The sequence below is a fragment of the Notothenia rossii genome, assembly GCF_949606895.1.
Source record: "Notothenia rossii genome assembly, chromosome: 8".
Lineage (NCBI taxonomy): Eukaryota > Metazoa > Chordata > Actinopteri > Perciformes > Nototheniidae > Notothenia > Notothenia rossii.
In genome coordinates this window covers 21,075,333-21,218,966 of record NC_136906.1, presented here as the reverse complement: position 1 = coordinate 21,218,966, position 143,634 = coordinate 21,075,333, and the positions used below count along the sequence as shown (strand labels likewise).

The 143,634-nt window shown below is 40.7% G+C and overlaps 9 protein-coding genes across 25 annotated transcripts in view; 3 read left to right on the top strand and 6 right to left on the bottom strand.

The window, feature by feature from the left end:
• asic2 (acid-sensing (proton-gated) ion channel 2) overlaps positions 1–40,460 on the bottom strand; it is a 364,105-nt gene extending 323,645 nt beyond the window's left edge. Inside the window, exons 1-2 of one of the 3 annotated variants that reach the window (XM_079644096.1) lie at positions 40,309–40,460; positions 35,756–36,376 (exon numbers count right to left, since the gene is read on the bottom strand). In XM_079644096.1, the coding sequence (XP_079500222.1) occupies positions 35,756–36,331 (576 nt within the window). In that variant the 5' untranslated portion in view covers positions 36,332–36,376; positions 40,309–40,460. The other 2 variants (XM_079644097.1, XM_079644098.1) reach the window with 2 other exon arrangements.
• Positions 40,461–43,416: 2,956 nt separating this feature from the next.
• On the bottom strand, positions 43,417–53,673 carry hrob (homologous recombination factor with OB-fold). The gene is made up of 10 exons (XM_079644886.1): positions 53,434–53,673; positions 53,199–53,249; positions 51,482–52,435; positions 50,980–51,063; positions 50,118–50,252; positions 48,701–48,809; positions 46,420–46,505; positions 45,741–45,863; positions 45,423–45,636; positions 43,417–44,139 (listed from the first exon to the last, which is right to left on the bottom strand). The coding sequence occupies exons 1-10, from the start codon at positions 53,434–53,436 to the stop codon at positions 44,084–44,086; spliced, it is 1,815 nt and encodes a 604-aa protein (XP_079501012.1). The 5' UTR covers positions 53,437–53,673; the 3' UTR covers positions 43,417–44,083.
• Positions 53,674–54,101: 428 nt separating this feature from the next.
• asb16 (ankyrin repeat and SOCS box containing 16) lies at positions 54,102–58,314 on the top strand. Of its 3 annotated transcripts, XM_079644581.1 has the most exons (8): positions 54,102–54,212; positions 54,307–54,330; positions 54,778–55,131; positions 55,672–55,942; positions 56,588–56,996; positions 57,110–57,193; positions 57,710–57,820; positions 57,908–58,314. In XM_079644581.1, exons 3-8 carry the CDS (start codon positions 54,795–54,797, stop codon positions 58,091–58,093), a joined length of 1,398 nt encoding a protein of 465 aa, XP_079500707.1. In that variant the 5' UTR covers positions 54,102–54,212; positions 54,307–54,330; positions 54,778–54,794; the 3' UTR covers positions 58,094–58,314. The 3 variants fall into 3 exon arrangements, with proteins under 3 accessions (XP_079500707.1, XP_079500708.1, XP_079500706.1); XM_079644582.1 differs by having other exon boundaries at positions 54,132–54,330; positions 54,790–55,131; XM_079644580.1 differs by having other exon boundaries at positions 54,133–54,330.
• A 665-nt stretch (positions 58,315–58,979) lies between these two features.
• tmub2 (transmembrane and ubiquitin-like domain containing 2) lies at positions 58,980–62,407 on the top strand. Of its 2 annotated transcripts, none has more exons than XM_079644585.1 (3): positions 58,980–59,138; positions 60,159–60,779; positions 61,248–62,407. In XM_079644585.1, exons 2-3 carry the CDS (start codon positions 60,166–60,168, stop codon positions 61,639–61,641), a joined length of 1,008 nt encoding a protein of 335 aa, XP_079500711.1. In that variant the 5' UTR covers positions 58,980–59,138; positions 60,159–60,165; the 3' UTR covers positions 61,642–62,407. The 2 variants fall into 2 exon arrangements, with proteins under 2 accessions (XP_079500711.1, XP_079500712.1); XM_079644586.1 differs by having other exon boundaries at positions 58,982–59,138; positions 60,164–60,779.
• A 41-nt stretch (positions 62,408–62,448) lies between these two features.
• Positions 62,449–71,534, bottom strand: atxn7l3a (ataxin 7 like 3a). 4 transcript variants are annotated; one of them, XM_079644583.1, is made up of 14 exons: positions 71,297–71,531; positions 69,427–69,469; positions 69,232–69,332; positions 68,996–69,128; positions 68,730–68,901; positions 68,545–68,642; positions 68,432–68,454; positions 68,301–68,346; positions 67,709–67,746; positions 67,533–67,601; positions 67,374–67,417; positions 66,723–66,794; positions 65,586–65,722; positions 62,449–65,045 (listed from the first exon to the last, which is right to left on the bottom strand). In XM_079644583.1, exons 3-14 carry the CDS (start codon positions 69,280–69,282, stop codon positions 64,756–64,758), a joined length of 1,173 nt encoding a protein of 390 aa, XP_079500709.1. In that variant the 5' UTR covers positions 69,283–69,332; positions 69,427–69,469; positions 71,297–71,531; the 3' UTR covers positions 62,449–64,755. The 4 variants fall into 4 exon arrangements, 2 of the variants coding, with proteins under 2 accessions (XP_079500709.1, XP_079500710.1); XR_013801630.1 differs by having other exon boundaries at positions 64,918–65,045; positions 67,374–67,436; positions 71,297–71,533; XM_079644584.1 differs by lacking the exon at positions 66,723–66,794 and having other exon boundaries at positions 71,297–71,534.
• A 727-nt stretch (positions 71,535–72,261) lies between these two features.
• On the bottom strand, positions 72,262–84,730 carry ubtf (upstream binding transcription factor). Of its 7 annotated transcripts, none has more exons than XM_079643917.1 (21): positions 84,157–84,730; positions 81,743–81,801; positions 80,295–80,467; positions 80,089–80,172; positions 79,103–79,258; positions 78,936–79,000; positions 78,700–78,826; positions 78,286–78,396; positions 78,022–78,155; positions 77,778–77,919; positions 77,644–77,685; positions 77,408–77,515; positions 77,046–77,201; positions 76,777–76,923; positions 76,569–76,679; positions 76,102–76,190; positions 75,819–76,008; positions 75,682–75,729; positions 75,500–75,553; positions 75,077–75,166; positions 72,262–74,978 (listed from the first exon to the last, which is right to left on the bottom strand). In XM_079643917.1, exons 2-21 carry the CDS (start codon positions 81,777–81,779, stop codon positions 74,859–74,861), a joined length of 2,184 nt encoding a protein of 727 aa, XP_079500043.1. In that variant the 5' UTR covers positions 81,780–81,801; positions 84,157–84,730; the 3' UTR covers positions 72,262–74,858. The 7 variants fall into 7 exon arrangements, with proteins under 7 accessions (XP_079500043.1, XP_079500038.1, XP_079500041.1 ...); XM_079643912.1 differs by lacking the exon at positions 84,157–84,730 and adding an exon at positions 83,914–84,143 and having other exon boundaries at positions 81,728–81,801; XM_079643915.1 differs by lacking the exon at positions 84,157–84,730 and adding an exon at positions 83,914–84,143.
• Positions 84,731–85,925: 1,195 nt separating this feature from the next.
• Positions 85,926–96,047, bottom strand: slc4a1a (solute carrier family 4 member 1a (Diego blood group)). 3 transcript variants are annotated; one of them, XM_079643585.1, is made up of 21 exons: positions 95,883–96,047; positions 94,739–94,807; positions 94,492–94,547; positions 93,352–93,446; positions 92,936–92,982; positions 92,668–92,833; positions 92,429–92,564; positions 92,261–92,330; positions 91,848–91,890; positions 91,578–91,762; positions 91,258–91,465; positions 90,556–90,759; positions 90,300–90,448; positions 89,807–90,001; positions 89,461–89,706; positions 89,272–89,361; positions 88,365–88,531; positions 88,041–88,282; positions 87,660–87,829; positions 86,875–87,048; positions 85,926–86,775 (listed from the first exon to the last, which is right to left on the bottom strand). In XM_079643585.1, exons 2-21 carry the CDS (start codon positions 94,760–94,762, stop codon positions 86,698–86,700), a joined length of 2,745 nt encoding a protein of 914 aa, XP_079499711.1. In that variant the 5' UTR covers positions 94,763–94,807; positions 95,883–96,047; the 3' UTR covers positions 85,926–86,697. The 3 variants fall into 3 exon arrangements, with proteins under 3 accessions (XP_079499711.1, XP_079499713.1, XP_079499712.1); XM_079643587.1 differs by having other exon boundaries at positions 95,909–95,977; XM_079643586.1 differs by lacking the exon at positions 95,883–96,047 and adding an exon at positions 95,025–95,164.
• A 5,398-nt stretch (positions 96,048–101,445) lies between these two features.
• Positions 101,446–104,732, bottom strand: LOC307016146 (migration and invasion enhancer 1-like; the record flags this gene model as incomplete). Its single annotated transcript, XM_079645179.1, has 4 exons — positions 101,446–102,377; positions 103,571–103,643; positions 103,793–103,883; positions 104,726–104,732. 4 exons carry the CDS (start codon positions 104,730–104,732, stop codon positions 102,294–102,296), a joined length of 255 nt encoding a protein of 84 aa, XP_079501305.1. The 3' UTR covers positions 101,446–102,293.
• Positions 104,733–112,913: 8,181 nt separating this feature from the next.
• LOC307014822 (GTPase IMAP family member 8) lies at positions 112,914–131,663 on the top strand. Its single transcript, XM_079643014.1, has 5 exons — positions 112,914–113,035; positions 117,463–118,140; positions 128,049–128,759; positions 128,909–129,544; positions 130,829–131,663. Exons 1-5 carry the CDS (start codon positions 112,978–112,980, stop codon positions 131,536–131,538), a joined length of 2,793 nt encoding a protein of 930 aa, XP_079499140.1. The 5' UTR covers positions 112,914–112,977; the 3' UTR covers positions 131,539–131,663.
• Positions 131,664–143,634: the final 11,971 nt, after the last annotated feature.

Genomic DNA, 143,634 nt, shown 5'->3' with positions numbered 1-143,634 from the left:
GGAATCAGATCCACTGATATATTTGCCAAGATACGATCCTAACACATTTTAAAGGCGGGGATGATACCGGAGGGTGGGGTCGGGAGGTACTTCTCACCGAAGAGATGGAAAACAGAGTCACTGCAATAGGGACAGAACACGGCACCAAAGCAAACTGAAATAAACGACATGAAATCGACCGTTGGCTCACTCATGATGATCTCTTTGCTCCGCAGTAGTAACTCATTAACAGCAGAACCTGGATCCATATTCCAGCTCTGAGTTCAGGCATGTCTTTGGGGGAGAGAGCTTGAGGATGCTCAGAGTGTGTGAATAATACATGCAGTTTAGCGAGTTAGAGACTTGACACACACAGAGTGGATGTGTCAGGAAGCGAAAGGGGGGGAAATGAAAAGGTGGTTTGATCAATTACCCAGGGGGGAAGAAAACATTCTCCATTTTGGGGACGGTTTCATACTTTTCCTGAAACTACTTTTATGTTTCAAGTTGAGAACAAAAAGTATGTCATATGTATTTATATCAAAAACACTCATGAGGGAATGTCATTTGAAATAACAAAGGGATGAAATGATTGTAAAACAATGGATCAAACCCATACACAGAGTCTTTAAAATCTCTCCCAGGAAACAGAGATGTGAGTCTTTCTTTCTTTTTGTTTAAGAACGGTTATTTGTCTTCGTTGAGCAATTATTCAAATCCCAAATGACTCCCCCCAGTGTAATTGATTGTAAGAGATGGAGAGATATGCTTCCTTCTGCTGGCTTAATGAAAACATCAGAAGGTCATTAACATTGTACGAAATTCAGAACATGGCACTGAGGCATTGGTATTTAATTGTTTTAATGCTAAATCTGATGAATCAGAAGACAATGGTTTGAATCCATTTTACCAGATAAATCATTTCAGTTGACCGCAGCATATCTATATACAGTATATTTGTTAAAGCCAACTCCATATAATGTTTATCTTAAGTTCATTTTGCAGCCGTGCTAATTCATTATAGTCAATCACACAGACTAAATATTTGCGGCAAAAATCTGCCAAAGGAGCAAAACAACGTTGGTTCCCATGAAAACTAAGGCTTTTTTTAAATCAAAACTGGGAGCTACTGGCATGCAAAGAGGGAAGCTATTAAAAAAAAAAAAATCCTTCTGACAGATAGCTGACCCTTGTTAGCCCACAAGATAAGTGCCTTGCATGCTGGGGGGCTGTTGAAGAGCCAAACAAGTCGCCTAGATAAAACAATGTGCAAACAGGTGATATCCGTCATAAATCTCTCCACAATGGAATAACACACTTTATTGCATTTTTCGGTGTAATTTCTTGAGGTACACTGCCCAAATAAACTGTAAGTAAGGCAGTTCTTCAAAAGAAAATCACCTAGACCAGGGGTCTCCAACCTTTCTTCATCTGAGAGCTACTTTGAAAAAATGAAAGTGGCCAAGAGCTACTTCCATCACATCGCTTACATTTATTCACATAGCCCTCATCAGTTGAATTAAGCTACACTTTTGTACATGTGTGAGATTGCAATACCTAAAGCTTATCACAAATCTTAACTTCACATCAAGGTCCAAGAAAACGAAAATGTCTCACATATTATTATGACCCACACACATCACTGAGAATTCACCATAGAGGTGTATGCTGAAGTGTACCCACTTAGGTTCACTCTAATAGTCATTTAAATGTTCATCAGTCAGTCTTGTTCTGCATTTAGATTTCATGTCAGAAAAAGCTGCTTCACAAAGTTATGTAGAACAGAACCAAATAAAGCAGACATTTTCAGTGCTGCTTGGTGAATGTTCTTATAGTTTGCTGGGTCTTCAAGGCTCCAGAAATGTCGTGAGTTTTGCTGAGACTTAAGCTGAACATGATTTTGGAGATGTATAACCTCCATCTCCACAGGATTGACACTGAACAGTTCAGCCATGTTTTTCTCCTTCTTCTACGTCTTGACATTAAATTATAAACCATAATAAATCAATTGTATAGGTCTAACCTCCCTATATCTGTGTGTGAAATTGCTCCATCCTCAAAAACAAAAAACTAATACCTCTGCAGTCTAGCTGCAGCTTCTAGCAATGGTCTTCTGTTCAAAAAGGAGTATTTACACCATTATAAAAACAAAAATAGTGTATGTGGGTGCACACTTACAGTACATTCTCTGTCTTACTGTTACATAAATACAATGAATGTATGAGATTAAGTTGACTTCCTCACATCTCAATCAGTGATTAAGTGAATAATAAAGTTTCTATCGGGTCACTATCAGCCTGTCACTCATTATTTTCAGGGAGGGGGCGGGGTTTGGAGGAACGGACAGGAGACAGTGATCGCCGAAGCTTTCCTCCTGCCTTCACAAACTTTACACAAGTATTTATCAACTGAAAATAGCAAGAGGACATACTCTGCAATCCAAGACTTGATTAAATCCACCAAAAACCTGACATGATGATAATGAGTGTTTTTCAAAAAACACAAATCACTCCCTGTGTGTCTCTGAGCCGCAGCGACAGGGCATGATTCAGAGCGGGTCATTCTCCTGTTAGATCTGGACTGGTCTTGCTGGAGAAAGCAGACTGCTCAGTGTGTGGTGTTGCTGTGCGGCTGTTCCTTGATCACTGCGTCACGGACCAATTTGATATTCATGTATATACAATTATAAAATCAAAAAACGTTATTGTCCAGCCGCGGCCGAAAAATCAAGAAGCAACCTTACTACGCTATAATCGATAATCGAGCGGCGAGCTACTGAAAAGCTGCCCGCGAGCTACCAGCTTTTCAGTAGCTCTCCGTGTTGGAGAGCCCTGACCTAGACCCATAAGTAATTGACATGGCTGCCTGTGTTTAGACCATCAATATTTATGACCAATTGCTCCTTTTATTCAACAAAGGGGTTTTAATATATAAATACATATTTAACAAAAGATTCGACAAAGTATTGTTAAGGTATTTGTTATCAGAAAACAGGTAATGCAAATAACATTAAAATCAACTGTTAGCCAGACTTTGTAACTGATTTATTGTCAGACGGGAAGATTAGGCATTTGGAGTCCTAACAAAACAGAAACTAGTCCCATAAACCTTCTAAGCAAGATGAACATGTCAGCACTCTTTAAGGTGATGTACCCTTTTTAACGGCTGGATTCGTACATCTGTCTCAACTGATTGCCGGCGCCGCCCTTGTTTACTTTATTTACGCTTTCTAAGAATGAGCAACTTGCTGACAACCAGATGTCGTCTTCTATCTAAATACATCCATAAAACTTTACATGTTGAGTTTACTTCTTGTAGATGCAGAAAACTCACTTTAGTGTTGCAGAGGTGCACTTTCTAGCATCTGAGTGCAGGCATTTGAAGCAACCAAGCTAATTTTAATGTACTCAAACAAACCAAATGGATAGAGAAAGAGAGGGTGGGCGCAGTGTGGGAAATCACATTAGAGGGTGACAAGGTAATACCCCAGACAAGGGTTGAAGGATTCCCTCCTGCTCGCTGCCGTCAGCCTGCAGGTCTGGATCGATTCTCAGAGTGAAGCAAAGAGAAGAGGAGAGTGAGAGATGGCCTCTATATCCACCTGTCCATCAAGACCATTTGTCACCTGTCCCGGCCTTGGCACCACTAATCTTGGGTCCTGTCCTGGACCTGTTATTCATTCTGACGTTTCCATACTGGCAGACAAACCTTGCTGCAGCATCCGCTTCTCAAGCTTTAGACAAATCACCTGAGGGAGACTGACTGATGGATGTAATTCTGAAAGCAGTGAGGAACGGGATCTCTCCAAACTCAGGCTCAGCCTCGATTAATCAGAATCATCATTAATATTGAGAGGCAGTGTATTTTAGCAAAATCACATAGGGTCCTGTCCGTCCTGGAGACTAACTGCATTAAAAACCCATCAATATCAGTACCCCATGACCTGTGTCTGATTAAAAGTGAGTATATGAAGAAAAAGCTTTTTAGCTCGTAAGAAATGCTAAGCTCCAGGTGACCGTGGCTGCTTTATAATAACATTCTCATCTTATTTAAGCATAGTTCATGTGCAGGCATAGCAGTCCTATTCATGTAGTTATGAGAGTGGCACTGGCAGTCAGACTGAATGACAGCGTTTTAAAGAATGCATTTCCTACATTTGATTTGACATATCAAAGCAAGGGAGCCAGAAATGATTACATGTATGAAGAGAGGCAAGTGTCATTGAAGCTATGATGAGAAATGTGGAGAGTGAGGAAGCAGGTAAGAAAGGATGTTGTGTTATAAAGCAATAAAAGAGATGACAAAATGATAAGAGATCTAAGAGTACAAATTCGAAATCAGAGTTGGACTGTTTTTTAAAGACGGGTGGTGGTTCCACACTTTTTTTTTTTACCTAAGTTGAAACCTACACTTACGATAGCTCTCAGTGTTACCAGGTAAATGATGCGGCCTCCAAAACTCAGGTCTTCAAACCAAACATCCTGATCCAGGGTTTACTCAAGTTTACACATTTTAAATGTAAAACATGGGGCCATTCAAAAAACATATTAACATTTTAAGACTACCTTCTAACTGTCTGAGTCAGACAGCTCCTTCAAGTGCCGCATCACTTTAGCATTAAATCAAAGAACAATAAGGAAATTGTAATACTAACATTTGAAGGCAGGTGAATTATTAAGGAACCAGCCGTAAGCTGTAACTTGTGTTCTATGAAGACTTGACTTTCCTGCTGGAGCCCCCTGCTTTTGACTTATTTGTAACCCTAACTCCCCAACAATTCTAAGCATAAAGTAATAAACAACTGCCTGCTTGACAATTCAAGAGCCACGTACTTTGAACAATAATCCACATTGGCATTTCTGCTGAATTCTTCTTATCTTACTCACACACACACACACATCCTGTATCACACGTTGGCTTGTTGAACGAGTCCCAAACGAACATTCACCGGTAAAGAGGGAAAAGATTAGATAGCTAATTCGCTGCTCGGCTCCAGCACAATAAACCGTATGTAAATGTTCCTGCAAATGTCACTGGGACAATGTTACACAGGTTATGACTAGCACTCTGACGGCCAAACAAATCTGATGTTTAAACACCAAAACGAAGAGTAGACAGCCAGCTGTTTGGTGATTTACTGCTAATGCACTCTGGAGCTTACTTTTTAGAAATGTATCTTGTGGTAGCTTGTATTTTTATGTGCGATCTTTTATTTGTGTTATTCAAATGACTCGTTTATAGTAGTTTGCTTAATGGCCCAACATATTTCCCTTGCAAATCTTCCCCTCTATTTGTATAACATTGAATTACAGAAAAACAGGTTACTTTTCAATTCCGGGTTAATCTTTTTTCATTTCATTTCACTCACTTTCGATTAGTTTCTCTACGTTGTAATTCATGAATTCAGCATAGGGCAAATCACTGTTTTATGTATATCAATCAATAATGCATAGTAGGGAATTTGCTCATATTATTTCATTCCTTTAATGATTAAATAAACAATGAAGTGCAGCACAACATTTGGAAGCGTACTGGACCTCAACCAGTGAGCATCAGCGAGGTCACACTGGCTGTCCATCAGCTGTCATATCAAATAAATCTGCTGTGAAAGTACTGGTTCACGTTTAAATTATAAACACTCTACATGTTATCTCTCGAGCCACTATTAGCCATCCACACATATAACGTGACAGTGTTTATGTTATCGAATTTGCACCGTACTGAGGAGATTGATTTTTAAAGAATCTAATTGAGGCCACACTGCTTGTATGTTTAAAAATAAGTTAGTGTAGTAAGAAAAACAAAAAGCAACTTTCTGCAATGTCAACCTTGAATCTACACAGGGGACATGACCAATCTTATTTATTTTAGAATCAGAATACCTTTATTAGTCCCACAGAGGGGACATTTTAAAGAGATTACGTAATAAATCGAACACCAGTTACTCTGATAAATCATAGTATTTCTATTGACTAATCTCATGTTTTTTAATCAACCACAATGGTTAAAGAGAAACAGGCAGGATGCAGAAATATGCAGAAATGTTGTGTGTTTTCAGAGCGTCTTAGGACTGCTGCATGTCCTCCTCTCCATTGCCAAGAACAATCTTCTAAACTATTACTGACAGAGCAACAAAAACAGTCTTTAAAAGTTAAAATACAGATTAAGAGGTTAATGACATAATGGATGGTTAATGTGATAACTGCTCTTACTCCCAAGAAACGCAGAGCAGGTGACGTTAAAGAGCTGGACTAATCAGGTAATTCATAAATAAAATCTTAAACAGTTATCTGTGAGAGATTAACCTGCAAACATAGTGGGCCTGACCACACTGATGAGCAATACCTCCAGCCAAACACATTATTATAGATGCACAGCCCACACTCTCCATCCCTCTCTCCGTTTCCTGTTGTTTTCTCTCGCAGTCTCTTGCTGTTTCAGGCCTCCGGCCCACCAGAGCTGAGAGTGATTGGATCAGACATCAGCATGCCTGATTCGCACAGCACAGACGCAGGGAAACACAAAGAGGCACAATGCACGGATAAGCACGCACGCAGCAGTGTGCATACACAAGCTGGAGGAATATGCATGTACAGCTGCATTATGAAAAAGCAGAAATATCCATTAGATTTAGAGGCTTTTTCGCCGCTTGGCAAGTAGTATCGCCCAATTGATGAATTCTCCATTTTATTCTTGTGTTCCAAAGATAGCCCAGTCAGTGATGGTCAGCATCAAAGCCAGAAGAGAAACCGTCAAACCCCGGAGGTGCTTATTTAACACCGAGCTAGAGACGGACTTGGTGGTGTTATGTTCGAGTGTTGAGTCAAAGTGTAGATTCAGTGACCACAGAAGGATCACTCATTCTGTAAAACGTGTATTTCCTTATTCTATGACATGGTGACTGGAATACCCTTTTCTCATCTAGTATTTTCCACATACATTACAAAAACACATTGGGTTCCTCCATAGTAAATTAGTATAATGAGTAAACCTGATGAAAGCTTCATTACTGACAAGAACCTTTCACCCACACACTGACCTCCTTCTCCCCTCTCTCTCCAAGTGAGGTTCTTACCCTCATTACCTCTGCCCGTCCTACCGCCTGTCCTCTGGACCCTATCCCCTCAAATCTCCTTCAGACTATCGCTCCTGATGTTCTACCATTTCTCACCCATTTCATCAACACTTCTCTAACTTCTGGTCACTTTCCAAACACTCTCAAGGAGGCAAGAGTAAACCCTCTCCTAAAGAAACCCACTCTCAACCCGTCCAATGTTATAAACTACAGGGCTGTCTCTCTCCTTCTATTCCTGTCTAAAACACTTGAACGCGCTGTCTTTAAACAACTCTCCTGTTATCTCCATCAGAACAACCTGCTGGATCCGCACCAGTCTGGTTTCAAGGCAGGTCACTCAACAGAAACTGCTCTCCTTGCTGTCTCTGAGGAACTGCACACGGCTAAAGCAGCCTCCCTCTCCTCTGTCATCATCCTTCTGGACCTGTCTGCTGCATTCGACACGGTGAATTATCAGATCCTCCTTCGCACTCTCCAATAATTTGGTGTTTCAGGCTCTGCACTTTCCCTCCTCACCTCATACCTCAAATGACCGTACCTACAGGGTAACTTGGAGAGGGTCCGAGTCCGACCCTTGTCAATTAACTACAGGGGTCCCTCAGGGCTCTGTTCTTGGTCCCCTCCTCTTCTCCTTGTACACAAACTCGCTCAGATATGTCATTAGCCCGCATGGTTTTTCATACCACTGCTACGCTGACGACACCCATTAATTCTGTCCTTTCCCCGCTCAGAGACCCAGGTCGTCGCACGCATCTCTGCTTGTCTAGCTGACATCTCTCAGTGGATGTCTGCTCACCACCTCAAGCTCAACCTTGACAAGACTGAACTGCTTTTTTTTCCTGGAAAAGATTGTCCCACTCTTGACCTAACAATCAACATCGGCACCTCTACTGTTTCCCTGACTCAGACTGCAAGGAATCTGTGTGTGACTCTAGATAGCAAACGTTCCTTCACTGCAAACATCGCTGCTACAACCCGCTGCTGCAGATACACTCTTTACAACATCAGAAGGATACCTCCCCTCCTGACCCAGAAAACGACGCAGGCTCTGGCCCAGGCTCTCGTCATCTCACGCCGAGACTACTGCAACTCCCTCCTGGCTGGTCTACCTGCATGTGCCATCCAACCTCTGTATCTCATCCAGAATGCAGCGGCTCGTCTGATCTTCAACCTTCCAAAATGTTCCCACACCACGCCGCTCCTCCGCCCCCTTCACTGGCTTCCAGTAACTCCTAGAATCCACTTCAAGACACTGGTACTTGCATACCATGCTGTGAATGGATCTGGCCCTTCCTACATCCAGGACATGGTTAAACCATACACCCCAGCACGTGCACTCCGCTCTGCATCGGCCAAACGGCTCGCTGCACCAGCACTGCGAGGGGGACCCAAGTTCCCATCAGCAAAAACACGTGGGTTTGCTATCCTGGCTCCAAAATGGTGGAATGAGCTCCCCATTCACATCAGGACAGGCGAAAGCTTACACATCTTCCGGCGCAGACTAAAAACATATCTCTTTCGACTCCACTTCGAGCGATAGAATTATTAACAAAGAATTTCTAAACAAAGCACTTATATACTAATAAAGGACAAGCTTATCTAAAGCCAGTTGAGTAACACTTGAAATATGTTGGCTCTATGAAACCTGATGTACTGATATGATTCTGTTCCCTTCAAGTTTGTATCTTCCTGGTCGAATGCACTTACTGTAAGTCGCTTTGGATAAAAGCGTCAGCTAAATGCAATGTAATGTAATGTAATAAGAACATTTGGCATAATACTTTGCATTACCTGTCTTTTCTCTTTTCCATTATAAATTGAAGCTGTTGGAAATTATGGACTGTTGGTCGGACAAAATGAGAAATTTGAAGACAAGACATCATCTTCATCTCTAAGAAATTGTAATGGGAAGGTTGTCGCTTTTCAAACTTTCAAAAGACCAGACATGTAATGCATAAAATTGAAAATATAAACGTTAGATAAATCAACGATGAAGAAAATTATAATCTGCAGCCCGAATCCAAACTGCCCAAATCTGTCCAACCATCGAATCATCAATATCATGATCATTTAGCTCAAAAAAGTGCAGAATTTGTGTCTAAGGAAGTATTGATGTATAGGACCTTAAATGCTAGAGTCTTGTTGTGGTTTTTATGTTGCTAGTGAAGTCTGACTGTTCTCTGAAAGTCTGCAGAAAGTGTTCTTGAGGCCGCTTCAGACTTGATGAACCAGACGGCCCTCAATTCTCAAAACGTCTGCAGTGCAAGGAGGTCTAGATATTAGAAATCAGCCAGTGAGTGATATATGACACAGCAGCAGTGTAATTTACATTACAGATAAATAGATTACAGAATAAGACATTCTAAATCCATTCTCCAGATTCTTCTTTGTTCTACTTTCTTTTAAGAATGTGACATTTACCAGTCATCCTCTCATCACAGGTTTTATCTACTGATATCCAATCTAAAATAGCAAGAGAGATTAGTCTTGAGTTTTGAAGGTCAGAACTAGAATATTATGGATACAGTTGCTAGAGAAATTCCAGTTTAAAGCTGCAGTGAAAAAGGACTTATCAGCCTGCACACTTTTTTTTTATTAACAGATATAGTGGCTGAGAGAATAACAGACAATTCAGTCATTTTAATTTCAGATGGGGGCTTGGATGTGTTCATTATTAACAGTATTTAAGTATGGAAATGTGCGTCTTATAAAACGTTTGCAGCCAGTACACAAGCTTTCAGACGATGTTCCATCAGTCTTGTGTTTTGCTTTGCTTTTACTGAGGTGTAAATAAAGAAATCCTTTCAGGAAATTAAGTCTTTACTACCTGCTAAAATGTGAAAGTGAATTATATATTTAACCTTGGTTTATGTATCATGCAGTAGTATTAGAAACACACTCACTCCCGCACATCTCTGCTCTTGCTCCAAAAAAAAGTATAAACTACAACTCTATTCCTTCCATAATTAGTAGTTATGTTGTTCATGAAGTTTATTCTTCTTTATTTTCATTTTTCCAACTCCTCGGATGCAGACAATTTGTCATCGCACATAAACAGTTCATAAAAAGAGGCTCGACTTTCAGACACTTTGTCCTGGAAATGCAGTTTTAATTTGATCTACGCATCAATCATTTATGCTTTGAGGTGTTTTTTCCCATTTCAGCCTTGCTGTCATTTTTAAAAAGGATTCTTTCATTGTGCTGCATCTCACACTAAAACAGTCTGCCTTATGCATGCTGCAGAAGCATACTTACTAGAATGGCTCACTGATTAAAAGCTAAGGGTGGATGCTTGCACACACCTCATAGTCACCATTTGGTAAGTGATTCATTGACTTAAGATTGTTATGACCAGAAGACAAGAAGAGTACACGGGGAGGAAAAGTCGGAGGTAGTTAGATGAATAGAATATGAGAAATAATAAGAGCAGAATCAAACATGATGTGCATAAAGCTTGTTGCTCAGTGCATCCTCTAGCTTTGGCCTGAGAGAGATTTCGGCGGTGCATTTCTTCAGTCCGCTCATTATTATCTTGCGGCCGCCTCTCTGTTTGTATTATTCATCCGGCTGACCCGACCCTCTGCTGTCTCAGCCCTGGGTGGGTACTGTGCTGCCGATGCTAATTAGCCAATCGGCAGGTCGTAAACCTATACCTCCGATCTCACTTTTCCATTAGTGAGTCAGTGCTGCTGCCCACTGGCACAGCTGATGAGACCGTTCAGGCAAGTCACGTGAAAAGCTTCAATCCCTGCTTGCATTGCTGTGGTCTCAACAGGTCAGTTTTGTTCGGACTTCAGCAGATTTGATCAGAGAAGGGGATGGTGTTGGGTTGGAGCGGCTAAACAGAGCTGAGCATCTCAAAGACAGCCGGGGGACACTTCAAGGATAACGCAGGCCTTTTTCTGTGGGCATGGAGTCAATAGTCAAAGCAGGAATGATGCAGTTAATTGGTACACATTAGACAACAAGCAAAACGTGACACGTATAGTTTATCCTTAAAAAAGGCTTGAGGGCAAAGCAGGTGGCTGATGTTCCCACACCAGTGGTTTTTTTTATAAGCTCACACATTCAGTGTACTTAAAAAGTCAGCCCATTAACATATTGCTAGCACTGAATCACATCAGTATGCTGAAAGGCAGCAATTTGATCATGTGTGCTACCTGCAACAACATTATTGTTGCAGGTGTCTATTGATGTGTCAGAAACCCAGACGCAGCTAGAGTGAGTTGCAGTGTACATGTTTGGGCCAGTGTCAAAATGTTCAAACTGGTTTAATATCAAGTCAAACACTCCGTCTTTAACAAAGCAATATTTCTACCCATTTCAGCCACGCATTTGATGTTTTGTACAGCCCTTTCCTGACGTTAACATTACCCAAACAACAAAACTACATTCTTACATTACAGTACGTTTTGTAAACATCAACATATTTTTTCCTGGAATACAGTCGCAGTTGTAAACGTGATGCATATTGTGAGGTATTATAGTATTAAGAAAAAGATTATTGTTTGGGTTGAAATAAGAAGCATATTTGTTGTTTGTTTAAGTTAAAGACATAACTCAGTGTTTCACCTACCGTACCTGGGAGATCTTCCAACATACCGGACACACAATTGTATTGTATGGCGACCGATTTTAGCATTTATTTGTGTAATCTTTCATAGGGAAGGGACGCCATCTGCATCAAATAAGTCATGGCCTTCATCTGCTGCCAGGATGCAGCATCAGACTTCATGGTTTGACTCGCGTGGTACTACAGCGGCATGCAAAGGCGTGTAGTATGCATCAGCTGCTTCCTGTTATTCCCTATGGGAGGCGGACTCCATCACGGCATGAAGGTGTTAGCAAGTAGTGCGAGTACTGCATCATGACACATGATCAGGTCTAGCATGCAGAGAATGTCTTTTTGGCTAGAAATGTGTTTAGAGTTGTTCTGAAGGCAGTTGCACTACCACAAATATCAAAAGGTTTCAAACTACTTTTTTCAAATTCACTGCAACACTGGATTGTGGAATATGTTCTCTTATTCTTTTTATTACCCACAGCAACAGTAAACTCTACACTTAAATTGCCGTTTACTGGGACTGCAGAGAGAACAACAACTACATAATATGAATCTGGGACTGGGATAAATGTGTTGAATAGAACATGGGCCCAAAACTCTTTCCATCTCATATAAGACAAAGTGGTGAAGAAGCAACAAGTCTTCTTTTTGTCTCTGGATGTAAAGTAGGCCTACACACTACTGTCAAACTACTCATCATTTGCCCTTTTACTAAGAAAAAAACAAAACACTTGGTGCTAGTTCAGACAGCCTTTATTTCATCAGTACAAATTCCATGGTTAAACTGACCTCAGACTGTGGTTTACTGACATCTTGTTGAAGAGCAGCTGAGTGGAGGCGGCACAGCTCCTTTTAATTACGTTCTGTGATCAGTGTGGATTCGAGAGAACATCAGAAGGAGGGTGATGAAGTGAGCTTTAGAAGAAAAAATTAATTGCTATCAACTTTCTTTTTTGGCACATTTGATTTAGATTTCCAAAAATATGCATGTGGTTTGCACTCAGGACATCAAGAGAGTTATTCATCTTTAAAAAGGCAAGAGGAGAGGGACAGAAGTTTTCCTTGTAACAGGCCATCATCACTTGTCATGTCGTTTTCCCTGGACCAATGTTTAGAGGAAGTTATTTTTGACATTGCATCAGTGACCTAGATAAACACCTCGGGATCCGTCACTGAGTTGAAGCATGTACCTCTCTAAATTAACTTGCTTTACAAAGATGTTGACATGTCAGGGACAGGTTTCCAATCACCGGACGGACTATTGAAAGATAGTTAGACCCCTCCAAGCAGCGATTGTCAAATCATAGCTAGCAAACAATAACCATGCATGGCAGGCTGCCAAGCTTGGGATGGAAGGCTTTAATAAAATACATTTAACATTTTAAGAGTTTGGAGGGTCATGCCTTTATGTGTTTTTCAGAAGAACAAAAGGGTAAGAAGTTTGTTTTTAACTGTGCAAGAATAAGCTGCCATCTTTAGCATGTCTAGCTAACTAGCAATACCGACACAGGTAAACTAGTTGACATGAATACGGAACACGTCATTAGCTAAACACAGGCTTTTTATCATCATCAATCAAATGCAAATCTAGGTTTTATTCATTTGTTACTCCTCAGACATCTCCATAAAAAGGTGGAATATACTTCCATACTAATGCAACATATCTGTGAAGGACAAGCTTCGTCAAGGGAACACAAGAATAATTCATCACATATTCTCTTTGCCGTCACTGAAGACTATCCACAGATCTTTTTTCTGTTCATTGGTTTAAGTGAACATCCGCCAACATACAGGTTGTATATCAAGAAGGTCATTATTTGATGAGACTATCACAGCGGTTTTCAATCAAATGCCGGTAATCTTTCAAAAGCTTTCCTTTAGGATGAAATTAGATCACAACTAATCTAGTATGTGAACAAACACACTCAGGACAGGAGTCACATTTGATGACACGAGTTGTTGTGACATCCTCAGTCCCTGGAATCGCTGCTATCACATTATTTAGTATAAACACTGAGTCTGTGGTCCTGCTATTTTACTGTATTCTCTGGTGTTTGCTTGTTTATGATGAAATGATCATCAATCTGTTAAATATGTTATGTCAGTGGTGTCCAACCCTTTTCAAACTTGATATGATTTGACTATCCTGTAGTGTGCACCATAGGCATAACACACCTAAGTGTGCCGAAGTGCCCTTGAGCAAGGCACCTAACCCCCAACTGCTCACTGCCGCTCTGACCTCTCAACTGCATGTGCATGTGTGCATACTGTAACTGTGTGTGTATTTGTATATGTATGTGCATGTTGTAAAAAGTGTGTACTGTGTGTACTGTATTACCTGTATAAAAACTCATGTGTGTGTACGACAGAGTGGAAACTGAATTTCTCCCTCGGGGGATTAATAAAGGTCCATCTTCTTCTTCTTCTTCTTCTAAGATAACTTTCACTGTACACACACAGTCTGTGCAGTGCTTAGCTGCTGTGACCGACCAGATGCAGAGGCAGTGTGCACACCATCCTCTGGGTGTTAATAATGGAGCAGGTAAGAGGAAGGTCTTGTCTCTCCTCAGTACATGTCAGAATCCAAGGCTGAGGTTTCTAAAAGTTCGTTGTAAATAAGAAAACGCATCACAGTTGCCACTGGTACACAACACTTTCCCTGGGGCTCAGCAAATATAATCTTGCATAAAAAAAGTCAACACTTATTAGGGTTGCAGGGACAATATGTGTACTATATTTGTCCTGGGAAAAGGATGAAAAAGATTTGTGTGGCATCACAGTCATTGGTTCATCTCAAATGCCATTGTCCTTATCTTCACAAAGAAACGTACAAAGGCACAAACCTCTGAGAGCTCTTACTGCACTTCCAAATCCAATACGCCTTTAAAAGGGTAGGGTTTTTATTATCGTAAAAGCACAGCGTCTTCCTTAAAATAAAGAGCTCCTTCACCACTGCTGAAAAAATAATTGCACTAAATGTAAAGTTGTAACATTCCAGGAAAAAAAGCAGAGCAAAGGCCACTTTTAAAAAGGTTGCAGGGAGGAACAGTTCTGTTGTCATTGCATGTATTCATACATGTCTGGTCTACACACAAGTCAACATAGAAAGTATTTTTTTTATGCATTTCCATAGCAGTTGAGTGATACTAGAAGATTCTTTCAGGTACTTAATACCAAAAAAACACATAAAAGCACACTACGATCTTGCAGCTAAATGGATGCCTGGGGATGAAAGGAACAACAAGATATTCACAAGATAAGACATAAGTACTTACACAGTAGTCACAAAAATTACAAAGCTCTTTCACCACAGACTTTTGAGTCTCATCCTGCGAGCCACTTAATTTGATTTAATACAATTCCTATGTTTGCTTCCAGAGGGACCAGCAGTTAAAAGCATTCCTGTGTCCTTGAGACCAACCAATGCCATCATCGCTCTCAACTCCAGCTGATCTCTCTACAGTGTTGCAGTTTGTTACCTGCAGCACTGGCCTCAGCCTACACTACAGTCATCTTTCAGACAACCCACTACTAACCCCACTACCACTGCCTTTACCCCATGCCCTTACAAATGTTGTCCTAGCCTGATGGCACAACAGTGGACACACTTTACTGTAGCATTGTGCATGTATGGGGAAACCGGTCAGGAGATGAGCTCATCTAGTAACTAAACCGACAAAGAGATTAAATACATCAGGTTTTATTCGATTACTCTCAGCAGCTGATTGATCAAATCAAATGTTAGCAGTAATAAATAAGCGTTGCGTATTATGATGTTGGCACAAACGGCTCACTAAATGATAATCATACCTTTCATACGTTTCCCCAGTATGGGTTAAGCTCCAAAAACCCTGGATGCTGCATTTCCCATTCCAACTCAGTCTTCTATTAAATCTTCCCCACCTGGTAAATGCACTGCTTTCAATCTCCACATGCTGGCTTTCTGTTATGAATTTCAAGTCTCTAGGGCCAAGCCGGAAAAATTCTGGTAATGTCACCAAGATTATTAACTCAGTCCTGATAGAGACTCCACAGGCTGAGGAGTTCTCACTATAATCAGTACGCTGATTTTTGAATGTGATCATAATAAAAAACATCAAATGATGGTTTTCAATGCACCAAAAGCTCATAGGGTAAACAAACTCACCAACCAATGCAGGAAAATATAACCATTTTGCTTTATTAGTTATTGCTTAGCATAACCTTTTTGCATTATGTCCAAAGATGGATTCTCACATATAAACATCTTTAACCAAGGCGGTCCCTCGCGTCATATTAAATAAATGCCTCCATCACATCCTGCTCTTGCATCCTCTCCCTCCCTGAGCTCATAACTACCTGCTTTGCTCTCAGCCACACCTTGTGCTAATCCAGCCTGCCTGCTCCATTTTTAGATTAAGATTAACGAAGGTGCCGGTGGGATACAGCAGCATATGCAGAAAGCAAAATAAAGCTCATAAACATATACAAAGAATTAACATGGTGTAACTGCATCACATTGCAATGTTCTTGTCCGATTTCGATTCCTGATTTGTTTTGTAAAAGGCTGATGCCGAGTAATATGTTTGTCAATTAACCAGGGCTCAACGCTATCTTTTAAAAGTGGTTGCCAGGCTGGCAACCAGGCATCAGCTTTTGGTTGCCAAAACTGAAAATACGGTTGCCATTTATAGTCACCTTATATTTTAAATAATTAACATACTATACAGTTATACATCAACTTAATAATGAAAATGTGACAAAAGAATGTTCAAATGCTTGACAATAAGTAATTAACACAATTATTTGAAACTAAAGTGGTAGTAAACTTGTCCGCCCTCAATTGCTGGTATACAAAACACCAGTAGTGCAGCTGTTGTCATGTTCTTCACATATCCCTCACAAATGAATTGAGCAAGTCACTAGTTTATTGGTCATCTGTAGTCTGCCTTTGAAATGTGGGTTTTCTTGACCTTTGTGCTGACCCCCACCATAGATCCATTGGCCCTTCAGCATTGAAGTCTTGGATTGGCCAGACTAATACTAATACATTTCTAATGTTAAATATATGAAAACCATTCACAGTTAAGAATTAGATATTAATTATTAATGCTGTAAATTACGTTTAATATGTCTAACTATATTTAAAATGTGTTACCTTTTTATAGAAGTGATTATATTTGTATGCCAATATTTTCCTATGGTAAAGCTTCGTTCAGCACTTTTATTTTGGTAGTAATAAGATCGTGAGTCTTATTTTTGAAGGAACTTTTACCGGAAGTGAATGGACAACGGAGCAGAATGTACATATTTCGCCTCCCAAGAATTTACACATTTCGGCCCATTCCCAAACCGAGAGATGCTGATTTGAAACCGTTGTTACATGCAGTTACGGCATTTCCTGTTTCCGCCGGAGAGAGGGGAGGCCGTCCCAAAGCTTGCTGCTGTATTTACTCTCTCCATCTGACAGGAGGGAGCCTCGTTGAGCTGCGAGTGTGGCTACAGACGGAGTTCACTCCGTCACGGAGGGGTAGGGTCGAGGGAGTTGTTTGGGATTGGGCCTTCCTCTTTGCTTTTCGTTCGGGTTCACCTTGCGCTTTATCAGTTGAATCACTTTGAACTTTTTACCCCAAAGCCAAACAACTTAATTTGCTTCGCCATTTTTTGTAAAACAAACACACCTCCTCCGAGAGCACCATTGTGTTCTTTTTAACCAAATCTCTCTCAGAGGGGCGTGGGGAGGGGCTCCTTATTTTCATCTAAACTAACAGACAAAGAATCAGCACTTTAGAAACAGGGCTGAAACAGAGGGGATTATGGGATGCTGCAATGATCTGTTTGGTATTTGGAGCCAAACACTTCAGAGACATGTTTTGTATATATCTGAGACCTATAATATATATTGATGAAAAACATTATAATAGGAGACCTTTAAATAACTTTTAATGGCATTTATGAGGCATGTCCATGGCTGATCAGCTTTCAGCCTGCGGGTTTGGACTAGGGCTGCACGATATTGGAAAAAACTGACATTGCCATATTTTCTTCCCCTGCGATATGAAAAAATACAGGAATTGAAGAAAAGACCGCTTTTTTTTGTCCGCAAGCCATCCTTTCTTGAACTTTAATGCTATACAATCGGTATATTTTTAACAATATTTAACCGGATGAAGGATTTTAGTCACGGACTTCTGGATCTAAAAAATAACAAAAAATTAAATTACACGTCCTGCGATGTGAATATCGCACATGCGCATAACGCGATTATCGTCACGACACGATATATCGTGCAGCCCTTGTTTGGACCGGTGGCCGATCGATAGGAGCGTCTCTGAAAGACACCCGAAGGAGTTCTCTCAGAAATGTTTCCCGCCCACCCCCCAAAGCCCCAGCTCACTCTCATTGCATTTGATCACTTGTATAATGTAACGGCCTCTCTCTGGGGCTTTGCCTTCCTTCTGCCCTCCACGTCTCTTACTATGGTCTCTTCTGTCTATCTGCGGCTACTGTTCCCTCCATGTGCCCTATTCACTGAGACCCCTTCTGTTATGATATCTATTGTGCTTTTCATCTCTCCTTCACACGCCCTCACAGTGCCAGACTCACATTGTCATCCTTAATGACAGTCTCTGACCTCATTTTACTGCAAATGTTGACATCCTAGAGACATAAAAAAGAGCAGGGCTGGACCTAAGTGACACTGTGAAAACGCATATTTCTCATTTCCGGGCTCACTGGTTGTCTGAATGTACGCCTCTTTCTTTTTATCTCTCTGTTGCCTAAAGCTGGTTGATTCTTTGACTGACTATAATCTATTTGGGGTGAGTGAGGAAGGCACTTAGGGAATAATTATTATCGCTATTTGCATGAGAATGCCGCAGCCTTCAGCATTCCTTTCACATGGTGCAGCCTTAGATGAGATTAATTTGGGGTTTCTGTTCTATTGATTGTCTCTGATAATGACAAACTCTCCAAAGAGAGAGCATCAATCAGACATACTCGGTGCTGTCTGCTGGCTCTGTCGGATTCACAATAAACAACAAGAAAAACTGAAAAGGTCTCCGTCAACTATATCCTTCAATAAAGAGGTTTTCCAAACAGAAATCTTTGTGTGTGCCAAAATGAATCCATACATCAGGTCTCTATATAAACAGAACAATATAGGGTCTGGGGGCGTGGGAAACAAAACGGTTACGATGCAAAGCAATAAACACTTCTGCTGCTAATGTCAGAAGTCATTAAAACAGTTATATATATATATAAATATATATATATAAACCAAAAAGCAGACTCTAAAGCCCACATGGTTCCTGGCACTCTTTGAAATGACTTCTTATTAAAGTGATCACTATTCCTATGGCTAGATGTGCACATTCACAAACAGTCACTGCACTAACAAAGCTCTCAAATTAGTATTTTTCTCCTCAGCTATCCTGCAGCTCTGTATCTGTAGTCATATCAATTATTCATTTATATTATGGACACAGTGCAGAGTTTGAGGCTCTCGGTTAGCACACAGATTTGATAATACTAACAGTATAACTGGCTCAGAATGATTGTAGTGTAGCCGAGGAGCAGTTGGGACTAACGCGTTACAAAGTAACGCGTTATTGTAACGCAACTACTTTTTGCGGTAACTAATAGCGTTACTAGTTACCTATTCCCATTAAGTAACGCTGTTATAGTTAGTGTGATTTAAATGGGTGCGTTACTGCGTTATATTATGTGATGGAACTGAACCGAATCTCCCTGCAGATGTAATTTACAGGCGAATACAGCGATGTCCTCTCACAGCACCATGGAAAACTGAAAGTGACCAGAGAGGAGTGATGATTGGTTAACGCGGGGTAACATTTCACACACACACACACACACACACACACACACACACACACACACACACACACACACACACACACACACACACACACACACACACACACACACACACACACACACACACACACACACACACACACACACACACACACACACACACACACACACACACACACACACACACACACACACACACACACACACACACACACACACACACACACACACACACACAGCAACGCTCACCACCAGCACACACACACACAATGGCAGATGCAAGTATCAGCAAGAGCAGCAGCGTATTTTCAACTTGGAAATATAACCACTATTTTCAATTTGTGGGGATAAAGGACGCAAAAGATATTACGGTAAAATGTAAACTGTGTGCAGGACAGAAAGCATTGTCCACTTGATTGAGGCTACAATAAAGATGCCTGTCAAAATGTATATTTTGTGTTTTATTGTTCCACTACATTTCATAATGATAATGCTACAATGATGGGGAGTTGTCTTTTCTCTTACTGTGCCAGAACAACACAAAAACTTGTATTTTTATTGTTATTATTTGTAATATAATAATTAAACTTGTTACTTTTATAATTTAGTAACTAATAAAGTAACGAGTTACTTTTTTGAGAGCAGTAACTATAACTATTACTAGTTACTTTTTAAAAGTAACTTGCCCAACACTGCCGAGGAGTAAAGAACAGTAAATATCTGGCTGAGGGAGGTTTTAAGTACAATGGTGTAATGCTAAGCAATGGGCAGCCAATACCATTCTATTTGTTATAACTGCTCTCAACCCAGAGGCTGTAAGATATAGATACATGTCTCTGAATCCAGTGACCCCTGACCTCAAACATCTGTTTAAGCCGCTACTTCAGCTATAGGGCTCCAAGGGGGATGTTCAATGAGAAGTGCACAAGATATGAGGGAAAAGGGATGTACTGTGTTGAAAGAAAAGGGGTTGAAGAACTAAGCTGAAAGGGTAAAGAGAGGAAATAAAGGAAGATGTAAATGGATGAGATGTAGAAGCAAAGAAGGAGCCACCTGAGAGGCGAGTGCAGCAAGTGGTGACGGGGGGGAGATTACCATGTTCTGCTGTAAACAATCCATGTTGGGTATATTTTTCCTGGAAAAAATGCTCTAGTGCAGTGTGCACACATCAACTGATATGTGCTGTGTTATCATTACACAGTGTTATTACTACACATGTCGATATGCCATGTTTTTTGTGCATACTTGAAAAAATCATGTAAAAGCAAATATTTTAATTGTCATCCTGCAGTTTAAATGATAGAACAACACATAGAAGAGATGGTTATAATATTCTTTTACATGTACATTTTTCCATTTCAAGTTTTCACACTATTTTCAACAACAACAAAAAAGATATACCTGGAAAACATTGTCACTATTTTAAATATATATGGTGTGATAAATGTTGTCGCCAAAGAGAATAGTGACTCAAAACATTTCTAATTTTGCTATATTTCACAGCGTTACAACCCAGAGTTGAATGATATGTGTTAAGATGTGCATCATTAAGACAAGGAAAACAAGTGCTTTTACACTTTTTGCATACAATGTTATTTTTCTATTTCCATAGAAGGGTTATCTTTACCATCAAAATGTATCCTAGCAAGACATTTGTAATGACAGAGAATGATGCTTGTAAGCAAGTCAGTAGATCAAATCCCAGATGAGGTACACACATGCTGAACAAAACAGTAAATACTGCAGATAAGAAATGTAAGAATCATGTTTAATGATTTACCGCTGTCAGTTCATCTCTAAGAATAGTGGGCGGCAAGTTAGGAGGGGAATTCTTGCAAATCATACATTGTTTATCGACTAAAAACTAGATGCATGTTTATTTATAGCATGTTGATATTCAGAAATATACGGTGTTGGTTACAGATCCCTAAAGTCCCATACAAATAGGAAAAAGACCACACAGCAAGTGAGAGGATTGGGAAACGTCACAGTAAACCAGTCCATGAGAAGAAGAGTCCTTCACTAGTGACCTTGTGGAGAGACGGAGAAAGAGCTGAGCCGGCATCTAAAGCGTTTATCACTTCCAAGACGAGAACCTGCTATTCATTCGGGTACAAACATCATTAACATGAACGTCCTTTATAGTAGGTCAAAGAAACGGCCATAAAATGAAGACTGTCAAAGTCTGATGTGAGTGAAAACACTGTCTATATCTAAATGCACATACAGTTCGCTAGCTGAGTCGGAGGAAAAGAGAGTGAGCAACACACACATGCTAAAACTTCGAGAAGGGAAAGACACACGTTACAACGTTTCATTTTAGATTAATGTGAAACGTTGATTGCATTGTTTCTCTTTAATTAAGTTGCAATCATCATCCATCACATTCCACCCCCATTTTGTCCAAGAGAATGAAAAGCTAATTTTCAACTGATTAATTCACTTGTGATTTTTGTTACTACAAAACAAATACATTAAAAAGGAGACAGGAGAGACGAATGGATTACATCCAAAACACAATGTGACACATAGCAGATGGTAGGGGGTGGGGGGGATGTAACAAGAAATAATGAGAATAACATGGAGACGTGGGAGAGAATACTTCAAAGGTTGCTAAGCAAAAAACTGACAATGGTTGGTCCACCTTAATGTCAGTTGTTTGTTATACTTCAAAATAAGATACATTGGGGGCAGCAGTCCATTTCAGGCTGAGAGGAAGATGTGCTGTCATGGAGGAGTGTGTTCTTGGCAGCTAATGTGTAAATGCTAAAATGGTCTTATTCCGTCTGATTGTGAATGTGTCCGTTAGTGCCAGGGATATTAGGACAAAGAAAAGTTCATCAGTGTGTGAGCAGTGCCAGGTGGCGCAGATGTGCCAATTATACATTTTAAAGTCATTTTGAAACAGTTTATAGCCAGTGAATTACCCGAGAAGACTAACCTTTGCTTATTACGTTCTTAGAGTTTTATAGACAATACCACCTGATACTTGAGGAGACGGACATGTCCTCCTCCCAGGCAACAATATTCCATGTTTACATGCTATTCTGTATATTTTAGAGAGTGTTTTATTGCTGATGTTATTGATCAACTCAACTCTTAAGAGACAGTGATTAAATGAATGATTGTGCCAGAGTCATTATGTGTCTTCATTTCCGTTTCCTAGCTGACATTTATAATAACCCTGAGACAGAGCCTTGTGCAGTTTAACAGGGTTTGGCTTTATGTGCACTAAGGGTCTTGTTTATACAAGTCATCTGAGACCTCGTGTATCTGTAGCCTCGAGGTGAGATTTATGTGCCGAGTGAGGTTTCTCAAATTTGAAGTATTAACAAAGATAATCCCAGTAGCTGCTGAAAATAAAACGGGAACAGAGCTGTATAGAAAACAAATTGAGAACTTGGAATTTAGAGAAGTGTTTTCCCCCAAACCCCTTGGTAGGTCAAAATGATATTCTGCAACATGTTCAAAGCAGCAATCAAAGAGTGTTTAAATTTGATTTCTTATAAAAAAACATTCTTCTTTTGTTTTCGCAGCACGGCCTTATTAACTGATCGTGTTTTATTGAAGGTTCTATGAACAATTAGGCTTTTGAAAACTGCATAAACACTGCCTGGTGTTACAATAATACTGGTTTGGAAATCATTTGAAGTTTTGCCTGATAAACATCATCTCACTGGTGACCCTAATGAAGACTGCAATGCAGCAATGTGTGTCTAATACTGGATCAAAGAAATGATATAGTAACTAATTCAAAGAAATGCATTCATGTATATTGATGCCCTTTTAACATCTCCACAAAACATATGACCCATGGGCTGGCTATACATGTTCAGTTCTGATACTTTTAAAAAGAAATGTTAAACATTACCACAGAACATTTGTGGAGAGAGAGATTATAGGAGGCTGCCGATTTCATATCAAAAGGAAAATATATTGAATTCAATTATTTGTTCTCATTTCTGACTGGCCTATTCATCTGGTCTCTGCTGAGATCAAACACAGCTTTCTCCAACATAACTTATATTATTTCAATCTTGTCAAACATGCATCTGCAATGATATATTTTCAAAGAAAACTCATGATGGAATATTGATTCAAATAGATTATAATGTTGCAACAAACTGTCATAAACGTATTATTGTACACACATTGCAAAGGCATGAAAATGAAAGTCAGAGCTCTGGTCACTCTTTCCTCTTCCTCACCACACTCAGCTATCTGTACTGGGCTCTCAGATGGTTTCAGTGCAGATTAGTTTCTCATAAAACCTGATGATCTTTACTGAGACTCCAATTATGACCCATTAAAAAAGAGGAGGAGGATAACACACTAACAAAGGAAATGTCACACCTGAAAGTACACACAATGTTAGGTTGGTGTGATAACAGTTGTTGAGTTCAATCAAAGCTATAAATACATGTGCCCAGAATGCAATGAAAACTGACATTAAATATCTATTTGTAGTGAAAACATACACTTTTTTAATAAGCTAAAGACTAGTTTCCCAATGATGGTTTGGGTAACCAATGAAGTCTTTGACAGTCAATGAATAGTAAAGTATTAAAAAAATGTATTAAATATTAACGCTGCCACTTTCTAAAGAGTGAGGATTGCTCCTCTCTCTGTTGTGTTATATCATCATTAAGTGAACTCTTTGATATTGTGGATTGTTAGTCTTTGAAAGAGCTGTGATGGTGTGAGCATGACACAAGCAATGAGAAGATGAAATACAATCTGTGAAGTCCAGTTCCAGTGAGTCGTCCATGAGGCTGAAGGCTCAACAGATGCCAAACATCACACGGCAGCAAAGACTTTAGGAGTATATCAAACATGTATCTACCAACATCAAGCAGAAAAGCCGTTTCAAAGCCCTGTCTATACTCTCAGAATAAAAATGGTGGTGAAGGAATACTGAAACGTTGATACTCATCTGCATATTCTTGTTCAAAGTCGTCGAATGTGAATCTTTTGTTTCAACAAATACCAGAGCTGGCATTGAAAATGAAATAGTTTGATTTCAGTTATTTTGCAGAAAATAATCAGTTATTTAGGAGATTAATTAAGTCGTTGATTCTGTCCCTTATCCAGCTAAAAAAGCTAACCATTATCTGGTTTACGCATTTCTTTGTCATCACATTATCACTAATATCGTTTTAGAATGACAGAGATTGTGATTGTGGAACTTTGGGCATTTTCAATATGTTTTTAACCTAACCAAGGTTCTTGTATTTCATAGCATACTGTTGGAGGAAATCTCGGTCTGGGCCAGTTGAAGATCAAGCTCTGTCTGCCTGTTGGAATGTGAACCATCACATTCCAACAGGCAGACAGAGTTTGATGCAATATAACTTTTATTACGTCAAAAGACATAAATCAAAGTCTGAGCATCCCCCGGGATCATACTGCTAAACAAACGTTGTTCTAGCCCCTTTATAGCTAAGCCTTCTTGTTCCTTATTGGTTGACCTTGGTGAAGGACGACAAACCACCTACCAGTTTCTTTGTCTGCAACTTTTTCTGCAGAAGTTTGCATTTACCTACACTTCCGCACACGTGCCCACATTGACTGCTTCTTGACCTTCACCAAAGTTCACTATCAAGCGAAGGGAGTTTTACCACTGGTCTCTTTCCCAGTTGTAACCTCGCATCTCATTAGCTTCAGGAAATGTGAATAATAATGAACCCTAAAAGTGGCCTTTTCGTTCAACCTGAGACACACATACACACTCAGAGAGAGAGTGGGACCTGTATACAGACATGCACACTAGCCTTAGCAGCAGAGTCCACTACTCTCCTTCACATGAAGTTACACCCTCATTCAGATGGAACCACTGTTCTGACAGTGTACACACACCCTAACATTACACTATATTATAACTGTATTATACCAAGCATTATAGCACTATACTGAACACTTATCATTCCCCTTTATTTTCATGTAATGAGCATATCTTCAAGAAAAGTTCTACTCCAACAATACGGCAGAGTACTTATATTGCTTTCTGAACTTTAAAAACTGTACTTCTGTCTTTGCCTCCGTCACAGAAACAACCGCACAAACTTTCACCGGCTCTCCGACTCCTCCACTCATGCTGCCCTTATCATGGAGTCAACAAGAGTGAGACGGCACCACTTTGAGTGTCAGCAGCCTCACTCCACCTCCCTGCAATATTAACAAGTCCAAACCAAGCTCACCCCGCTCCACCCCTCCAGCCCCTCCCCCCCGCCTGCCAGTCGTCAATCCCGCTGAGTAAATGTCCATGTAGAAATCAAATCAAACACTGCCCCTGCTGCTCGCCTGCTGAGAAGTACATGTTCATGACAAGTGCAACGCTTCAACAGCGTCAAAGAGCTAGCACATTGGCTTCACAGGGATGCAGTCATCTGGTCAGGAAGAGCAGCCGGTATCACTGCAGTGGTTCCAGACGTGTTGCTGCAGCATGACATGATGGACAGTTACTAATGGTACTAGTCGCCCTTTAGTGCCGCATGTGGTATCTCGGGGTGGAGTTTGGATCCAGATCCGTGAACATCTAGCAACCACACGCTGAATAATAAATGTGTAGGGAAAGCGAGGCGGCAACTGCCAAAGCAGAACGGAATATTAATGCGAAATAAACTAAGGCAGGGCAAACCCAAAATGTCATAGTCAAATATTATTAAAGTGAGAAAGACTTATAGAAAGAACAGTACAAGGTTAACCCAATTATTGTTGGTCTGTACAGAAACTTAATCGTAGGAAAAACTCTATTTTAGACAGTTTTATGTCTAAGACTTAAAGTGGGACTCTTTGGGAGAAAAACGTTCTAACGGATCTATTGATTAAACTAACTAATTGATAAATCCACAATATGGAATGAATAAAAGATGAAAACTATTTATGTAAGCTGAGGACAGCCCTATATGTAGAAAGGCTTCGTAAAATATTCCTCCAAATGAGATCCCAAATGATACAAGTAGTGGTGAATCAACACTGGCTGTAAGCTCAAAATGTCTGATTTATGCGAGAGAGCATTCAAGACACCGACTGAGATCAGTCCGTTAGAAAGGCTTTGGTTTTGTTCGCCAGTATGTCCAGACACAAGAGCTTTTCAGCTGGCAGGTGATTCAAATTCAGTGTCATCACCACACTAACTATTTCTCCTCTAAGTGAGGAAAGGGAAACTTCTGTGTTGTTTATCGCTGGTTTCCCATGGTAACAACTTCAAGGTTAATGTCGCTGGTTGTTTTGGGGGGTTTTTTCACCTTGAGGAAATGTCTGAGGAGACAGTAGTAGAAGAGGGGAGGACTGAATAGGTGGACGGATCTTACATTCATTCAGCTGTTTGTAATCACACACACATTAAGCACACAATTATTCATGCAGGCTTTGTTTTATTTCCTCCACAGCACAGATGCCAAACCAAAGAGGAGAGCAGTGAAGCAAGCAGGAAGTGATCACTAGGACTCAGTGGAACACAATGTAAATCTACTAAAACAACAGACATCAAGTTTTGGGGTCCGCTTAAAACGCAGATTTATCCAGACACTCATTTCTGACACATTGCAATGCAAATACATCACAAGCCGTGTTTTAAATCTGAGATGAGATTTACAAGATGGTTACATTCATACACCCACGTGCTTTTGAGTGATAGCGATAATTTTACTTTGGATAAAGTTCAACATGCAAAGGAAAGAAAGACGCTGGTCAGACAGAAACAGCTGCGGCAAAGACTCAAACTGACTTTGGCCTCCAGGGGCAAATGTCAGTGATTTCACGTCATGCTGTCCTGCACAGGTGAGTCATTTTGACAAAAAGAGCGCACATTGTCCTGACACCGAGGTGAGAACTGTTCCAGAAGTAGGGCGACCGTACCTGGAGACAGGGAGGGAGCTGGCAGGTGGACCTTTTAAAGGGATATCTTGACATATAAGGTTTTAGGCATTTGAGCAGACGGAGAAGTCACATTTCGAGATCAAATCTGAAGTGGATATCGTCACGGTGACAGCAACCGTTGGTTTGTGCACTGTAGCTGTGAAAGTTGGACTGTAGCATTTTGGATGCAGCCATCTTGGTATTTAGCCAGCAAGAAAGGACTTGAGAGTGGAGGTAAGAAAGGAACGCTGACCAGGGCAATTTTACGGGATCAAAGACGTTACTATCAACTTCACAAACGGAAAACACTGACACTGAAGTTGTCAGCGAAAATGTAGAAGACACCCACATCGGGCAACATAGTGGTAGAAACCTCTGCATCACAAAACATAAGTGGATAAGTACGAAATAATATGAGCAAGAAAGTCCGTCCCTACACTCTGAAAATACGACAAGTGCATTTAGAAACTGTCAAAAGACACTCCACCTTACATATAAATGGAGGGCGCCCATTTGAGCAGTGGTCACTTTCCATTAAAGCCGCCTAAATCCTTTTATAGCGATACAGTCTCATGAGGCCCAGAGCACACAGCTCTCAGGTGAACACTCGAGATCAAAAGAGCTCATGGGCAGCTTTCAGAGATTAAAGAGGCAAGTTGACAAGTTGAAAAAGGGGAGTCTAAAAGAGTCTGTCAGTCTGTTTGAGGAGGTTGGGGGATTTAGGTTTTCAATCCCAGGCAGTCAGGTCAAAGCAGTTAGATGTTGAGTGTAGACTCCTATGTTGTTCAGGCAGCTTATTAAGGAAGCTGACATACACAAAAACCACTCAGCAACACTGAGCTGCCTGCAGAGTGAATTCCTCTAAAAAACATCAATCCAACCGGGTTTGCTCTGTTCATCATTTTGAAAAAGGAGTTCAGGAGGGAGGAAAACAAAAAAAGAATATCCTAGGCAGATCAAGTAATCCTACAACTATCGTTATCATGCAAGACACAATGTTTCTGGGAAGCTAACTACTGATGTTTGCATGAAGAGCAGCCAAGAGCATTCAAGTCAACTAGCCAGATGACCTTTGATTTTATAACCATTAGTCGATATCTGTTGAACGCAGCGGACGGCTAATGCATTGAGCAGCTGCAACACACACAAACACACACAAATGCAGAATAAACCAAGACTGACTGCATTACAATACGAACCCACACACAAGCAAATATAACCATACCCCGAGCACACACACACACACACACACACTCTCTCATCCTCCTCCTCCTCTTTTGGCCATGATGAAGTAGGACTCCAGAAAGGCTCTGAGGTAATGGGCCGTACCCCTGCCCTCTCTTCCTGCTTCCCCTCCTCTCGTTGCTGGCCTGAATGCGAGTTAACATGAAATGATGACTTCATGGCAGACTCTCTCCTCTCCTCAGTCACTGACACAGCTCACTGGCTCCTCAACCTCTTGATGACCTCTCCATGGAAGAACAACCAAATGCAAGGATTAGGACATCTCTAATTTCCTGTCTGGTTTAACATATGTTTTGGGGATGTCAATGATCCATGCTGTCCAAAATGTCTCCAAAAATATATATCTTAATATGTTTAGGCTATGCCCCGACATCTCCATATTTTTAATAAGTAACATTACTTTTTGAGTCTTAATGCGTATGATTATAAAAGTTTGATCATTCTAGTAAACTAATCTGAACACTGAGGTATGTATTCATGTTATTAAGTTTGACTAAATATTCAAACAATTGAAATTAAATATAAATCTGACATATATTTAATAGTTGTTTTAATAATTATCAATCTTTTTTGAATAATATCTATTCATTTTGTGTAGTTTATATTTAATTATTATTATTATTATAATATATATAATTATTATTTCATTTTCAGTTGAGTAAGTGAAACCTGATCGTGACGCCACTAGTTGATCAATTGTGGATGGCATCACTATCTTTGGACAGGCGTTAATATACCCCAGCGTGCTAATCGGTACCTAATGGATATAAAAAAGGTAAATATCTATTCATTTCACACTACGCTGTGTTTATATAATACGCACCCCAGAAAACCAAAAGTCAAAAATAAGCGTATTTAGTCGACACAACACAGAAGCCACTGTCACAAAGGCCTACATTGTTTACTGCTACGTTCACAGTAGCGGCTTAGTTTGACAACAAGGAAGAGGAGCTTTCATTTTGCTTTTGCTCTTAAGTCTCTGCAGTTTCTGGAAAGCTCAGGTGAGGGCAAAAAGAAAAACCTTTTCCGCCTTGCGTACACTGCTCTCGCTTGCAACTAAGTCAAGTGTGCAAAACCAGCAGACATTTGTGTATCCATCTCACGATTAAAGCTCTGAAAATGGATAAAGGGTTTTTCTTTTGAGAAGGAAACTAACTGCTTTCAACACGTCAACCAAATGTCCTATTTTATTCATCACTAAGTGAGTCATCTCGAGTACAGCCAAAAAGAAAAAGCTATCAGTTGTTTGAGGGTGAGGAAAACCCTTGAGGGAAAATGCTGCACCTTTAAGCCTCACCACAACATACAGTGTATCATCAGCAGACCATAATCCAGCACTGCAGACAGCTTCAGAGTGTACTCCATAAGCACCATCCACCCTCCCTGAGCTGTCAGTCTGTGGCTGCACTCCAGCTCTTCCTCCAGGCTGCTTACATAGCCCAGGTTGCTGCTGTGGAGCGTTTCAGAGAGGCGTGCTTGTGGGTGTCAGCGGTGCTGTCACTGCCCTTTAAAAAGAGACTCAGAAATCGTGTCCGTCGGGAATGTAAAATGCCATGGTAATGCCACATTAGTGATTAATACTGTACATCAACTAAAACTTAATGTGATGCATTAGGTTTCAAATGTTGAGAAATTAATTTGTAATCGATAAAAATGCAGTTGTAGCGGCCAGGGGAGAAGGAGGAGGGGGACGGATTAGAGAGCGTACCCAGTACTGCTCTGCTGGCGAGGAGAAACAAGCTATGCAATAATCAGCCAGTGGAGTGCTAAGGCCACAAGTTGGATGTAATGGATAATTACTGCTGCTGTACACAGCCAGCACTGTTACATTGGCTGATTAGTGTCTGTGTGATACAGAGCTCAGGGTCCAGCTGCTATCAGGTTTCACATTAGGGCTGAGTGTGACAGGGGGCTGCCTGGCCTGCTCTGCTCCAGGGGGGATTTATATTTATGTATCTGAAACATGCAGTGAGTGCAGGTCAGACACACTGAGCTGATTCTCTCTGGCAGACACTGATGCAGCTTGTCAGTGTGATCAATCAGCATTTAATCGCGGCTGTAATCACCCATGATAACAACAAACACAGGCAAGGGGGAGTCCAACACATGATCTCCTCAATATTACACCATCTCAACTTTGTGAGGCTCAGATTAAAGACAAATTCACTATGTTCACCACACTTAATTATAAATCATATTCTGACGTGTTATCTCATGATCAATAAAATAAATAGATGGTGATAGATGACGACCTTAATGAGAGTGAAAGACATTTGCTCATATTAAGTTATTAAGCGAAGGTCTTTAATTAAGGTGAGATGGCCCACATGATCCAATGTTAAACACTGGCAAAACATTTTTTTTTTTTTTAATAATAAAATATTGTTCTAACCAAAACATCACTTTAACACAAAGTATTGCAAACAAGTACAGAAAGTTGATCTGTAATCTCTTTCACATATTTGATATTTGGGTTCCTATTTTTAAATCACCAATTCTAGTCTATACTTTGTTGAGGTACATTTCCTGTGTGGCTTTTGGCAACATTTACAATTTGAAAGTTCGGCTTTATCAGTTAAATTGATTCTCAAACTCAGTTAATAAAGCATTTCCAGTTTTGAATACATTTCAAATGATGTCCATTAACTGCTTACCACTAATGGAAAATGACACCACATGCATAACAATTGAAGAGCCCGATGTGCTGCGGTCATCCTAAGCAGACTTTATGTGTTTTGCAGTCGCCCCCTGTATTTCAACCGTTAGTAAGTCACTTACTTATATAATAACGTTCGAGAGCAGAATGTCACAAAGTGCTTCACAAAAGGCAACTGAAAAAAAAACAGACTTTGAAGAGAAAAACATCAAATGAAAGCAAGAGTAAATAAAACTGCACAAAAGCAGGTGTTAACAGATGGCCTCTCTGGACAAAAACTGTACAAACTGTGATCGATCGTTACTCTGACCCCTCAGCATCCTTGAAGAAATGTTGTATTGAAAGAATCTCTCAACAGAGGCTTTTATGTTGTTCACCTGAATGTTGCTGCGCTCTCATTTAGCTGCTTAGAAAAGTGTTTATTTAGAAAGAAGTGCTCACATGTGAACATAAAAGAACAACTCAAGCAGTCTGCTAATTTCAAAAACACTGAAACTATCTGAGGCCTCATACAATGTGTGAACACAGGTGGGAATGTGCACACTGACGATGGCGTTTCCCTTTTGTGCCGCGCTCTGCTCCAGTTCCATCCGTCACATCACACTGACTCCCGTGTCCCACAATCCTCCCTACGGTCATTCATCACAATGTCACTCAAACGCTGACTCGAGTCCCTGGAGTTCCATGGTAATATCATCCCTTTCCTTGTGTGTGTGTGTGTGTGTGTGTGTGTGTGTTTGTATGTGTGTGTATGTGTATGTGTATGTGTATGTGTATGTGTATGTGTGTGTGTGTGTGTGTGTGTGTGTGTGTGTGTGTGTGTGTGTGTGTGTGTGTGTGTGTGTGTGTGTGTGTGCATGTGTGTAATCATTCAGGAATGCATATATTGTGGTGTGTACCCCTTTGAAGGAATGTGTCTCTGTGCATTGATGAAAGTGTTTTTCTATTTTTGGAGGCCCTTTTTTGTTTCCCTTTCCTCTCAGAAGGCGCTGGAGATATGAAGGTGTGTCGCCGCAGTGACAGATAGAGAAGAGATGGAGGGGGGGTCCACAGAGAGATGGGGGGGGGGGGGCTCAGCAGCAGCAGCAACAGGCAGAAGGCAAAGAAGATGACGGCACCTTCTAGTAGCCTCTCTGTCAACGTGATTATCTTTGAACCCTGATTAAGGTCAAAGACGTATCATACAACATGCACAGTGGTTACTAAGGGGAGTCAGATAGAGAGACTCATTGGGCTGCAGTGCAAGGCATTGACAGGGCCAAGCTAGCTTTGCATTATCTGCCTGAAAATTCAACAGAAGGAAATTATATAAATGTTCTCCTGGCAGACTTGTAGTATTTCTGCGGCTCACTGAAATATGAATTTAAACTCTGATTAAAGCAACGGGCATGAATAGAAAATCACTACGGCCAACGTGAGATGCACGATTGTTGTTTTCCACTTAGCTTTTCTGCATTGAGTACCTCCCAGGATTGAACAAAGATATCAATCCGACACTTAAACTGTAATGTCTTACATAACACACAGCTGTGGTGCAATAATGCTGTTGAATGCTCTGTTAATAACAACAGTGTCCACTCGTAAAATTAAAGACCTCATCTGAGCAGAACGGATCCCAGAGGCAGCTCCACAGTGCGGTGAGTTGTGTGTGTGAAATGTGCGTGTGTTGTCCATGCTTCACTGGTCAGTTTTAAAGGCAGACAAATGGAGAGAACTCTCGTTAATGCAGATCTGTGGACAAGCTTCAAATGGAAAGTCAGGCTGATAGTTAAGCAGCTGCCCATCACATGACAAGACCTTGTGCCTTGATACAAACACCATGTAATCACTCTGCTCCATAGAATAAAAGAATCAAAGGAAAAAGTAAAAGCTGACTGCAGCTTTGAATGCATTGTTCAACTCTACAAGGAAGTTATGTTTTTTTATTCATTTTGGACACTTCAACGAGTGAAAATAAATCCAGTTCCAGCTTCTCAAATAACAAGAGCTGCTTCTCTTTTCATTCATAGTAAAACTGTTTTGTTAAAGACGTTTGGGCAGACAAAAGTTATATTTCAAGACATGACCATGGGCTCTGCCAAGGTTGTAATTTTTCTGACATGAAACAAACGGCTCATTAATTAATGTAAAAAACGAATGGACAGAATAACAGTTGCCCTATGTCATTGCAGAGTAGTGCAAAAGAGCACAGTAGAAAACATTCAAGTAACTCTTGTAAGCTTCCAATCCTTCCGCGGGATGACTGTCCCTTTCCCCGTTGAAATAACAAATCACTGGGTGTTTCTCAATCTCGAGTAAAGCTGCTCCAGAGCCACTATTTCAAGCATACTACGTCATCGAGTGCCGCCGAAGAACTGTTCCAATGTCCAGCATACTTGGAATTCTACCGAGGCCGGCATACTTCGTTTGGAGAAATTTCGAGGCTGCACATGTGTAGACTCCGCGGTCTTAAAATCCCCACAAAGCTTTGCGCACGGACCAATTTCCCCAAATCTGTGGCGGAAAATGTAAGGCGTGGCCTCTCATATGACGGACACCTGCACACTTGCTAGCCTGTTCCACTCTTCGTTTTCCGAATGCCAGGAAGTATTCTTGCCTTGCTTCTGAAGCAAGACGCTCGTAAGACATCTGCTACCAAGCAAGCGTACTCGACATTGAGAAACACCCACTGTGTCACCAGGGGAGGATTATGTTAGCTCTAGCTAATTAACATTAATAATTTGAAAACAGTCCAAAATCACTCTTGTGGCTTCCTTCTGCTTAATGTGCTCTCTTCAAGCTGGCGTCTGTTCTCAGCCAATGAGTGATTGTGAGAAAAAAGATGCTTTCTCTCCCGTTACTAATTACGGTTCCTCAATTCGATACTGCCAATACTGAGTAATGATCCGATACAAGTGCTTTAGGTTCAAGAACTATACATCTGCAGAGTCACTTGATTGAGTACCACTAAAACCATTGTAAGAGGTCATCACTCTGTAAAAGTAACGGTCTGTAGCCATGATCTAAATGCTTGTGTCATATCATTTTAAGGAATAAAAACAAATCTGACTTTTGTTTTTTCGGCTCATCAAACTGTTATTTAAGCGTATCAAATGAACGGCTCTGGATCAGGACTTTGAATTTAAGTAGCTCATGAAATATGAGGTGTGAAAAGTTAAATCCGAGGAGTCAATGCGGCTTTAAATGTGCACATAATGTTTTGAATTAAATGTTTAGTGTTTCTGTCTTAGCCAACAAAAGGTGTCCAAACAGAATTACACTTAAGTTTCAGCTATTTACTAACTTCACTTATTTATATTCTAATGGATATAATGAGATATGGTTTCAATAAAATGTCACTCAACCCTACCCCTATTCCTTAATTATTATTATAATAAAGGTGAATGACATGCAGTCTTTTTTAAATCAATGTATACTTGAACTGCATTAGCAGGACATCAAAATGCAGTATTGGTGTTCAGTGTGATGGATTACACAACTCGAGAGTCTGCCAACAGTCGAAAACTGCAGAATAAAACTCGACACTCAAAAGAAAATGCTGAAGAAATTTAAAATATTTAGAGACATGAGGTGTGAGAGTGAAGTACTCCTTAAAAAGGTATTTGAACATCCTGTCTGTCATTGAAGAAATAACAGATGAGACAGTTTTCTCAACGAAAATCCGGGTTGTTCTATTTAAAGATTATCATTCCTCTTTTGAGTCATTCAAAGACAGTATGTGGGCACTTCATCGACTCACTGATGGACTAAATCAAAAATCTGTAAAGTGAGTGCAAGTATGCAACAAGTGGGTGTTCAGAAAACTGTTTTAGTGACATAACCAACAGCTAGAAATTGTTCGATTTGATCTGCCAAAAAGAGTGTTTTCTGAAAATGTTAACCTGAAATCATTACATTTCACCACCAGAACACTGCCTGGCTCGTTGTTGTTTTTTAGTAAAAGCACATTATTGACACAGAACAAAGGGAACAACAGGCTGCTACACCCAAGCCAAACTAGGGGAATAAATGAACACCAGAAACCTTCCAAATAAAGCTACAGTTTGGCTGCATTTTGCTGCTGCAATACCAGAACTCCTTATATGCTCTGATTGTTGTAAAAAGAAATACAAGTCGTTTGCTAGAGAGGAACAAAAGGCATTTGGGGGAATTTACCTTTTACTACAGCCCCAGACAATTCAATGTATTTCCTTCAGTGGCCAAAATACCTGCTGCAGAACTGTATACAATAGTAAGCACAGAGCTATTATGTGAAGACTGAGGCCACAGCAGAGAATATATTTGCAGAACAAATCGGGAGAGTCAACCTTTGCAGCAAAACACGAGGGTCCCAAAGGGAAAAACTCAGCGGGAGAAAACCCAGCATAGCAGCGTGGGAGGGAAAGAGCAGCTATCAGTAAACATCAAGCCGTTTTGCTAGCAGCAAAAAAAATCATCCATTTCTGTAAACTTGCAAGACTATCAACACCTCAGAAGCTGAGTCCTCTGAGCACTAGGATGCTGCAGGAAGGCGCTGACCCCAACAGAGCTGACATTTAAAAGAAGACAAGAGTGGACTCACGGTTTTGAAGTCGCTGTGGCTGCACTCCTGGCCTTGGTAACGGCAGTAGAGCATCATGTCTTTGAGGTCGTGGCCGACCCTCTCGATGAACTCCTTCATGCTGAACACCTTGGGCTTGTACTCGGTGAAGTTAGATCTCTCCTGGAGGAAAGCCAGCACGTCGGGCTCGGCCAGGTGAGGCTGGGGGATATTCAGGTGCACATCCAGCAGGGACAGCAGGTCCCCAGCGTGGTACAGATCGTTGCGAGTGAGGTGGGTGAAGCGGTAAGAGTTGAGGTTACAGACGGTCACAGCGGGGAACACCAGGGTGCTGGAAACCACGGCGTCCACGCTGGTCACATGAGGGTAGGAGAAGAAATAGGCCAGCCGTTCGGCACTCTCCAGAGCTAATAATCCCAGGCAGCCCAGCAGAGCCGCAGCCCAGAGCAAGCGGCGCACACTTGGCTGACCATAAGGGAAGATGAAACGCAGGCCGTGCAGCGTGCTGCTGTGAGCAAAGGCCTGCCAGGAGGTGGGGTGCAGGCTGGAGCTCTCTTGGCTCCCCTGACTGCCACAGCTCTCCTTTAGATCCATCATCAGCCCTCCAGCCACTCGGCCAGGGTGCCCCAGGTGCACTAACACCTGCAGAGACAGAGGGAAGGTCAATAAGACACTGACATGCACAGTCTATATTAATCATATTGAGCATATTGATAAAGCAAGAGAAGAGCCAGAGAGAGAAACTGAAGAAATGTTGAAAATAGAGGCATCCAGAGTGAAATAGAGAGGAAAAAAGTACGAGGCAAAAACAGAGCCCTGCAGCAACAGTGACTGAATAAAACACACAAAAACTGAACATTTAAAGCAAAGCAACAGCTGAACAGAAAGTATACACAAGGAGGCACAGACCTCCAGAACCCAAATAACTACTAAAGAGCGTGAGAGAAAGAAGAAAGAGGCTCCCTTCAGGGCATCCCTTTCCACTCTCATCACTCCCCTGAGCTGAGAGTTACTGTGGCTGCCAGCCCGCCTGTGGCTCCTATTACACCTCCAACACCCCACACACACGCACACAAAAACACACACTCCCTCATGCATGAGTGTGCACCCAAATTGACACGCACACATACGTCCAGGCTTTTCAGGATCTCCCATGCACCCCAACTAAATGACAAGCCTAAGCACCTCTCCGTTCAGCCTAGCGATAAGACATCCAGCCGGCGCGAGTGTGTGTGTGTGTGTGTGTGTGTGTGACCCTCAGAGCGCACGTGTGTGTTTGTGCGTGTGTGAAAGAGAGAAGGAGAGAGAGAGAGAGGGGAGCTGTTGATGATCAGTCGCTGGTTAGTCTTGCATGCCGATTCTAACTCCTCCTGTTTTCCTCTGGCCAGATACAGCCGCTTTCCCTCCTCTTCCCAGCTCTTCTGTGGCGGTGGCAAACAACAGCGGAGCCGCGAGATACGCACACACACCACCACACATGCTCGCACAGAGGAGGAGAGAGAGAGGAAGGGGTGGGGGGGGGGAGAGAGGAGGGAAGACGGCACTCTCCTCCTTTGCTCTCTCCACAGCAAAGTCACTTCTTGAATACGTTTCCTTTCTCCTCCAACACCACCACCTTCCTGCTCTCATTAATCCATCAGTCTTTCATATTTCCACATCTCGTCTGTCAAAGCAAACAGATTGATGGACGGATCCAAAACGGAAGGCTGACGGAGAGACAAATAGTAGAGGGGAAAACAGTGGTGGTTGCTTGGTCGGGGAAGGGTGGGGGGTGGGGGGTGTATGTCATGTGAAGTGAAGCAGAAGCAGAGATGGAGGAGTAAAGGAGGGTGGAAGGGAGGGATGAGGACAAAAATAAGATAGGAAAACTATAAAAAGAGCGAGCAAGTGAGCGAGGAAGTGCTGTCACACAGAGGGAAGTCATTCAGACAGATAATGTCACGTTCACAGGAGAGGGTATAGATGTAAAGAGAATAATAAGTGGGTTTGTCATGTGTAATGAAACACTGTTACTGTGCGCTGAGGCATTGTCTTTGTGAGTAGTAGTGTGTTTATCATTATTAGTCAGTATGTGCAGAGATTCAAGGGGAGGGCAAAAGGAAAATAATATAAGCATGTTAGGGTGTTAATATGTGGCGATAGATAGATGATACTGCAACCAGGGTGTATTTAAACAGAAAAGGAAAGGGCTATTGTAAATCTAATACATTTGAATTTCCCCTCATCAGATGAAGATAGTTAAAAGCTTCATAAAGTGGATTATGTCAATTGTGAGAGAAATGAAGCTTGTATGTATTTGGAAGGCAAGTGTAGAAGGGAAATTGAAAACTCAAGAATATGTAGTATTTTTATATTCCTTAAAATTGTATTATATAACTACAGCAATAAAGACGTTGGTATTGTGGTTAGTATGGGTATCTGCTGATCCAATACTACAAATCACAGTATGATCCTGATCAGCCAGCTAACAGCACAGGAACAAACTTAACCTTCTCCAGGAAACATCACTTAACACCTTGTGCCAAATTCCCCGCCCCTCACTACATTATACTTTTGTCTTGAAAGCAGTTGAACTAATCTGACAGACATCATAAAATACAGCCATAACAAAACAATGAAAGCAGCTGTAACAGCTGTGCCACACGTCATAATTAATGACATCGGTTTCAAAAGAGGGCTCCAAGGCAAGGATGTCTTATGTTGCTAAATGCCTGTTGCCTCGATTCCTCTCTCCTCTCTAACCACTGATGCTGACATCTACTTTGCTATGTTACTTTCCTGTATCATATCAATAATGTTCAAGCAAAAGGTCAACTGGATTATTATCATAATCAGCAACACTACTTCACACTACTTGCACGCAATACATCTACCCCATTTGTAACAAAACTCACTCACATTCTGTAAAAGCTTAGGTTGTCATTCCAACATGCCAATTCATCTGATATTCATTAACATAGCAACACGCTACGTTTATACCAGCAAGTCCAAAGAAAATTTCTTAGATAAACGTCCTTCTAAAATTATGCATAGAATATCAAAAGATACCAACGTGTCTTAAAATCACAATGCGAACCACTCTTAATATTAGGTATGTGATTTAACCATAGAACTATATGAATGTAACTAAAGCCTACTTATTTTATATTACATCACACCTTAGACACCTGCTATAGGATACATGCATCAGAAGACATTTCAATTACTAAATTATATTTAAAACACACTTTAACCCTCCTGTTGTCTTCGGGTCAACAGTCATCTGACCGATTTATTACTTTCATCAATCATAACTTCTTTGTTTTCGATTGCATTAAGGCTTTATGATATCCTTCACAGTAGACATTTGAATATATAAAATTGCTGATCAACACTTTCATTGAATTTTGGATGATTTAGTCAACTTTGTAACCATGGTGTTCCCGGTCAAAAATGACCGCCATAAAGAAAAGGAATTAGAAAATATCCGGATCAGATAAAACACACACACACACACGCACACACACGCACACACACACACGCACACAAACATATACTCTAGATGTGTTCCCCCCCTTATGTGCCCAATCCCCCCATGTGAATCACACCTGGCGGCACTCACAAACACACACACACACACACACACACACACACACACACACACGCACACACACACAACAATTTGACACATTTCCCGCTCTTATGTGCCCATCCCCCCACATGGATCACACCTGGCACACGCAATACATGTTGAGTGTCTTCTTTGTATGTATACTACAGTTGTTCATGTATACCAGTAGTCTTATACAATATTTACAGTTTGAAAGGGTGTTAAATTACATTTGGTGATGATTAATGGTGTTTGTGTTAATGTAATAGCAGTTAAAATAGGACTGGACAAATTTGACCGCGAACGCCAAAGTAAGGGGGGGGGGGGGGGGGGGGGGGATGAATGCAATAGGAGGGTTACAAGGCTACAGATATATTTGACTCTGCTCCTGTTAAATGGAATGTTCTAGCTGTGATATATTTATTATTTACTTAAATAGAATTCCCACAATGATAATGTATGTATTAGTATCAGTGTACACAACAGCCATTGTACAATATTTGTGTTAGATTTGTTTACAATGTCAGAGAAGAAAAATAGTAGGCTACTGTAAAATAAACACAGTATAAAAGTAAAAAACAGTAAAGGTTAACTTAAGCTTGGACACTGAATACATTGCTAGTGCTGATTTATTAAAACCTCTTTCACATCCCCCAAAGTGAGAGAAAATGTAACACATGGCAATTATAACACTGTTTCAATTTAAGATGCAAAACACCGTTTTCTTAAGGAACTTGTTCCTTGTTTAACACACGTGGAAATGTAATGCTAGCTAGCCTTTCTGCTAACTATCGGATAGCTAGCTAGGTTAGGTAGTAGCACATTCATATTTTAAGGCTAGCGAAGCATTCTAATTTGTCATCTTTTTTTAACACAATGGTGTTCTAATTACAACGTGTTCCATTGCGTAAAAACTGAATTAATACTCAATACCTGTCGATATATTACCATCAATTACAGATATCCGGGCGGTTAGGGAGCTCACCTGTTGTGCTGCAGGTGGCTGGCGTCGAGCTCGTCGTTTTAATCCTGCTTTTCATCGTTTCAAGAAATGTCATCTTGCATTGGAGAGTTCAATAGCTACGCAATATACAGATAATAGTTCAGGAGCTTGTGTCCTGCACAAACAATCTAAGGGAAATAATAGAAAAAACGAAATAGGTAAACACATTTGTAAAAATGGCAACCTGAAGTAATTAAGGATTACAGAATAAAAGCATATGACGTAGCTCATAAAACTATACTAATATTTTTGTTATGATGAGGACTGAGAAAAATATAGTACACAAATTAAAGCAGCAGTTAAATTAATGCAAAAAATCATATGTAAAACACTAATGCTTATAATACTTACATACTTTTATCACACCAGAATAAGGCTCTGAATGCAGGACTTCTACTCTTGTACAGGAGTATTTTTTTAGTGTGCTTAATCTTAATATGTTTTCTCTTTCACTGTTATATTTTGTTTATTACTTCCTCATATATGACAGCCATTTGTAAAATAGGAACCAAATGTACTGTCAAAGTATAGTGTATCTGTCCAACGGTCTCTGATGTAAAAACACAGGCATACATTTTGGTGGACACAACAATAGACCATATCAGTGGCAGTTAATGGATTTTTGTGTAACAGACCAAACACATTTCTAAAATGTTGAAAACTTTTCCCATAATATCACACATTGTTGAAGCCAAGAATAAACAAATACACCAAAATAGTTTACACATTGTCACGTTGTCAGTATAAAAGGCTATTTTCAACGTTCATCTTATGGTATCTGATCATCACTTCACGCTTTCAGACAAAGTTCAGCAATTTGCTACAACACAGAAACCCCAATTAAAAGTATATAATGACTGAAAAGAGCATTTTATTTTCGTTTTTCTATAATGTACCCCATACAAGTCTTCACCCACACACACTGTCACTCCATCACAGTGTTCACAATGTGTTGTGGTCAAAGACAGCTGCAGTTGGTTTCTTATCAACTTAATTAAGCAAATCTCCTCTTTTTCCACTGAGGTAATGAGTATAGTTTTACAGGGATTAAACAGTCTCCAGGGTTGAGAATTAGGCATTATGCTTTAGCAATCTCGTCTGCCTTTAATCCATCCAGCCAATTTTCTATCCACAGGATTATTTAGGGCAAGTCTTGTTAGCCTTATATTCTTCTCTTTTTAATTTGCAAGGTATTAGTGTTAAAATGTGCAGTACAACACTGAAATATGAGCCTTAGTTTATTCTTTCTGCCGCAGAGTAAAGGAATTCGTTTGCCTTCTTGACTTGGATTAACACTAACCGTAGATAATCAGTCATACAGTTCAAATATGTCAAAGCAAATGTACATAAGAGCAGATGGTGTTGACTAATGAAAGGAAACCCCAAAAGAGTGTTTTAGTAAACCCACCAAGTACTGACAGAGCCACAGTCCTTGGAATGATTCTCCAAGTCTGATTAACTCTTGCTAATTTATTCCCTCATTTAGTGTTTTGATGATCATGTCTGACATGTTGCCAAATCTCCCATGAATGCTAAATTGGTCACTATGAAAGCCAAATCAAATTATTCACATCAAATGTATACTCACCGAATGCTTCTATGACTATGACCCCTCCTGCCCTGTGTGGAGGCATCTGTTTTGGCTTTGTTTTTTAACTTATTCAGGGTTAAGGTCTAAAGTCTCCCATTTGTATATAAGTACAAATCTGTAAGCAATGCAAATATGCATTCTATATTATTTCTACAGAAAATAATGCATTAAAGGAACTGTGTAATGCCAGATTTCCAAATGATTCAAGATAACACATTGTCACAAATTTTTCTGAGAAACATGTTGGAGAACACCAAATTAAGGAATATTTAATACAAGAATGCTGCTAACTTCATGTGTTTTCAAGTTAAAATAAATGTTAAAATGCATTCAACTTAGGTGAAATGTAATCCCTGCTGATAGATGACAGTGATTTCAGTAAAAAGCATGTCCCAGCCTACCATGAAGTTAGCAATTATTATCCGACTGGGAAGGATCAACCAGGCAGTTGAGGGTGCAGGTCACCCTTGAAAAAGAGATCTTTTGATCTCAAGGGGCTTTCACCTGGTTAAATAAAAGCTACAAACAAACCACAAGACTGAGCTTGTTAAAAAAGATGGCCGTTTGATATTTCAGGCCGCTTCATCCAAATCTCAGAGAGTTAGCAGTACTTTACATCAGAGATGAGAAAGTTTTCTATCCTCTTGGGTATCTAACTCAAACCACAGATAACTATTTTTTACAAATCCTTAAAAAGGGTGAGGCGTTTATTAGACAGTGCATGGTGAGACTGAAAGAGTAATGACACTTTCGGACTATTTTAATGGCTTATGAAAAACAATAAGCTCTTACAAGACAGATAATTAGGAAGTGTGAGTACCTGAGTTGGCAAGACAGGGCACAGTTGATGTTTTACCTCCGGCAAGACACGGTTAAAGTGTAAGGGCAAATTATTTTCAGAGTGTGATCAGTAGCTGCAGAATAGCTGAATCGGACCTCCTTCCCCTTTTGAGGAGGTCTTAATTGGTTGATGTGTAGATAACCGAAGTAGCAACCCGGTCTGAACGTGCACGCACATACACGCACTTTCAAAGAGCCTTCTCCTATTTAATTCAAGTTTCCCTCCAATTAAAAGTGTTATCTTCAGGTCTCTTAGCTGTCTCTCATAAGCTCATGAACTTGACTAATGATGTCCACTAGGACCGGAGCTGCCAGCGTGGGTGTTAAATGCTACCCCCTGCTGGCTTTATTTCTAAATAAAATAATAATAGGAAAGTCATTGTTTATGCTTATTTGAAATGTTCTATTTTTCTTTTACATTGAATGGACTTAATGAATAATTGTGAAAATAATAGGCGGATTTATTGATGATTAAAATAATCTGTAGTTGCAGCCTTAATGCATTTACAGACTATATTGTAAACTGTTCTGATTTCAGCCAATTAACCCGCATTTGGGATGATATACAATGCACCTTATTTCATCATTCCCACTTCCTCTTTCAAAATTAGTCCAGGAAGTTTCAGCAGCTGCAGTATACACCAAATAACAAAGAGCCAGAGGATTAACCAGATTTATTTTACAGTGAAGCAGAGTAGATGATGAGTTGGGAAATCCTCCATAAGAGCCTGTTAGTCACGGTGTAACTCCACTCTGATGCTCTGGCTCTCTACAGACAGGGCCTGGTAAACCCTTTTTAAATCAAGCAATCCTCATGTGGCTGAGATGCACCTCTAAACGCATGGCAAACAAGATGGGTCACAGTGACCCAGTTACTCCACTTCAAGCTTCGGAAAATCCCAACTGAAAATGGAGTGCAGGCTGACAGAAAAGCCTCTCTTTGGGTTCTTTTTGCAGGATTACCAAATCAATGCTTTGTAAATAGGTTCCTTTATTGCAAGATCACTTAATTCAAGTGCAACAATAGATAACAATGAAAGAGTATCAGCCAAAATACACCAACGCAGACAATCTCAGAATTATTCTTTGTGAGAATATAAGACGTGAAGTTGAAAACAAACAGCTGATTTCAGGAGCTTTTGCAAGTGATTAATGAGCATGTGTTGGCTTCGAGTGACTGCTTCTTAAAACAAATCCATCACCAGTGATGCAGAGAAATGACAGCATCAACAAATTAACTTTTCTCTGTGATATTTATGAACTGAAAATGTAATACAGACTCCAGTCGGTGGAGACGGTGTGTGCAGGAGGTTTGCTGATGGGTTATCAGAGGCTGTAGGTGTCTTCAGCTAAGTCTCCCAGGAGTTCATCCAGGTCATCATCTGCACAACAGACAGATAAGAAGATTAAATAATGTGCAATTCAAATCAAATTCAACTTGTAGAAAACTAAAAAGACTTCTTTGGGCATGTTTGCCCTTATTGGACATCAGAGTGCAGAGATAGAAACACTGGGATTGGTTCTAGCATTAACTATTCAGGTATTTGTTGATAGTAAATGTTGCACCAAATATTGGTGTTTTTTGATTTGGTTCTTCTATTGAGGTATCCACTTAAGCTTTGAACATCTTTGACATCATCATAAAAAAATTAAAGTTTGTGAACAAAATCCTTACATTTCAATGAGGTGATTCATCTTTTTAAGAATAATTAAATTTTCTTTAATAAACAGAACCTGGTCAAGTCGGGTACGTGCCTCCCTTTTTGTGTGGAAAAACACTGCAGTGAAACTTTTTGAAAAGCTCAATAGCAAGAAATAAGAATTAAACAATGTTTTTGAAGCATTTTGTTAGTTTACATGTGGATTCTGGGAATAATTACATTCATAATTGTTCAATGATATTGGCTTTGACAAGCTCTGGAGTTAATATATGTACATTATCTTATTCAAAGCTCTTTACAGTATTGCTTCTCATTTATCAGCTCACGCGCTCTACCCAATGGCAGCGAGGCAACGTCCAATGGCTGAGCACTGCCAGCTATCTACGTGAGTGAGCATCTGTCTTTGTCTACGGCTAATCATGCATCCTACTGAACCAATCATCCTACATTTTTCAGAATTTCATAACATTTACTGAGTGAATCAGTAAACAGTAATTAGTATCTGTCTGGAATATTTTACTCTGGATAGATCTTTGAATGATGCAAAGACATTCAGATCCATGATGCAGTTTCCCGTGAGGAGCTTGGCTGGTCTCCATGTTTTCTATAATTATTACAAGAAAAAAGAGTTGGCCGCTGATCAGACTGATCATTGTCATTTCGAAAATACAAATTACAGCTCTGCTACCATGTGCCTCCACTTTGATATCGTTCTGCTGACTGAATAATGAAAATAAAAAGCAGATTAATCAAACTGAAAAACATTGATTAGCTGCCGTTTCGGTTAAGAACAATGCAATCAGTAGCTTTTGTCACGCTGCAGTTAAGATTGGGTTAAGGTCAACGAGTCAAATGTTAATGTGACAAAACGTTACCAGACGGTGTTTCAGTTTCACTCATCAAAACATCATTTTCCTGGAGTTTACACTTGTCAACCCCAGGATGTGACTAGAATGAATCACTTTCTCTCCTCACAAGTGTTATTACATATAAGAGGCCCCCACCTGCATCCCAGCCTGAGTCCTGTGCTGCTGTGTTCCCAGCATGCTCTCTGCTGGGGCCGGCTCTCGTGTCTCTTGGGGTTTCCGCATCCTCACGTCTCTCCGAGCATTTTTCCCCTTCTTGTCCCTCATCATCGTCCTCGTCAAACACCAGCTGCATCCGAGACACGGGCTCCCGGAGGACGGTGGGGGGGGGACCTGCGGGGGACATCGGCTCCTGGATAGGAAAAACATGTTTTGTCAGCTCAAAGGATTTTTTCTGATTGGATATTTGTTGGGCTGTTATATTTTTGCTTTCAGCTGACAGTCGGGGGTGCTCACCAGGAGGAGCGGGTGGAGCTGAGTGGAGGACAGACTGAGTCCATTAGGGCCGTAGATCTTCAGCAGGTTGTTGGGCGTCACGTTCAGGTAATGGTTACGATGGGAAGGGGAAAACACACCCACCTGTCCACAGAGGCAGCCACAAGTCAGATTGTTAACCACTTTACGTTTAAAGGTCACCTATTAGGCAAAATCCACTTGTTCATGTCTTTTATACATAAACATGTGTCCCCTCTGTGTGAAGAGATTCTGAAGGTTTCGCTCACTTTATGTCCTGATCCATTTATATAAAAACGTGTCTGAAGATGAGCTGATCAGATTTTGGCCACTTTATGATGTCATAACAATGTTTTGGCTTGTGTAACCATTAGCCAATCACCAACCAAGGTAACAGCCCCGTAGCAGTAGCACAGAGCCCGGCCAGGACCCGCTGGAGCCTGAGGTGAGGAGTTTATGTTAACGTGCATAATTGCGTCCTATTCTGCCGCATTGGACTTGGTTACACGTGCAACAGCATTTAGAATAACTTTAAAGAAATAGCCAATCTTCTCACTTTTTGTCTCATTTGCTTATGCAGGTCTTAAAAAAGGCATCGTAGTAGTAGTACATTGAGACTGTTTCCTAACCAGTTCCTCATCATTACTTTAATTTTAAATGTTACAGAAGCGGTGAGTCTGACCTGTTTGAGCAGCAGTACAGCTCCCACCTTCAGCTCCTCCACTCGGTCTTCTAGGAGGCGCCGATGAATCGTTCCCTGAATCTCCCCTGCAGCCGGGAATATTGTACAAAAAGAGAAAAAAAAGGATCATTTAAAAACATAGAAAGCTTGCATTCCAAAATGTCGACTTCCTGTACATCCCATATTTCCAAAGTAAATGGGCAAGTTAGACCTCCAATACTAAATATGATCAAATATGCTTTCTTTAAAGGTCACATGTCATGCTTTTCCGGTTATTACCCGTCCCCTTGTGTGTATGAAGGTTTTTCTGCATGTAAACGGTCTGCAGAGTCAAAACCCTCAAAGTACACCCTGTAGCGAGTAAAACTGTAAAACAGAAAATACCTCCCCAAAACGCCTCGTTGGTGAAACGTCATCATGACGTCATCATCCATTTGATTCTTCCGGGTACGTGCTTTACTAAATGGGCCAATCCGTGGAGCCGTTACGTTACGTCCGCGGAGCCGTTACATTAAGCCCCCACTGATTGGTCCAAATTCACCAATCCACACACACACTCAGTGCAGGCAGCCCTGCTGATTTCTGCTCCCTGCTGCAGGCTGATAACAGACAGTTGGGATCGCGCGAAAGTCTCTCTGCAGACCCATTCTCTCAGCGTTTATCAACCAATAAACCTTTTTCTTACTCAATATCAAGCCACACTTATTGTTTTTATATCGGCTGTGACTTTGTGTGTGTTCAGGTTGAGTTTGGCTGTGTATCGCTAAACAAGGACATCACAGAGGGGTGGGGGGAGCTGCAGCGAGCCGTTTAGTGGAGAAAGTGAATACTGCTGAATACACATACTTTACAGAGATGCTGTTTGCGAAACCAATGTGAGTTTGGAAAATTGCACAGTATTTTTCTATTTTAGTATACCTCAACAATGGAATTATGATCAGTGGAAATGGCCATGACACCTCTCCTTTAAGAAACTCAACACCTTTATCCAACTTCTTTCTAAATCTTGCTTTTAAAAGGGTATGATGCAGGTAACACAGGTCACACTCACCATGGTCACCATTATGATTATAAAAGACCCCCATCACCCTAGCAACAAACTGCTGTCTGCTGCCAGACAGGCGGTACCGCAGCATCACTAAAACCACCTGACTCAGGAACAGTTAACGCCTGGGCTTGCACAATTCTTATTGTTTCGCTTTTAGTTTTTGTATGTCTTGTATTTGCATTGTTTAGGAACATGTGACCCAAGTGTTTCATTATTTACATAACTACACCGTTGTTGTGTTTATGATATGACATTAAACCTTTTGAACATCTGAATTTTATGCAGTAGAACCCGAGTGTGATGCGGAAACATTCCTTTTCATTAAATATGAATGACTCTTCACCAAAAAGTATTGAGATATATATATATATATATATATAAAAAAAGATTTATATACTGGTTGACAGCAGCTTTGGAGCTATTTGCCTGCTTGAGAGAGCGTTCAGCAGGTGGGAGGAACATCACTGACAGAAAGCTCCCTCCTGGTGTCACAAGCACTTAAAACCCACCCACTGCTGTTGCCAATCTACTGCAATTGAATCACTAATAAGCACTTACGTCCTGTGTTGAGTACAACAACCATTCCTGAGTCTTAATAATCAGCACACCTCGTGTAGCCGCTCTGTGGAGGCCATGGCAACCGGCTAAGCTTAAGAGGAGGATCAGATGAAAAAGGGTGAAGGCTCAACGGGGAGACGAGAAGGGAAGGAGACGAGGCAAAGGGAAGAGGAAGGAGGCTTCCAGCTTCAGATGATGAATGCTGTATACAGATGTATGTATCTGTGTGTGATTCAAGTATGATAAAGAGGCTTCACCAGCACCTAACACACGACTGTCAGTTATTTATCATTCACACAGACGTTATAAGCTTATACTAATTTCTACCAGGGCTGAATTTTTGTATATTTCTTTTTTATATTAAAGTTTTCTTAAAATTGTTTTCCATCTGTGTTTTTAATTGTTGTTTTACTTTTATGTATGCACCACGACACCAATTGAAATTCCTCGTACGTGTAAACCCACCTGGTAACAAAGCTGTTTCTGATTCTGTCTCATTATTTTAAAAATGTCAAAGCTTCTATTGGGGTTTTCAGAGAATTTTGAACGTCTGTTGTCATATTTTATAACATCATAACACAATTTCAATCTCCACATTTTGATTACAGCCCTTATTTATACTACCAGCCAGTGTCAATATTTCTGTAAGAATCATTGTGTGTGTGTGTGTCCTACCTGTCGGGTCTTTAAACACAACCTTGGCATCAGCGTGTGTGTGGATGATGCTCTTCAGCAGCACGGCCATATTGGGAACTTTGTTTTTCGCCAGCCGTTTCAGCGCAGCCTACAAAGACGAGGAAATCAATCGACACACATGAGCTGGTTAATCAAATAACAGCGTGTTCAGAAATAAATCCATTTTTATTCAAGTCATTTTTCAAGAACAAATCTCAAACAGTGGCTGGATCAAATGTCTTAACTACATTGATTATTAGCTTCTTTGTTTCATTTCTAATATAATTAAATTAATATTTGGGGATTTTTAACTTATAAGATACACACACATTCCTACTGTAATGTATATGTCGTACCTCGTTCATGCATACTGCTCACACTGTATTTACCTATATTTCATGCATACTGCTCACACTGTATTTACCTATATTTCATGCATACTGCTCACACTGTATTTACCTATATATTTCACACCCCTATTAACTTCAAATATTGTTTTCAGCATTTTATGGGACTACGGTACATAAATGTATCTATACAAATGTGAGAAAATACGTTTCCAAATTGGTGCAAAACTTCTATTTATGGGGTCAGCTGGTGGTTCCATTGAGAAAGAAAAAGAAATGCACACCGCTGCAGATTATCTATTTAGTTTTAAGATGCGTTTTAGACAAATGATCACTGCCTTACACCAAAAATGAAAACAACAAACTCGACACATTACCGAACATGATTTACTGTGGACGCTTCGGTCAACAGAAGTTGGGAGGAATGTTTGTTTATTTGTTTATTGATGCAAACAGGGGCAAGCTGAGGTTCATGTTAAAGCTTAACCTGAAGGAGCTTAGCCAGAGTCCTTCAGTGACTCTGGGCATGTGACTGGAGTCTGTTTCAAAGACCACAACAGAAACCAACAGTGTATTATGACTGAACACTGGCGAGTTACTCCACAGAGATCGAGACATGGAGAGGGAAGAATAACAGCAGTCTCCATTAGAGTGATTGATGAGTGATTGTTCTGTTTCTAATTACAAAAGCCTCTAGTACAGCTACTCCATTTGTCCCGATTATGCCAAGAGACCTCCAGCAGCGATACACTGTTATGATGGAACATAAATCAAACAAAACCGACTTGACCTGAATAAAAATGCACTTATAGCTAATTATTTAATGGACTGAAAGAGTTTTAGGATTGCTTTTTTTACTTGTAGTTTACGAGGCTGTATTAGGACCATTGTAGATGAAAAAAGGTTCTAATATAATAACGGAAAAGAAACACTTGAATATTCTGATACTCTAAAGACTATTGTGTTTTGGTTTGATCAAGGAAACACAACGAGTTCAGTTTGCAAGGTCTCAGAAGTTAATGTTTGGTTAAGGTGGTGAACAAAAAAAAGAAAGACACAAAATGAATCACCTTTCGGAGAACCATGACCACACTGTAGGAGTGCAGGAAGCACGAGGGGTTCCTCTCGTCCAATCCCATCTCTGCTTTCATCGCAGCCCAGGGACCACCGCTGAACTCGTCTTCTTCAGTCTGTGAGCAGGAGCCCTTTAAACAGAGTCAAACCGTTTAAACACTCAAGAGACATTCAGTAACCGTGGCTTCAAAATATCAGGTTTATTTTTTCCAACTGTGACCAGCAGCTCTTTAGATCACTGTGTCGGTGGCGATTTCTCCACCCTGTCGTTCTCTTTGTCTCCAGGAGGCTGAATCTTGACAAATGTGTGGATGTGTGCTTGTGTTTTTGCTAATTGTGTGAACGTGGTCGCACCTTCACATTTGCTATTACACATGTTTCTTGGTCTGGCAACTGGACAAATATATATATATATATTTCAGATTGTCCAAGTACATTATTTGTCACTTTCGTTGTTTCTTTTTTGTTCTGCCTCAGAAGAGCGGGAGAATGAGGAATAAAACACAGCGTGTGAAGCTGCCACATCCTCACTTAGTCATTTTAGTTTTTTCTTTCTAATTGTTATGTATTCCCCCACTTGCCTACTATGCACACTATGTTATCTTTTTTCTGTACAAGTTTATAGACAAAACAACTTGTAGTGCAATAGAGAAAATGTAATCAATTACAGGATAAAAATACATATCTAGTTAAAACTTGATTTATGAAAACAAATATTAAGCGGTATGCCTATGGCGCATACCATAATACTGCAACATCCCAGGTCTGATTGCTCATTTCTATACTGAACTCTTACAATTTGAGGCGAAAGTGACCCCAATACGTTTTTTGTCTTATGTCAATCACCGCTTTTATTACCTGGCTTGGTGACCGGGCCACAGCACCGTGAGCCGGAGTCTGAGGGACAGAGACCACGATGTCGTCCAGCTTCTGACCCTGAAGCTGAGAGAAGGGTTATATTATTCCGCTGCACCATGATGGAAACACACCTTACCAATGAGATGCTCTCGACAGGAGTCATCCATTAGAGCTTTGGTGACAACCACTGAGCAGCAGCAGCATTTCTGATCATGACGGTGAGATTAAACGGGATTTCACTGCTCGGTTGCTTTCATTTTGAGTCAACATCAACACACTTCAAGGAGGCATACACAAACAGGAACTCCAGATGGCAAGAAGAGGTAAACTGCTTTGAATGTCGAGAAAAATTACTTTAATACTAATTTCAATTATTTACATTTTATCATTGTAATTTTAAAACTATTATATAACATTGATGATAACATTGTCCTGTCTTTATATGCTGCGATGTGTCTATAACGTAACTATCCTGACAGGCCTGCTGCAGGATGACACTAACCTGCTCTGGCAGGAACCCTGCGGGCCCCGGGAAGCGGCGGGTCCTGGGCCGGTGGGCCTCGGAGCGGGTTCTTCTCTGAGGGAGCTTATTGGAGGCTGAGACCAGCTGCACCAGGCGGTTGGTGAGGACCGGTGTGTGAAGGGGATGAGGGCTGAGGGTGGAGGAGTTCAGTGAGGAACAGGAAGAGGGCGCTGGGGAGAATGACTCAAACATTGCACGGCCCTGAGGGGAGGGTCCTGGTGTTGCCCACGGTCTCTGGGGCCTGTTGAGTGTCCTGGAAATGGGGATGGGGGCAGGGGAAGACACAGTAAGGCCAGAGAAAACACTTTGACTCTGAGGAGGCGCTGACAGGGGAGAGGGGCGGGGGTTTGCCGTTCTGAGAACATGAGTGGAGCAGATCCGAGTAGGTAGGTAACTACTAGAAGAGCCAGGGGCCTGGGGAGCAACGTTCAAGTCTCTCAGGGTCCGATTAGGTCCGCTGGTTGTCGGGGGTCGCAGTGTTTTTGCTGAAGTTGCAGGATTAAACGCAGGTGCAGGTTGGGCTGGAGCAGCAGACTGCACCATCTGCTGGTCACACTCATCCAGGTCTGCCAGGTCAACATCCCAATCATCAAAATCATCCAGTCCCGCCGTGTTGGCAGGACTCTGTTGATGTGTCAAAGCAGGCTGAGATTTATCCAGTGTGTGAGGATGAGTCTGAGCAGAGGAAAAGGAGGAGGAAGAGGGCCGCCTCAAACCCTGAGCAACAGTTTGTCCTGCAGCGGTGTGTGTGCTGCTCCTCGATGCCGAGCTGATGCACAGAGCAGCTGATCTCTCTGCAGTTTGCTGAATGCAGTTTTTCTCCGGCTCTCTGTGAGAAACAGAGGAAGCCCGCAGCGAGCGGGAGGACACAGCAGCTGCCACATCAGCTGATCCAGGCGCTGAGCGGACAGCCCAGTCGGTCCCGAGCAGGTCCTAGGACACACACACACACACACACACACACACACACACACACACACACACACACACACACACACACACACACACACACACACACACACACACACACACACACACACACACACACACACACACACACACACACACACACACACACACACACACACACACACACACACAGTGTGAGAAAGCAGCAACAGAAGGAGGATCATTATGTCAAAGAAATGGAGCAGCCCATGCTCAATGGTGGATTGTTATTAAGTACAGTTACTCAAATACTGTACTTTTCCTCTTTTTCATTTTTTACCCTCGTAGCCTACTTATTTTTACATACATTTCCTTTGTGCAATCAAGACTTACATTCATTCTTTACAGCTGTACATTCATTTATTAGGACATTAAATAAAAAGTAAATCGCCTCAGGAATTGTGTACTTTTTACAGCACTACTACAGTCAACATTGTTTTTTGTACTTTTACAGCACTACAGTAAAAAATACATTAAAAAAATAAAAATGGTTTGAAATAATTTAAATTACCCAACCATGTGATTGCATTCAAGTATATCTAAAATGACTCCTGTATTAATAAATGAGTGGATCGACATATTTTCAATGTTATGATTCCAGCATTCTAAGTAATTTAGTACTCCTGATTATTATTACATGCTTTTTACTGTAAAGTAACATCTTCAAGGATTTATTTGACTGGGGTAAATGATCTGACCGGTTCACTGATAGTTAAGTACCATCAGGTGTGTTGTTGCTGGGACTCACCTCATCATCAAAGTCCTCACCAATGTTGAACAGGCCACTTAATTTGCAGGTCTGTAACAGGAAACAAAACACTGATAACATGTATTCACAGCAAATGCAGGTTTAAATCACCAGATGCTAAAGATTGTCTATTAAACAAAAAAAAGAAATGTCATAAACTATTTTGCATTAAATGTTAGCATTTGTTAGCTTAGTTAGCACAGATTGTTTTGAGTCTGCTTTTTAGCTCACTTACCATCGCAGTCCTGAGATATCACGATTAAAGCCGTATTTGATCGGTCTGTATACCAAACTTACTGAGGGATTTGATGCCATTTACTACCTGGGTTTAATGTAAAATGTCGTTTTGTTCGCATTCTTTAATTTTACAAGAAAACGCTGCTAATCAACTTTAGGTGAGCTGCTGCCAGGGATCGCGCCGCCACGTTCAAACACGACGTAATGACGTAGGTGTGTTTTTACAAAGTGTATTGCAGCAGAGCAAGATGATTCACTCCAACTGTCCTACTTGACGTTCTCAAAGTAGTTACTTAGAATCTTAAAATATGAGAGACTTTCTGATAATAAATAGTCTAATATATTATATAATAACTCTAACTTCTATATTGTTTAACATTATGGATAATATTACAATAATATATCCTTATTATGACTTTCAAATCTGATTAAAGCTGTTTATCATGTGTGTTTTTTCAACACTGATTATACATGCTCAAAAAAAAGTTGTAAACCAGACATTGTTATACTAGGTTTTGAACCTAACTTGAATTGCATTGCTTAGTGACAACCTTTTGCATAAACAACAACAGGAAATAAACAAGGAACATTTTAGATTCATGTTAACGTTTTATACATCTTGACGTTTCTTGGTGCTTTGATCAGATGACTGTTTTGGTGGGTATCAATACTGCCATCTGGTGGCCATTTATGTTAATACATGTATCCGTTTTCATTTTGATCTAATAATAACTAGTGCTGAAGTTGTGTTTGAGCAACAATCTTGCGACTGATACCGTAAGTCATTTCGAGTTGTAATATTTGACATGAAAGGTACACAAGAAAGATTTAAATAATGAAAGTTTTGACCTGACCTTTGCTTGGACCACAGTGACTCACTGCAGCTCCAGTGAAGGTGAGTAGAGGCAGACATTTTCTCTGAACAGTATGATGTGTGGACTTACAAGGTAAAAGCATAAGATCTACTTCGAATTCAATAAAGGAAAAATATACACATACCTGATGATACTATTGGTATCATAAAAGGACAATACAACCTCCCAAACATTTAAATTTAAATCAAGATAACTAAGGACAAAACTAATTGTATAAGATCCTTTCAGTGATAAAAATAACAAGGTTGACAGTATGAATTCACCCAAAAAAGTAACGAAACACACATAACATTTATAATTTATTTTGTATTCTACATTGTCCCACTCATCACTTGAGAAGGTTTGTTTTTATTACATTTTCTGTTGTGCTACTTTGCAATAGTTTGTGGCAAGTCTATTTTTGGAGAGGAAACATAAAGTTAGATTAGTATCTCGCCTTCTTTTTACCATTGTTAACTATCTTGTAGGTTGAATTTCAGGTGCCATGTCAAAGGACACCTTTCCGTTCACTTCTACCTCGCTGCGCTCCCTGAGGCTGGAGCAGGAGCTTCAGGAGTGGGAGGATGCTCGGCGAGCGTTGGCCAATAGGAGAGCCATGACCAGGCCCCCGCTACCCAGGGCCCCCAGGCTTTCTCCCAGGCAGGGGCGACTGCAGGAGGTCCGGGCCCCTCGTGCCCCGGTCCGGTGCAGAGACACGGCCGTCCACAACACCTTCATGTGTGGGGACATGAAAGGGGTGTATGCGGTGCTGAAGGACGCTGCCATGGTCAACGCCCTGATGGAGACGGTGCATGAAGACATGGTGTGGGCTCCAGAGATGGGTAGGAATTTAAGACCTTTTTCTTATAGTCATGGAGGTGTTAGGATGTAGGCCTTTACCCACAACATGTCACTCAAAGGAACACGTATAAAGCCCAAGAAGGGACTGACAATGACCACAAAGAAATTAAAAGTGAAATTGAAGGGACTCAATACGACTATAAAAAGAGACAAAACAAAAACATAGAGACACAAATGTCTACAAAGAAGCTTAAAGCAGCTGCACGGACACCAAAACAACTACAAATAGATGCAAAAATAAAAATAAAAAGTACTCAAAATGACTACAAAGACACCATAATGAACACAAAGACAACCAAAGTAACTGCAAGGTGACACAATGATAAGAAAGACACAACAAATGACTTTTCAAAGGAACTTCAAATGACTACAAAAAGATCAGAAGGTCTAGAGACACATGAGGACCACAGAGCAACTACAAATAGAGAGAAAACGACCACAAAAAAAGAAGCACTTGACTTAAAACACAACCTAACGCAAACCTTGACTTAACACACACTGTCCCTGTGTGCCTGCGTCAGGCATGTGGACGCTGAGCTCCAAGGTGAAGCAGACCTCAGCGTTGCGCCTGGCTGCCAGCAGAGGACACTCGGGCTGTGTGGAGGAGCTGCTGTTCCGCGGGGCCGAGGTGAACGCTGACCCTGGGGGGAGCACGGCCCTCCATGATGCCTGTGTGGGTGGCCATGATCTGTGCGTCCAGCTGCTGCTCTCTCATGGAGCTGACCCTGAAGTGCTGGCAGCAGACGGCAGCGCTCCTCTCCACCTGAGCTGCACCTCCGCACAGTCACTGAGGTGAGAGAGGAGCTCACAGCTCACCATTTGTTCTTCATTAATATCAATGATGTGCTTTAGGCTGACTTTTAGAGCTGCAAAACTTAGTCCACTCATCAATTACCCTAACTGCAACGATTGATAACTGATGAATCATCAAAAGTGGGTTCACCGGGCGCTGTACAGTAGCTGCACACTGCTCCAAGTACTAGGATGGGTTAAATGCAGAGGTCACATTTCACTGTGTGTGCTGTGCTGTGTGCACATCCTCCGATTCTAACAGGATTCTAAAGTGATGTTGTCAGCCTCTCAATTATGGAGAGGTCTTACTTTTTAGTTTTATATATATTAAGCTGAATGTTGCAGAAGGCCATACCCACCACTTTAGTTGAGTTTCATAACTATAGTATTAAAAACAAAAGCCCCTCTACTTTTCGTCTTTATCTTCACTTATGTTGTAACAACGTACATTTCCGTTCTGTGGGATGAGTATATTCTGATTTTGATTCCTAAATGTTCTGGTAATAAAACACATTTGTACATTCTTCTCTGAGACTGAAATAATTTGGCTCAACCAAAAGATCTTCCATATTCCTGCTTTTAAGAAAACCTTAACTCATGTCAGATGGAGACTGCATGTTTTTCTAGATGTGCCTTTTGTTCCAGGTGTGCTGAGCTGCTGATAGAGGGAGGAGCAGAGGTCAGTGTGAGGCTGGGGGGGGCGAGGATCACGCCCCTGCACCTGGCCGCCCGGCGAGGCCTGGAGCAGCACGTGGAGCTGCTGCTCAGCACCGGAGCAGATGTGTTGGCCACAAATCAGGAGGGGGAGACCCCTCTGAACGCCGCCTGCTCCGGGGCCGAGAGACAATCTGAGGCCGGGCGCTATCTACGAGTGGTCCAAAAGCTGCTGGCTGCAGGAGCTGATCCCAGAACTGCAGGCAGGAAGCACCACACCCCCCTGCACAACGCCTGCGCCAACTGCACCCCCCGGATTGTGGACGTCCTCCTGCTGTATGGAGCCCGGCCAGATGTTGCCAACTGTGCAGGATACACGCCAATGGACTGCCTGCTGCAGGTAGCTCAGAGGGCTGGAGGGAAGGACGTTTAGAAAGTGATTGATCAGATATCCTTTTTTTTTTTTTTAAAGCTTGGGTCGTGGGATTAACTAATTTCTGCTTGTTCTTTAAGGCGGTTGAAGATTACCCCAGCCACCAACCAGAAGCAATAGCACGGTCACTTTTGAACCATGGAGCTCAGCCTGTCTCACCAAAGGTTAAAAACACACTAAGAGAAAATGACACTGATACATGAACAAATTATATTATATTAAAGCATAGATATGCTATTATATATCATTATGTGATGATGTTATTACCAAGAAAGCTTCAAAAAGGGAATAGCGGGGGAAGGTTGAACAATGTCAAGTGACATTTTCCGAATGGAAATATCTTCATAATCTTCATTTAATTAACTCCAAACAAATGTAGCACCAGAAATCTATCAATCCAAGGATTCCATAAAGGAGATATATCAAATATAATACTTCCAGTAAGAAACGTTTAAGTATGAAACATATGTCAAAATAGTGGATGAAGCAAGATAGCAAGCAGACCTTGAGAAACTTGGATGGACATTTCTGTTCAAAGTTTTCCTAGCCATTATATACGAAATTATTAAACTAGAAATTAATTGGCAGATTATTTGATGAGGAAATTATCAGTACTTGCAGCCCTACAAAATAGTGTTTTGAATTTCCTTAAATAATAGATTTTGTTCTCCTCTCTCCAGATGTTGAAGCAGTGTGTCCTCTCTCCTGCCACTCTGGAGGTGATGCTGAACTCGTACACATTGATCCCTCGCTGTGAGTGGATGGACTCTCTGTCCACGGAGATATATGAGGTAAATAAAGCATTTAATCTCCTCTTCCTCCTTTTGGTTATCATCCTGTGATCTAAAGTGTTTTTGTCTGTCTTTTTGCTGCCTCAGGAGCACAAATCTTTCTTGGACTTGGTGCGTCAGCGGACCGGCCAGCCTCGCTCTCTGCAGCATCTCTGTCGGTGGGCTTTACGCCTGCGCCTCGGAGCCCGGTGTTTCCCAGCGGTCAGTGAACTGCATATTCCCAGCTCTGTGAAGGACTATCTGCTGCTGAGTAACGACGGGACGCTCCAGTGACTTCATACTGTACTTTTATTTGAGATAACAATGACCTGTTTCTGTTACTCTTTTCTTTAGTCATGCTTCTTTTTGTCAAATTGAAATACTTTTCAGGTTGAGTTTGTGTAAGGAAAAAAAGTATAATTTGACCTCCTGTTTGAATATTTACTTTTTATATATTTATATTGTTGTTACTATTGTTTTAACAACAATTTTGGCAATAAATTGCTTGCACAAAACTTGTGAAATTAAATTACTGTTTCGATGTGATGTGCAATCAAAAATAAGCTTACATGCATAGCTTTTAAATTAAATATCATATGGGAATTATTCACCACTACTACCAATAAAACTACTACGACTCAAAACATTAGCAATAACATGCTTTTGTTATTTTTAGCATTTTATATTTAAACTGGATACACAAGTAGATCAGTATTCAAATAGATAAATGCTACTTTATACTTCTACATCACTCTAATTCCAAGGGAAATATTGTACTTGCTGCGCTGCACTACATTCCTTGTATTTCATAGCAACTGAACTTGTAACATACAGTAGCTTACTAGATTAACATTTTAAAAACAAAACGTGGTCATTTTATAACACACATTATGACCCATTGTAATTGATTAAATATAAATTATTTATCAAATAATGCAAATCAGCAACAGTAATGTGTTGTCAATTATGTAGGCCTATCTCAATGCTTATTGATATAGAAATAAAATGTTTTAAAACGAATTGGCAATAAAGCAAGTTTCTCAATAGTTTACCGAACTACAGTACTTTAGCAAATGTATTTAGTTACATTACACCGCTTTTTATAGGTCCCCAAATAACCAGCAAGGTAAATGCCACAATATTTGATATCTATAGTTGTTATTGCATGAGCAGGTGGAGCAACAGGCGTGACCCGTCTCCAAAACAAGCGTACCCAACTGCCCGCGATGACGTCACGCCATCTCTCTGTTTGTTATGTGTTTTTTAAGGAGCAGCTGCTAACTGCTAGCATTGAGCCTCGTCTTTAAACATGCTTTGAATACACATAAACAGCTGGCAGGTAAGATTGATTAAAACCAATAAAAACACAGACGTTCGCACGAGCTCTGTGTTCAGTTTGAAAACTGTTGCGACTAAAACAAAAGCGAGCAGCGAGGTCGCAAACAGCCGAAGGTCGTTTTTTTTTTTTAGCTAGCAAGGTAGGCTAGCTTGCAAGCTAACTTAGCTCATTAACTAGCAACATAAACTACAGCATAACAAGTTAGTAGCACATGTTTCAGTACAGCACATTTGGGTTTCCTGAATATTGAGTGTAATGACTAACGTGGCATACAGAAATCCCTGTTGACACGTCTTTAAACAGGTGTTAGGATTTGGCTTCAAACAGCTGTTGACCAGCCCCGATGGTTCGCTGCTGCGGAGCTTTATGTAACTTTCACACATTAAAAAAATCTTTTGACTTTTACAAATGGTAATTCTTCGTTAAAGATTATGAATTTCCTTGCAAACAAAGCATGATTGTGTAGTTAATGAGTTCAAAATGCTGCGATACAATGTGTACATGAAACCCAGTTTATCGGTGTCTTGTGTAAAGAATCGATGTCACTTCCTTCAGTTCATCAGAATCCAGCTTTATTATTGCTGAAAGGTCATAACGTATTGCTTTTTTATTGATCAATTATTGCTTATCCTTTTAAAAAAAGAAACATAAAAAGGCCATGTTCTGACGTTTGGATGAAATGTTCTTTATTTCGGGCAAATTTATGTTAGATGCAACCCAACAGCAAAATAGCCAACTTTTATGAATCGATTAATAATTTAACCAACTTTCCATGCAGAAAAACAGAATATGTTTAACGTTGTTATTTAAATAACTTGATAATATCGTGTGAATTATTATATTGGTAAAAAACTATAAATTATACATAAAACCAGAATATATTTCAATGAATGTAACATTTAGTTTGTTAGAATGTTCCGATAATATGTGATAATGTTGCATGTTGGATAAGGCTTGCTAAATTGTGGCACACTTTGATTTGGCATTGTATAACTAAACGTGTGTTGTGTCTGTTTGGAGGACAGAGATGGCAGTGTGTGCACTGACCATGCTGGACGGGATGGAGACTGAGGTGACGGTGGCAAGCGGGGTGTTGCTCCTGGTCCTGGCCCTCGTCTTCGCTTGGCTCTCGACTCACGTGGCCGACCGGGGCGACCACATCCTGGGCACCATCCTCACCGTGGGGGCTCACGCCTCCCTGATCGGACTGGGGGCCCACGAGAGCTACAGCGGAGGGTCTCCCAGCACAGACACCCCAGAGCAGCAGACTCCCCCGGCCTCTCAGGAGAACAAGCCGGACGACGGGGAGTCGGGGACCGAGAGAGGAGAGGGGGAGGGGACGGGGGAGGGAGCTGAGGGGGTGAGGGCTGATCTCCTGCTGGACATACAGAGCAAGCAACCCCAGGCTGGAAGACTGCACACTTCAGATGACGAGGATGATGACGACGACGACGATGATGAGGATGATAATGAGGGGCAGGAGGAAATGAAAAAGATTACAGACCATATTCCAGTGTTGTCCAGCACCGTCTCCCCCTCCCCCACCACGGCCACCTCCATCTCTGTCCGTCTAAAGTTTTTAAACGACACAGAGGAGCTAGCTGTTGTCGAACCGCAGGATACAGTGGGAGTGCTGAAAAGGTAAAACAACCCCAAACATCCACCTGCAGACTTCAAGTAAAAACTGCCATAGGAATAGATTACAGTTTAGGAAATGCTTTGCTTTTCTTGCAGAGGGATAGGAAAGGAAAACAGACATTTGTATCTGTTTTTGGTCCGTGAATACAGTGTAAAACTCAGTATTTATTTTAAATGTTGTTTTCAATGTTTACATGTAGACAGTGTTTTGCCTTGTCTCTTCAGAGAACTTTCCTATGTGAGGCTTTACAGCATTGAACGACAGATCTGGCAAAAATAGTGCAAGTTCTAACTTTACTATCAGGAATTTGTACATGATTAAAAATAAATATAGTTCCCCTTCTAGTATATTGAGCTTCAGAAGGGAATGTTATTGTTTTCCCATCAACTCTGCAACCAAGCTAATAAGTGAATGTCCAAAAATGCTGTACTTGTCCATTAATATGTGTTCTCGTCTCATTTCTGCTCCAGCAAATACTTCTCAGGTCGAGAGCATCAAATCAAACTTATCTACCAAGGCCAGCTGCTGCAGGATCCCAAGAAGACCCTGTTTTCCCTAAACATCTCACAGAACAGCGTGATCCACTGCCACGTCTCCCAGGCCATGCACGAGGAGCCTCCAGAGGAAGGGGCTCAGTCTGGGGCGGGAGCAGGAGCTGGGTCCGGGGTCTCGGGGGGATTCAGGGCTGCTGGAGTAGCCATAAGCACCAGCAGCCTGGTCGTGCCCGTGTTCGTGGTGATACTGGCCGTGGTGTGGTACTTCCGCATCAACTACAGGCAGTTTTTCACGGCGCCCGCGACCATCTCCCTCGTGGGAGTCACTGTGTTCTTCAGCTTTCTGATATTTGGGATGCACAGCCGCTGAACAGACCGGGAGAAAGCAGACACAATTACAGCTGAATGTTGTGAGTAGAATACAAATAACTATAGCAGGGGGCGGCACCTGGAGAGACAGATTAATCCAAATGGGTTCAGTGCAGATCCAACAGCTGATTGGATCCCTGCAGTGTGTGAGTGAATGGTAGTGTGTGGGTGGCTAGCTAGGTGAGCCTGTTTGTGCATGTACCAAGATGAAACAGCAGATGAGTGATTGTACAGTATATGTGGAGTAAATAATAATCTGCTGCGAGTGAAGAACTCCTCTCCAAACATGACTTAGTGGTGCACACCATGTTGAAAACACTCATGGCTTTATCTTGTCCGCTCTTTTATTGTTGCTAAAGATTCAAGATGCTATTTTCTCCGTCTTTGTTTTTTAGGCCAATGTTTGTGTAAAAAAAAAGAATAGTATAATTATACTAATAGATGCAAGACTCTAATACTCTTTGGAACCACTCACTGTTGTACTGTGTGTGCCAGTTTTACTACCAATATATTGTTATTTGAACTGCAAATATGGACGGGCGGAAAACTGTTGCTTTAGAAATAGGCTAATTTAAATAATCACTAGATATGGAAATAGACACTTTTTGAGATGATATTGTAAATATATTGTGTATTTTCTGTAAATAAATGATAGAATGAATCAGATGAACCTGCATCTGGCACTTAAAGATTTGGAGGAACCCTCCTGATTATGCTGGACTGCTCTGGCTTCAGTGATGTCTCAAATTAAAGCATTTCAAACCAAACCTGTCTCAGTATTTGTTTGTAGGCTAAAGAAGTAAGCCTCAGGGTTTGATTTGTTTTTATTCATATACAAACACCAGTATGCATTTAAGTGACAAAACTGATCACATTATGATCATGTACAAGTCATCCACACATGCACAGATTTGTGCTTTTGCAAGAAATGTTTTGGAAACTCACAACATCACGTTCTTTGTAATTGCTCTCGTACTGAACACAGATACACAAAGAGCCACAGCACAACATCAGTTGTGCGCTTCATCCAAGAAAAAGTGGCTTAAGAATCGAAATCACACCAAGCACAGCATCTCAATAACTTCTTTAGTGCACGTCACAAGACTTCACTGGAAAATATTCAAAAGGTTTCCACATACCATAACAGAAGCAGACGCCAAAGGAGTAACCATACTGGAAATAAATCAAGCTTTGACAGATTGTCACATTCATTACATCTGAGAAAAATTAATGTACTTGGCTTCAGGGACTGTACCAAAATTACTCGAGTGGGAAGGGGGGGTTCATTTGAGCTACCAATGAGTGAATCGGACTCGGGCAGCACTTTCATCTTTCCTGTTATTAAAAACGGAGTTGTTGTTCCAAGTAGCAAGTTGATCCTGACAAGGAATCACAAAAAAGGATCTTGCATGTTTGTGATCCATACATTTATTTCCCACATATAATAAGAAGAATGAAATTCAAATGTTCAAATTCAAAGAAAAAGTGTTTCCTGCCTTTGCAAAAACATCAGGCAAAATTAATCAAATTCAGAAAAGGCTTTTCTTGAGAAAGAAGTGAACACAATGTGAAAAAAGCAAAAGTATTCATGGTCGTTCAAAGTGGACCACATTTACGGTTTGAAAAGCTGAAAAGTAGTAATTGTCGTACAGTCCCTTAGTTTTGCAGCATTGATGTCCATATATACACACAAACAAAGTACACCCTTCTGCTCACCTATGCACTCCTTACTAAAATTATTTCTGAAACTGTAAAGCCTTTGGGTTTAAATATAAGACACACAAATAAAGAAAGCTTATTTAAAATATCAACTGTGAAAAGTACAAGATTAGTAAAATAGTGCATCTGACCTCTAAAGCATGTAATTTATCTTACAACTTCAGAAAATGATATAAGCTCACAGACTTATTAGTCATGATCCTGAAAGACAAACAGAACTGCATCACTTAATGAATTTGATCTCTAAGCAGAAATTCAGGGAAAATATTCAAGAAACGTTTTTTTTTTTTTTTAAAGGAAAGAAAGTTACGTTTGATTAATGATGACTTTTCCCTCTCACGTGTCATACATACACGCACTATGTGCCCCAGGAGCCTCGTGGCTCATGAAATATCAAAATCTGCATTAGCACACAAATAAAATACACACCACTGTACAGGCAAACAAAAAGTTAAATATATTTTTGATGTAAACAAAAAGTTAAATATATTAAATGGCACACGTACTATCTTAAAAATGTCACATTCTAGGATGCATAGTTTTATAAAAATATAAATGATCACACACTATTACCACACATACACTAGGCAAAAAAGTGCGTTCAAACTGAATGCCAGTCAGCTGACAGACACACTAACAACTGTGCAATACAATGCTAGAATTAAAAAGCCACTGATGAAAACACCTGTGTCAAATGCTGGAATAAAAGCAGTCAAAGTCATTATGTCTCCTCCAGTTGAGTTAAGAGGGACAGGTCACAGAATTGCCAACAATAAGAAGAAAAAAAGTAGGGGCAACAAAAGCCATTCCTGACTGACTACAGCTAATAAAAGATGTTCAATCGACTTCCTGTAAAGAGGGAACACTTTTGAGACGTCTCATGGGCCTTTTCCGAGCAAATATTTTGATAAGTCTTAGCAGGAAAAGCATAGGTTTAATAATTCTGTTACCATAGCTATGTTCATTATCATCGTCATTATTTTAGATTAGACCTGTAGTTTCCCTGATATATCATGTCAAAATACCTGCAGTGGAAAATAAAACAAGTAAATTATATATATATATTAAATGTGATCCAATATTTTTTATAAATATATAATATTGTACCACTCAGTTTTATTTGTAAACGGTACTGTAGCTGATAGGTATAGACACAGAGTGTGGCGAGGGTGTAATTTGGAGAAAAAAACATCTTAGATTCGTGAAGCCAAAACTATGTGGACACACAGCGGTTTTTTGAGACAACATTCCAGTAAAAATCTCAAATATTCTTTGAGATAAAACATGGAAATATTGTGTATTTCCTTCTTTTTTTTGCCAATAAACCACATGAGTTCCCTGTAGTGGGCCTGTTAATGTAGGTAAGAACAGCAGGACTGAATGCTCAGAGCTTATGCTAGTTCAGGTCATCGTAGATACTGGAGATAGAGGGGGCTGAGAGTTTTGGCCTCTTTTTTTTGGTCGATAAGCTGATATTACTCTGAGAGCTGCTGCTGCTGCCACCACCTCCTCCTCCTCCAGTCAGACTCACTCCTAGTCCTAGTCCTAGTCCTAGTCCTCCTCCTCCTCCTCCTCCTCCTCCTCCTCCTCCTCCTCCTCCTCCTCCTACTACTACAACTCCACTGTTCAAACCGAGTGAAGTCCTTTTCTTTTTCTTGGGCCTCTTAGAATCTGAATGGTTGGTGCCTGTGAGACAGAAAAAATGCATCCATCAGTGGTCTTTACATAAATAAAGAACATTATTTAAAAAGACATAGTTTAACCCAATCAAAAACGACTACTTTTACCCTTACCAGTACTAGCCTACAAAGGCTAACCACAGTGGTCAAACTAATTCAAAGTGCAGTTGTGACTGTAGTTAAACATTTGGATTTCGATATCTTGTGAGAAAATGTCCATTGTTCAATATTGCTCTGTTCTAAAGAAACAAGGGTGCAAAACATGGCAGTAATTACAAATCAGAATCAGAATCAACGGTCAACTGCAGTAACTGCTCACATCGAGGTCTGTAGATCCTCTTGAGCAACAGAGTCATGTTCAAATGTGTTTTTTGAGCAGCAAGTGCCACCTAGTTCCATTATATTCAAGAGAAGGAAGACATCTACTGTATAGGGCCCATATCTCCAACACCAGTCACACCGAAACACTAGCACTTTATTAGAGAGAAACAATAAGTACGTTCTGATTGTGGGCTGAACTGTCCCTTTCATTGAATGCATTCCTTACTGGCTTTCGATGAGGCGGAGTCAGTGGGTGAGATATCGGGGGAGTCCTCCCACTGCAGGCGGCTCATCAGGGTCTGTCCGTCAGGAATGTCAAAACTCTCGCTCTCCACCACAGCGTCAGGATCAGGCAGCGACGGCCTGTCAGGAAACACAGACACTGCCTGTTAAGACTGGGGGGAACAAAACTATAAAATAAACTCCATATACTCCTAATAGTAGTAGTACTTAATAAACATTCAAAAGGGCTGTAAGATTATTATAATATCGACAGCACATTAACATCAAAATCAATCGGAAATAGGATTCCCTTTTTTCTCCTCACCTACTGGCATTTCTAATCACCAATGTCTTCTGAATTGTAATATGGTACCATTGTACTTAGGCCAGTGAAACAGTATCAATTCAACTTTCTCAAAAATAGGTAAAATATAATATACATTTTGTATATATTGTATATATACAAAGATTTCATTTGTAAAATAAATACATAGAGACTTTGATGAAGCCTTTAAAAAACGTTGTTTTTGGTTTTTATTGTTATTAGAAAACCAGATTTCTAAGGGTGAATATTAGTTTTTTTTTTTTTTTAAAGTAAAAATGAAGTTGTATTCTCTTCACAGCAAGGCATTCATGATGAGAATTTCAACCATAGGATAATCTCAAATTGATTAAACTATATTAACAAAATTTTATTATCACAAGCTTGCAGTCATATGGGTTTTGTGGTTGAATGTTGTGTCTATAGGTGGCATAGAATTGCCTGCACAAATGATGCAGGAACCCCCACAGAGTTTGGTGAATCACATGCTGATTGGTCGAGACGCTGCTCCACTGAGACCCAATACGGGCCGGCAAAAATCCCCTGGTGATAAAATAAGACCTTTTGAAATGATAAAGGGTCATCAGCTCAGTTCTGTTATCACTTGTTAGAGGATGGACACAACTCTGCCTTTGTGAAGGAGCTGTTACTCTCAGAACATATGCCCCTTTCCCAAAGTGTTCACAACACTGACCAGCAGCAGTGTTCTGCTCGCCATACAAACAGTGAACTGCATCAGCAAACACCTGCACCATGAGGGTCACAACACACACAAACATGAATGTGTTAGGTACACTTGTGTGTGAGGGGGACACTCACGCGGACGGGCCCAGGAGGAACACCCTGACGGCCCTCCTCTGTTCGTCCGAGTGCTGGGGACACCGCGGAGACCTGGTGGTACACAAGGTGGCATTAGAAATCCCTGACTCAGCGTCATGCATCGCCCCGACTGCCTGCATGCAGCCACAGGGGGGACGAACGGGCTGCTGCGGACACAACTAGTGACCAATCAGACGGGGCGGAGCAGGGGGTAATGTTATGAAATGTTAGAGCTAGGTCACTGACAGGGTCCTGCATGGTCTACCTAAAAGTATGTCTAAATCTGTGTTGTTTCGTTTGGGGAGAAAACAATTCAATCACTAGTCCAGCAAAATAAACGCACGTTGCCACTTGTGTACCCCTGAGTTAGTCCCACCACGCATGATCATTTTCATACAGAGGAAAATGATCAAGTTTCCAGATTCAACATGCAACCACAACGTTAGTTTTTGAGACACAGTTTCACAAAGGGGGCAGACATAAAGACACTAACCTCCGAATTGGGATTCAACAACATGGCTTATCCGACATAACGCCAGGTGCTACAGGAACTGAAGCTACCCAGCACAATCACGGATATCTGCACCATAAAATAAGTTGACTGTGTTCCCACCAGTTCCTCTATGTGCCAGTGGATTCTACAGTAATTACCTGGTACACATCTTCTTGGTGTGCTCGGAGATCACCCCACATTGCTGTAGAAACAAACACAACCTGAATGATCGGCTTGATTAAAACAGGATGATAGTGAAAACTATTGTTGTGAGAAGTAAAGAACAGGAAATAAGTGAATATGTTTGGGTTACGCACCGTTGTTAAAAGGGATCGGACTTCATCAGGGCCTAAAGTTTCATAACTGATGCCGGTATTATAGTTGTACTAAAATGAAAGACGGACAAAAACACATTATTAAAACCTAGCACTGAGATGCAAAACAAGAGGGAAGAACTTTGAGGTCTTACAGGAAATGGAACACGGAAAGTCACCTTGTAAGGATCTGTACTGACGCCGCTCCCAAGGTCACCTAGAAAAGAAGACAACTGTTGATTCTCTTTACTTTTACAACATTTATAAAACTGTGACAAATATGATCAAAATAAGATGTCAAGTGTCAATAAAGATGGTTTCCAACCACTTCAAGTTATATACTTTGAAACCACCTTACAGCCCTTTAGATTTAGATTGGCTCCTCGCTTCTGAAAAAGACTCTATAAAAAGAGCTTGATGAATACACTTAAAGAATTGATATTTGTACAGTTCCGCTGTGCAACATTAATTCCATACGAATCCAGTAGTAGGCCTGAAAATATGCCAAACCCTACCAATGTTGTATATCTACAAAGGTAAAGCTACTGTGTGTATAACCTCTTTACGCTGACAACCAGTGTTCAGATCCTACTTCCTGTGGATGAGGAAACTGTGGGCACAGAACGTCCTGAGAAAAAGCTTATGTTTCCAGACTGATGAACAGACATCTGGTCCAGGATCAGCGCAGATTAATTTCAAACATTTATACCACAATATGAGAGGCACATGGAGCAAAACGTCACCAATACACAAGAAGCTAAATAGGCTCACCATTTTTATGTTTTATAGATTTGGATCTTCTTGGAGAATTTTGACTCTGTATAAAGAAAATAATTCAGATAAGATTAAACTAATTTTACATATTTAATAACATCTTCAAAAGGGAGAACAAACAAAAATACCTTATCAGACTTTCTCTTCTTGGCTGTGGTGTGGAAATAAGATGTTTGTTTACTATATGAAATCAACCAGAGGTTTTATTTTAATTTATGAATGAGTGGAAAAACATTCTCACCTTTTTTTTCTGCCCCATACGACCAGTCGTTATCATTGAGATCATCGTTGTCTTCCTGATCACTCTCTGATTTGCTCATGTTATTATTGCTGGCTAGCCTGTTGAAAGATAAAGACAGAAAATAATCAAACCATCTGAACATACTTTTTTCAATACAAAGTCTGTTCTGAATGACCTTTACCTACCTGCGGTTTGCGATGCGACTGCTGTTTCGTCCCATGCCGAGACATTTCTCCAAATGCGGGGCGAAGCGAGAAGCTGCTATCAATCTTTTGCAGTTTGGGCACTCGCACTCTTTGTTTTTCCACTGATTGTACACTTGGCCAAATATGTCCACACCTGGCTGATCCACAATTTCTAGAAGAGTAATAGAAAAAGGCATATGCTGTAAGGATACACACCAGAGGAAAATGCATGTGGGCCAGAAGAAACTGAAAGACATGGCACCAACCAAACTCCTTCATGCTCTCTTGGTCCGTTTCATCCAAGAAAAAATAACCCTGTTTCACAGCACGATGCACCTCAAAACACAGGCCCAAACAGGCATCATCCACCAGCTCAGAGTAGATGTCATGGACCAAGGCCTGTAAGTTTAAAATACCAAATTCAACTGGATGACACATAAACCCATGAAAGACCAATATTGTTCTTTGGGTGACAGTTAAAAGTGAATTAGGTTTCTCTCACCTCCAGCCTGTTGCTGTCTGGGCCTGACAGGGGCATATCCTCCATTTTCATTTGAAAAATCTGTATGGGAAATCTTGACAGCAAGGTAATAAGATGCTGACCTGAGGATTATAAACAAACAGAAAAGAACATTTGTACGATCACTCTGTCATCTAGTGTCTAGTTCATTGTCAAACTGATACTTAAAATACTTACTTTTAAGGGAGATGTTAACAATTGTTTCAGATATGTCTTCAATCTATTGAAAAAAAAATAGAGAAAATATATAAACTAATGAATTAGATGGGTCTTAATTGCTCGCCAGAGGTAACATTCAGTTCAATAAAGTGTATAGTAGTAATATTGTATAACATAATATGTATAGTACAGCAATTTAACAAACAACATTAACTTCTATACACTAGTAGTATAGTATGGTGTACTAGTTATATTCAATAATATACTGTACATTAAAAAAGTTAAACCGTATCATTTGACATCAATATAAAAATGATAGAATATAGTGGCTCAAAACGCGTCATATTACATCACGCAGGGGACACATCTCCGCTCTCTGACCGCGGGTATAGTAGAGTTGCGTTGAGTAGAGCTGTTGTGTTTTAAGGAGCTGGTATTTTTCGGTATTTTTACATTGTATTTCACCATTTGTAATCATGGTGCAGTATTGTGTTTGTGCAGGTTGCACAAATACCAGCCTGTCAGGACATCGAGTCCACAGTAAAAAGGACCGGAGCTAGCGTTCGTTCCTGGATGCATTGTGCATCCACCTCCCTGCAGCACATACTCTCCACAGCTTTATCAGGAAACCGTATTACTTCTCTCTTCCCCCCTTCGCTGCTCTCTCTCCCCTCCGGTACACGGCACCGTAAGACATTGCATTAGGTATAGCTGTGGTGGCTGTACTGCTCCAGCCGTCTCCTTTGTGTTTGTTTGTTTCCCCCTGTCCGTGTTGTTTGCGTGGGCGTGGTGGCTTTCACTCCTGGCTCCCGGCTCAACCTCCACTCACCTGCTACAATCAGCTGTGCACCCTCCCCGACTACACACCTGCTTTCCATCAAGCCATTTACAATGGCATATCAACGGAGGCTCCACAACCTTTCTCCGCCAGATCGTCAAGTATCAGCCGTATCTCGCGTCTCTCCTCCGGTACACAGCACCGTAGTGTGGAGTTGCATTAGGTAACGCGAGATACGGCTGATACTTGCGCATTAGTTTCTGTTATGGATCAGTATCAACAGTCCTGCCAGTAACGTTACTATATTATCAATACTACTTTAGTTATAGCCTGATATATGATAGCTAACTTCACAATGTTGTGATGTGACGTTAGCTAACATTCTGTAGCTAACGCCGGTCACTCACCAAGATAGCTGCCCAGTTCTCCACTGGTTCTCCTCACACCACAGCTCAATTTCTCTCCGATGGCCGTTATTTCTTCTAATCCTTGGCTGCTCCTGGTCTCTTGGACGCCTAGCAGGCTCATAATTATAAGGTTGTGGTCCGTCATATGCATTCGAATATTCATGTTCAACTTCTTCTGTGTCGAAACTAGCATTGGGACCCATGTTTATTAATACGTTACACCGGCCGCTCTCTCTCTTGTGTCCCCCGTGTTACGTCACACGCGGGAGGTCACGTGCCGAGGCTTTTTTATGCGGAAGTGAACATTTCTTACAAAAACGAAGCCAGATGTCACTGTAGTGTATATTTCTGTATATTTTTTTGAAAATCTAGTGTATTCATCATTTTCCTACACATTTATTCACAGGTGTCTTTAACCTGGAAGTTGCTCTTTAAAACACCCATCAACATAATGTTGCAAACGGCTAGCTAACGTATGTAGGACATAACTGCAATATTAATGGAGGAAAGGATGACAGTTGTTAGCAATCTGAGCACTGTTATTACTTTACTTTGCACTGTTAGCATTTGATAGCTAGCCCTGCTATAATAAGCTAGTTTGATGAAAGAAAGACAATTCTGGCATATTGATTGAATTAAATATTCGGATACAATGTAGTGATGTTATGTTTCCAATTTCACAAAAAACAATGTTTCCTCTTACCTTAGCCTGAAACAGGCAGTTTCTCCGAGGATAGCACTAGCAACATCTCTGTGTCAGTCAGTGTCAACCCACATAAAACGTTGATAATTAAACTGCACTTCAGCTACGTCCATCTCTTATCTTTTAAAGATCCTGTATTAAAATGTTTGTTGTCGCAGGTGTCCGATACATTATCGCTACAAGCTGCATTACAGAGGAGGCCAACAACGACGAACTAAACACAAAAACAAAACAACTGTTTTCCGGTTTCAACCTTCAAAATAAAAGCCTTCTGATTATGAGCTGTCAAATGTTTATTTAGCGGAAACATTCTTAATTTCCAGGGGTCATGGAAATACTTAGATATATTTTTACTTCAATATAGTAGCATGTAAAAATACTTTTGGATTCAATATCTGAATTTAAAATTATCTTTAAAGACTCGTTTGTGACGCAGCTGAGTCCTCAAAGATGACTTTATTTTTGAAGTTTCAACCATTGTGCAATCGGTCTTACTGACACATTTGACGCGTGTCGGGGAGGTTTACCATCCACTTAAGACATTAATAAAGGAATAGAGCATTTTCGAACGTTATCTGTGAACGTATAGCTGTGACTGAACGAATGAGGTCATCGGAGACAACGATATGCACTATGTGGACAGTGGGCACCGCAGAACTTTAGGGACCTCTGGTTTCACCTGGTAAGTTCCTGTTTTGTGCAGGACAAAATGCCATTCAGTTTAAAATGTAGTAAATTAAAAGAAAAAAGCCGTACATTTTAATGACAGGCTAAGACTAGTGAATGTTGGTAATGTATGCTTGACAAATAACTAAAGCTATTAATTTATGAAAATTGCTTCTATCAAAAAGTATTATTTATTTTAACAGATAATCTTATTGTTTTAGCTTATTTAAGTGTTATGTTTAGTGTTCACAGCTCTCCATCCTTTTGAACAATGCTTAATACAGAACACACACCAACTGTTAAAGATCATTTTTTATTTGCCCAAATACTTGAACTACAAGGTCATAAGAACACCCTCAGCTATAGAAAACATCACATTTTGTCAAATGATCAGCAGTACAAACTTGTAAAGCTTTGCTGTCTTAGATATCTCTATAAACCAACATAAGGGAGAGAATAAACAACTAAAACAGGTGAATTTAACCAAAAGCTCTCCCCTGTGAGTGAAAAACTCACTGGCCTCAGGTCACAGATGAGGGTTTGCCAAATAAAAGCACTAACAAAACAATAAGCACTGAATACAAAAACAGTATTTACAGGAAAAATTACAAGTGTTTAACCCCAATCATCTGGCAACTTGCCCAAATCCCTTTTACAAACTCCCATCTATCAATATCAGCAATCACGTGTCTTCTACCTCCCCTAATTATTTAAATAGTCCACAATGGTTTTTGTTTCAAACAGGGATGAGATTGAAAATGGCCAAAATCAGTTAATTAATAACAGATTATTAAAAGTTTCGATGTACTCATTTGTCTATGGACCTATAATGACAGTCATGGAAATCTTGTCAATGACACGACAGCGCCAAGCAGAAAAATGACCTTTGGAAAGAAAAATTCAAAGATTTAACAATATCTACATTCATGGTGTTGGTATGACGTCCCCACACAGGCACAAACATGCACGCTGCAGTCACATCATGGTATGCAACAAAACAGTAAAAACAGCACACATTAAAGCAAAGAAACACACTCTCGCACCCTCATATATACACAGCTTTGTGCAGGCATGCACACAAACTCACACAGGAGGGAAAGATTTACATTAAGTGCACACTTTTTTTGGGATTAAGCATTAGACTACAACCCTTTCGGATTACAGTCCATAGCATTACAAATTCAAAAGAAAATACAATTTATGAAAACCATTCAGCTCAACAAAATGATTCCAGATGGATCAGAACACAATAGAACAAACATTTTTAACTCAAACCATAAACCTAAAACAACAGTTTGGAGAACAAACATATACCATCTGTATTCTTTAGAAACAGTCAGATTGAGCTGTACATGTGGAAAACCAGTGTTATCCCTTCAATGACAAACTGCTCGGTCACACAATAAACACTGTTCATTACAGTCAGGCCAGAAGGAACTAAGACCAACAGAATTGCTTGAAAATCGTGGATAAATATAAGGGACATGTCTATTAACTTCGATAAATGACAGACACAAGGCTATGGATCTTGCAGCGCCTTTAAAAAGTATTCACCTTCTTTAAATCTCTTTCTTTTTTAAGCCTAGTGGAAACACGCTGTTTTGACACTCAACAGAACAAGTCTTTACAAATGATGTTTTAATTTAGTTATATCAAAAAAACTAATGAATAAAAAGGTATTGACTGCTGCAGAAGGATTGTTATAAATTGAAGTGAGATCACTTGTGTGATTAAAATTGGGACCAGTAAGAAACCTATACCTAGAAGCTCAGTCTGTAATTAAACATACTTGTGAAGACAAAGTAACATGTACAGAAAATACATTCAGAGATGATTAAAAACAAAACATTTATGGAGATTAATGATGTTGTGGGCGTTTCAAACTTGCTGTATATTTAGATACATTTGTGTTTTCCTTACAGGCAATTTTGCCGCTGTCTTACTAGATGCAATCGATGTCAGTTATAGTTCAAATATGAAATGTCTGCGGCACTTTGAAACACGTAGGACATCGCAGATCGTTGTGTACAGGGTTCCTCACTATTAGAGAACATTTAATGGTAATAATAAAGACCTTTTTTTTTCTGTCAGAGAGTATCGAAGCATCCACATTGTGCAACGCTATAAATTAATAAAACATGAAAAGTCCAAAAGGGTGTGAATACTTTATATAGGCACTGCTATCTATTAAATGAGAACATGGGTCAGTAACAAATTCCCAAAAATTTCCAGCAACAAAAAGACAATTCACAATGGCTTGATTTTTTTCCTGAAAGAATACCACCTCTTTAACAACCAAATGATAAAATCTACATCATAAATTGAGAAAAGAGAACAAAGCGACAAGGCTCTGAGAAAAAAATAGGACAAAAATAGGGAAACATTCTGAAGAGTGCAATATTTCTTTACCCAGCACACCCCCCCCACCCCCACGTCACTCCCTAAAGTGATCCATGTTCTTCGCCTCTATGAAGCCTGTTAACAACTCATGCCGCCTGTCTTTAACTAATTACCATAATAATAATAAAATAAAAACACTGGAAGGTTAAGAATTACCCTCAACATTAAAACTCTATCCTAACCCTGATCCTGGAAGTCAAGATTGAAACCAACGACGTCACCAAACTAGTTTTTGGCATAACGCCAGCGGCCCGTACTGTGAGATGCCAATCACAGCGGGGAGGGGATGAAACTGATTTTGGACATAGGGGCGGAGTCCCTCAATGAGTAAGATCACCATCAGCGACATTGAGTGGGTGAGTGTGAGGTGGATGAGGCGGTGCGGGGCTCCCTCTGGTGGGCGGAGGAGAGCAGGGTTGGCACAGTGACAGAGCTCCTTTGACTCTTGGCTCAGCTCAGCGCTGCTCAGTCTGTCTCACGAAGACGTCGGCAAGTTTCAGTCCGAATCAGAGTCCGACGACGACTGCGAATTCGAATCACTGCTGCTGTCCTCTGACTTGTTCTCCTTATCTTCTGCCTCGTCGTCGTCATCTTCATCGTCATCATCCGCCTCCTTCTTCATCAAAGAAAAAGGAAAGTGTTTTTTTTATAGCACAATCAACTTTCAATTATTTTTGGTATCTATGTTTGATGGCAGTGAGAGACAACACTCACTTCATCATCATCATCATCCTCGCTGGATGAGGATGCCTCAGTGGAAGCCTTTTCCCGCTCATCTTCTTCATCGTCGTCTTCCTCCGTGTCCTGTGGGAAGAGATTTTCAGGTATGACCACACATACAAATGAAACATTGTCAACACACAGATAATTGCCAATTCTTATTGTGTCGTGTAAAAAAAACATGAAAAATGCAGTTTAGGCAAAATTCTTAAGTATGGAGAACTCATATTAAAGTGAATATCTTTGAATTTTAAACATTATAAAAGCAGACATTTAAAGACATGAACTTGGACAAGGAACTAGAAACTAGGATGGAGTTGGCGACTGATTAATATAGAAACTAATAGGCAGATCAATGCATAATTTGAGAATCATTGAGGCCCTTCCAACGGCATCAAAAAGACAGACTTTGCTTACAGATTTCTTGACCTTTGCCTTGGGGCCTCCTGGTTTTGCTGTAGTTCTTCTTTTCTGAAATGTAGAAATGCAGATTAACAGTTTAAAAAGTGTCAACGCGAGATATAACTGCATTACAATTTCTAATCCAGTTTGTGACAGCATAGTCAGTGCTAACCATGACAGTGGAGTATTAAACGTACTTGTGAATTATATTCTTTGTAGGTGTTTCTCTCTTGTGAAGACAAGCTCTGTGGAAGAATGAAAGTGTACATTAGATAAGTCAAGTACCCAACATGTCTTGAAAAATGTGCCCCCTCTACAAACAACCCGTTCTTACACCAAGCCACTGTTCCAGAAGGACTTTGTACTGCCTCTGCTTCTCCTCTGCGATCTTCTTGTAGCGGTCTTTGTCCTTCAGTGTACACCTCTGCCAGCGGGCGCCGATCTCTGTCATCCGCTCTTTCATTGGGAGGTGATTCAGTTCTCCGTTGGACAGCATCTCCTGAGAGAACTTCTGATAGCCGTTTCTAGACAGACAGAAGCAAGCGACCACAACTTTTAGGTTTCAGTATAATACCCACAAAAAGGCAGCACAGACAAGTTGGATGTTTCAGACTTACGATGGTGGTTTCTTGGGTTCACCCTCAAATTTCATCTTCTTCCCTGCGGCGATGGTAGCAGCAGGTGAGCGCATCTCACACAGGTCTCTCTGTTGAGAGGTAAGTCAACTGTGAGCGGTTTCTAGAACTGATACTTAAACAAGAAAGAAGCAACAAAAATGGTCCTAAACTAAATAAATATCCTTCCTTTAGCCATAATATATCTCAACCTAAAGGAAAAAGCCTGAATTTCTGTCAAACTCCTATTCCAGAAGATGGTGACCGGAGAGTGGTAGTGAAGTAGTCCAAAATAAAGATATTGCCATTTCCACGCAGTTCTCCCACAATATAATTTGTAAAGTAAATGTAGCTTTATACTTGACAAACAAAAATACTTCTAAACTTAAATGAAATCAAAGATCAAAACTAAAAACGCATTGAAATGTAAAACCTTGCTGTGGAGCTCTTCTCAGAGAATTGACACTAACCTCGTATCTTTTCTGGTCCTCTGCAGCCTTTTTGATCCACATGATTTTCTCTTTTTTCTCCATAATGCTCCAGGTTGCTTCCATGGCTTTCTGTGCCTTTGGCCGGTCACTCTGCAAAACACAGGTTTGTATTAATAAACTTGTGCGGAATATCTTGTGAGTTTTCCAGCAGTATATTTGTGTTCTTGAGAAAGGTATTGATGCGTACCTTGAATCTGGCCAGGTAGTCTCCGATGACGCTCTGCTGCCAGATGTCCTGAGCAGTCTTGGGGGGGTCGGGCAGTCGAGTACGATCCTCTTTCTCCTTCTTCTCCGACTCTGCCTTCAGGACCATTTCTAAGCGCTTATATTTTTCCTAAAAGACAAAGACAACAAGATCATAAGAGAAAGAAATTGAAATTAATGATATATATGATTTTGTCTTCCCTCCAGGCATCTACACTATTGCCTGATATTCCTTATACAATATCACCTTACCTTCTTCTTGTCGGGCAGCTCGTTCCACATGCGAGCCAGGAGTCTTGTGATCTCACTATCAGAAACGTCCGGACGCTCCTGTTGCATTTTGGGACGCTTCTCCTCAGAGAAGATGAACATGGCTGAAATTGGCCTTTTGGGTTTCTCTGGACTGGCCTACGGGTGATGAAGAAAGAGTGTGAAAAGGATACTACAACACCCAATATAATGGGAAATGGCTTAAAAGTATGTAGAAACCAAACATGTAGGGAATGGGGTTCAAGCTTTGGATAAAATAATTGTGTTGAGATCAAATTGGTTAGCTAGAAAAGGGAAAACATTTTGCATCTGAGGAAATGTGAAGAGTGTATACTTGATCTTACCTTTGCTCTGGAGGCCTTCTTCTTTGCCGCAGGACTGTTGACTCCGCCTCTCTTAAAGCCTAATTTATCCTCAGACAAAACTCGGGTTTGTTCCTCCTCTGACAAACTCTAAAGGTACAGCCGAGGATATACACATGAGGAATTATTGAAGCAAAGTTCTGCACACTTATTAGGTCATTGATAGCTGCAACAAAATACTTGTTAGATGTTGGATATAGAAAAGAATTAAGACTTACACTGAGAAATACGTGCATATCGATTTCAAAGTCCTTCTTCCTCTAAAAATACAAATGACATTTATTTTAAAACTCAGAGTACTGTTTTTGTTTGATCTTTCCTTTGTTATCTGGCAGGATGATTCTAGACTGACCTGTTCACAGCGTTTCTGGTAAGCATCCTTCTCAATCTGTTTCAACAGCTTCCACCGCTGGCTACACATCACCATGCGCTCCGTGCTGGGAACGTCCTTCATGCTTGACATCAACTCCGCACAGAACATCGAGTAACCATTTCTGAAGGAAACACAAACATTATGTTCAAGAGCCAGCCCCAAATCACACAACTCATTGACAGTGAAGCAGCCAACAGTCAGTGAATTTGCAGCTGTGACTCACGGAGGAGGTTTGTCAGGTCGGCCCTCAGATTTGTCTTTCAGGTGCCTCTCTGCCTTGGTCAGGGTGGACTTGGAGATATCCCCTTGGGTAATGTTTAACTCCGGGTGCTGCTGGATGTACCCCCGCATTGTCTCCTAGAGTATTGCAAACAGTCAACAATATGGAAAGATGGACTGTATGCCATCATAGCAGTTCCTGATTCTTCCACAATAGCTAATATATTTTAACCAACATCATATCACACACACACCACAGTAGTCTTACCTCGTAAAGTTTCTGCTGCTCTAGGGATTTGGCAATCCATTTGAGTCTCTTCTTGTCAGACAGCTGCGTCCACTGTTTGCCAAGACTCTCCTTAATGTCTTTGGTTGTTGCCTGGTTTCGAACAAAGTAAACATCCGTCACATCATACAATTATGTATTATACATGTTGGCTTTGAAGCAGGCTGGGGGAGTAATGCAATACACTCATTATTTGCGGAGTAATGTGCAAGTTGTCGCAAAGCATGTTTTGTGAGAGGTATTGCAGCCTGAAAATACTTCAGTAACCAAGTTAACTTACTTTAATGTTGTGATGGTTAGATCAAGCTACTGATTACATTTAGGTCATTAGAAATCGTATCAGACTATATTTTGTGAAGTAACTCCCCGACCCTGTTTTTAAATGTCTTGACTTACATCCGGGCGTGTCTTGAGGACAGCCTTCTTTTCGTGGTTGTACCACAGCTGTTGGGGTGTCCTGGGCTTTTCTGGTGCATTTGAACCTTTCTTCGTCATGCTTTCCATTAGGTCCGGGTGTAGTTCTCTATATGTACACAACAATTAAGGACAGTTGTCGTCTTTAATAATGCTTCAGGTGCAGATCTAACATCCCCAGTGTTAATATAAATATAAATATTAACACATAATCTTACCTGAACTTCGACATGCTGTGCACAAATGTTTCTTTGTCTCTTAAAAAGTCTTCAACATACTTTTTCTGTAGCCATGAGGAAGAAGAAAAAAACAAGGATTCAATTAGAAACGGACAAGTTGAAAATCACAATTTTAGCTGCACCTCAGATCCATGCTTTTAGCTGACCTTCTTTTTTTCAGGAAGCTCTCTGTACTTCTTAGAGAGAATTTTAGTAAGGTCTAGGTTGCTCATCTCGGGGTGCAATTTTGCGTATTTGGCCCTCTTTTCCATGAAGAAGCGGAAGTATGGAGTCAAGGGCTTCTTGGGGAAATCTGGGTGTTTCTGTATATCATGTGGGATGGGGAACAAAGTGAAACGTCACATGAGTTTTATTCACAACTATTACTTGTTTAAAGGTCCCATGTCATGCTTTTCCGGTTATTACCCGTCCCCTTGTGTGTTATGAAGGTTTTTATGCATGTAAACGGACTGCAAAATCACAAACCCTCAAAGTACACCCTTTGAGGGGTCTTAAAGACTGGAAAAAGCACAATATAAGTACAGTCCATTTACCATTTACCCTGTAGCGAGTAAAACTCTAACACAGAAAATACCTGGCTATGCTGCCCCAGAACGCCTCGTTGGAGATTTCTCTTTTTCTTCCTGGTACTAAGTGACGTGACGACGACCCAAATGGACCGATCCGTGGAGCCGCTACGTTACGTCCACTGAGCCGTTACGTTACGTCCGTGGATTGGTCCAAATTGACCAATCCGCGGACTTCTTCACACACACTCAATATTTTCTCAGATGCAGCTCCGTTGATTTCTCTTCCCTGAGACAGCGAGGCTGTGAGTCGGTGTGTGAGCACACACACAAACTCCCAGCCAGGCTGCGAGTCGGTGTGTGTGTGTTCGGGCTGGGTTTCGCTGTGTCTCGCAGACGGCCACTGGGCTCATAGGGAGGGGAGGGCAGGAGCTCCAACAAGCCGTTTAGGACAGAGAGTGAATACACATACTATACAGAGATGCTGTATGAGAAACCAATGCGATTTTGGAAAATTGCACAATATAAACCTATTTTGGTATACATCAACAATGGAATTATGATCAGTAGAAATGGCCATGACATGGGACCTTTAAGAGTAGAGTCAAATGAAATGTTTAACAAACCTTTAGTTTTTTGCCCTTGTATGGGTTCTTGATATAATCCTGGGCATCAAATATCAGTTCTGTCAGAGTGCGGAATTTACGAATCTGTAATTAAGAAAGACAAGAAAAGTATTTTTTTGTAAGTCCACATTTGGTATCAAACCAACAAAATCCGACTGTGGTTGCAATCCTCACAAATACTACATTACAAACTTAAACTGACTCACCTCTTTAGAGACCTCTGACCACTTCTGCTTACACATCTCTGCTGTGAAGGAATTGAAGGCCACCTTCGTCCAGTCAAGGTGGGACTCTGATGTTTTGTATTTGGTCAGGTCCTTCTGAGGCAGGGCCAGTTTCATGGCCTCCAGCAGTTTTAAGAGGTCGTCCTGTGCCCAAACTGTAATAACATACAAATAGTATACACAATGACACAAAAATGATCATTCTGCTTATCTGACTCCTTAGATACAAAACTAGTTATATTATCCTTTGTGTGTCTAAAATGTTTTCCAGTTAGGGATTCCCTATTGAAACAAGTCCATATTATATAAATATAGTGATTTTATAGTATGATATACAATAAAATACTTTGTTATGTAAGGGATAATGTGCTGCGACGCGGTCATTATGGGGAAAAGAACACCGACAGGCTGATCAGGAGTCCGACGCGAAGCGGAGGGATCTAGATCGGCATGAAGGTGTTCTTTTCCCCATAATGACCAAGTCGCTGCACATTATCCCGCTTATTACATGGCCACATTCTCAACAAAGTAACGTTATGACTCCAACTATTAATTGAAATGCTTATATGGATTTAGAAAATGATTTTATTGATTTAAAAAATAGCTGTATTGATTTAAATTGACATGCATCCGCTAAGAAAAATAGTCCGTTGTTACTGTTTGAACTAACGTAGCAACGGCAGGAACTGCTTCGATAGCGTTTTTGAGGAGCTTTTTGATTACAGATTTGAAAACATTGCTGCTTGCTTAAAAGTAGCACAATTCATTATGTCAAACCTTGGAAAGTAGTAGATATCCCTGCCCTAATGCCAAAGTAACTGGCAACTGAATATGTGTCGCCGTTTCATGTCTATGTCTGGACCGTTGCGTAAAAAGGAGGATTTCTGCCCGTTACTTCTCCGCTGTTTTCTTGTCGCTCTTGTCTTGTCAGTTAGAAAAGCAAACTGCATGCAGTTTGCTTTTCCGCCAAACTGTATACAGTTAAATCGAACTGACTTGTTTGGGCAGATGTGAGCGTCCTTAACAACGGTCAATAAGTCCTTGACAGCGGTCTGTCTGTTCGGTATTAACAACGTGTCACGTGTTCTGAATTGACCAATCAGAATCGAGTATTCAACTAAGCCATGTAATAATAATGAATAAATCATGCATTCGGGGTTGTTTACTCTCAAAAGGGTGTCATCGCTATAATTGCTACAATAGGGTTTTAATTATAAATGTCTGTAAAACTAGTTAGCAATTGTTTTTCCATAGGGTGACTTATCAATTTGTCTGAATTGTTTGACGTTCTGTGCTACAGTGACCTGTATAGTAAATGACACAATATGCATTATTTTAGTTTTATACCAAGTGTTCACAATAGCAAATGTACTGTCATTGTGGGAGTGTAATGAATAATAAAATGATTTCCATACATGTCAATACCACACCTTTGTCTTGGGTGGTTGCCTCCATGGCTCCATTCATTTGTGGTTATACTGTGTTCAATCTACAAAATACAACAGAAAAATCAAATTATCAAACATTTATAGAGAGACTAATAAAGAAAGAAAAGCATTGCAATCCATTATGTGACGGTCATACTTCGCTCACATAACAAGAAAAGCTTTTTTTCAAAATCACATTTTATGTTTATATAATTTTCGCGAGTATATTAATCATAGAAAGGGACATGTGTCTGTATACAAGAAACAACTACGATGAATTAAAGTGGTGGAATTTAAATTTGCCTTGACATAATGGTTTATGTTCATTACACCGCCCCTTAAACGTTTACGCTACATGGTGAGACATGGGCTTTTGCTTGTGACGGCTTCAAATCTCAAATAACACTGCAGAGGGCTTCAACTGGCACAACTAGACAACTGCAGTCTCCGTCGAGCAAATTTCACCAGCCGGAATATAACGTATTAGTACCGTCCTATCGTCCACAACTAAAGTATCGTGAACACACAGGAGCGACCATTTTCTCGCCCGCTCCGCTCGGTAATGGAGGGTTTTCTGTCGAGGTTGGGGAGGATCCACGGAAGGAGGAAGCGAATGGACGTGGACAGACAGGCAGCTGTAGGCGACCAGCTGACCACGGACGAGGGATCTGCTTTCGGTCTCCGATGAGGGGGAATGGTGGCTTGGAAGCACTGCAGCCAAATGCGCCACTCGGAAGAGGCGCCTCATCACCGAAGGACGCGGATCTAGATCCGCCATGCAACCCTATAATCTTTTCCTTAACCGTTGACTAAAACTGGAGCCAGGAAACCAATACAATATTCACTTACAGTAAATAAATGTGTTTTAAGAGTATTTAAAGACCGCATTATTTAGGTTTTTGCCGTTTAACATCGAGATTTTAGAGCAAAACCCAGAGCATTCTTCAGCGAGGCGTAGCCGAGCTGTGCTCCAATGATGGCGGCTGCTTGTTGTTCATCGTGTCCTTGATGGCCCCAGCTCACTGTGGTGTTCACGATGTGACATAGCTACCTTAAAACAATCGATTTCACCATTTATGTAACCAAAAAGCTTCCATAACGTACATATGGAGACTTTTGAACATTACATATTTAACAATTTCATAAAGATGACAACATATGGAGTACAAACTCGAGATCTGAGACAATACGGCCAAGGGCAAATTGGAACACCAAGTGAAGCTGAAATCTTGACTTCAAATATAGTTCAAATAGCCTACATATTTTTGACACTTAACATTTGATACAAATATTGTCTAAATCTTTGCGTGTATGCATTTAAAAAAGATCTCCCGGAGGTAGACAGGTTGACTGTTACATTCAAGTTAAAACAGTTGATTAACGGTTATATTGTGAGATCATGTTAAACGTCAACCTATATTAAACTTAACCGTATTTTTACATCATTTTTTTTTAACAAATGTTCATGCCCAGGATACAGCTCGTGGTGGTCGGTTGGAGGGACTTGCGGAGGCGCACCAAGAAAGAAGGAATCGGAAAATATTTGTTAACGGTCAAACGTTACAACCTCGAGATACTTTGCGAGCTAATTCGTTTAAACAGTAGCTGGTTGAGGTTTCGGCTACAGTACAACGAGGTTCAACTGTACCTACATTTTAAGGTAAACGCTAAAAGGAAACATGTTAACAACCGAGGCTGAGAAGGTTCACTGGCGCGACAAACAGCTCCAGGTCCGCCATGCTTCAGCTCTGATCTAAGGAAACCTACCGTGACAAGGTCCAATGGCGCACTGCAAACACAAAACACGGAGCTTAAAACTAAACCCAGGGCGTTGCAGACTCCCTTCCCTCGATCCAAAAAGCGTATAAACGAGAACAAGAAGGCGGGTTCTCCGAGCTCGGTCGTCGGTGTTCCAGGGCTAGTCAGTGAGAGAGAGAGGGGGAGAGAGAGGGCGAGTTTCTGCACGGTGAGATATTAAACCGAGATCCCTGATGGCTAACCGAGAGAGGCGGCTAGCTGTTCCGCCAACAGCCGCATGGAGGTCTCCGCGCGGAAACCACCGTGCATTTCCACACGAAAATACCCGGGTTACAGTACAAATAGACGATTTTAGATTACGGGAATTAGTATAAAAAAGTATCTTGATGTAATTTTTTAGCAAATAACATATTTACCTCGGGGTGTTACATGCAATTTCCCCCGCTGGATAGGACAACAAATTCGGGTATGGCCGACCTCGTCTATACCCTGCCACAGCGGTCGGATTGTTTCGCTTCTACAAAGCCTGCCAACCTACGTGCTTTATTAGTAAACAAAACCAAACATTAAAGGTCGATTTTGCGGCTATAAACGCTGTTGTTGGTTTATCGCGCACTTTCATCCTATTATGAAACCCCGCGGTTGTTCAGTTGGCTTACCTGTCTCTCGGCGTGAGCTTCGGTGTCGTTGTGGAGGAAGAAGGGGAGGGTTGAACGATAGCCAGCACTGCGCCGTCGGTCCTGGGCTCCAGTCCCCGCAGAGATGGTCCTTCCCCCCCGCCTCCATCTCACTCGCCGTCTCCCTCCACTCAACGCACAGCAGCTCCTCTCTCTCCATCCAACCATTTCGCTACGCGGAGACATCCATTTTTTCCTACCTCGCATCGTTGTTTCTGAGCCCAACCGAACGATTACTACTTTACTCCCAAAGACCGGCCATGTCTGTTCTTCAACCCGCAATATTTAATCGGGAAAGTTTCATGAGCCAACGTTTTTTTTAATGTGTGTCTAATTGAATTGAAACCAACAAATCTCACATACAATAATAACTTAATATTTTTTAAATGAAATTATAAAAAAAAATATTTAAATATTTTCGCTTTTAAACGTCAGCTTCCAACTTGAAACTATTCAATTGGTCCACCAGCCTTCATTTACTTTCACATTGCTCGATTCCTGTTTTAGCAAGTAGTAAGAGGCTGTTTGACAGCTTCATTTTGGCCCAGCATGTTGTTTCTTTTCAACTCCACCTTGCGTGTTTGTGGGCGGATCTCCCGGCTGTCCAATCCAGTCGGTGCGATTCAGGGAAAACAAATGACTTTCAGGCACTCGGCCTTGTTAAACTGTGCTGCGTTCCATTGCTGTCGGACACTTGAAAATTATGGCATATACATGCATAGAGGTTGAATAAAACAGTGTTTTCCGTCCATGGATTTATTTGTGGCGGGCCGCCACAATTAAATATCGTCCTCCACAAATGGATCTAAAAAAATAAATAAAAAAATATTATTATTATTTTTAATAGGATTATTTTTATTTTGGTAGTCTAATGGATAGTGAGGTGGGCTGATGATCGGAAGGTTGCGAGTTCAAATCCCGCCTAGAACACCACTACTAGTGTGCCCTTGAGTAAGGCACTTAGCCCTCAGTTACTCAAAGGAGAATGTAATTGTAAATCGCTCTGGAATAGGGCGTCTGCTAAATGCCTAAATTGTAATTATATTTTTGGGAGATTAAACCCCACAGATCCTCAACTCCGTTTTGTCTCACTCATTAACAACGCAACACAGACCAACAAGAACGGTTTCTGCCGTAGCCATTAACTCACATGTATTTTCTTATTCTACAGAAATAATCAAATTCTGTGGGAAACACTGAATAACATTTGTTAAGGATATGTTGAATTAAATAAAGATGACATATTAGCTATTTTGATTGTAAGTTAATTGAAATGTCTTATAATTTTTGTTCTGTAGTTATTTTAATGATTTTGTATTCAATCATTTCTTATTTAATTTCACTAAAAGCATATGACCTGTTGAAGTTATTGGTATCAATAAAAGATCTATATGTTAAACCTTCCCAGTCTGTTTATTAATGCTTAATCTTTGCCTAATCACATAACTAAAATAAAAGAATCGAAAGAATACAAATCTGAGCACTTGTTGACAGCCATATCACGCTTTAATTGGAATGCTGCTTTCTTTTTGTTTTCTTGTATATTTTTGTTATTTAAGAAAAAATGTATTTACGACATCTATGGTGTTTTCAAAGTAGAAGTATAGAGGTTGGAGTTTACTTGATATCCTTGAAGGCAGCATGTAGCTGAGTGGCAATCCTCTTGGTTCAAGTGAACACTCCTCTCCTGTTCAAAAGTGAGCTGCGAGTGATTTGTACTATAGCATTTCTAATGCATTCGTGAAAACAAGGACTTTAAATTATGTTTTTATTTGTAATGACAATTCATACAATCCAATCAAGCATGTACAGTGTTTCAGGCACACATGAACGGGCATTATAAGGTACATTTACAAATACATTTCTCCCTGATTATATCACCAGTATAACAATTGGCGCACACAATTTATCTCATCCACTATCTAAGCAATCACATACTTAAAATCTGATATAAGTGCATTACACATCTTTCTATACACACATCAAATAGTGAAAACTCATAACACAACTCAAAACATATAATTTAGAATTAATAAAGGTTATTGTATGGGGAAAAGGCTGGTGTGAAAATGCCCTGCAAATGTATTATTTGAACACATGTAAAGGGAAAAATGTTAAAAATTAAATAGCAAACATAAAGTGAGGTGGAATCATTTTATCATAATATGGGCAGATCTATATGCAACAGCACTGGGAGTCACTTTAAAGCTATACTGTTGTAATACATTTAAAGAAAGAAAGAATATTCAAAATAGTTTTACCTCACGTCTCAAGGAAAACAAATCTTGCATGTAAATAAGTCAACTCAAACAAAACTCAATATATAAGTTAAGTGTATAAGTGTATGAATTCTATAAATAAGAGGTACATTTCTTTAAAGATAAATAATAATAACAGAAGTTTTAAACTGTATATGTTTACAATTACATATTTTTAAAGACACCCTATGTTTAATGTTCACAAAATGACCTGTAGTTGACAATTGATTTCATTTAAAAGTTTGTGAAACATTAATGATACTGTTTATGGCAGTGGGCACTCATGGTACACATCTACCCCAGGTTCCTCCTCAAACGTCACTTTGGCATCATCTGCGTCCAGCTGCAAAGCAAACACATCCAGTTACAACAGGGAAACAGTATGAAACAACGCTATAATGTGTGCCTGAGAGTGTCGTCATTGATGCAGAGATGTACTTACACATTTCATCTCCAGGGGAGTGAAGATTGGGCCGGTCATGAACATGCGCAGAGGGATGGTGAGGATGAGAACAAAAGGCAGCGCCAGAGAAAAGGCACTCATCTTCACCACCCACAGCAAACCCAGGCACACGAGCTGGATGGCAGTGAAGAGATGCATCTTCATTGTTTTCACCTGAATAAGTGACAACAGAGAAACGTGTTAGCAGTGGAACGCACTGCCAAAGAGTAATGTTAAATAGTAAAAAAAGAAATGTTATTTTAGGGTTAGGATGATTTACTGAAAGAATATAGGTTAAATAAGATTGAAATACAGGTGGAAAAAACTGAACGTGTTGTGGGGTCAGTGGGCTCCTAGGCCAGAGCCTTGTTTTAAGGTGACTGTTAGACACAAAATGACCTTAGCAAATGGTCTACACTTGGACACACAACCACCAGAAAAAGACTAAGAACAAACAATGACATCAATTGACAACATAAAGACACATACACAAAACAACACAAAACCACCACATAGAGATATTTGGCCAGTGAGATGGCATAGAGCAGTATTAATAAATAAAGTATCACGCATACTGGCAACAACAATGTAATACAAAAAGCTGAATCACTACTTTAAATATGAAATTAAGCATTTACACTTTTACAGCCATAAAGTGTTGTGTGTAAACACTATGAGGCAGTGAATATATTTGGACATGATACTGTGTTTGTCAGACAAAAGGGCCTTCCACATGATTGTATTATTAAACAAGGTCCTGAAGTGTATTTGAGGATGCTGCGTACCCTGGTGGCGTAGGCTTCAGCGGGATGGTATTTCTTTGGAGTGATCAGCAGAAGCATCCTGTCCCACATCTGGATTCCACTCAGAGAGGTGATACCCATGTAGAGGAAGATTCCGAACAAGGCGGTCATGGGAATCATCTTCAGAATAGGTTCCATGAAAATAGAAGCACCTTGAAATCACAGAAAGTGAATAATTATTAAAAGCACAATACCTTTTGTCAATAAGGGTCTCTTGATATCCAAGTTGCCATTTACGACATTGCCAAGATTATCTGTATCTTAAAACGGGATAAAAAGTGCATTTATGAAAAATGTATTCAAAATGGAAATGTGTTCAGAGCCTGCTGTTTGTGCATCAGCTCTGTAGATGGCAGCACCTACCAACCATAATGGCCACAAGGATTCCACTGATCCTCTGCTCAATCACCTTCTCGATCTCTGGTTTGGGACCCTTGCTCATGACAGTGAGAGCGTTGGCGTGGGTGACTGATCGCACAGTAGCAGCGCTCAGCCAGGGCACCCCGAAAATAGAGGCGATGCCCCCCATGGTGACCAGGAGGAGCAGATCAAAATGAAAACCAGATCCTTTCACCATCTTCCTTTCAGGTTTGCTCACAATCAGCCTGGCAATCAGACAACAACAACAACGTTAAACACAAAGTAATATTGGAGACTATAATGCCGTTATTTTATGTAGTCACTCACGTTGTAATCTGGGACTCCAGGAAGATGAGGATGAAGACGAGCACTGCTGGTACACAGCAGGCACCCATCATCCAGATGGGGAAGGGCTTCTTTTCTCCCAAGGGGTTGATAAACCAGCCTCTGACTTTGGGGTTGGTCACCTCAATGCCTTTTGGCACAACCAGTTTCTACAAGGGGACAGGAAGGTTTTCATTACTCTCATTTATCTACGGAAGAGTGTTAGGCCCAGGCATAAGAAGAGCATAAAGGAGCAGAGAAAGAGAGAAATATGTATTTAAGTTTTGAGAATAAAGTGGAACCTTTAGTATGTGCTGGTAGTTTTTATGATATTTCAAAAAAAATCATGGAAAGACAGAAAACCGACGTATTCCTTCAGCATGAATACAATTAGTGTGTTAGCTATAAGCTTAGTCGTATTTTTAGGAAGGCCAAAACATAAAGAGATTTGTAAACAGGAACATTCACTTCTTTTCATGGTTAGGAACTGTATTTTACAAAAAGTCTTAGACGGACTGCTTAAAGATGAATATAACAGCTTTAGTTTCAATTTGGAAAAGGCTGTCTGACGGCGAGGTCAAGCAGTGAAAATATTGTAAATATATTATACACTTAAATTGATGTTTTCTTTTATTAAAAAGTTGAAGTGCTCCCTTCGTCCGTCAACAGCAGTACATTGCTTTGTTTTGTGCCTGTACTTATGTGTTTCTTCAAACTGGGGGTGTGCAGACTGCATTCTACTGTAGATAACACACTGACTTTGGATAAGTATACCTAGTACAAACCAACTTCAAAAGATCTGAACAATCCATTATTGCACATGATGTGGTGCATAACATTAGTTTTAATTTTTAAATTTTTAGAATTGTTAGACCTTGTTTTAGATGACGTGCCACAACATAACACTTACCTGAGTGTAAGCATCCGCAATGCTGATATCGATAGCAATCATGAAGAAAATAGCAATGGGGACACCGAAATCTCCAATCAAACGACGGAGCTAATAAGACAACAGTTTACATCATGGTCAGGGAAATCACAAAACCTACTGAATCTTTTCAAAACTACAACATTTCTGGTCATACAAAGTTGATCTTACTGGGCCGGGGAAGTAATGACCATTCTTGAAATGGCGGAGGAAGTACGCAATGAAGAAGCAACCTAACATAAGGCACATAGAAAGCAGGGCAGTGTTGGGGTAGGCCCTTTCAATCTCCTTCTCATGAATGGTTAGGTTGCCATGGTGATCGATCACGCTGCGCTCCGTCACGACTATGTGGAAAGGGTTATCCAATGTATCGTTCAGATGATCATAGTTCAGAACCAGAGGGTGGGCTTTGAAGATCTAAACAACAGGAGATAAGAAGTCAGAGGAGGCAAAATAGGAGACAACACATGAGGCTATGACAAGGAAATGGTGTCTGAAGATGATGTGGTGGGGAAACCTTGATGAGCTTATTGAAAGTCTCGTAGATGAAGATGAGAGAGATGAGGATGGAGAAGATTTCCTGAGTGAAGCGGGAGATGAATTTGACCAGGAAGCTGCCTTCCACAGCCACGATGATGATCACGATCAGTATGAGCCACATGCCTACCCAGATACGGCCCACAATGTACTCAATGCCCTGGGACTTGCAGAACTAGTATAGAATACAGAAAAGAAAATATATTGCAAAGAATGAAAAAAAGCTAGTCAAATATTTATTTTATGAGTTTTGACATCTGACAACTACGGAACAGTAAAAAAGTGGAGGAATATATGTATACATATTTATGTAAAGAAAGTCAAAATGTCATTAACAATTTCCTTTCATTTGAATGTATTGCCTTTATTAGCTTTATTCTTGAAACGTTAAATAAAAGTGATTCTTTCCTCCCTTCATTTATTTCACCCCTATGACTGGCCCTAATACTCTTCCATTTACATCTCATACATACAGCGTAAAAAGCTTCCTCGAACACCAGCAGTGGTCCCGAGAAGCCGATGACGAGGACAGGCTGGGCGGCGATGATACAGAAGATGATACCCTGGATGCTGGTGGAGACCATTAGCTCTGACACGCCCATCAATTGTTCAGTTTTGTCAGCTAGAGTTAGACAACAGAGAGATATATTAACCAAACTTGAAAAGGCCAATAGAGTCCTGCAAATGAATTGAATCTTAGAAACATTTCTATATGGATCTCTCTTTTACCCAGAAGCCCTCCGAAAGTGATGGCAGGGGACAGGGCAGCGAAGTAGATGAAGATGACGGCGGCGAGGACCTGAGGGTTCAGAGCGTCTGTGTAGTCACTGATGTAGTGGCGGTAACGCCGCTTCAGGTCGTTCACCATCCCTCCGAAAGGATAGCCTGTACGGGCCAGAGGGTCCTCCCGGGGCTCCTCTGGAGCTTTCTCAACTGGACAAACAAATCAAACTGACATTAGCTTATCAATCCAATATATATATATATATTTTTTTTAATGAATACCTGTTAGGTTACTTTCTATCACCAAATAATGATTGAGTGTATGGCCCACCGATTTAAGCTCTTGCATTTGCAATAATACAGTATCTGTGGTGTCCTGGGAAAATCACAAGCGCCAATATAAACGTTACTATAATTTCCCTAGAGGCTTTATCTGTCGGTTTTGTAATTGTTTATTGTGTAATTACCTAAAGTTGACACAAACATTTGAAATACGTATGTTTGTAATGTACTTTTTCAAGCATTCCTTGAAAAAAAACAGCACCTTCATTCTTTTTAATGCCTAATGTTTAATGAACAAAGGGTTGAGACAATATGTAAACAAAAAATATATTTTGGTCAAAGGAATGACTACATTAGTAGCGAGGAACTGATAATGCATACAAAAGTGTAAAAAGAATAGTTTGACGTTGTTGAAAATATGCTAACCTGTGACTCTTTCACCAAAGGCAAGACGAGTGTCGGTGGGACGCAGTCTGTCATACAGCATCTTCTTCTGGTAATCGATGATTGGCACCAGCATATCCTTATCTTGGATCTCAGTGGGAGGAATCACAATGCTGCAGTCCATGAAGTCAGCAATGGCGTCGGTCAGATCTTTGTCAGTCTCAGCCAAGAAGGCCTCCAGACAGAACACCTGTGAGAGCAGAAAGCCTTTATTCACCTGCACCAAACAAAGTAGGCTTAGCTAAAGCTCCATTCTGCCGAGCTAGAATTGTTCTCCTTCAGTATTTTCTCCTTTCTCTCACCCAGTCGGCCATCAGAGCCCCCATGGAGCGGCCACTTTCGCTGTAGTTTATTCCACAATCGCTGGGGCCCACCAGCACAAAGACGAAGCGAACCGGGACAGGAGACTCCAGGGAGGAGTCCATGACCACAGAATCCCTGAGCCTCACAAAACCCACTACTGGTTTCTGCAGGATGTCCACGATACCTATCAAAAACAACCTCTTTTAGCCATATCTGCTCCAGAATCACACATGAAGACAGATGGCTGCCTCTGAATTTCATCAACATACCTGAGAGGACAATTGAGGCCTCCATGTTGTCAGAAGTGTCTCTCTGGAAAGATTATGCATTGTTAGTTCAATCACATTATATACGTAGATGTCCAGCTAAATGTAAGGAAGCAGTGAGAGGCAAGTGAGAAGCAATTATAATTCTGATCAAAATTGTTTTTTTCTTTCTTTCTTAGAACTTAGAAAGATGTCCCTGGCAAAACTTTAGTTTTACATGGAAGAACTATTTATATAATTCACAGATCATTATTTAAAGAAACTTAGAAATATAATTATGGTAAAACAATTTTTTCACACAGGCTATTAGGATTGGATTCAGAAAATTGACCATAAATGATTTTCTCACTTGTTTCTGAGGGCTTCCGTACAAATAATGAAGGTGGATCAAATTGTATAAATAACCAAATCTATACCTTCTTTGTTACTGAAAAAGACTGCATCTCAATGTCTCCAGATGGAGTAACCACAGGTCCTGCAGACTGACTGAAAGGACAGATACAATGAGAACGAAGTGCATGATGCAGACATGAAGTCTGACATTTCGAAGAAAGAAACAGAGTATTAGTTGATCCATGTGTTACCTGCGTCTCATGAGGAGAGCTCTCAGCAGGCCGTCGCGATCACTGGCACGAATCTCATTCTTGTTCAGCAGCTCATCCACCACCTTCTCAGCCACAGAAGACAGACTGCTGGCGTTCAGGTCGAGGATGACAGCACCTAGGTACATTTGAGTGGATTTAACTGGTCATAAGCATCAAACTATAAAAACGGGACTTATCATATACACAGAATTTCATTACATCTCAGGTTCCAAAGTCACCTGTGCTCATGGTCTTTCTGAGCTGGATCAAGCTCTTGAAGGAGAGATGGGAGACATGAGAAGAACTCCATTTTCCAGTGGCGGGGTTTAAGTTCTCTTCGTAGCCCACCCAGCGTCCAGTCTCCTGCCAGGTGTTGCCCTGGAGCTCATTCAGCTCCACATATGCCTATGGTAATGCAATGTGGTTCAATAAAAAACACATTAGTGGATAGTGTTGTTTTGTGTGAATCAAATTTCACATATGTAAGTATGAAGAGTGTAGACTTACTTGAGCATCCCCTCTTGTGGTGGCATTTGTATTCAGGTTCAGATAAGCTGAAATAAAGACACAGAAAATAGCTTGATGAAAAAAAGGTCTCATCCAAAATAGCAAATACTTTACAAGTAAAATTCCTCCGGTCAAATATTTACTCGATAAAGTAATATCTAAATATAATAAACGTAGTATGGAAATAAAAAGTATTCATTATGCAGCAAAATGGTTCCTTTACTGTTTAACTAATATATGGATTTAGTTAACCAAATTTGGTCAATTCAAGATAAGTTCAAGAACCTGGAATTTGTACTTAGGTACCATATTTGAGTAAATGTACTTTCATTTTTTGTTTTAGATTTTAGTCCACCACTGCAGGAAAGTTATTTAAAAAGTGGCTAATAGCTACACGGGCTGTGAAGGGAACCTACCCTCTGAGCCTATGGGGAGGACAATGGCTCCAACATTGGGCTCATTCTCCTCTGCATCTTCCTGCCTGCTGGCCTGAGTGTCATAGATGCCGCTCCTGTGTTGAGAATCAGTCACACCAATTTAGACAAAGGATGAGAATGAGTGCTTCAACAACACCTCATGAAGTCTCACCTGTAAAGTGTTTTAACTCAGAATCGATCGACAGAGGACACTTCGGAGACATTTTAGTGGAATATGCACCTTTACAAAAGTGAATGTAAGTCGAATTTCATTTGAAGCATGTATTAATAACAATTACTCAAAAACAATTCAAGGTTCTCAGTTTGGGCTGATCAACTTCCCGATTTATTGAATAACTGCCTTTAGTGTTGTTCAGTCCTTCACCACTAGAGGGCAATGTTGTTCAATATCTACTTTTACATTACACTTACAAATTGATTGTCTGAGCCTACCTCAGCTATGGCCCTTAGAATCCAGAGAAAGTCATTATACACTTTAAGGTCCAACATTTAAATTGGTTTGTGAATATTACTTTTCTCTGAAAATAAACAAACAGAAGAGCAACATCAGCCAGTCCATGATCTCTATTGAAGGTACATTTACCTTGATCTTTTTGAAAATACTCAATGTTTTTTAAATGAATTGCAAGCTTTAAGCATGAGAAAAGGAAATCAGCATGTTCAGCATGACCTTTACCTTAAACCTGTGTTAAATGTTTGTGTCATTGAACATTATCAACCGAAAATGCTTGTTACAGTGATGGTGTTAGCTATTAACACACTCAGCAGAAATAACCGCTTTACATTACATTTTAGGACACCTAATGAATATAAATCCAATATGTATTCTCTTTTAGCTTTGGTTTGGTCTCCACCATCTCCTGAGTGAAACATTTGACGCTACTTCACAAAGTTATTGTTTATCAGAACATTTTCACTTGAAAATATCAGGAACGCAATCAACAACTTTTTCTAAATGTCGATAATTCTGCAGATTATTTTTCGATTCATAATTTTGGCTATGAAATGTAAAAAAATTGAAAACTTGATGTACCGGTATTGGTACCAGACTAATACTGGGCAATTACAAAAAAGTGGATACGACATTTACAAAAAGGCCCTACTGAGAGATGGACTTACAGCCTTGGTGGGGAGCGGAACGCTGACTCGATGTCTTCAGAGGACGTGTCACAGCCCTATACAAGAGGATAGTTTAGGAAGAATGAATAGAAGAAACTTGAGTGGTGAATGGAATGTACGTATAAAATGAACAATACGATGTTAGATTTAAGGAACACATCATGAACAATGTCCAAGATCCCTTTCTTCTGTAGAAACTATAGTAGTATGAACCAGTAAATGTAAGTGTTGAATTTAACAAATGTACCTCCAAACTAAAATGTTTTTCCATTGCTGTTTTTCAGATATTGAAGCCTCAGGTACTTTCATGCATTCCCTAAGACATAAAAAAAAGAATGAATGAACATAAAAAAAAGTTATAATCACAATTACAAATACCCATAGACTTCATGGGAACCAATGACATCAAACCTTAACACAATTATTGTTGAGTTTTGATGAACTTTTAATGCAAAGGTGCATTTAAAGCGTCCAAACAACAGAGTTTTAGATACATATTCTTCATATCCTTCGAGTACTCATTGTACAAGTACCAATGTCCTCTCATTAACTTGGCAGGGTTTAAGGAACATGTTTCTCAGCTACTACCGAGCCTGCTTTGAGACATTTTAAGGCGGCTTTGATGAGAATACCGCCATCTACCAGCACACAGCTGCCTTCAAAGTCACGGCTCAGAACAGATAGTCAACCAGCCGTTGAGAAAGTGAACTTAGTTATAGTTTAAATAGAAGACGCACAGAGCCTTATCTTTGGGTTACACCCTACCACCAGACACCTCTGTTCTCCTTCAGTAACATTAGGGGTGAAACAACTCAAATATAGCTAGTGTAACAGCTATTAATACTAAACTTTACTTTTGGAGAATAAGTACAAATTCTGAATTTTGTTAAAATACAGATAACATATTTTTTTAGCAGGTAGCTCAACAGAGGTCAAGTGACTTCTCATCACTTTACATATCTACATTTTTGAAATAAAAATTAAAACAACAAGTTCTTAAGACAATACCATTTAGTGGGTACAATTATTAGGCCGTGACACTAAGAATACATTTAATTGAGCATTAAAGCCAAAAGGATTGGGTGTAATAATTAAATGCAATACATTTGGAAAATCCAAAGAGGAGAATCCAACTAAACCCTGACCTCAAACAAGTAAAAAATGTGTACCACAAGCATCTTGTTTGTGAAGTATAATACACTTTTCTTAGAAAGATAATTGTTAAGAATAATTTCATATGAACTCCCTTCCTTATCTCCAGAGCAAGGAAACACCCGTTAAGGGTTAGAATATGCTACTTTCCCATCAGAAAATATAAAAATGTCTATCTTTTCATTCTAGTAATGCCATCAATGTGTCTGACCCTTGCCCAGAGGGGGCCACACCCTTACCTGCAGGTGCGTGCAGGTAATCCCACCTGGTCGACGGTGTCCTTCTGTCAGCCTAGACGAGCCTGGTGATAAAGTGAGCCAGGACAAACGAAAAGTACAGAGAAAGAACGAGAGGAGCGGGAACACCCATACGAAACTACGTCGACCCAAAGACCCCGTACCCCTCAACCCATCTCGTTGCTGAGCAACCTGGCGGTGGGGCTAGGGGAGATAAGGCCCGTGGGATGGACAAACCTCCTATCGGTCAGGGACACCTTGAGGCAGGGATATCCCAACCCTAGTTTGCGTGCTCCGCCCTCCCAGCATGCAACAGGTCCAAGTCTGGGCAGAGGCGTTGAGAGGAACATGTTTGGACCATCAGGCCTCACCTGGGGGGGACACGGGAGCAAAGAGGGTAAAAAAGGGGCAACATACAGTATCAGGAGGACAGCATCTTTATACGTCATCTTGTTTACGCACTGGGGATTCCTTCATGATAAGGGATGGTATTTCCTCTGCTCATGATGAGATAAACACATTAAAACCAACTCTGTTCATGATAGCCCTCACTTGGTTCGTCTTGAGTACTGTACATTGCATGGCAGCAACAGGGGGGACATCTTCTGCAGCTGAATGAAAGTGGAGGCTGGTGGTGTAAGCAGGTCTGATGACAGATTGTTGCCTTCAGTTTCTGAAAGGGATCAGCAAGAATGGAATAATTATGTATTCAACTTCAACTCAATGCAATTCAAGATACATGTGTAAACCCCTGAACCCCTAACTGCTCCCTGGCACTGAAAACTGGCAGACATTTGCTCTGTTAACGCATGTGTAGGCCCTGTCTTTGCACGTGTTTATGTGTGTATTTCGGCCTGTGTGTGTAATGTAAAATATACTAACAGATTGAAGAAACACATTTACCCCATGGGGCTTGTACAGTAGAGTTGAGGTTGACAGCACCTTGCTATCATCCTTGTCCTATTGACGAAGGGATTTGGACCATTGAAAAAATAAAAATAGTAAAGCATTTTGGATAGAATACATTGTCAATCTTTTCATGTAACCTCTGTGAATACAATTTGATGACATTGAGCAGAATAAACCAGAATACAGTGCCTTAAACTCGAGGTTAAAAGATAATAGCATACATTAGAGACAACTTCGAAAAAAGGAACATCATTTTGTGTCACATGTGTTAATATTGTAATCTCATATGAATAATTTGAATTCCAGATCACATAAACATAATAAAATACAAAATGTATCAGTCTTTAATGTATGCTAAGCAGCTTCTAAGCAAACTAAGCTAATAGGCTTCTTAATTATGCAACAGTTTATCCACATGTGTGGGAATATTTTCAATCCATTTTCAAATTCAACAAGCACATTTTGTGCTAAACTGAAGCGTTACGAAGGCATAACTGCAGTTTAATCTTTTTACTTATCACAAGTAATAATAATAAGTCCTTATATTGCTCAAACGGCAGTGTACACTTCATAGGAACAAAAGTAACGGACAAGGAGCAAATACAGTATTTTTTGATTGTGGTATTACTACAAGAACTTTCTTTTAAAGAGGTAAATAAAAAAAAGATTGAGTTGTTGTAATGTGATGTTGATGTTGTCTAATGCACAAAAGCCTCCATTCTGGTCTGCCTGCTTGTACAATGTGTATTTCATGGCTTTACCGGGGAATTTCACATAAACAAGTCCATTGTGTGGAGATCTTGTTCAAGCCACGTGAATTCTCAAGAAAAAAATTATAAAATATTGTCACAATGTGGAGAAACGTTACATTTGCGTTACTGCAGCTTTTTTTGACAACCTGTTAAACCCGGCAGCCCACGCCCCCGGGGGCTTTGTCACAATGATTACTGTTAATCCATTATTCAAGTTTTGGCAAAAACTGAGATTTCATATTAGAGCTACAACCCAGCTTTCGGTTTTGGGCATTCTGGCTGTGCATCACTCATTCACCAATGGGTAATGTTTAGATGGATTTTAGGAACTTCCCTCTCGATTATATTGGATCTAACGGTTCAAAAGAGGTGTCAATCATCAAAATCGACGAGGGGTTCCAGAGATATGGAAAATGCACCCAAATGACCCCAGAAGTGTTTTTTTTTTCTCTTCTAAATCTCTCTAAAAAGGTCAAATGTCACTTGTTTATCATCAATCTTGATAGAGAGTACTTATATGTTATAGTTTGGATTCCTAAAGCTTTTAGTCTACTATCCCATCATTCAAGGGTGGTTTCCACTATACGTAAGTAATGTTTTTCTTTTGGACGGACACTATCATTTAATTTAATTTTTACTATGTTCAATCTGAATTTACTTTAAAATAAAAAAAATATATATTGATTCTGACTTTACTCCATCCAATTCACAGGTTTATCATTGCTTTGAGAAAAAAGATTATTCATTTACCCCTTTTAGAAGTGAAGTTATAGTCATTTGTTCTGGGAATGTCATTTTCGAGCCTGAGACTTGAAAAACAGGCTCAGGGCTCAACAGGTTAATCTATTCCAATGTGTGCTTTAAATCACTTTTGCCAGAGTGGGAGCCTGAGTCACAGGTGATATAAAGGAAATATTCAAAAGAAAAGATAACGCTTGACTTCACAAGTCCTGAAACTAATAAGGAATGCAGGAAGGAATTGGTGTGTTAATGTTGTTTGTTAGGGATGTTTCCTTTAGGGCATTAGGGCATCACCGTAAAATGCCGAATGAAAAGATTGTGTTAATTTGTACAGGCTTATATGAGTCTGTTAGCATGCTAACATTTCCGAGTGAGCACAAAACAGAAAAGACAGGTGAGGCTAATGGGTATTTGATTCAACAGATGAGGGAATCAAAGTGTCTGTACCTTCGACACAATAGTGATACATAGACGCCCCGCAGTGAGGCCCCCAGCTAAACACACTGTGACAGGCCCGTTATCACCAGTGTGTGGAAGCTATCTGCTAGGTCCATGTGTCTCAACATACAGAACACAGACACTCCCAGTCTTCATGCAGACTTTTTAAATCCAGATCAAATGTCTCTTTAATCTGAACATTGTGTTGATTCAATTAGACAATGGCAAATGGAAATACAAGGAAAGTTTGAAAATGTTGCCAAACGGATTACTTTGTCCCACAGCAAGATGTCCGTCTGCAGAATAAAATGTGTACACCTTTAATTAAAATATGGCGCCTCCTATGATTAGGAAAAGGATATAATGCAAATTCAATAAATTGTTAAACTCTAATGTAATGCAATAGTGTTTTGAATAGTACAATAAACAGTTAAATTATATGGCATCTATTGTGGGTTAGTAAAAATACTTTTTTATATATATATAAAATATCACTTCAATTGCACTCAAATTAGAATGAGCAAATGATGTAAACATTATCCTTTAGGGGTTGATATTTTCCTCTAAGATTTTATTAAAAAAAAAAACATACAATAGGGTTCCTTTTAACAATCTAAGCCAACAGTATATAACATAAATAATCTATAGCAGAAGCAGGTAAAAGTTTGAGGTAAAAATGTGATTTGGAGTTCTTACACAGTTGTAAGAACTCCAAATCACATTTTTTAAGAAAAAGGGAATACAAGGACAACCTACTGATGGTGGCTGGAATACAAGGCAGCTAGTGTTGGGTTTTTAGGTGGTGATAATGCACTGATGAGGAGCCAAATGCCATCGTCGAACAATGACAACCCCAAATTGATATACTCTTTCTGGGAAAGTTTTGCAGTCTTACAAAGTAGATTTAACATGCCATTTTTCACATTGATCAACAATTTCCACAAGGTTAAATATATTTCAAATTGATGTTAGAATTAGTATTCACCACCTTCAAATGAGACTTTGTTCAGAAGTCAGAGAACTTCAAAGCAAAGTCTAACTTCAATATTTTTAAAGGCGCTGTTCATTTTCAAAGCTCGAATTTGTGGACTAACTTTGCAGCACAGGCTCTATCTGCATCAGAACAAGAGGGTGTGAGTTATCACTGAGAGCCAGAGACAGCCCCAAGGACCCACCTAGTCAGTGTGGGACATCAAACCCCCCACCCATTTACAAGAAAACAAAAATCGAAATAAAAAAAGGAATTCAACCATTTTGATTATTCAAGCTGTAATAAAACAATTAAAGCTAACTTTTCATAGACTCATGCTGATGTTCTTCTCATGTTCTAAAGTTCAAATAAAAGGGACTTTGTTTACATTAAATGGTCAAGAAGCTATGTTGCCAGAGCACTAAGATACATTAGGAAACAATATAATTAAATATGAAGTATATACAGGGTATAGTATTTCAGAAGATTTTTGTGTTTAATTGTCACCCCATCTAGAAATAATCATACCCAACATTCATTTAATACATTCAGATTTTATTCACCTTTTGTTTGTAAAACAAATTGAAAATTACAACAACTTTAGTAATTAATGTTTGTAGCATGTAAAATGAATATGACATCTGAGTTGGTTGCTAACAAGGTAATGAACTTAAAATAAATAAAAATAATCTTATGTACTGTATAAATATTGAGATATGGTGAGAACACCCTCTGGTTGTAGCAGTTTTTCGGACGGCTGCTGGCTTATTGGATGAATTCATTTGAATTCCCAGTATTTGGCCTCGGTGTGACAGTGTGTTTTCCCTGAGGGAGGTCCCGCCTGAGGCCAAACACTAAAGCTTGAAGTTTTAGTTGACATTGGCGCCCCTCAGTGTAACAAATTGGCAGAACCTGGGTGACTAAATGATTAGGCTTCTGTTCTGCATGATATTCATGCTTTTTCACTTTCTACATTCAAGAATAGGAACGTATGAGAACCTTTTTTTCTGCAGTACTTATCCACATGGTTCTCTTTTGTTATACTGAAAAAGCATTAAACAATGAATGAAAACATCACATTTGTTTACCCTTTTCACCAGCAGTGTATGGATCAAACATATCTTAAAAGGCTGTTTTCTTAATTATATTGTTTCTCTCTTGATTAAACTCAGAGACAAACATCTCCACTCTGGTTGCACTAACATAGTGCAACTTTTTTCCAACTCAATCACTTTCTAGACATTGAAGGTTTTTACATATATCCTTCTTAGATTGATTTATATCCCATTTTCTCACAAAGACAAAGCGAAAATGCATATATTTTAATAGGGGTTGGGAGTATCTTCTGATTATTGGACATTGAACATCAGATTTCAGTTCAGGAAATGTTTCATGGTGACGTCAATGAGTTATGTGACTCAGATGCTAAGAGGAACTTGAGCATACAAATAACCCTGTTTATGTTCAGTATAGGCAACTAACATAACAAAGGAATAACCTGTTTTAGTGGTTGCTTGACAACATTACCTTGAGACCCGTCAACAAACCATGGTTGTCACCCGAAGGACATCCACCACACCCAGACAGGATTTGTTTAGACAATAGGTGAGTGACATTTAGAACTGTACATGAATAGATAGCAGTCTAGATTATGATGGAGCACTTACAAAGATTCTTGCATAACTCTTTTGCACCTGTGTGTTAGCGATAGGAAAAGACACCGTGACATCATGAAGAAAGTGACCAACAACAGTGCTTAAAGAACCATTATCTTTATTTAAATACTACAGTTTTGACATCTGATTTAACTATGTTAAATGACTTTAGACAAACAGAGCTGACATACAATAGTGAGAGCTGACAGACCAGTGGTTGGTGGTCTTCAGAAGCACTTCTGATGATCGCCCAGTTTTAACTGAGGAGTTCATTGTTAAAAAAGCAGAAGTTTAAAACGATTCCAGTTTCATAATTATGAAGACATAACTATTGTAGGCCTAATTTTGCATTTGGTTACCCACAATTATATAACATTGCTTCATTATTCACAACCTTTACAGTAATGAGTGTTAAGAACAATGAAATCTTAGAACAGATTGCAGATATTAACATGTGTTTAGCATAGAGCGGTGAAGACGCAGAATCCAAGAGGCAGTCTCCCTTTAAGTGCAACTACTTTTTCCTTGCATTCAATGAAAATGTGTAATTACAAGAGGGTTCAGTAAACAAAAAAACATAAAACGATTAGGCAGTGAGAGAATGCCAGGCAGTAAGAAAAGTGAAGTCATTTCCCATAAACATCTTCTCCCCGTCTGAACTCTTATTATAAGGAACTTCTATGAAGGAATTCATCATACTTTAACCTTTCACTTTTTTGGGTCATAGTAATCATTAGCAGCCTGAAGCACCACAATGAGAGCAAAGAGGGGGAGCTAGACGTTTGGTGGTCAGCATTTAAGACAGCAGCTAGAGGTCGGAGCACATCTTTGTTGGGTTTGTATACAGCACGTTTTTATCCCCGCCCATTTATATTAGGGTTGGGGGTAAACCTGAGGTGGTATTGGATGTTGCACTGGCCTGTCTTGATGCAGCAAACCTGAGGCAGGTCTACATGATGACACACGGGGATCGACTTTTGGTGATCTTCTCCACAGGTTTACCATCATGGGCCAGCTGGACTGCATTCATGATCTGTTACAGAAAAGAAAGACATAAATCCGAAAGGGGTATTTAAGGGATCCCCCAGAAGGGAAGGAATTATTCAAGTTCTTTACATGAGTATACAAATGTCACAGTTAATGTCCTGCATTGAAAATTCATTCAGGAAAATTACCATAGGGAATTAAAGGTCGGGTAGGTAAGTTTCAGAAACCGGCTCGAGATACACTTTTTGTTATATTCCATGGAATGCTCTTAACATCCCGATAGCAATGAATATCTTAAGTGCTTTGACAAAAAATCCATTAAAAAAAATGTCATCTGTGGAACCCATAATACTGTAAATACTACAACCAATCCGTTTAGCGATTGGATTGCCGCTCTGTCTGTCAGCCTTCCATTTCGTGCACGCACAAATGTATCTCGTGCCTTCATTGGGCATGCATTGCAGCAGTACTTCAATGACTCGTCAGCAACAGGCAGCCACTTTCACCATGGCACAGTTAGGTTCAACATCGTCTACTGGTCGCAAAAGAAAAAATGTAACGGAGCAAATTAAGAACAAAAAGAAAGTGGAAACTAGGAGAAGTCAAACCAGAGTCAATATCGGAGTTGCTTTGGCTGTGTAGTATTGCTAACCTAGATGTGTTTAGCTTTGCCTGATATGTAACGTTACTGCAGCCTTCTCCCGCGGAGGAGGTGCTCTGTAAGGAAGTCTGAAGGAAGGGGCGGATTCTTTTTGGCTGTGTACTTTCACATTTTAGTGCACTCGAGCCGGTTTCTGAAACTTACCTACCCAACCTTTAAAGTTAAACTACTTGGTGGCAAACATGTCCTTGGATAGCCAGTATGGCTATCTGGTCATGCATTAATGCAACAGTAAACACAATTAACCAGAACCTAAAGTTATATCGTAAACATTTTTGTATTATCCTACTAATAGTCCTCACCTCAAAATGTTTGTACGCAACTGAGGAAAGCAGCACTTAATTTATTCAAATAGCTGCCAAATATGTGTTCCCTTTGTGAGCTCGTTATACAGGTTATAGACATGATAACGCTGTCAGATAACTGTAGTGGAGGAAAAAGTACAAAATGTCCCTATGAAATAAAATAGGAGTAGAAAAAGTGGCATTAAAGGAATATGCTGAAGTTACCTCAAATATTCACTAAAAGTGCAATACTCAAATGTAAAAAGTAACCTTTCAGTTAAAGGGTTTACTCACATCATCCTCGTATGGAAAGCCTCCTTGTTCAAGCTTGGAGAAGATCAGCTCCCCGTTGATTACAACTTCAAAGCTACCTGTAATGACATAACACAAAGAAGAAGATAGCATCACGATTCATGGTTTCTGGAATGATCTCTGTCTTGAATAACCCGTTCATTCACGTTAAAGCTGTACACAGCAGTTATATCAGCTGCAATAACGTAGGCTAATGGACAATACTTGCCTTGTCTTCCCACTCTGCCCGACACCTCCGCATCTTTGAACTCTTCCTTGACAACATGGGAGAGCTCTCGATAGCGGGGTTCGTACCCTCATCTACCACTGCAAGGAAAACGAAACACGTATTTATTTTAAAAGCAGAGTAGGCTACATGTTATGTATAGCTAACTCAGAGCTAATGATGCTAACTGCTAATCTGTAGCATAACCGTCTTTCATGTTGGATTTACAGCACGGACCTCGACACAGACAGACAAAGGTAAACTTACAACTTACACAAAATAAGAACAAGTATAATACAATATGTAATTACCAGTATTCAACTTGAATTGTCACCCCCATCGTTACAGTAGCAGCAGTTCCTCAGCGGTGCGGAGCTGTAGGTTCAGGTTGGACTCGGTGTGTGCACTGTTGACTGGTTTTGAGACAGAGAGCCAGGCAGCTGGGCGGAGTTTAAACTAAGAGACATTAGTCAGAACAACTTTGATTCGTCAAAAAGGAAGTAACATTATTGAATTATATTCCAATTATAAAATCAATATACATTTAGATTAAAAGTTAAATACAAATAGGCGTAAAACCAATGGCTTAGATGTATTGATAAATACATAAGTAAATAAGTCATTTTGGATCAGTAGATAGCCCTCAATAGCCACATTTTCTGCATCTTGTTTCACCCATATACAATGTATATCTTAGAGAAAACATTAACTTTTACCCCGACTTGATATACTAGCTACTATTCAGATGTTACCTAACATAAGGAACATAGTTTAGAGCAGGGGTCGGCAACCCCTGGCACGCGTGCCAGCATTGGCACGCGGCACCGTAACCAGTGGCACACTAGGATTAAGTGGAATAAGTGTGCAAAAATATTTAAATTGTATTTTCGGATCCTGAACGAGACCGCCGCCAGAGCGCGTCTCTCCGTTACCTGCCATGCACGCAACGCAGCCCCGTTCTCTTTATCTCCAGGTGACTTTCTGCCGCTTTCTTCCGTGGTGCAGTGCTGATCGTTTCACCACGGAGGAAAGCACTTCACTAATTGCAGTACCCATAAGGAGCTGTACAAATGCCGCAGTTTTTGCGTGGCTGTGTATTTAGTTGAAAGCCCAGTGGCGATCTGCTCATCTCTCATCGAAATAATATGCTACAAAGGGGCGGACTGGCCATCTGTGTGTTGAACTTTCCTGTCGGCTCCCAGACCGTAGTCGAGGAGGGAAGAAGCAACAATCTTCAGGTTCAATAACCCACTTTAGCTTAAATGACTGGAGAGAGGCGAGCTCTTCTTAGGAGGCCGTTGCATTTATTTAGCTGTTCTTCTGTTTCACAAAATACATCACAGACCTCTGTTTTTCTGCTGCCTCGTTTCACTTCCAGAAACAAACACACGTTCCCTTAATGTCGCTCTACCATCCACAAACACACATGCACAAGCCACACCCCTCTTTCTCTCTCTCTTAAAGGGACAGCGATCTCATCTCACTCTGCATGACCCTAATATCATAACATGTGTGTTCTGGAGAATCACAGAACGGACGATCGTCCTTATTATTATGCCGTTTAAACCAATTATTTAAATGTGTTTGTTAAATTCGACATCATGTAAGTTGCGCTGACAGGTCCACACACTGCTTCCCCGCAGCGAGGCTCCCCCCGCCCTCCTGTTGATAGTTCGCTCCTCTACCCCCCCCCCCCCCCCCCCCCCCCCCCGTTGATAATTCTCGATCGTTGGCACGCTGATAACAATTTTTTTTAAAAATGGCACTTCATATCAAAAAGGCTGGTTTAGAGTTACAGTGCAGGAGAGGAAGGAGTCATGAAAGGCTTATCCAGAATCCTCCCCTGATTACAAAAACAGGGCAATATAATCTATGATGTTAGTTGGGTCTAGAACCTCAATTCCGTGACCATTCTTCTGCTAAGATGTTTTGACACTTGATTTGACATCATTGGACCTTTTATAAAAAATATAGACCCAAGGTCCCTCCCAAAAATCCCGGCAATTTTTGCTAGAGGGCCAAATCCAAGATGGCTGCTCGCGCCATCTTAAAAAATTAACTTTTGAACCAGAGCGCCTAGAGTCATGTGTAAATGCACTTTTTGGGGTAAGTCGGCCACAAGGATTCAATTTCTGACATCAGTTTGGTGCGATGACATCGTTCGGACCCACAAATCCAAGATGGCCACCATCCGGTCGAGAAAATATACACGTTTTGAACGGGAACATGCAGGATCACGAGGTACCGGTCACGGCAGTAGAACAAGCACTCACTGTTATAAACTGAAGTATATATATGTACTATATATGGGGGCGGAGCTTCCTACAGGCGATATAGGCGTTTGCCTAGAGCGCCTCCCAGAGGGGGGCGCCACAAATAAAAAATAAAAAAATAAAAAGTTTGCTTGGCGCAGTTTTGGCTCTATATCTGCAACCATTATTTAAAAAAAAATAATAATAATCTAACATAAGGGAAAATGAGCCAAAAATCTAAAATGGTCGGTCGGTCTAAGAGCCTCAGCTTTAAGTGTTCACAGTCAGAACATGCTAGAGCGCTGTGCATTGATGGGTATCTGTCAAGTGTTTTTAAAATTGAGCGTTGAGGAAAGAAAGACTAACGTTAGAGAACTGTGAAGAGGCAAAAGCCATCGGGGCGCAGTATAAAAACAGAAGAAAAGAAGAAGAAGAGAAACGTGCCAAGTTGAAAGGTAGGCTATGCCATTTTGATTGTATTGTCAACATTAGCGAATGGATCATGTAATCTTGCTAGTTAGCCAAGCCAACGTTAGCTAGCCAGCGTTTGTTATTACCATTCAGTAGAAACTGTCATAAGGCTATTTTTGTTGTGTCATGAAATAGAAATATTAGTAATAATAACAATGTTAGTTTTGGTGTAGCGAGCTACACGTTAAGTTTACCTCAGAAAGCAGATTGACTATCCGAGTCAAAAATTTGCCAAATTCAACCCTGTCATAATGTGCGCTAACGTTAGCTAACTAGCTCAGTGGTTCTCAACTCCAGTCCTGTTGAATGTTTTCGTTCCAACCCAGAACTAACACACCTGATTCAACTGTTCTAATAAGATAGTCATAGCTCTTGATTAGTTGAATCAGACCTGTCAGGCTGTCCAAATGCTTACTAACTAAATAATAGCTACATTTAACAAATGGAAATTATTCTTAATTTCTTATCTGCCCCCATATCAATATCTAATACGTAGGCCTACTTGTGTTTCTTATAGGGATTCATGAGTATGCCGCACGATATGGATCATAGCTTGTGATAATGTCCAACATTCCGTGTATCCTGCAGTGTGGAAGGGTTTGCAGCAAAGCCACCGATGCCATTACCTCAATTGAAAAATGGGACACTCTAAAGAACAATACAGAGTTATGGAGCGGTCTTGACAAGTTCGGAGACGTCCATACATCCATCGACTGGGATACAGGTCCCGTCGGACACTGTGTCCATGATACATGTAGGTTGACCTTATGCAATGCCACAAAACTGGAACAGGCCAACAACAGACAGAAAAAACGAGTTGTCGATGAATGCCAAGCTCAGTCTTCGTCTACGTCTGACATTAGTTCCACAGCTGCAACTCCATCTTTCAAGCGGCTGCGATCTAGTCTAGGGCTGATACACGATAAAAATAAATGTGTGTGGTGTTGTAAGACGGAGTCGGCAAAACATCCAGAATCAAAGTTGGTCCTGATTTCGTACGATCATGCATGGGCAGCGTTCAAGAGCCATACGGTGGCTCTGGAAGATGAACTAATGCGCGACAGAATCAACTGTCTGATCAATTATGCAGCTGATCAGCCTAATCCACTTGAGATCAGATATCATCACAAATGCTGGTTTAAATATGTTCGTAACTACCAGAGAATGAGTGAAGATGACAAACTTCCCCACATGCACAATGTCACTCTCCGTGAAGCTCAGACAATTTTCTTTGATAACATCAGAACAGTTATCTTTGATGAACATGAACTAAGGTCACTGCAGAGCCTCCTCAGAGATTACAGCTCTATCGTTTCTCAGTATGGATTCCCAACATCTGGAGTCAAGTCATCCTACATCAAAGATATCCTGACCCGGGAGTTTAAGGACAAGATCGGCTTCCACTCTCGCCCTCAGAGAAACCAGAGCGACCTAGTCTATGACACGTCTGGGAGCGGTTCATATGTCGAAGCAGCGATCTCCTCTATTGGTGTCAGCAGTGAGCAACTGGTGCAAAATGTGGCTGCGCGGCTCAGAGATGATGTCAAGTCCATCAAACTCGTCCCATGGCCTCCACGAGTCGAGGAGCTAGAGGAGGAGGAGGAACTCCCGCCTCTCGTTTTGCAGTTGCTATCAGCTTTGCAGGGGAAGCATGGGGTAGATCTGTCTCCAAGCACACTTTCTCTCACCTCTCTCATCACACAGTACATTATAAAGCGACCCACCACTACCGCCATCAATGCCACCATCACCCTTCACGGATTGACTCGTAGCAAGGAGCTTGTTGATTCGTACTACAAGCTGGGCATGGGGATCAGTTACCCGAACGTGCTTCTGCTACGTGATGTTTGGACAATGCATGACCTTGAGCGGTGCTCGGTCTGTCCTGCAGAGATCGCTGAAGGGCAACCAAGCATCAGTATCATCGACAATGACGATTTTCGGAACGATACATTGACAGGAGGAGGTACTTCACACCGCTGTAATTGGATGTTTCTGCAACGCGAAGAACGTCTTGTACATAAGCATGAGGCAAACACCCAGGATGAGCAACCGCGGATCAAACATGCCAAGACTGTCTCGGACGTGCTGACTGAGAAGGCCTCTGAGATGCAAACGGTTATGCCATATAGGACCGTCAAGCGTGGCGAGCCTCCGATCCGTCCTAAGCCTACTACTGTCTCATCGAGTACTGAGCCTCAGCGCCAGCGAAGCATTATTCATGCCCTTGCACGTGCTGATGTGAATGGTGACCGCCCTGTTGCAGCCGAACAGAATATCCCTTCGTACAACGGGTTTCACGCTGGATTGAATATGTGGCAGGACAAAAGCAAGGCTTATTTTCATACATCTTACAATCAACCGCCCGACAAGTCAGTTGTGAAGGACGTCATGGACAAGCTGGTTACCATCATCGCAACTAAGCACATGCCCTTTGCCTTCTTAGTTGGAGATCATCCCGTGTATGTCCTCATCACCCTGCTCAAGGCCGAAAACCCAAGCAAATTCAGTGCCATTGTACCTTTTCTTGGTCCCTTCCATACACAGTGTGTGATGATGAGTGCCATCTACAAGCGGTACAAAGGTAGTGAACTAGGTGAAGTACTTGTCGCGGCTGGAGTTATTGCCGATGGCTCCGTCGATCGTGCACTGAAAGGCAAACATTATAAGAGGGGGCTACGCTGCTTGCGACTCATGTACGAGGCCCTTATGTGTCAGCTGATGAAGGAGAACCTCGGGCCCGACCTGGCTGATGAGACGAGGGAGAACCTTGACATTCTGAGAGATACGAGTCAATCCGAGGAATCCCGCGCTGATGCTCATGTGGCACTAGAGAATGATGCTGACCTCAAGAGCCTTGTCACCAACATGTTCACCCACGTTGAGGCCAGTGACATGGCAAACTACTGGAGGGATTTCCTGTCCATGACAGACGCGCTCATGCAGAATGTACATGCGGTCCATATATGCAACTGGGATGATTATGTGAGCTCTCTGCGTGCGATGCTGCCATGGATGGTAGCTTACGACAACAATAGATATGGGAAGTGGCTGCCAGACTTTTGGGCGATGTTGACAGCTCTCCCTGCAGATCAGGTTGCGTTCCTTCGTACTGACTTCACCCAGTCCATCACAGGCAACCCCTATTCCAACATGGCCTGGGACATGTGGATCGAATGCACCATGAACAAGGTTAGCAAAATGAAGTCTGGTTGGCTCTCTTTCCTACAGAATGAGAAGCAGCTGCTGGTGCACTCCAGAAATGTGAACAATGTGGCCCAGATCCGGGCAGCTCACAATGCCCTTGCAAACCGAAAAAAGACAAAGAGGAAGCACACGGAATGCGGCCCCAAACGGATGCGAGAAGATGAGCAGTGTGTGCAAGACCTGGTTGAATGCATGCATGAGTTTGACACCTTCCCGTTCGATACGGCCTCAACCACCCTCCGTACCTTGCAGTCGGCCATGCCCGCCTCTGATGAGCTCGTTGCAGACTTCAACTCAGCCCATGCCGCAGGGGAGAAGAAATTGACCCACTTTTTGGAAGAACGGGTATTCAATAAGAATACCTCTCTTCATGCACCCGTCCCTCTGTGCAAACGATTGACGTTTGCGAAGGCGTTAAGCAAGGAGAAGCCATCAGATTAACTCAAGGCGAAAGCCGCAGAAATGGAGCGAAGCGCCCTCAAGGCAATGATAAACCCGGTTGAGGGCAGTCAACTTGTGAACCTCCCCGAGTTGCTCGAACATCGTATTGTCGAGGAGTGTGTGCCATTATTTAACTCCAACGGCACCTTCAGAAAGACACAGAAGAGCATGCTCGTGCAGAAGCTCTCTCTGGAATCTGTAGATCTGCAGGAATCATACATCGCTCTTGTGGACATGGGCATGATCTGGAGGATGGCAACTCCATCAGCAGAGGATCGGCGGACGCACGATGGCAACCCATACAAGTGGTCGGACTATGTCCACAAGCTATCATCTATTATCCTTGCACGCCATCATAATGCTCACCGTATCATATGTGTGAACGACCCGTACGACACAGCATACTCGACGAAGGATGACGAGCGAGACCTGAGGGTACAGGGAAACACACATGTGCCCAACACCTACATGAAATTGGGTGACGCATTCCCCACTGCCAGAATGTTCAAGACGCTGCTGTGTAGCTCCAGCAACAAGGGGCGGCTGCAGAAAATGATATGCAGCTACCTGACCGATCTTGCACAGAGTGTTGATGTGGAGATTGTCTACTCTGTCGGCTCCCACTGTACCAACTTATCAACCCAACAACCGATGCAGAACTACAGCTTTGACCAGTCTGAGGCTGACACTGTCCTGTTCTCCACCTATGTAGTTTTGCGCGAGTCAGGCTACAGTGGTCCAGTTGTCATCGATGCCACTGATACTGATGTATATGTTGCGGCAGCACTTATCTCACAGCAGCTGCCAGGTATGCTCTGTATCAAGAGGAAGCAGGAAACGGTACGCTGCTGTGACATGACAACTGACATGATGGCCGACTGTATTGTGCAGCTGCATTGTATGACAGGCTGTGATGCAAACTCAGGCTTTTACGGCAAAGGTAAGAAGTCTGTGTATGACCAGGTGGCGAAGAGCCCTGTTGCCCGACAACAGCTCTCGCGATGTGGAGATAACCTTGCCCTGACAGAGGAGGTGCTGGAGCAGCTCTTTGCCTTCACACGTAGCATCATCTACGGTGACAACAAGAGCAAAACCATGGCTGAGGCCCGTGCTGCTAAATGGAGGACCATCAAAAAGAAATCCTTCATCCGTCTCCCTCCGGATGCCGACAGCTTGCGTCAACATTGCCTCCGTGCCAACTACCTGGCGTATCTGGTGCGCCATCCATCGCTAAAGCACCATCCCTCACCAATCGGACATGGTTGGGAGCTGGTTGGTGGTTGCTGTCGCCCTGTACGTCACACGCGACCCGCACTCCCGATGCATCTACCTGCACCAAGGCCAACTGAAGAGGGACAGGAAGATGAGGAAGATGAGAGCGATGATGATGACGAAAATCGAGTTGCTGCTGTCCAGAGAGGCGATTCATCGGAATCGGAGGATTCAGAATGTAGCGAGGCAGGGTGCTCTGATTCAGACTGATACGGACTCTCAGTGTCATATTGATAAATAAAAAAAAAAGCAGAATTGTGTTTCATTTGTGTTATTGTTCAAAACTTGCCATTTCTCGAGGCAGCATTTTTGCGTTATTACATGTTGTTTGAAGTGTTCTCATTTGCTAACTAGTCAAGTTACAGCTAATAAAAGTATTTAATTTGAAGGTTAAGTAGTTGTATATCTTGTCATACATTCTTATTTCATGGTAAAATATTAATATGCAGATTATTTGCTTATAAGTCGATCAGTACTCAAAACGTGTGTAATTTCTCGACCGGGTGGCGGCCATCTTGGATTTGTGGGTCCGAACGATGTCATAGCGCCAAACTGATGTCAGAAATGGAATCCTTGTGGTCGACTTACCCCAAAAAGTGCATTTACACATGACTCTAGGCGCTCTGGTTCAAAAGTTAATTTTTTAAGATGGCGCGAGCAGCCATCTTGGATTTGGCCCTCTAGCAAAAATTGCCGGGATTTTTGGGAGGGACCTTGGGTCTATATTTTTTATAAAAGGTCCAATGATGTCAAATCAAGTGTCAAAACATCTTAGCAGAAGAATGGTCACGGAATTGAGGTTCTAGACCCAACTATGTTACTTTGAAAGTCATTGAAGTTTGGCAAACATACTCCAATACAAGTAAAGATTTTGCATTCACGTCTGAATTACTTGAGTAAATGCTCTGAGTCATATTCCATTGATGCATACCAAAATACATGTTTTCAATGGCACAACCTTTTCCCGAGTTTCTACACCCTACCCAAGCCTAAAGCATTAGGTCCCTGGCCTGCATGTCAATTGATTTGCTAACTTAATTCAAAATGTGTGAGTGAATTTGCACAACTATGGGAGCATATCATGTGAGACACCTTTTGCAGTAGAGCTAATACAAAATATTTTTAATTATTTTTACTGTAATCTAGGACAGAGCACGACCATGTTTGGTTGTCTTTGAAAATAATATTATGCTTCACCAATAAAAACATTTCAAACATAAACACTTGTATTTTGATTATTTTGATTATTTGTATTCCCTATTCAATGTCCTGTGATAAAACTGTAATGCACAGTATCTGTGTGTGATGGTAAACGATAAGTGTTACACACCCTCCTAATGTTTCTCTTCGACATGGACTGTCGACCTGCTGCAGAGAGGTGTGGCTCACTGCATGTGGTCTGCTTAATCATTATGGACAACCTTCAGACTCATAAACACATAAATCACAAACTTCTGCTTCAGTACACCCTCAACAAGAAGCTTTCACCACATTTCGGCCAAGGACACAGAAGGACTGACATGAAATAAGGGTGTGGATAAATGCTGTGTGTTACCTGTCCTACAGAATGTGAGATGGCAACCAGCGAGAAGTTGACATGTAAGTTTAATTGTGAAGTTTTCCTAATATCTACATTAGATACACAATTATGTCTTGACTTTGAATTATAAACAACCTCCTGCTTTACAGTTAAGTCGTTGTAATCTGGTTCAATCTAAATGTCTCAATATTTTTTCATTGATATTTACTACTTCTTGGCCATATTTAGATTTGTGTTTCATTTTATACTCTTACCTTGGTATGTATAGTGCATTGCAGTTTCATAATTCATGCTATAATGTATTGCCTTTATACTATTTGCATATGTATAAATGTCATGAGATTTCAAATGGAAGTATTTTAGTTTACAAAACAGAGGTAAATCAGTGTGCTCTTATAGATCTCCTTTTGGGGCAATTTGTTTTTACATTTCTACAACCAAGTGTTATTATTATTCATTAACCACTTCATTTTCAATGTGTTGGTTTATTGTTAAAGAGCAACTTCCAGGTTAAAGACACCTGTGAATAAATGTGTAGGAAAAAAATGTATACACTAGATTTTCCCAAAAATATACATGAATATACACTACAGTGACATCTGGCGTCGTTTTTGCATGTTTTTGTAAGACATTTTTACTTCCGCATCAAAAAAGCCTCCCCACGTGACCTCCCGCGTGTGACGTAACAAAGGGAAACAAGGGGGAGAGCGGCCGGTGTAACGTATTAATAAACATGGATCCCAATGCTAGTTTCGACACAGAAGAAGTTGAACATGTATATTCAAATGCATATGACGGACCACAACCTTATGATTATGAGCCTGCTAGGCACCCAAGAGACCAGGAGCAGCCAAGTATTAGAAGAAATAACGGCCATCGGAGAGAAATTGAGCTGTGGTGTGGGGATAACCAGTGGAGAACTGGGCAGCTATCTTGGTGAGTGATCGGCGTTAGCTACAGAATGTTAGCTAACGTCACATTACAACATTGTAAAGTTAGCTATCATATATCAGGCTATAACTAAAGTAGCATTGATAATATAGTAACGTTACTGGCAGGACTGTTGATACTGATCCATAAAAGAAACTAATGCGCAAGTATCAGCCGTATCTCGCGTTACCTAATGCAAATCCACACTACTTTACGGTGCTGTACCGGAGGGGAGAGAGAGAGCAGGGAAGGAGGGGGGGGGTTTGTTTCCTGATAAACGTTTGTCCTGACAGGCTGGTATTTGTGCAACCTGCACAAACACAATACTGCACCATGATTACAAATGGTGAAATACAATGTAAAACTACCGAAAAATACCAGCTCACTAAAACACAACCGCTCAACACAACTGCTCGACGCCACTACTAACTATTCCCGCTATCAGAGAGTGGAGATGTGCCCCTTTTGTGATGTAATATGACGCGTTTGACGTATGACCTTAAAAAAAAGCCGTTTTTAAGAGCAGAGCTCAAAATTGCTCCTTTCCTTCTGAATAACTGCCCTTATGTCTCGTAAAACATATCAAATCCTGCATTCACTTTTTTCATTGTAATTTTCAAGCAAGTTTAAGCATAAATGTAGAAAAAAAAAATGAAGTGAAGTGTGAATGAAGTGTCACAGGCAAGGCCGTTTCTTCCTATAGGCAGACTTTTTTTTTTTTATTCCGAAAAACAAAAAAACTTTAATTCATACACACAAAGATGAACAAAATTAGTAGAAGCGGGAGGGCTGAAGCATAGCTTGTGGAAAGTAGCCCTCCCGTGCATCATCCTAATACAGCGGCATTATTGCGTCAAAAACGTATAGAAATGAAGGAGTACAAAGAAATAAAGAAAACAGGAGAAAAAATTAAATAAAAGTTGAGGCAGGAAAACAATAAATGCATATATATATATGTATATATATATACATATATATATATACGAAAACTTGGCAAATTAATAATAATAATAATATATGCATAATTGCATATAAACATTGTGAACACTTATTTTCAAGTGACTTTTTTTACATTAATATGTTCACGCTGTGGTTTGGAACTGCTTTTGAATGTTATTAGGCATTTTGTTATGGAAAATCTTGTGCATAATCAGTACTGTTTTAAGCTGTACTATCTCAACACATTTTAATAGATTGAGTTTTTTTTAAATATGGGAGTTGTGTGTTCATATTTACCAACACCACAGACTATTCGTAATACTTTTTTTTGGGATGTTATTATTTTTTGTAGATTTGTTGAGTAGGCTACGTGTTACCCCATATTTCGGAGCAGTAGTAAAGGTAAGGGAGAAATAGACTGTTATAAAGAGTATCTTTTCTTCAAGAATGTTCTTAGTACGATACAAAATACCTGTTTTTTTGACAGTTTAGTCTGTACATAATTGATATGGTGAGTTTTTCGTCAAGAAGCAGTCCTAAAAATGTACATACACCAACTTTTTCTATCTCTGTATTGCAAATCCGTATAATGCAGTCATTTCTACTCTCAGACTTTGTATTGAATAACATGTAATTTGTTTTGGCCACATTAAGCGATAATGTATTAACTGCAAACCAGTTACATAGTATTTTTAATTCTGCATTCACAATTTTTTAACAAGATCGCCAAGATTATGATGGGAGCACAGAATTCAAAGTTCAGGTTCAGCGTCAATATATTTGGGGAGAATTAAAATGAGCCGTCTTTATTTGTAGACAGCCAAGCCCCCTCCTGTGTTCGCAGTGGCGTTTTTATATGTACAAAAGTGGTGGGGCACAAAAAACGTAGATGTCTATATATAAGCTTCTGCAGTGAGGTTCATGGCTGGTGAGGCACTGACTCTTCAGGTTTACAAATATTACATTTTGACCTAAATCAAAATATAATATTATTTTCAAAAGCTTTTTTTGTCTGATGCTTCGATTAATTTTAAACAGACAGTTCAACAGAAGGATATCCAAAAAATCTAATTTTATCATTTAAATATTGAATTGTTCTCTCTTAGTAAGATCCCATTTTCAATAAAATGGTGGTCTTACCTTGACTTGAAGATGAAGTCCATTTGCCTATCCTTCTGGACAAAAATCTCTATTACTTTTTTGTAAAAGTCCTCCTTATCTTCTTGTAGTTTCAAAGGTCTATCATCAATCTAATCGATAGATTTATGATTAGAAAATTATAAAAGTAGGGTAGACATGTGGATATTATCCGGCTGAACAAAACGTGCATTTATCTAACAGCTACGTTTCCCACAGATCTTATTTCTAGCTATTTTCTAAAATCCCATGGAGAAATCTCATTGCTTTTTTGTGGAGGGAACCCATGCGCAGCTTACTTCCGGGTTTTAGGACGCGTCTCTCTCCTCCTCTTCACACACCACACTTTTCGCGGCACACATACTTACAGCCAATCAGCCCTGAATGATGTGAGATGACGTATGGTGGGGATGGCAGCTCACTGCCCCTATGGGCATTATTTTTTTGCCATACACATTAAATAGGACAATAGTCTGAGAATGCGCAGTGTAGTTTTTATAGTCACCGTTCACTTAGACAGGGAGAGGGAGGGGCAGGATCGGGTTTTGTCCCACATGGCTCTAAACAGCTCAATAGGCACACACTGTAGACACTAATTAGAAGAACACAGACTAAAACAGCAATGTACAGACAAATCAGATGATTAAACATGATCTTAAAATATATTTTATAAGTTTTGTTATTTATTTTTTGCATTTTTTTGTAATCATTATTTGTAATACCTTCTGCTGACACTAGGTGGGGCTGTGCCCCACCTGCCCCTAATGACCAGTCGCCACTGTGGGTTCGGTGAAGCATTAAATGTTTACAAATCCAATGTAGGATATAAACACGACTAAACTGCAATGATAGCAAAGCTGTGGCTTGGGTTTTTGGGGTAATACATTCCAAATCATCGTTGGGCTGACAGCATTTATTGACATAGAGGAGCCTTATTGTTTACCTTTTTAATATTATTTTTTGTAATTTTCAATTGCTTGGTTTTCTTGAAATTAGCCTGTTTTCCTATTAAAGTGTAACAGATTGATGCATCTCCACAGATAATCTTAAAGGCTTCGGAATCCCCCCCATTGTAGTTAAAAAACTGTCAAAACTAGGGCCCCCAAACAGCATCTTGCATAGGGCCCCAAAAAAGCTAGAAACGGCCCTGGTCACAGGATATAAAACAATGTTTTTACAAAACTATTTAAAGATATTCAACATACTAGCATAAAAAGAAAGAAAACCATGAAATATTTACACAACCTAAAAAATGTAACCTTATTCTGTGTTGAATAAGCTATATTAAAAAAATAATAAGGGAGAAATAAAACCAGTTGTTGCTTCCCTCATTTTTTCTTGGGCTAAATTGACAAATTGTTTTTTTTGCTACTTTGTTGTTTTTGTTCAGAGGAATATATCATTATATTTGAACAATGAATTGTATTTTAGGCAACATAGCTTTTACAATAACCCCTTTGTTGTTTTTCTTTTTCTTCAGGGGACGGACGGTGCACATCACATTTAAAGATAATCCTTCTGGGTGGCAGAAACTCTGGAAAGAGCTCTGTGGGGAACTTACTTCTGGGGAAAGAGGAGTTTGTCACCAGAGAGAGGACCTCGTGCTCCCGCCGGCTGGGTGTGGTGGCGGGAAGGAGGCTCGCGGTGGTGGACACCCCCGGCTGGTGGTGCGACTTCAGCGCTCAGGACACATCACAGCTGGTGAAGAGGGAGATTGCTAACAGCGTTTCTCTGTGCTCACCTGGGCCACATGTATTTTTAATCACAATAAAGGCAAGCTCAGGTTTCTCTGAGAAGCGTCGGAGGGCGGTGGAGGAGCACGTGGCGCTGCTGGGTGAGAGGGTGTGGAGTCACTGCATGGTGGTCTTCATCTCTTCACACAGGTCTGAACACACAGAGTTTCTAAGGACGGGGGGGGAGGCCCTCAGATGGCTCAGTAAGAAGTGCAGTCACAGGTGTGACCATGTTATCTCCAGCAATGATACTGAAGGCCCCGAGCTGCTGGAGAAAATACAGAAAGTTGTCAAAGAAAATGGACACAGAGTGTTTGAGATGCAGGAACACATTTTAAAGGCTATTTCAGAGGAGAAGAGGAGGGCGGAGGTAGAAGCTCAGAAGAGGTTTGTGAGAATGAAGAAATACAGATCTCTCATGAGAGGTGAGTTCATTGTAATATTTAAAATGTTTTGCTTATTTTTCAAATCTGCTTCGGGTAACACTGGTTATTGTACAATTCCTGCTGTCAGACTATTATTGTCTTTAGATAAGTCTATTTTGTGTAGCCTACTACAATTGCTAAATTTATATTAATTACCCCCATTATACTAAGTGAATCTCATTGGAGCTGGCTCCTGCTTCTTGTTTGAACAAACAAACCTAATAAGTACTGTATATTTCCCTAAATTATTCCTGTAACCCATCTGTTTGTTTACCTGCAAATAATTACATTAATGCTACAGTAAACCAGTGTTTGGGAGTAACTAGTAACAAGGTAAAAGAGTTATGTAATACAAATAAATGAAAAAATATGAATCAGAATCAGAATGCATATTGCAAAGGTAAATGGTTATTTACACAATAATTTGTCTTGAGTTTGCATATAATTTAACATATCAGAAGGAAAAACAAACAAAACTAGAGAATGCAATTCCTGAAAAAATTGCTAGTGGCAATGCTTTATGCTGAAAAGCTGACGCTAAACTGCTATGCTGAAATGTAATGTGTAAGAAGAAAGTGAAGAATTTAGATTGAAATGATACATGAACACTGGGGGCTTGAATGTGTGATGAGAGAAGAAAAGAAAGTAAAAAGGCTTGGAAAAGCAGCAGAATATTTGAACTGCATCTTTTGAACTAACTTGATGGCGAATGATCTGTCGCCATGCAAACGGCATTAGATGACATCCCATAATGCGCTTAGATGCGTTGATGGCTGCATCGTTACCAAACCTGTGAAGTTTTGGGCCGTTCGGAGCATTTTCAGTGAAGTTACGAGAAAACCGTGTTTCATGGCGAGCATTGTGTTGCCAAGGCAACGGCATTTGAAGAAATCTCAAAACTGTCCCATAGATGTCTTCACGGCTGGACGGTTAGCACACATGTGAAGTTTGAGCACTTTTTGAACATTTTCATAGGAGTTATAGCGACATCGTCTTTTATGGCGAGGGATGCGTTTCCATGGAAACGGCATATGATGAAACCCCATAATTGACGTAGAGCTGTTGAGGGCTGGGCCGTTAACCATTATCTGAAGTGTGGTGCTGTTTTGACCCTTTTCATAGGCGTCACAACAACATCGTGTTTTATGGCGAGGGATGCATTTCCATGGAAACGACATATGGTGAGATGTCAGATTTGACGTAGAGCTGTTGAGGCATAGAGAGTGATATACAGGTGAAGATTGTGGGATGATCGGACCGTGTCCATTGGAGCTACAGCGACATCGTGTTTTATGGCGAGGGATGCGATTCTATGGAAACGGCATATGATGACACCCCATAATTGACGTAGAGCTGTTGAGGGCAGGAACATTAACCATTATCTGAAGTGTGCTGCTCTGAGCCTGTCAGTTGGAGTTATGATATGGGCTCAGAACAGTCTCATAATACACACATGCACACAGAAGGATTCACACTTGTATTTCATGATCCGCAAAAGGATTCACACTTATATTTCCGGATCCACACTTGTGTTTTTCAATGCACACACAAATATGTTCCGTTTCAAAGACATGTAAATAAAATCCAAATACAGAAAAAAGTTTTACATATGTATTTTTGATCCACACATATTTGTTTTCAGTTTAAAACCGCTGCACCTGCAAACACAAACCGCTTTCTGTGCACGGATCGCTGTGCATTCGTGTGTGGGTTTTTTGGGACTCCCCTGACGGTCACCCGATTCGTACTTTTTTCTATCTATAGCCAATCAGATGTCTCCTCAATTCTAAGCCAATCACATGAGCGCGCGAGGGTAGATTTCTTGCGTTCATGACGTAGCGCTTCATGTACGCATTTTGCGCAGTCCGGAGCTGACAGGTCCATGGAGCCTGCCTGCAGCAGGCGCTAATCTCAGGACACCTCCACTCTCAGTACATTGCCACTTTCCGAACAGGAAATGCACGCAAATACAATCTTTTATATTATTAAGGTACACAAAAACGGCAGGCAAAACCGTTTTAAATGTGTCTTTCCTGTATGGCGAATACAGCTGCTTTATTTATGTCTGTATGAAGTTGTTGTGAGTGTGGAGGGAGCAGCTACAGGTTAGCTTAGCCTAATCGATCAGTGCACTACGAAGCCAGTGCTAGACAGTGAACTGTCAACGGGGGGGAGCCCCGCCGGTCATTATCGGCCGATATTGACTCTTAATAGTTTGATCGGTGTTCCCTATAAAGGCCGATCAGGAGAGCTGGATCTGATCGATATGGACATAAACGTGAGTGAAGTATAACCGGACGCGAGAGAGAGATCAGATCAGCTGCTGAGTCTGAAGGAGACACGCAGCTCTGCATAATCACCTGATGCTCCGCCCTCTGTTTAGTGAGCTGACCGGACTGCGCAAAATGCTATATGAAGGCCCATTCCCAAACCGCCCCCTACACCCTACCCCTATACCCTACCCCTCCGTTTGCGCGTTCACGCTGAGGGTCCGCCATATTGAGGGCTGTTCCAAAGCAACGAGTGTGGAGCGGTGTGGAGGGGGAGTGGGCTATCAAGCCCTCAAACAGCGTGGCCGTTTCTCAATCGCGAGGATGCTGGCTTGGTAGTCGCATACTTCCACTTCCTTCAGAAACGAAGCAAGTATACTTCCAAGCCACGGCTTCGGAAACCAAAGAAGAATGGAACAGGCTAACAAGTGTGCCACTCTCTCTAACGGTTTCAAAATAAACTGTACCGAAAATAAATACCTCACGATGTCTATCTAATTATGAACTTGCTTTACTTTCACGGAACACATTTTTGGTGATAACAAATGCAACAAAGTAACATATTTACCAACACATGTTCTACGCCACTACATACTTACATTTAAATGTGTGCTGCGTCGGTTCAGCCATTCTCCGCAAGGGTTTTTGAAATACACCGTGCGCAAAGCATTGTGGGGATTTGAAGGACGCAAAGTCTACCCATGTGCAGCCTCGAAATTACCCCCAAACCAAGGACGTGGCCTCGGTGGAATTCCAAGTATGCTGGAGATTGGAACAGTCCTTCGGCGGCACTCGATGACGTAGTATCCTTGAAATATTGGCTTGGAAGCCAGTTTCCTCAAGATTGAGAAACGTCCCGAGTCTGCAGCGGTGCTGACTTGAGACCGGTCTCTACCTGACCGGAGTCACGCTGTGTGTGTACGTCAGGAAACACGCTGTTTACAAGTAGTTCCAGCAAACATCCACTGATAAATTGCGATGTTAACAACCTCATGATAACCTCATATGTTTTTAACTTAGGATCATACCTGTGGTTAGTCTAGAAAAAGGTAAATGTGTGCATTTTATTATAAAGTTGTGTATATTTACAGACCGTTGCAAAAACTAAGAAGCTTATAAACATCAGGTTTAAAACTAAAAGAGCTTTGAAACACAATGAAAGATGTTTGGAGTTTTATTTGAATTATTCATTTAAACTTTTTGTCTAAGAGATGCTGATTTGAAACCGTTGTTACATACAGTTACGGCATTCCTGTTTCTGCCGGAGAGAGGGGAGGCTGTCCCAAAGCTTGCTGCTGTATTTACTCCCTCTAGTCCAGCAGATATGTGAAATATCTGAAAGAATTGTGCTTTTGATGATAAAAGCATGACATTTTGCACACTGTTAGAGCATGCTCTAAGGAAGATTTTTGGCTATAGGGCCATCGCAAATTTGTCCAATGGCGCAAATGGCTGCCATTTTCAAAATGGCCACCATTGGTTGTTATTTTACCAGTAGTTTAGGATCTAGACCACCTAGGATCTTGATTCTGGTGGCTAATCCTACATTTTCAAGGATGGGGAATGCATTGGTACTATTTACAACATGCTAGAATGTAGTTAACTATATGTATCTGGTATTCAGGGAATAAAATGCACAGTAAACCATTAACATATTTATTATGGTGAAGTCATACATGTTACATAATATATATGAAATATTACAGGTTTTCAACTAAATACAGACTTAGTTCTGAAAACACAGTCCACCACAGTGGCAAAGGGCACTGCACTGAATTGCTGCCTTGACACATTTGCATTGTCTACTGCACCCCTTTTTGCATCCACAGCGGAGGAGTTCACAATAGGCCTGGTAATGTGGTCCAGTAAACTTCCCATCCACCTGTGGCCTTCCTCTTCCACCCCCAGTCATCTGGGGATGGGAGTTCAGGGGCTGCAAACATCATCTGTCCCCAGCAGTGACCAGCTTGGAAGGCAGCTCTCTTTGTGTGCTGAATCGATGCTGCTTGTGTTGGGGGGAGTCCTTCAATTGTTCTACCTTTCTGGGTGAAGAGCTGCTTGCGTGCCTGATTGACTGACTCCTGGCTGCTAGTGTGCCAGTCATACAATACCAGAGAGCAGTGTCACGCTCACTTCTCTACTTCCCCTCTTCTACGACCAGGCCAAATCTGTGGCCATGATTCATCATTCCATGGATCGGTAAGGCAGGCATTGGAGATTCTGAATCCTGGTCAGATCACTCTGGATCAACCTCTATACGCTGTGGCAAAACAAACCCAGTGGAGCTGGCCAGCAACTCACAGTGAAGATTATTTTATTGTGATGTTTGTTGGGTTTCACATTGAGATGGCAGCACTCAAGGTACTTGGCGACCTCCTGGAGGGGTAGCGGGTGGACAAGAGCAGTGTCATGTTCCCAGTTCCACTTCTGGTCTATCATCCTGCAGCTGGAAATGGAGTTGATGATCTATGTGCAATCAATAAGAGAGGCCGACTTCCTACTCTACATAAATGCCTTGGCCAAGATTGTGCCTTGGTTCATTTAATTACATTTCAAACCTTTATTTATGCAGGTGAATCCCATTGAGATCATTGATCTATTTTTCAAGGGTGACCTGAAGGGTCCTTTCTCTGGGACACACCCACTATGCCGGATGGATACCAGTCCACTTATGTGACATGATTGTGCTAAAAGATAACCATCGTGATGTCCATGGACAGGTTCTGAAAGGAAACTTTGCTTTGAAGAAGACGACACGCAGCTTCTCTGCTATTGTCATTGACCAGGCCCACGAGCAGAACAATGCCTCTGTGAAAGGTGATGGTGGTGCTGTAGGCCTGACAGAGAACCCTGCAGCTCTCCGACGCTGGATGGTGTCTGGCCCCGAGATGGCACGTGTGGTTGGGGAGTTTAAGGCCTCCACTGAGAAGAGAAAGAAGACTGACACCCTGCAACATGAGCAGACCAAACATACACAAATGGCATATGCACAATATGTTAAAGCACTAATGGGTGCTACATAAGACATGGGCAATCGATTCTGTGAAATAAGCAGTGAATATCTTCTTGTACTGGATACTAGAGACCTTGCAGATGCAGCAGTCATTGACACTCTGAACCAGATTGAGAAACAGGACGGGTATGACACGTATACAGTGGAGGAAATAAGTATTTGATCCCTTGCCGATTTTTTTTATTCACCCACTTACAAAGAAATGAACAGTCTATAATTTTAATGGTAGGTTTATTTTAACAGTGAGAGTAAGAATATCAAAAAGAAAAACCAGAAAATTACATTATGTAAAAGATAAACAATTATTTGCATTTAACTGTGGGATATAAGTATTTGATCCCCTTGCAAAAAACAAGGATTCTGGCTCGCACAGACCGGTTACATAAGTCCATTTCCTTTAGGAAATTACCCCTCATATCAACTTGTTACCTGTATAAAAGACACCAGTCCACAGAATCAATCAATCAGATTCCAACCTCTCCACAATGGGCAAGACTAAAGAGCTATCTAAAGACCTCAGGGACCAGACTGTAGACCTGCACTTGGCTGGGATTGGCTACAAAACCATCAGCAAGCAGCTTGGGGAGAAGGTGACAACTGTTGGTGCGATTATACGGAAATGGAAGGGAAAAAAATGGACATCAATCAACAATCAATCACCCTCGGTCTGGGAATCCACACAAAATCTCGCCCCTTGGGGTATTGATGATCATGAGAAAGGTGAGGTATCAGCCAAGAACTACAAGGGAGGAACTTGTTAATGATCTCAAGGCAGCTGAGAGCACAGACCCAAGAAAACTATTTGTAACACACTACACCATAATGGATCAAACCCTGCAGCGCCCGCAAGGTCCCCTGCTCAAGAAGAACATGAAAGGCCCTTCTGAAATTTGACAATGAACATCTGAATGATTCAGAGAAAGCTTGGTAGAAGGTTATGTGGTCAGATGAGACCAAAATGGAGGTGGAAACATTATAATCTTGGGGTGTTTCTCTGCTAAGGGGACAGGACGACTTCCCTGCATCGAGGAAAGGATGGACAGGGCCATGTACTGTAACATATTGGCCGATAGCCTCCTTCCCTCAGCCAGGACACTGAAAAGGGTCATGGATGGGTCTTCCAGCAGGACAATAAACCTGAACATACGGCACACAACACAGGAGCTGCTAAAGAAGAAGCACATTTAGGTGATGGATGGCCCTAGCCAGTCTCCAGACCTTAATCCCATAGAAAATCTGTGGAGGGAGCTGAAGTTTTGAGATGCCAAGAATCAGCCTCAACACCTGAAGGATTTGGAGAGGATCTTCAGAGAGGAGTGGACCAAAATCCTTCCTGAGATGTGCACAAACCTGGAGACCAACTACAAGAAGTGTCTGACCTCTGTGTGTCCAACAAGGGTTTCTCCACCAAGTACTAACACATGTTTTGCAAGGGGATCAAATACTTATTTCCCATAGTTTAATACATATCAAATTGTATCTTTTATATAATGTACATTTCTGGATTTTCTTTTTGATATTCTTACTCTCACTGATAAATTAAACCTACCATTACAATTATAGACTTTTCATTTATTTGTAATTGGGCAAACTTACAACATCTGCAAGGGATCAAATACTTATTTCCTCCACTGTATGTCAGTGAGCGCCTGGTCGAACAGAAAAAGCCCATCAAAGGTCCCATTAAAAGTAAAAACCTCCCTCTATTCAGCCAGCCTCCAGTCCAAGATAAGTCCAGGTCCCTACAACAGCTCTCATCTCTGAAGAATGACTGTTCTCTGTTCTCGAGGCTGTACATTGTATCTTAGATACGTGATGGAAGTCTGGATGAGTTTTTTGGGATTAATTATGTGATATATAATAAACTTGAAAACCAGGCATGTCCATCATCATTGTCACAAATGGGCAAGCTCAGAACTGGTACCAAGTCAGACTTGGTTGGTGGGCTGTTTGGAGGACCTGATGTCTTTACAAGAGAATGCATCCCACCACACAGTTAATGCCTCATCCTTGATGGGGCTACTCTTGTGAACATGCTACGACCTGGTGCTGCTAAGATGTTTTTTTATTATGCGCAGAAAGCGTTCTCACCATACATCCTGTCTCAGCTGGAGCATGTCAGCAGAATTGATGTCGTGTGGGATGAATATTTCCCCGAAAGTCTGAAGGCTGAAACACGCAGCAAGAGAGGGAAGGGAGTTCATAGACGCGTTGAGCCATCCAGTGTCATTCCTGGAAACTGGCCAGAGTTTCTGTGCATTGAAGACAAGAAGGCTGAACTGTTCTTCTTCCTGGCAACCAGTGTGACAGCCCTCAACCCTGCCAAACAAATAATCAGTACTTGCAACATGCACACATGAGGAGGCTGATACCCGCATCCTACTGCACCTAGGAGATGCTGTTAAGGAAGGGTATAGCAAGGTGTCAATACGCACAGTTGACACGGATGTGGTATTACAGCAGCCCAATCGACCCCGGCCTGTCGTGAACTCCTCCTGAATATGTCAAGGTAGCAATTCAGTACACTGCCCTTTGCCACTGTGTTGGACTGTGTTTTCAGAACTAAGTCTGCATTTAGTTGAAAACCTGTAATATTTCATATATATTATGTAACATGTATGACTTCACCATAATAAATATGTTAATGGTTTACTGTGTATTTTGTTCCCTGAATACCAGATACATATAGTTAGCTACATTCTAGCATGTTGTAAATAGTACCAATGCATCCTCCATCTTTGAAAATGTAGGATTAGCCACCAGAATCAAGATCCTAGGTGGTCTAGATCCTAAACTACTGGTAAAATAACAACCAATGGCGGCCATTTTGAAAATGGCCGCCATTGGCGCCATTGGACAAATTTGCGATGGCCCTATAGCCAAAAATCTTCCTTAGGGCATGCTCTAACAGTGTGCCAAATTTCATGCTTTTATCATCAAAAGCACAATTCTTTCACATATCTGCTGGACTACTCCATCTGACAGGAGGGAGCCTCGTTGAGCTGCGAGTGTGGCTACAGACGTCCGTCACGGAGGGGTAGGGTCGAGGGAGTGGTTTGGGATTGGGCCGAAGTGTCATGAACGCAAGAAATCATACCCTCGTGGGGGCGCTCTCATGTGATTGGCTTAGAATGAAGGAGACATCTGATTGGCTATAGATAGAACAAATTACAAGTACGAATCGGGTGAGCGTCAGGGGAGTCTAAAAAAAACACACACGAATGTACAGCGATCCATGCACAGAAAGCGGTTTGTGTTTGCAGGTTCAGAGGTTTTAAACGGAAAACAAATATGTGAGGATCAAAAATACATTATGTAAAACTTTGTTCTGTATTTGGATTTTATTTACATATATATGAAACGGAACACATTTGTGTGTGCATTGAAAAACGTGTGGATCCGGAAATACAAGTGTGAATCCTTCTGTGTGCATGTGTGCATTATGAGACTGTTCTGAGCCCATATTATGACATCATCGTGTTCCATGACACAGGTGTTTATATTTAAACTAACGACGTGTCCAGAGATAAAAGGTTTCCATGGTGATGTGCAGTAATCAGTGAGAGGAGAGCATTTTCATTGTTCTGAATGAGAGATAAACCTCTTACGTTTGAACGTTTTGTTGAAGAACCGTTACAGATATTGGTGAGATTTCAAAGCGTGAAGCATGATAGGAACTTGAGCATCTGAAGTGTACTTTTTGTGTACTTTCGGGTTAGTAATTTGGCCTTTTTGGCAGATTGACTAAAAGTGTGCGGCTGCTGTGGTGGGGAAAGATGAGGCTGAACTTACAATGGGGTGTAATGCAGACATGTTGAAAGGTTTTGTCACTTCATGCCCTCTAGAGGCATTTTGTTTAATTATTTTGCTTAATTTGTTTTTATTTTTCAAGCTACTCCTACGTTTCTCATGAAAAATTATGTCTCAGGAATGTAGGGTTTGGGAATTATGGCAGGTTTAAAAGAAAATATGAAGGCAAAATTAAATCTGTCCTCCACTAGCTGTGACATCACGCACTCTAAAATCTGAAGAAGTCCTCTTTACCAAGATCTGAAAAATATCTCTAAAAGTACGAATCAGATTTAAAAGCTGTGGAAAACACGAATAATGTCAGAAAGATGTGTAACATTTTAAAGTTGGAATGAGGTTTCTGAGTGAAAGTATGAAGGAACAGTTAGCAGTTGAAGTTGCATGAAGATTGTTCAAGTCTGAAGAGTTTCTCCATTGACTTCCATGTTAAAAATGTGATGAATTATGGGATGTATCTTTGGAATTATGAAAGTTATGAATAGGAAAAGTGATAGTCATCTATTCCCGACCGAGCTGAACGTTTTGATGTTTGAACGGAGTTTCTGCGATGTGGAATGTGGGAGGAGAAGAGGTGCAAAATAACCCGGCAGAATAATAAAGAATTTTGTGCGTAGCATAACAGATAGTTGGAATGATGTATCAGCATTCCCACTAAAAAAAGTTGTGCAAAAGTCAAAAAATATAGTTACTTATGATATTTTGTATCTGTTAAGCATTACAGTTTAAAAGTACCTTTCCATCACTGTCTGCAAAGTGTGTTAATAGAAGTCGAAACTTAAAGCGAATAAAATAATGTTTCTACTTTTTTCCTTCAGAGAGGTTACGGCCTCTTACTGATGTCCGCATTGTGTTGGTGGGTGCAAAGGGTTCTGGGAAAACATCAACTCTGAACACAATCCTGAACAGTAAGATCAATCACCCAACAAGGAGAACAGCCCAGTGCATGGTGGGAAGAGGAGCGGTGTTTGGGAGACAGGTGACGGTGGTGGACACTCCGGGTTGGTGGAGGAACTACTATAGTGACGAGAGTCCCGTCTTCGACCGGAGGCAGCTGCTGCTCAGCCTGTCTCTCTGCCCTCCGGGGCCTCACGTCTTCCTGCTGGTGATCCGTGTGGACAGAGCCTTCACTGAGACCTACAGGAGGGCGGCACAGGAGCACCTCCAGCTGATCAGCGAGCACATCTGGAGCCGTGTCATCGTGCTGTTCACTTTCGGGGACTGGCTGGGAGGCACGACCACAGAGCAGTGCATCGAAAGCGAGGGGGAGCCCCTGCGGTGGCTCGTGGAGAGATGCGACAACAGGTATCACGTCCTGAACAATAAAACTAAAGGGGATGGATTTCAAGTCAGAGAGCTGATTGGGAAGATTGAGGAGATGTTGGCCGGATTTGACGCTGAGCAGCATTGTGAAATAGAAAGGAAGGGGATGGCCCAGCTGCAGAGGAAGATGATAAGAGAAGAGCAGAAAGCCAAGAAGAGACTGATGAGGAAGGAGACACAAAGGCAGAAAGCAAAGTCTCAGCTGGGTGAGTTAGATTTGAAAGTGATAAACAATGTCAGCGTAATCATGTTGTGCTAATTCAATAAATAGTATTAGGTTTAGTCGTTGAGGGTTTGTTTTTTGTTTATTGTTTCAAGTTTAACCAGTTTGATATGTAAATCTTCTCTTCAACAGAAACGCTTAACCCTCTTCAAGAGCTGAGAATAGTGCTTTTAGGCAGCTGGAAAACGGGCAAAAGCTCATGTGGAGACACCATCCTCGGCAGAGAGTGCTTCCACACAGGAACCCAAACCACTTCCTGCTCCGAAAATCGAGTCAAAATCAGCGGCAAGACAGTGGCAGTGCTGGACACACCTGGCTGTTTCTCTGTGAACTCTGACCTCCTCGAAGCATCATGTGCCATCCTCCTGGTTGTCAATGTGAGCTCCTCATTTAATGACACCCACATGGGAGCAATAGAGAAACAGCTGGAGGCCGGAGGAGGCCAGATGTGGAGCAGAGCGGCAGTTCTGTTCAGCTACGGCGACTGGCTGGGCGACACGAGTATCGAGCAACGCATTGAGAGCGAAGGAGAGCCGCTGCAGAGGCTGGTCCAGATGTGCGGGAACAGATATCACGTCCTGGACAATAAACACGGGGGAGATAGAGTTCAAGTTCACCAACTGATTGAACTGATAGACGAGATGCTGGTTGGAGAAAGGCTGACCGTTCTTCACGGTGGTGATCACATGTGGAAAAATGTTTCAGTGACACTGTGTAAAAACGATTTAGAAATGCTCACATGCTGTAGACATCAACTGTCGCATGACTGTAAGTAATCCCACGCTAGTAAAGATCATCCATAGGAGTTATTTATTCTGATATTGATATTATGGATTGCATTTATACAGCACTTTTCCAGTCTTTATCACCCTTTAGGAACCCCAAAGCCACCAATTGTTAGACGACTACACTACATCACAGCCCACAGTCGTAATGTATTATAAGCTTATTGGAGCTAGTGTTAAGAAGTTAAACAGTGTCACAACAGTTGTGATTTCATTGCTAAAACCTATTTGATATTGCTTTGAAAACATCTAATTCAAACAGCAGTATTTTGTAACATTTTTCGCCATTTGATCCTTTGACCTCCAGCAATTAGATGTTTCTTTTGTCACTTTAGGTTTCAACAGTTTATTCTGGAATGAAGCTTGTAATGATACGCTTCATAGAGCAATGACCTCAAGGAGTCACAAGACAGTTTACAGAATGAGAATTTATACAATTTCACTAATCTATTCATGGCTGATTATCTTCGCAAAGGGAAGATGACAAAAACACTTTTATCACACACAAGGCGAGGCAAGGCAAGGATGAAGGGAACATTTACCTGAGTCATAGGCCAGGAGGAAGGCCCCAGGTCGGCAGTTTGAGGTTTGGGTTTAGATCGCTGGAACACAAAGGCGTATTTTTCAGAAGGTCTTCACATTAAATTAAGCTCTAGCACGCATTACTAGTTGTCACACCTCAATTGCTTTCCCAGGATCAACACGTACTAGGAACAACTATGCTATTGATACAACTCCCATGGCCTCTAACGATGACTTGAACAATAATGTATGCAAACCATTGATGTTGGGTCACAAGAAAAAACTGGATGATGTTGGTTTATCCTAGGAAAGCATTTGACAGAAGAGGGAAATGCACTCACAACTGCATGCACACACGCAGCACAATACAATATTGTATTGATTAAAACCTATTTTAGCCTCTCAAATATGGAGATTTTCTGCTTTTCTCTGTATAAAATCATACTTTACAAAGCTTTGGACAACAAACAAGTAATTTATGGATATTCAGAAATCAGGATAGCCAATTTAAACTATATTTTATACCAAATGCTTAATTGAGAAATAATATAAGCAACACATACAGTATCTCTAAAGATTGTCCTATCAGGTGTAACACAGGGAGGGATCAAACAGTGAGGATGCATTATCTGTAATACTAGATAAACGGCTTTATATCTTGGGAAGGGTGGAGACGGTTGTTTAAGAGTTGTTGGTATTTTTATGGCACTCATGAAATCACACTGCCATTATTTGTCCTTTACAGTGACTGGACCAGCCAATCCCAGCCCTCAGACGCCACTGAACTGCTCAGGAGGTGGTGGACAGGTAGTGGCAGTTCCAGCAGGAAGAAGACGAAGACAGACTGGACCCAGCATGCGGGACAGAGAGGGCTTTATGTCCTGTTTATCCTCCATGTTTTCATCAATGAGGTGGAAAATAATAATTCCACACTTGTTCCCTACCGATGATCTCCACTTGAACAGTGAACACCCCGTTTTCACAACCAGCCACCCTACAATGCTCCTGGTTTTACCTCAAACACAACAGAGGGTGCTGGATGAGGAACATGCCATCGGTGTGCAGTCCCTCTGCCGCCCTGCTCTGAGAGAGCGGACCCTCAGGAGGCTCACTGAGTCCGGAGACCTTCAGGCGCTGATTGACCAATGGGGCGACAGCAGCCTGCAGGAACTGGAAGCCTTCATTGACTTGTACTTTGAGATGATTTGGCAGCAAACCATGGGGTCATTTCAGGAACCCCACTGTCCCACCGCAGAGGAGGATCCTGCCGTCCAGGAGGAGGCCAGGCAGCAGGAAGTGCTCTCCTCCATTGACAGGAAGCTGTCAAAACTAGAGCTCCTGGAGGAGATCAGGAGGGATCTGGCTGAGCTGAGGACGAGCCTGGAGCACAGCTGGGAGGCCATACAGGAACTCAGAGAAAAAAGTAAACAGGACGACCATAATAATACATGTTGATGCAAGGAGGAAGTACATTACTATCTAAAAAAGACTACATGAATGTATGTGTTTCTTCTGACTGAAGAGTCAAAAAATAAACAGTGCAAAAATCCCTGTCTTGAATAAAAGAGACCAGTTTGTTATATGTTGGTTTGATTTTTTTTTTCACAAGGGGGAGCTGTTGTTCAAGAGAAGGTTTTTATATGGCCACTGAAACATCACACCTCTGCAGTGGTGGAAGAAGTTCTCATATGTTTAACCTAAGTAAACGTATACCACATTGACAACATACTGTTACAATAACAATTCCTGCATTCCACAGTGGAAGTCAAAGTACAAAAGTATGGGTATAAAAATATACGTATATAAGTACTAAAAGTAAAATGGCTTATGATGCAGTATTTCAGAATAAGATATGTAATTGGATTATAGTTCTTGATGAAGCTGTTAAGAGTTGGGCTATTTGTAATTACTTATTTTGTTTTCATTCTGCTTGGGAGCTTATTAATTCATGTATGGAAACTCTCATGACAATTCCAACCAATTTATAATTCAGCTCAAATATACCTCACCTCTTGCCATAAAAGCTATCATTCTTTTCCTGCCTCTTATCATCCAGAGTGTTGTTTTACTCAGATAACCCTGGTGTTAACCCCCAAAGCACCAAAACATGTTGTGATAACTGTGACAAAACACAAGGGAAATCCCAACAGTCGGTTACAGAATGATGACATTTCCCAGGATGGATTTACTGGAGGCCTAATTGCAACGGAATAATTTGTAGGCAATCTTGGTCTATTTATCTCTGACAGTCCTCATTTCTCTGTTTGCATTATACCTTTTTGACCATCATTACTCCTTCTATCCGCTCTCTCCCTGCTGCCTTATCATCTATCTTCCTCTGTTGTCAACATGTCATTCCTCCACTCCATTCTCCTGACACTCATTTTCCCTCTTTTCTGTCTCCCCACATGTCTTCTCTGTCTGCCATCCTATTCTCTCTGCAGTTCTTCATCCCACGCCCCCCCCCCTCTCAAATCAAGTCGTGAGTGCTCCCCCCCCCCCCCCTCCCCCTTATTAGAGGAGTTCTGCAGCCTTAGAGAAAGCACAGGAGAAATGGATCTCCTCCCTCTCCGTTCGTCATGGAGGCTGTTCGGAGACAATTTTGAGCCAACATCCATCTCCATTAGCGGGACAGAGCGACCCCCCAGCCTCCACCCTGTATCACGTTTCACTGCATGCTATTTTTCCAGGTGGAAACAGAACCAGGCGGAGAGATGGGCAGAGGCTGGGAAAATGGATGGGGAAGGGGATGATTTAGGCCTGGTTTAAAGGAATCGTGCATCCTCCACTTCCCTTCATGCTCTGATACAAAGGCGTCCCCCGGGGAGAGATGTCTGGGAGACAGTACAGTGACGGCCAGTGCACCTCAGCAGGAGGACTGAACTTCTCTACCCCTTAAAGCCCATAAAAGAAGTCTGCATTATGACCTCTCAGTGCTACTAACTTCAGAGTATTTCGGCTAAAACATAGAATACCGTGCAGAAGCAGCTGTTTCAGGTTAGTGCTGTTTCAGGTTAGTTTGATGCAAGTTAGTGGGAAATTTGGCCCCAATCACTGAGGCTGAAACTTAATTTAGGTCAAAGCTGTGATTAAAAAAACTTAAGAGGCTTTCAGGGTGATGCAGGGAGTGTGGGCATGGAGGGATTTGGAGATTTGTATTCCTCTTTAGTCTCCAGTTTTTAGATTTTCAAATTCATGCCAACAACATTATTCAACCAGAGCTCATTTTTTAAACGCACATTGTGTAATTTTCTTCCACTAGCGGTACTCAAAAAAGTAATTATAAAAGACAGAGTTTTGCTTTGTCATGAAGCTTTGAGTCTCTGATGCTGGTATTGCTTCTCTGGTAACTTAAGATCCAGCTGTACAAGAACTAAAATCCCTTAACTAGTTAAAATACATATTTAAAAACTGACAGGATATAAAAATGTCCTTGCAGAAAAACACAACGCAGGTGCACGTAAAAACAGAGCATAACGATTACAGGGAACCAAATGGGATTGAAGAAGTTGCAAAAAGGATACCATGTGATAAGGAAAAGATAGACAGAAAGATAGATTCCAAATCCTTATAAATTGGTCTCCTAGCAGCCTAGTCCATTTAAAGTCCTGGTTTTAGTGACCTAAGCCAGCCTGTGGGAACAATTTGGGAATATTTGGTAATTGAGAAGAGTGTGTCAGAAGTAAATGAGGTACATTTGGTTTTGCTGGCACCTGGATTTGGATCAGCAAAACCACACTCACACATGCACACACTCAGGACTCACCCTCTTCCATCTTCCCAAATACACGTCTGTCATTGAGCCCCATCAGGATATGCAGGGTCAGGGAAAACCTCAAGGGCAAAGTTCAGGAAACAATTAAGGAAATAACTGCACAACAGTGGACTGAATTCCAGCTCCATTTTGAATATGTTTCTGTTTCTAAGAAGGTCTCACTCGTTAAATCATTAACCCCGCCACTGCAACCCACAAAAGAAGAACAGCAACACGGTTGTATGTTAAAAATGTAGATGCCATCTGCTCTGCAAGCGGCTATTACAAGAGCTGTTATAAAGAGGGATGAGAGCGGAGCCCCTGTAAATCAATGGAGGCTTACTGGGTTTGTGGTTTGACCCTGAAGTCTATTTCACCTTCAGACATTTAGCTACGACAACCAACGAGGCAGAATGCTTTCATAGCATTTATCACAGTGATATGTCAGAAGCACTTAAATAAGATATATATTATATGGAACTAAATATCTGTGCTCTTAAACCATGTACATTATCTGTGTGCAGGATTGCAGTGTGACAGAAAAAAACGAGTTGTGGATAGGACTTGGTCTCTGAGCGATACAAACAACTTTTTATCGTGTTTTTCCAATCTTGGAGTCCCTTATCAGTTTATATTATTAGATTGTAGCCATGCTAGCAGCTTTGCAATAGAATGGCTGGTCAGCATAACAATTTGAGACTGAAATATGTTAATAAATAATGGATAGATTTATGTAAAGTTTGGTACAGACCTTCATGGTCCACAGGGAATACATTCCACTGTGATCCTGTGATTCCTATAGTGCCAGCAAGTTGCTATATAGCTGTAGGCCTATATTCAATAAGGATCTTCATTACCTTTAAATGCAACTACCATTACAGTGAATCAACAAACAGATCTTTTTGTATGTCTCTCTCTGTTTCTTGCCTTTATTTCCCCAAAAATGTAATTGCCTTTCTGGATTTATAGCATTGTATTGAATTTAATGTAGTGGATTTGAACTTGTTTTGTGTTACATTCATGGCTCTCAGAAATGTCTTAATGAATTTGGCAATATTCCTTTATTGGCAGTGTAAGGGTAACATTCACAGTGTTACCAAAATGTATTTTAAACTATTTAATGGATTGTCATGTCATTTGCTTTAAACATACTTCTCACAATTTGTATAAACTTTTTCTGAGCACTAATCAGCCAAAACATGTCCAATACTTTACTTTGTGCTCATTGACATTAGCAAATGTTAGCATACTGACACACTCAAATAAGATGGTAAACATTAAGCCTGTGAAATATCAGTGTGTTAGCATTGTCATTGTTAACATTGCTGCCATGCTGATGTTTGCATTTATCTCGAAGCCTGACTGTGACTCACTGACCTGCTGGCGTGGCTGTCGATGTCAAGTCTTGTTTTAATTTTCTTGTAAAATACTGGACAGTTTTCCCTCCCTGTGCTTCCCATTGTATTTCAATGAAAAAGCCTCTGGAGGGAAAATCACTTTGTGGTTTAACTTCCAGAAGGAGTCATTACAGTCACCGCCCAAAATGTGTGGTAACGACAGGTTTATTGGCCAGAATGTGCATATGTTTATTTGTGGTGTCACATTAACATGCTAATCGCGGTGATATTATACATGGCAAGATCCGTACATTTATTCTGGCACTGCGCTACAATCTCTAAGATTATATTTGGATGGCTGACTTTATGATACTGCAGTCTTTTTCCTCAAGGAAGAAAATGTATGGTTGAGTGGAGAAGCCTGCACTCTCTGTGGCTTGAATGACAACAACATGAAGGGACCTAAGGAGGTTATTGAGATGCATGTTGTGTGGAGAACGACATAATGGAAATAACAAGAGCAAGAAATAATACCAGGCGAATTAATATAGATTCTACGTTTACTGACCAGGATGAAAGTAAATGCTATTAATACGATATATGGCCACACACCCACACACACACACACACACACACATTTTGTGAAGGATTTCCAGGACATTAGCAACCAGCCATATATTATGTTGGTTGAGTGAGCATCACCAGACCAAACAAGGTTATGGCCTTTGATCACCGCATATAAGACGAAAGGCATGATGGGAAGTTAACAAAACACAACTATACCTAACAAACATGATGCAGAAATGCACCTATTGAATTCTCTTTGAATGCAGTAACATGGATTTACAAAAAGCCATTAAGCATCTGAATGAAAGCCTTTATTACTCAACACTGTTAATAGTAATGAGGCATTTGTGGAAGCGTGGAGCTCAGGATTATCACATTTTGAAAGTAGAGGATGCTCGGAGGAAGCTAGAGGAAGAGGATCAGGTTATCTACGATTGCTATTCGATACCATCCAACCAGCTAATCGTATTACTCCCCTTTCTGTGCCCTCCTGTCAATACTCATCCTCAGGATGCTCTCACTCAACAGCTCCCCTTTTTACTACCATCTCTTTTTGTCTTTGCTCTTAACACCTCTTTTCATTTGTTTCAATTTCTCCCCTGCTCTCTCCTGCATTCCCGTCTTGTCTCCCTCCACATGATGGTCCAGGTGCTTAAGAAGTCAAACAGGGACAGCCTTTATGATCCCAGGATGCTCATAGAGACTAAAGGAAGCCTACAAAAACAATGCCCCTGCCTCATTCACAGACATTAAACCTCTTTGATCCCAGGACGTCGTGCCTGCCTGAGACAATGTGTGCAAGAGAAGTTAAATGTAAATGTCTCAGCCTGCAGGGGTATTATGCAGATGCCCTAGTTCTTCTATTTGAGCAAACAGCCAGGGTATAATTGCAATTCTCAAATTTGAATATATTTGAATCACAATTTGTGCATCAGAAAAATGGCTCTTCTAATTGATGCAGAGAAACATTTATCTTCTGAGGCGCTCGATGCACTCAAAGAGCAAAGTTTAAAATCACACCAACTTCATCAATATTCCATCAACGTCACCTTGAGTGAGGCAGCTCATCCATTTAGTTGATTATAGTGGTTAGCTGAAGAGGATGGAGAAAAGCCGGTAAGAAAGCAGATAAGAACTACTTCTCTTGATTACAGAGGTTCACAAACGGTCTGCTATGAGGCATCGCTTCGCTTCACAGCCGGGAGAGGAATGTGTGAGGAATAAAATAAATGTGTTATTACTAAATGGCAAAAGAATGCTTTGAAAAACACTTTATAAATGCGTCCTTATTGTCACCATCAAAAGGAACGAAATGATTAAGACATTAACTCAGATGATAGGAAAATAAAAATGACAATCACATTTGAAGTAGCCCCTTGTGGCTAATAAAGAGATGGGATTAACAAGAGGTTGATAAGATGCAGAAGGAGAACAATTTAAGAAAGGCAAAGAAGCTTCAATCGGGGCATCCACATCGGCCAAATGATTCACAGGTCAACAGAAACTTGTCTGCTTAGTTTCAATTCAGGACAACGCTACTCTCAAAACCTTTTAAAGGATTCTCTCTTAGTCTAGTCTTGAGGTTTTTTCATAGACATTTATAAATAGTGTTTGAATCTCAATGTTGTTGGAGAATAGCAGCAGACTACCTACAGCAGGGGTGTCAAACTCAAGGCCCGGGGGCCAAATCCGGCCCGTGACTTCATTTTGTGTGGCCCCACAAGAGCTTGCAAAGATTATTATATGTTTATTATATACGGTTACATGATGATTTACAGAAGCACGTTGCCCATAAACTACATGTCCCGTAATGCATCTCAAATTAGACTTTTTTCTCAGAATTTGACTCTTTTTTAAATGTTACTTTATTTTTGAATGTCACTTCCTTTTTTTTTAATGTCACTACTGTTTTTAGATTTTGACTTTTTTTCCAGCTTTTCTTTTTAAATCATTTTGTGACATTCTCACTGAAGAGACTTGCAATTATTTGCCCCAGACTTATATATATATATATATATATATATATATTTATATATAAGTTACATGCGGCCCTTTGAGTGCAGCCATAATGCTGATGTGGCCCGCGATTAAATTGAGTTTGACACCGCTGACCTACAGTATATTGCAAAACAATACATATCTTGTCTTACAGAAATATATATATATATATATATATATATATATATATCTATTCCTACAGAGTTTATACTTTATCTTCCCAGGGTTTTAGAGATATATATCTTTCTGCTGATTCCCGGATACAGTGTGACAAAAACTAAATTGGATTTTGTTTGTGGAGCTCAGAGTAGTGCAAAAGAAATTTGAAGAACTCAACAGGAGCTTTTCTTTACCACAATACATATCCTCAGTACTAATCCACATGTTCAAGATAGGGACTATTTCTTTGATAGAAATTTGTTTTCATATGTTCATAATAATGTTAATTCACATCATTGTTTTCTTTTGCTCATCCAAAACGGCTCTCATCTCATCAAAATATCTTGTTATTAACCTCAGAAGACCAAAATGACTTGCACATGTAGGGGTATGTGATAAAAAGATAAAAGCTCTTTGAAAAATTCAGATAAATGTATCCATTAAGTCTGATTTTCATAAAACAAAGACAACTTTTTTTTCTTCTAAAATGTAAATGATAGTGGAAACATCAGACTCAGCTCACCCTCCTGAGAGCGACTTTCCACTTGTACCAAGACAAATAATTTAAAATCTAAACAGGAGATGAAATGAGTTGTGAAGATGGACATTTTCTGCAGCAGGGTGTCAGTAAAATGATCTGTATACAAGTTTCCAGAGCATCAATCATTGTAAATACTGACCCTGTTATTGTCCTTCTGCACCTTTAAGCTTCTGGTTCCCAGGTATCCTAAATCGGGTCATCTCTTCTGAGGGGTCACATGTTTTACAACCTGCTGCGCCTCCACCACAGCGTGACAAAAGGGGATCTGAGTGTGAAGCACGCTCCGACCACCAGCCATGTGGAGACAGAAACAGGAAGGGCAATCATTTTTTTGTAACGGTTGTACAGGAATGTGGCGGTGCACCTGCTCCGTGATACCATCCTCTGTCTGGTTTTATCTGCTATGAAAGGATTGGTGTGAGTGAAGGGTCAGCAGTATCAGGCTCGATGCTTCACTGCACCTCGGCTGCATCCTCTGACTGTGTGGGTCACAGAGGGGGGGGGGGGGGGGGTACACAAGCCTCTGGAGTCTTCCGAGAACCCCCCCTACTCTGTCAGGAATCACAGGCTTTCCAATAAGAAATGGTTGTCCTGCACATGTGTATCAGGATGTCGTGTGTATGCAGGATCTGTAATTCAAATGGGATCTGATAAAAGTTATAATAACTATAAACTTAAATTGTATAGCACTTTTCTTTATAAAGTTGCCACATGATTTTCAGGAAATCTAAACAAAAACATAATAAAATACAAATGAAAGGATCATCAAATAGAGTTAGAAAACAAAAAGGCCAGGGAGGGATTATAAAACCCAAAAACATATTAAATACTTATTAACACTTTTGCATAGTTTGATTAAGTATACAATTGGGTGCACAAAAGTTCAAGTAACTACCCAGGAGGGACGAATTTGAAAAAATGCAAACCAGAAATTAATTATCATAGTTCTTATTGTGGCCAGACACTTGACAATTCTGGTCACTCATTTGCTTCCACTCACAGCATTTGCACATCTTGCGACATTATCTCAACACTGATTGTAGTTTCATTGTTATAGAATCAGCTTGCATCAGATGTTTGGATTTAATTTTTTATTTCAGCATGAGATAAGTGTTTTTGGACACATTTCACATGTAGGAAGTTGAAATAAAAATGTGTTGCTTGGTGCAAAACAGTCTTTCATCTCATGCCTAATAAGGAACAACCCCAAGAGATCTGGTGTGCAGTTGTGTTGGAGTAAACATGTTTTACTACAGTATAAATTATTGTTTGGAAAAATAAATGTCCCATTTAACGCGACATACGTTAATAGGAATATATTGTAAATCAGGAAAAAAAATGTAAGCTTGCCCAGCCCTAAAACATGAATTTAACTGTATCAAGCTGAAGAATCCACCCTGGCCTCCATAATGAGCGCATATATCATGAGACATGAGTGGTGCTATGCATGTTACTGCTCTGTGTGACAGAGGCAATACATCCATCGCAATTCAGTGACGCTTTACTGAAGCAATTCAATGCTAATTATGTATAATGTCAGCATGCTAACATGACAATTCTGATCAAGTTATATAGCCGCAATGATTTGCCAACTAATCGCTTAGTTGATAGACAAAAATAATCACCAACTATTATTGGCTAAATCAGTGTCCCTAGATTGGTATGAGTGAACAGTACCTCGTCTAACGACTGCAGATAGAAGTCATTAAATACTTACATTTTGCAGATTTTTTTTTTTAAGTGTGGTCCTTGTTCCAATCTTTCAAATGTGGGGGCTAGCATGGCTAAAAAATACATCATAAAGCACATTTATTTACACATGTTGATGCTTACCCAGAACTATACACATATATACTTGTAACAAAATTGTTCAGTCTGTTTATATTCTACTACAGTATAGTATTTAAATCAGATTAAATCAGAAGCTACTGGTTGCTTCCTGTTGATAAGCATTTGCTCCCTGATGTATTCCTTTTTTGTTTCTTGGTGTCCACATTATTGATATGTATATCAAACTTGCTCAGATAAATCTTTGTTTTACTTCCTGATGTCTGCCTCCAACCTGGCGTCCCACATGAGCTGCTGGCTGCAGGTCAGCGCTCCTGCCCCTTCACTCTGGAATGTACATTGAAAGTATATGGCTGAACACAAAGCTTTGAACATCCAAGAACAACAGATGAGAGGGAAGCTGCATGATGAAAAGTCTCAAATGTTCGCTTTTTGCTTTGATTTTCTGCAGAGCAGTGTTTCCAATACATTTCTCTTGAACTCTGAGAGAACAATCTGGCTTGTGAGAATGCACAGTAAACAAGAGTCATTGCAACATATTACCCAGGGGGACGGTTTGTTTCTCAGGAACACATAATCCCTGTGAACATAACAGAGACATAACAAAGAGAAATTGGGTTTATCCCGTTCGGAGGAAGTCATTAATCACTCACCTACTGTAATTAGCAGGGAGTTAATTTATGCCTCACCAATTCACTTAGCACTGTATAAGAGCGAGAAGAGCTGGTAAAAACGATTGGCTCAGTAATGTGTCTTAGAACAGAACGTAGCCTGAAATGGTGATGGTAGGCTTAATACTATACAGCATGAAATGTTGTTGTAAGGCAGGGGTGTCAAACTCAATTTCCTCTCGGGTCACATTAGCATCATGGTTGCACTCAAAGGGCCAATTTTATATATAAGACTATATAAAAATACATATATAAATATTGAATAATATAAAATAATGTATTATATTACATTGGATTATTATGAGGTAGGGTAGTAACTTCATAATTAACTACGTCTGAAAGCAGAAGTCTAGTGCAAATAATTGCAAGTCCCTTCAGTGAGAATGTCACAAAATGACTTAAAAAGAAAAGCCAAATTCTGAAGAAAAAGAAAGTCAAAATCAAAAAAAGAAGTCACATTTTGAAAATAAGTTACATTTAGAAAAAACAATTACAAATTTGAAGAAAAAAATTCTGAGAAAAAAGGCATATTTGAGATGCATTGAGGGACATGTAGTTTGTGAGCAACTTGCTTCTGTAAAGTAGCATGTAACTGTATAATAAACATATTATATTCTTTGCAAGCTCTTGCAGGGCCACATAAAATGATGTTGCGGGCCGGATTTGGCCCCCGGGCCTTGAGTTTGACACCCCTGTTGTAGGGGAAGCCACAGGAAAGTGATACAATCGACCACATATTCAAACACATTGATTTCAGCAGCCAGTCTGGGATAAAATTGAATAAATCAGGATTTTTTTAGGATGTGGTTGGCATTTACATTATACGTTTACATAAATATATGTGATGTGTGGGCATATTTCAGTAATAAAAGTTATTTTTCTCCCTGTAATAATGCTTTAACAAGGCCGGTTAACTGATGACGGGATCATCTGCTTAAAAATCCATTTTTATATTTCTTTTTGAACCTCTGATATTTAAGCTTACCATTTTGGACGTATGCAATCTTTGGGAGTTAAAGTTGACCAAGGGGGAAAAACCATAACCATGAATATGACAGCGTAAAGACATCCTGTCATGAGAAAAGTGTGGGTTCCCCTGCAGCTCTGGCTCGGATCCAGTGGACTTTTTGTGGTTTACATTTGCAAAGCGATTTGTGAAGGGTGAATGCATCTCCTCCTCTGTTTTGAATGGGAGCTATAATTCTTGTTTTTAGAAGTGTAACCAGTCACAGGTGATGTCCTATCCCCTACTTGGCGAATGTTTAAAACATGTGGTGTGCACCCTCTGCACTTAATACTCAGTACTCTCAATGCATGCTGGGCTATAACCAAGTACAGTGGCTATCCAACTCTCATATCAGCCCCAATCTGTCCCCAGACCAGCACGAAGATAAGAAATCACTGCACCGTTGTAACATCACACCAGGGTCACACTGAACCCTCTTGTCTTGACTTGACTTTTCTGTGTCTAAACAGTACAACATCTGCATTTCATATACATCAAGAAGCACACATTTCTCCATACTTAACCGGCTTCTTTCAGATCTCAAGCCATGTTTTATGAAAATCGATCATCATTTGGATATTAATTGTCACATTTGACAACCAAGATTGTGGGTTTTCTCTTTAGATGCATGGCCAGAAATACTTTGGAACTATTAAATTAGATTGAGCAGTCCAATGAAAAGCCACTTAGGAATCAGGCTATACCGTAAATTCTTCAAAATGCAAATGTCATGTCTGAGGTTTTTTTGGGGGATTCGATTACAAGCATAGTGCAGTATTTAGAAAGTGACACAGGTTTCTTGTTTTTCCTATTTACAACCTTCAACTTTAATTTGAAAGTGTTTGCAGCTTAAATCAAAGGAACACATTCTGAATTGTACTCTGAAATGGGAAAATAGTTATACCATGTCAAGGCCTCCCATTCCTACAGTGTTTATTTAAAATCACACAGAGATTAAAATGTGTCTTTGATTTAGTAAATGTCTCACAATGACACGTTTACAGTATGTGACATAGCCCTCTAGTGGCTGTAGGAGTAGTAATGTAAGCAAAGAAGGACATCAGGATATGGTGTCATAGGTAACAATGTCCTCATGTGGATGGATGGGTCAACAAAACATCAAACATGAACTCAAAACAGCTGTTTCTTTCCCATTTGATAGAACGTTTCTCAATCATAAAGCGCTAATATAATGCTCCTTTTCAGTTTCATACTTGTATATATTGGTTTCTAGTAGAATACGTTAAATTGCTTTCATTTTGAAGATATGTTTTCTCACATGCTGTGTCTCAACTGCCTTTCCACGAATGTTTAAAACATGTATGGCTAAATGAGGTGGAATATGAAAACCCGGATGGTCAGTGTGAAAGCACCATACAAATAAAAGTTGTACAAGATGATTTCTCACTATTCAATAAATGTACCACTATACTGATTTTGAGTATAAGCTATGTTTTCTTGGGTCAACTGAGCAGTCTGTAATGATTTGGTAACGCTAGCATGGAGGTTGCTAGCCAGCAGCAGTCATCATGTCTGTAGAAGGCGCAGCAGTGTGTTCCATTTTTGACAACGCTATTCAGTTGAAATTCATCCACTGCAGTATTGTTTTAACTGTACCCACATTGAGAAACAGCAAAACTGTCTTTCTGAATATACCGGTATTCAGCCTTGGTCTAAAACACTCGGTTTTAGTGCTTGCCTCTTTAAAACCAATTACTGAAAATTGTCAA

What these genes read in the sequence shown, in the direction of transcription:
- hrob (XM_079644886.1), bottom strand. An exon ending in TGGCCCGGTCACCAAGCCAG is followed by an intron (nt 50,253 to 50,979) that starts GTAATAAAAGCG and finishes CTCTGTTTAAAG; the next exon opens with GGCTCCTGCTCACAGACTGA. An exon ending in TGTGTTTAAAGACCCGACAG is followed by an intron (nt 46,506 to 48,700) that starts GTAGGACACACA and finishes TCCCGGCTGCAG; the next exon opens with GGGAGATTCAGGGAACGATT.
- asb16 (XM_079644581.1), top strand. Translation starts at nt 54,795, where the DNA reads ATGTCAAAGGACACCTTTCCGTTCACTTCTACCTCGCTGCGCTCCCTG. An exon ending in GGTGTGGGCTCCAGAGATGG is followed by an intron (nt 55,132 to 55,671) that starts GTAGGAATTTAA and finishes TGCCTGCGTCAG; the next exon opens with GCATGTGGACGCTGAGCTCC. An exon ending in CAATGGACTGCCTGCTGCAG is followed by an intron (nt 56,997 to 57,109) that starts GTAGCTCAGAGG and finishes TTGTTCTTTAAG; the next exon opens with GCGGTTGAAGATTACCCCAG.
- tmub2 (XM_079644585.1), top strand. Translation starts at nt 60,166, where the DNA reads ATGGCAGTGTGTGCACTGACCATGCTGGACGGGATGGAGACTGAGGTG. An exon ending in ACAGTGGGAGTGCTGAAAAG is followed by an intron (nt 60,780 to 61,247) that starts GTAAAACAACCC and finishes TTTCTGCTCCAG; the next exon opens with CAAATACTTCTCAGGTCGAG.
- atxn7l3a (XM_079644583.1), bottom strand. Translation starts at nt 69,282, where the DNA reads ATGAAAATGGAGGATATGCCCCTGTCAGGCCCAGACAGCAACAGGCTG. An exon ending in CAGACAGCAACAGGCTGGAG is followed by an intron (nt 69,129 to 69,231) that starts GTGAGAGAAACC and finishes TTAAACTTACAG; the next exon opens with GCCTTGGTCCATGACATCTA. An exon ending in GTATGGGGCAGAAAAAAAAG is followed by an intron (nt 68,455 to 68,544) that starts GTGAGAATGTTT and finishes TCCACACCACAG; the next exon opens with CCAAGAAGAGAAAGTCTGAT.
- ubtf (XM_079643912.1), bottom strand. Translation starts at nt 81,779, where the DNA reads ATGAATGGAGCCATGGAGGCAACCACCCAAGACAAAGGTGTGGTATTG. An exon ending in ATATGCACGTATTTCTCAGT is followed by an intron (nt 77,516 to 77,643) that starts GTAAGTCTTAAT and finishes CTGTACCTTTAG; the next exon opens with AGTTTGTCAGAGGAGGAACA. An exon ending in TTCTGGAACAGTGGCTTGGT is followed by an intron (nt 75,730 to 75,818) that starts GTAAGAACGGGT and finishes ATTCTTCCACAG; the next exon opens with AGCTTGTCTTCACAAGAGAG.
- slc4a1a (XM_079643585.1), bottom strand. Translation starts at nt 94,762, where the DNA reads ATGGAAAAACATTTTAGTTTGGAG. An exon ending in GGCCTCAATTGTCCTCTCAG is followed by an intron (nt 91,763 to 91,847) that starts GTATGTTGATGA and finishes TGTTTTTGATAG; the next exon opens with GTATCGTGGACATCCTGCAG. An exon ending in GGGCTCTGATGGCCGACTGG is followed by an intron (nt 91,466 to 91,577) that starts GTGAGAGAAAGG and finishes CTGCTCTCACAG; the next exon opens with GTGTTCTGTCTGGAGGCCTT.
- LOC307014822 (XM_079643014.1), top strand. Translation starts at nt 112,978, where the DNA reads ATGCTGTGTGTTACCTGTCCTACAGAATGTGAGATGGCAACCAGCGAG. An exon ending in AACCAGCGAGAAGTTGACAT is followed by an intron (nt 113,036 to 117,462) that starts GTAAGTTTAATT and finishes CTTTTTCTTCAG; the next exon opens with GGGACGGACGGTGCACATCA. An exon ending in ACATCAACTGTCGCATGACT is followed by an intron (nt 129,545 to 130,828) that starts GTAAGTAATCCC and finishes TGTCCTTTACAG; the next exon opens with TGACTGGACCAGCCAATCCC.